This window comes from Pungitius pungitius, chromosome 3 (genome assembly GCF_949316345.1).
Source record: "Pungitius pungitius chromosome 3, fPunPun2.1, whole genome shotgun sequence".
Lineage (NCBI taxonomy): Eukaryota > Metazoa > Chordata > Actinopteri > Perciformes > Gasterosteidae > Pungitius > Pungitius pungitius.
The window spans coordinates 25917128-26061306 of NC_084902.1; the positions used below are offsets into that span (position 1 = coordinate 25917128).

Genomic DNA, 144179 nt, shown 5'->3' on the forward strand with positions numbered 1-144179 from the left:
AACAGACATAGTGCGGGGTGGAGGGCGGGGGGGGAGAGAAAAGTCAGTTGTTGAAAATTCTTTTCTTGCCTATTCATTAATTCCAGCATAAAGAGACAGTGAGCTCGCACCCGGGGGCTTGATTTGTTCTTACATCAAGCTTGGATGGACACAATCATTGGCAAGTAAGCCGCACAGCTGAACTTCTGAAACAACGCTTACTGTGCGGCATGTGACAAGGGAAGACTGAACAATGCATGTGTGACAGATCAAACTGGGGAAGACACCCTTTCTATGGGGTTTCAAGCTGCACAACGGAATTTATGTAAATTCACCCTCTAACCAAAATTCCATTGGGCAGAAGTTAGCATGCTAAAATGCCAGGCTAAGATGGGTAACTTTGAAAATACTACAAAGGCCTTATAGCACCATCAGCATTGTCATTGTGAGTATGCTTATGTCAGCATTTACAGCTTCACAGATAATCCCAATGACTGTTGCACTTGTTGACAAAAAGACCCACCCGCTCAGATCCCATGATGGTTCTACTAGGAACTACGAGGAGTCAGAAGGGCCTGCGTCTTGATGTTTGCTTTTCCATTCCAAATTATCGTATGTATCATCACGTATAACCTCTTTTTGCCAGACAGTCACCTGGCAACCGTTAATATCCATTCACTCACTGTGACGCTGACCTACGATGCACTTTTCAAATAGCCTTAGCTGCCCATTCAAAAATAATTTTAGGACAATTTTGGAAGGTCCAAACGGGAACAGATTCAGCGGCTAATCCGCATTCATCCCACATTCATCTTCTTCCTGAGACCAATGACATGACACACGGCATACGTTTAAAAAGACATTAACTCAGCTGTTTGAGCCATGACTGCTTTATCGATTGATTCCCTTATTAACCCCCCCCCCCCCCCCCCCCCCCATCGAGTGACTTCATCAACATATTGAAATGTGCAATCTCCTCCAAAAACAGCTCATTTAAAGAGTGATTATCTGCAGCAGTAGCAACCGCAGGCTAAATGGGATTTTGCATGTGCAGCAGGGGAATCGGTGCCGCAATGCACAGCTGCTCCTGTTTCAATTAGGAGGTACCTGTTGTTACCCATATTTCAACCTGAACACCGCTGGTTTCCTGCAAGCCTATTAGAAAAAGTAGTAATGTAAGGGAATTAAACATGCCCCCCACAATTTGTTAGAGCAGATACAGACTTCACTGGTTTGGTATAGCCAGGAGTTTAATATTTCTTGCTTTACTAACTTTAACTCCCAGAACAAGGAACTTCTCAATGAAATCCCATTGGGCGTTGCTTCGAGAACATCAAAGGGGATCAAATGATCTACTCTAGACGTTGTACTACCAAAGTCCAATGAGGCAGTGAAGACCCTTGATGTGGAGATCATGTGTTTCAGAGACACTTGAACAACCCACAACTTTCAAATGTAAAATTAGCACTCCACAAATGGAGGGTTTCGAAAAATAAATTCAATCCGAAAGTAGCAATGCTCAAATGGTGGGTCTCAAGATACTATTTCATCGTGATCAAAGATTTTTCACGGAAAAAAACAAGTCAAACTTGCTCTATTCTCAGTCTATCCCGAAAGCTCTCCTATCAAACGCTGCCCCCGAACACAGATAGCTCATTTGGAGCTGCGGTTAAATGCCGGTACATTGATGTGGGCAAGTGACAGGCAGATGTCTCTTCTTTTCTGTTTTTGTAAATAACATTCCTCCGCTCGTCCCTCAGCTCACTTGTATACATCGTCACATGTGTATTGCGGCTAATCAAAGGCAGCAGGGGAAGGGGCTGATGATGAAGGATGACAGGATGACTGCTTCGGGGGCAAGTATGACTTGCCCAAATACTGACTCATTTGGATGTGAAGCAAGGCAGCCAAAGTTTCTCAATTAGAAGATAATTCATTTTCATCATTAATAATTTGCAGTGGTGAGAAGGGGGTTGCAGGGTCACACTTTAATACTGCACAGTACATTTTGGCTACAAGGAAAGTACTGCAGAACCAGAAAAGTTCACAAAGCAAGACAAAGTTCTCATGCAGAATTGAATACACTCGCATATAGACCACAAAATAATTAGGCAGTACGGTGTCTTGAATGGTGCACATGCATGGTGTTGGCTCAAGGGGAAATTCAGTGGGGGGAGAGCAGCCCTGGTCAAAATTGGGGTCAAGCTGGGGCAGCTAAAGATGCTTCGCTAAACACTATGATAGCAGCATTTTGGCCGCCTTGCTAATACAACACATGAAGGATCTACAGTACACCCACCAAAGAATGTGTTCTGTAGTCAGATACAACAAAGGTTTACCTGGACTCCTGAAGGTCACAGGCTCCTATTGTTTTGCAAGGTCCATTAAGAACGACCTCTGGAGATGTGCCGCTGCACTAAAAAACACAATCCATCATCGCATTTAATTTGTTTCGGGTCTTTTGCCGCTTAGATAATAAAACCAACTAGAAAATGCATTTCCTCCTGAAAATGTGTTGGAATGTATACAGCTGAAATTCATTTCCGAAAGTTGCTTAAAGTACAGAAATTAAAAAATTAATTCTAAACATTGCTGAAAATACAGAAATGGGAAATGCTGAAATGGATTTTAAAGAATTGGGAAAAAAACACAGAAATGGGAGAAGCTCATGTCAATCGGAAAAAATACAGAAATAATAAAAGCTGAGAATTAAAAAAGCTCTTTATTATTTGTGAAGACGCCTGAATCAGTGTGCCGGGTTGTATCAAATCATTCAGTGCCACGTTCATTTTACTCAAATGACTGATTACTTTTAGGAAAGTACCACATGGGTTTCAGGATCACTGACAGTAAAGCTGCTTTACATTAACAAGGGAAATGACCGTGAGGGTAAAGAAAACATAGTTGCAATGGCAATCTCATAGAGCAGGGGTGTCGAACATCCGGCCCGCCGGATGGGTGTAAAGATTAATATAATAATATATATACATTTGAAAATGAACTGCATTGGAAACCATGTTTAAAAAGTTGATGATTTTAATTAATATAAATTCAACTATAAGAGCTAGAAAGCTGAAAAGTCATAGCACCCCTCCTGAATGAGCTGAACATTTTAATATTTGAATGGTCTTAATAGCTGAAAATGTGAAGAAGTTAAAAGGGGGCGCAGAAGAAATAGAATAAGATGAATAAAGATTCGAAGAACAATGCATAACTGCATTTGTCGTCTTCATCGCATCAAATTAAACTGTTTTCTGTTTTCTTTTTTCAGCCACTGACCTTTCAGTTTAGAAGAGTGTAGAATTTTCTATATCCAAAATCTAGGTATTCGAAGAAAAAGAGAAAACGCAAGGAAAGTGTGTGGAGTGGAGAACCTAACCCAGCAACTCAGAGACGTGTGTCATAGCACCCCGCTTCAGTGTGCTATCTCCATGTCCTTCATAAACATTTCATGCCAGAAAAAAGTGTTTCTGTTTCTTCTTCTTCGTGCACAAAGCATGTTAGAACATTCTTTTCAGACATCAAGTTAATTTTATAAAATTCTTTAGGCAGCCCGGCACCCTCGCAGATGTTTCCTTCCAGGCCCGGCTGAGCATGTCTTATTTATTTACCATGTCTACATTTTTCCAGGTGGTTTGTACACGATTTCTGCCTCCTCATCCATATCGTGGGAGTATTTTAAATGTTTAAACAGAATGTACGTGAAATCCTTCTCTTTGTTGAAATGAGGAGATATCGACCTAGTAACGTCAGTGTTCTTGACAATTTTCTATCACTTACGTGTTCAAGGGGATTCCCGTGTACGGCGCTTTAGGATGAGTTGAGTCACCTTGATGCATTGCAGGAGGCTTGAGGCCTGCAGTGAGGAACCCTTGTCAGCTGTCTTCTCTCCATCAAAAGCAGTCCCTCCTGCTGACTCCATCCTTATTTCCCCCCCAATCTGCACAGAGATATCGCTGCATGCAGGCAGCATGGAGAGGGAACGTGTGCTCCGACCAAGGGAAGAACCTCCAATGGCCAGTTTTTAATCCCCATGCTTGCACAGATCATTGCGGGAAGTTTGCTTTGTGTCTGGAAAAAAAATTGGAATTCAATTCCCTGCTATTATATTATAGGACAAAAAGGAAAACACTTCTGTGTTCATTGAAAACAGGACACAATCCGGCAACTAAATGAGACATTGACGGCAGGTTAGCGCATTTCATCCTAGTACATTACGTTCTTCATGCATGACATACCGTAACGAGTCACTAAGCATTACTGTTTCAGAGGTTATATACATTTCCTGCAACAAAGATCAGTAGTTGTAGCTTTCTCGAAAATTCTTTGCAGCTCCTCAACGGTATTCTGTCCAGATGTGCATGCATGCTTACACCAGTTGTCTCCCCACTGTTTTAAAATGTGTCAGCGTTTACGGCCTGGGTCCTGCCTTTGTCAGTGGCCCTATACATTATTAATATTTCAAAGTGAAGCTTCTCTTAACAGCTGCACTATAGTAAAATTCTACATTCTGTAAATCAAGCATCAGCCTCTTGATGGCCCCTGGACTGAGCTTAGTGTTGAATACTCATGGAACTACACACTAAAATGTGCGCCTTTTGAAGGCGTGCCACCAAACACTACCTTCTCTTTGAAGAAAACAATTGAACTCAAACTCCAGGTGTGATTTGCATGTTCCGATGCAATTAAAACAAATTTGAGATTTACTCACTCGTGTTCCAAGAGGCGTTTGTTACTTTCTTCTGTTCATGCATGTTTTAACAAACATGCATGGACAAGAAGCATGATCTAGCAAGAACCACACAAAAAAATCCCTTCCCATAACCAAGCTGGTGTAAGAACATTTTTAACTTCTTGACCTTTTTGGAGAGATCAGTCGAAACAGGAAACAAGAAACCCTTTGTGCACTAATACATCAACAACATGCGCAATTCAGCACATGGAAGCAATTCTAAACACAGCCAAGCAATACAAACTAAAGCCATTTGCTGCACAGGCAGACAAATAGAGCGGCAAAAGGCAATTGGTCATTAACAGAATATAACAATCACAAAGAGAAGGTTGGTAAGACATGCTCAAAGATGCTGTGACATCACCTGACCGACGCATTAGCATGCGGCAGAGATGCACAATAACATGCACCGATAATTCACTGAAGGAGCGGGACCCTGTGAGGGATTTCACACAGGCAAGACAATTGCAGGTATTGCATCCAACTCGTGTCCCATATGTGCCTCATTAGGAGGCTAGTGCGAAAATAATGTGAGCTTTGGAAACCATTATTATAGACGGCGAAGTAAGCCACATTGGCCATATTGACGGTCCTCAGTCTTTGTGCTACAGCAGCTGTGAATGGCATGTTATTGTGATTCCGAGTGTAGTTAAGCCTGGTAGATTGCAGAGAAAGCAGCGTCATAACAAAGGTGATCATACTTTACACTTTATTAGTTTGAATTCAGCAACGTCAGCAAGATCGACTCTCTTGAATCTGTTTTTCCATATTATACAGTGCACTTCCATCTTGGCTCCAGATGTGGTTTCATGCAGGTTTTCGACATCACTGCAAACATTTAGTTTGGCTCTGTTCCCTGGTTGGCTCGGCTCTTACAGTCCCCATCGTTTCCCTCTGATCTGGGATGCTTTTCATTATGTTCTCTTCTATGTTGCTCCGCTCTTCTCTGATAGTGCCTGCTGTTGTGTGTGTGTGTGTGTGTGTGTGTGTGTTGTTCAACAGTCTGGTTTTAGTCTTTGTAAATCTGCTCCAATTTGACTCAGATTTTCTGCATTACTAATGGTTTACAGTATGCTTCTTTCAAGTGTGCATGGTTGTGTTCTATAAGAGACAGAAAGCAAACTCCAATATTTTTCAGCACAACCACATTTTTGTGGTTGTAATTTGGCTTTTAACGGCCTTTTGTAGCTATGCAGACAACATGCAAGTGCTTTGCTCCCAGAACGATCCCATTGAAGAACAGACTCAAATGCATGTTTCAGATGAAGTAGATAACAACACCATTTGGAAGTTTATTTCTTAAATTTCACAATGTCAATCATCCATTGATTTCCTTTTTACCCACCCGTCCAAGGAGGGCCTTTCCTCCAGCAGTCCGTCCTACTTCTTTTAATGTTGTCTGGCTACCCTTTGGGGCGTATAGCTTCTGAATCATACGCATAAAAAAAACAAAAAAAAAGTTTTCACTCCACCAACCTACAGATATGATTCATGAAAGCAGGCATGGTGCATTTTTCTGGCTCGCTCTCGCTCTACTCAGTGCCCTTTGAGAGGAAGGTAAGAACCGCCGAATAATAATTGCACTCGCACTATAATATGTTTTCCCAGTTTACCCAGATGCAGGTGCTTCCCCCTTGCAAGATGACAGTGCTGTTGTCCACGAGACGTTCATGGTCATTTACTGGTTTGATGAACATGGGAAGTATTCCAAACAAATGCCACAGCTGTCTCAACCGGCAGATTGTCACTCAATTGAACACTCCTGGGAGCGGATTCGCCTGTTGCTGTCAGAATGGCACCCTGGCTCTTGTACATTAAATTACTTGCAGACTCACATGGTAACTGCTCATTATACAGAGAGTTTTGTGCTATCAGAGCCGCTGGGGAACATGTGCCTTGCTAAATGGCACATGCACATACGGCTGGAAAGATGCTCATTAGCTTTAACCGAAAAAAGGAGACTAAAACACCAATGTTGAGCTCACACAGCTGCCTCTCTTTCTTCAATCTCGCAAGCCTCTGGGGGTAAGGGACCACACTTCTGTTCTGGTCCAGCCAGCGGATATCTTACTTTGCTGTGCGCTGTACTCCAATTAGCACCTTGAGATGATTGGCAGTGAGCGTAACTGTCTGTTAACGAAAAAATGCCACATTGCACCTTTTCTACACCTTATTCAAATGGATGCACTAGACACATGATTAAACTCCCTCCCTATGCACAGAATACATTGTACAAATGAGAAGCACACCCCATTATAACTGGATTTAAAATGTATGGAGGGTCCCAGCTTAAACACCCCAACTTACACATCCTCCCTATGCCTGTGCAGTATGAAGGTGTCACACATCAGCAAACCATGCTATAAGGTCCTTCCATATAGTGAAGCGAATTAGTCGTTTTGTATACGCAGTAGTGCCAGATACGCTACATGAAACCAGTGGGCTTTTGGGCTCTGGCTCCAGTTACTGCGAAAGAAGCCGCCAGGAACACCAAAGGACCGTGCAGCCCTTTAACAAAGGGAAATCCTGATCAATTAGGAAAGAGGGTTTGATAGGTGAGAAGAGGGACTTTGGCCTTTTCTCAGGCAGACAATGTAGATTAAAGGTGGGGTGAGGTGAGCTGTGGATTTGTTACTGCATCACGGGACACTTAATCATAGCAATCATAATAGGAGCCTCATTTGCCCCAGGCTTCTCTGGGCTCTGTTGCTTTGGAACAATAATACGTGGGCCAGGAGTCCCTTTTGAAGGTGACATTCGGGGGGGGGGGAGGTTGCTGCAATGCGACCGCAGACTTTGATGATAAATTATTTTTCATCAGCACAGAGCGCGCTCTGCACCTGTGCATGGGTCTAATGAAAGAGGATCGGGCGGCGTTGTTAGCCAAAGCTCTGCCGCCATGCGTCCGAGCATCAAGTGCATCAGAGCGAGTTGGTGTTGTGTAACTCCGGGGATTCTCTGTCTGTCCTTTTCTGCTTCCTGCGAACGGGGAGAAGCCATTGAGTCAGCACGAGAGACAAAAGCAGGGCACGAAATCTGAGTGGAGAAAAATGACAACAAAGAGGAGAGCCTTTAATCATAGCATTCCTTTTTATTTCTTTTCCAGCAAATCCAATTAGCCACACATCTGGGTAAAAACCGAATGGTAAACTCTGCCTAACGTTTTGAAATAGACGTTGTGAGGTTGCTCTGACAACTAAAGCTGCTACTTCAGTCCTGAAATATAGGAGAAGAGCCAACAAGGCAATCACTGTCTCCTGAAAGCTGTCAGCGCTGGAGGCATCTACCTATCAACGGAGCTCCTGCTGTGTTCTCTGCCGCCGGCGTTAATCTTTTCACAGCGTTTCTTTTATTTCATTTTGGCATTATTCAAACTGTCCTCCCTGAAAATGATTGATTCTTGTGTCTGCGCATGTACCTCATTGAGGCATTAAATGACAGGCATCCCAATGCGATGTTGCGCTGGAGGGACGGCGCTGAGTGCCTCCGAATGTGCTGACGCTCGGCCCGGCACGCGGAGGGGCCGCGGGAAAGAGCTCGAGGCGAGGGATGAGGGGGGGCGTGATCGCAGCCTCGGGCCGCCACGTTCACAAGCGAAGCTCCCACTTAAGGTGCATGGCTGCTGTAGGAATGCTGAGTGGATTGATGGATTACGATGGTGATGGTGAATACCTTTTTCGTTTATTTACATAATATACCAGCTGAAGTGGGTGATGTCACAGCTAACTTCAGGCTGTATCACACATGCAGTAATGTCTGCCAGGAATGTGATGCGAAACAAATCATGAATTAAAATAATATGATTATCTTAGATTACACAACTAGTGACACCCTTCTTGTTTTGTTTTTCATCAAATACTTCAACTTAAGATGTTGATGAGAGAAGCGTTACTTTAATTTCCTTTGCTCCTTTCTTGTTGCAAAGCTAAATTATGCCGTTTTAGGTGCCCTCATGGCTTCTACATTTCCTTATTATAGACATGTACTATTTTTATTATAGTTTTATGATCCTGTGAACAAAACATCTGACAAGCCGCTTTTCCCCCCTAAAAATAGCACAAATGGATGATGGATGGGACAAATTACTTATGTTTCCTTTTGGACTGTCGATTATGGCATGTAATGATTGTCCAAAAAATATCTCTGGAAACCCTTTAAACTGCATATTCAATTCAACAGACAAATTAGTCTTCTGGTCCCCTAGCAACTGAGCACTCTGTGAGGGTGCTGTGTGCAGATGCATCACTTTCTGGGATGCTGATTCTTTTTGTCCAATCTTCCTACAACTTCTATACATAACATATTCACTAGATATTTCTTTAAAAGATGCATAGGACCGGTGCTTAAAACAACCAAAGGGCTATTAATTATGGATAATGGCCCCCGTTGTTCCGTCCGGTGTCTCCCGACCAGTTGGCAGCAGTGTGTAGTTATAATAGGGCTGTCATTTCTTTGTTTTTTTCCAGCATCACTTAAGAGCAACCGCAGAAGGATTGGATGACAGATTCGGATGTGCAGTATTGTCTTTCGTCTCCGAAATTTGCGTTAAAATGTTAAACAAATGGATGAAAAATCCTGCTTTGAATCCGCTGTGGTGACAAAGAACATTTCTCTGTCAGCTGTACATATCTACTAAGAGTTTGCTCCGCATTTGATCACGCCAGCTTTTTTTTTTTTGCCGTTGTGGAACAAAAAGATGCGGTTCAGATAATCAAAGGATATTCTGAGCGCCTGTCAGTTAAAGACAAAATCTTAAATAGACTCGAGGGTTCTGCTGCTACAGCTTTGTTTTTTTTTGGTTTTCTATGACCGGTAGCTTATAGTCCCTGATGTTAGGTAACTTCAAATATTAAAATTGCTGAGTAACTGAAATTGTTCATTCCCTTTGTGGACTTTATGACTCCCTTCTACTAAAATATTTAACGGCTTTGTCACAACAGGAAGTAAACACTGTGTGCCTCACCATGCTTGTGAGCCCTTTCCGCCTAATAACAACGTCTTTGAGGGAACTGACTCTAGAGAACCATGGGAAATCAAGGGGAAATTGAAATGCCATTATAACACAATCACGCTTTAATTGCTCCAATAACCATCCAAAACACCTTGTGCCTCATAAGTATTAAGAAACCAAGCTCGAGCTGTCTGCAGCCTGTCACCTTTGGGTTTCTCATCGGGGCACGAATGCTCGTTAAACTATATTACCCCTCCGCCTTCAAGGGCCAAATCTATAGGTTGAGAAGCCTCGGCCCCTTAGGAAATCCTCTTTTTTTTGGAACTGAAACCGCGCTCGTTCCTCACTGTCAAACTGCTCAGTGCTGACGGTGATAAAAGTCTACTGCTGTCTGTGGGTGAGGATGAGAAGAGGGGGGCTGTGGGGGGAGTGGGGGTGGAAAGCCCTCTGTCTATAAGCACTCACACTCGGAGTACATACCCATGAATACTTAGCGCCGACTTGACCCCAGAGTCGTGTTTATATGAAAGCGCCGTAAAGCGGCGCCAGAGAAGGCCTGTACTTGGTCACGTTCGTATTCCCCCTCTTCCCCCTCAACCCCCCCACTAAGACACTGGTGGACCTTAAACAGCAGAATTTTTAATGTACTCCACTTTGGATTAGTGATGTTTCAGCCAAGAGAAGCGGTTGTAACGTACACAGAGCTATAACAGGCACAGAAGGACCAGAATAGGGAATGGTTTGGGGGGGGGGATATTTCCAGCAGCCTCCTGTGTCGGCTTTTTGATGTTTGTCAGCAAACAGTAGCATCAAACCTGATTTTCCCTTTTAAAAGAAATATTCAAATAAAGCAAAGCCAGGCGCAGGATCGCCTCATTGTCCCGCTGCGATGCCTGCCTTACATTGAGTGGTCTAATAAGCTATTATCCAACCCTTCTTGTGCTATAAATAGCCGTTACTTGTCAAGTCCACGATCGGATACTAAACCCCCCGGAGATCAGGCTGTGAAGGATGACAGGGAATCTGAGTCCAGCCCCGGAGAGGCGTTCTTCAATAATTCCCCTTCAAACCGCAGCACCTATTTGAGGATTTTCTATTTTCTTCCTTTGTTTGCATTTCCAATCCACTCAGCGCCTCTACCGTTGGCGAGCCTCTCCAAGTCACGATGGATAATCAAGTGAATCGTGAGGCTGGAGGAGACCCATCTACTTCTTGTTTTTTTGGGGGGGGGTTTTTGTGCGTTGGAACTGGTGCCTCGCTGTGGATTTCTGTTATCAGATTTATTTGGCCCTGTGGGCCATTCGCGGGCTGCAAAGCCCACTGCAATAAAATGACAAACACTGATGACGTGCGTGCTGGATTACGAACACAAGCGTTTCCCCTCCGTCATCTCCTGTTGTCAATTTCCTACTTTGTGCGTCGGGGGCCAATTGGGAATCTAAATATAGTATGTGAGGTAGCGAATTTCAGCGTGGCCGTCTTGCAGGTGGCGCCACCAGGACTGTGCAGAAGACCCTGCGGGTCGGCCATGACGTTACGGGAAAAGCGGCCTTTTGTGGATTCTTAAAGTCCGTCAATAGAACCTCCTGTCGAACAACTCCTCGAACAAATGACAGCGGTTGTTAAATCGCGGCTTAGCGACGGTAGCTGGGCACGGACGCGCCTTTGGAGCTCGGGCCGTAGTATTAGAGACACGCTCACAACAAGGGGGAAGAAACGATGCGTTCTGAGTCCAGACAAATATCTGCGAAACGTGTGGTGATTATGAGACTGGAGGAGAAGAAAAAAAGATTCCCACCAGCTTGTTTGCCCATTCATTCTTCTGTTGATTCACTTCATTTATGTAACACAGCACGGTGCTCAGGTTCAGCCTGTGTGTGTGTGTGTGTGTGTGTTGGCTCTACTCCCGCGCTCGTGGGTAAAGTCCGTGTCATGGAAACGGAGGGCACATCATTGGACGTGGTGGGAAAGAGTCAAGCCAGAGTTGGGTTTAAGAAACTTTTAGGAGTTTGTTAAGTGGTGTCATTGGGGGGGGTGTGAGAAAAAGTTTCAGCTCAGTGTGTCGTCACTTTCTCCAAATTGGGAAGATTTCAGCTTGACCTGTTATGCCCATACTTTTGGAGCTCACACAGCAGCGTGGAATGTCTCCACTTAAACAAAAGACTTTGGACTTTAAACCACATTTAAAAACGATAAAGACAATAAATTGATCAATAGGAGGATGACAGCTGAATAAAACCAGTCCCATTATCTTCGGAAAGTATGCAATATTGAGAAAATAACTGTAACAGACAGTTTGTGCGAAGTAAGATATCGCCACAAGAAAGCCATTACGTTTGCAACGTTGAAACTCTGAAGAGGCCGAGCTTCCGAAGCTAATGGGGCTCACGGACACAAACAATGTCCGACGGAGCGGAACGGCCCTCGCTGCCTCAAAGAAATTGGGCCGGGACGGTTGCAGGGATCCTGAAAACAAGCGCTCCCCCCGTGTCAATAAAGCACCACGCCTCTGCGTTTGGTGCAACAGCCCTTCCAAGGCGTGGCCGCAGACGGGAGGACATCCACGCACACACACACACACACACACGTTGCCTCTTCCACTCAGTCACCGGAGAGAGATGGGAGGGAAATCTGAACACGTGTGATACGCTTAGCGGCATCAAGGGGACACCCAGGTGGCTCCTTCACTCAGCCGTAGTAAGCGGCTGACATCGTAGGGATTGTGAATTTCTCTCACTGTCTTTTCAGCCTCGACGAGACCTAAAATTGTTCAAGTGGCTAAATCCCAATTAATCTGCCGGTTACAGAAACCCTTTTATTACTGCGCGGAATTAGCTGGGCGGTCTTTAATCCCGTGACAATGAGTGCGGCCGGCCAACGCGCGCACAGATCTTTGCGTGCTGACGCCGTGTTTGACAAAGAACGCCGACTCGAGACAAGGAGAGATGCTGTTCTGTAATCCCCATTGGATCATCATGAAAGGATGTCCGGTGAAAAGAAAGATGGTGATAACGTGTCCGTGCGGAATTAGATAAAACCTTCGGAAGCGTCTTGATATACTTTGCAGATGACTTATATGCACATCATTATAATAATGTGTGCAGGACTTTGTGGTTTTGGTGGATTTTACATAAAGGAGCACCCGTTTGTTTCTTTTTCTTAGTCAACAAAATAGTTTGAGGAGCTGAAACCCAATATTCTGTTTAATTCAACAGTTAGTGGACTTAAAAGACGGATTGAAACAACAATAATTATGGAAAGGTAATCAAAGAATATGATGTTTCCAAACCAGTCGATCCTACTCACTTGAATATTTCATGCCGCAGCACAAAACCTCATGACATCGAGAGACTTCAGAGAGCTCTGCCAAAGCATCTATTTCCTCTGGCTGAGGAGGACTCCCCGCGACACAGAGACTGATCTTAAAAGCGTGATATGGAATTGGCGGAGTGCCTCTTTACCTTTAAGAGTTGGATGAAGAAATGATGCTCATATCAGTTTTTATAGTGGTCTTTTTTGAAGGCAATGAAACTAGCAACACATTGTCAATACTCTGACTGTAATTCTGTTTTTGCAGATAAATATGCAGCTAATGTGTGAGGGATCACTTCACAGTTGGAAAAGGACCTCTGCAGTGCACACATACCCAAAAGTTCACCGCCGCAGTATCATTTTAGCCTACTTGTGCAACTCAGATTGTCTACTGTATATAAAGTAATAAGATATGTATACAACATCACAGTATGCTAACAGAAAAAACAGCTTTGGTGCTAAACCAAAACAACAATGCCAGAGAGGGAAATATTGTCTTTTACATTCAATTAAAAAAAAGTGACAAAACCTCAGGGAAAACGGCCAAGGAGGGCTCCCTCTCCCGGGAAGGATGAACAATAAATTCAATTCAATTAGCTGCTTTTCAATTCGAACAAAAAATAATGTGTAAGGCAACAAAATAACACAACATACATAACAATTCAGTAACTTAAGTCCTTTAAAATAGATTCAACGGTGCTTTTGTGCACAAAGGTGAAATAAAAAACTCCAACCACTGAGAAGTGGTTTCAAAAAAGCACAAAAGCATCATCAATATCAGTTACCGTGGCGATGGACATGCCTATTGGCCGAATTCTCTGAAGCTCCATGCACAGAATGTGATGATGTCACAGGCAGTAGGTTTACAACTTCAGTGGAGGGTAGTCACATGATATGTCATGTGCACGGAATGTGATGATGTCATCACACTGATCCCTCATCAAGTCATTACCTTTCCTTACTGACAAGAGAACACTTGTAGTTGCAGTTACAGGGAGTTACGTAAGAATTTAAATATAAGGACAATCTATTCTATTATTAAGCTGATTGAAAAGCTAGAATGGATCGCAAAAGAAAAAGTACAGGGTTCAACGAGGAACATAAGAACAACTCTGTAAAAACAGAACGTACGGAGATTTTCGTTAAGACCAAGCGAATCTCAGCAAAGAATGGCTACATGGAGATTTCCCAAAAAAAGCCATGGCATTTTGATGAAATGCAAACTCATCATCAGGAAAGGAACGTTCGCAGAAAAGTCCTCACAGATTTGGACTTTTATAACCAGCCAATTCCTCGCCCAACCAAGCAAAGGACAAAGCGTAGAAGATCCCGTCAGGACAAAAGAGCGTATGCACCCGTCAACAACTATGTAGAAACAGAACATATTAAGACCAAACAAATCCAAACAAAGGAAAACCTGAAAGAGGTCAAGCTGTTCACCCATGGACGTATGAACAACTCTGTAAGAAAAGAACCTACGAAGATTGACATTAAGACCAAACAAATCCAAACAAAGGAAAACCTGAAAGAGGTCAAGCTGTACACCCATGGACGTATGAACAACTCTGTAAGAAAAGAACCTACGAAGATTGACATTAAGACCAAACAAATCCAAACAAAGGAAAACCTGAAAGAGGTCAAGCTGTACACCCATGGACGTATGAACAACTCTGTAAGAAAAGAACCTACGAAGATTGACATTAAGACCAAACAAATCCAAACAAAGGAAAACCTGAAAGAGGTCAAGCTGTACACCCAGGGATGTATGAACAACTCTGTAAGAAAAGAACCTACGAAGATTGACATTAAGACCAAACAAATCCAAACAAAGGAAAAGCTGGAAGAGGTCGAGGTGTTCACCCAGGGACGTATGAACAAATCTGTAAGAAAAGAACCTACGAAGATTGACGTTAAGACCAAACAAATCCAAACAAAGGAAAAGCTGAAAGCGGTCAATGTGTTCATCCAGGGACGTAAGAACAACTTTGTAGAACCCGAACCGATGGAGATTGACGTTCAGACCGAAGAAATCCCAACAAACAGAAAGCTGAAAGCGGTCAATGTGTTCACCCAGGGACGTATGAACAACTCTGTAGAACCCGAACCTATGGAGATTGACGTTCAGACCGAAGAAATCCCAACAAACGGAAAGCTGAAAGCGCTCAATGTGTTCACCCAGGGACGTATGAACAACTTTGAAGAACCCGAACCTATGGAGATTGACGTTCAGACCGAAGAAATCCCAACAAACAAAAAGCTGAAAGCGGTCAATGTGTTCACCCAGGGACGTATGAACAACTCTGTAGAAACCGAACCTATGAAAAAACGCCCAACGAAGAGAATGAATGAATGAAAATAATATCCACTTTTCAGGGCCCCCCCCCGCCCTTCAACCCCACTACCACCTGTGGTTGACAGCGCTAAAGACACCCTCCACCCCCCCTTCAACGCCACTAACACCTGGGGTTGACAACGCTGAAGACACTGCGCCCCCCCCCCTTCAACCCCACTAACACCTAGGGTTGACAGCTCCATCACCCCCCCCCCCCTCCCCTTCCCTCCCCCCCTTCCCCCCCCCCACTTGCCATCTGGGGGTTCCCCTGTGGGTTTTCCCCCCCCTTCTTGGGTTTCCCACATAAAAAAAAAAACTCCTCCGTGAATCGCCACCTTAACGTGGTGGAGGAGTTTGAGTGGCTCAGTGATCCTGTGGTCTGTTGTCTCTGTGGTCCAAGCCTCTTGTAGGCCGGCCCAAGGACAACCGGTCGCAAGGAAGAGTCCAGACTAAGAGCGATTCAAAAACTAGAGATGAGCCGGATACTCGGCTGAAACGAGTATCCGGTACGGATAAAGCACTTTTGCCGAGTACGAGTATTATACGAGTAATACAAGTCAATATCTGTGCTCGGATTGAATAAAAGTCCTCATTGGGTAGCTGTCTGTGTCTGCGTTCTGTGATTGGCTGGTAGTCACAGCGCCCCTCCCCTACACACATACTGTTTGTGTTGCTGTGTCCCGCTCGGCTCACACACAGAACACTGAGAAGTGAACAGCTCTCTCTCTCTCCCTCTCTGTCGTCAGGTTCACGGGTCTTTCGCCATAAATTTAAAGGATTTCTTCGGCTTCAAATTTATTTTTTTTACTTCGGTTGTTGTTAATTAGTAGAGTTTAGGTAAACGTGGCGTTTATTAAGACGTGGTTCTTAAGAATGCGACTCGCGTTGCGTCTCTGCCTGTCGGAGATTTTTTTTTTTTCATTTGACAGGAAGTACAACTTCTGGTTGACTGGTACTGACAAAAACCTGGTCCTGGTAAAGAGAAGCAGGAAGACCACATCTCTCCCTCCTTCAAGGTGGTGTTGCTGCTGCTGGTTTTCTGAGGGGTACCAATGACAATAAAAACATTGTATTCAGTTACTGTAACTTTTAGTATTTACTAGTGATACATTTAGATAAAGTGTATCACTAACCCTATCTCCAACCAGGGCAATTTGACTAATTGGGTCTTTTTGTTTCACGCTGCGGACAGAAGATAAATGGATGCTATTGGAACAGCATCAATTTCCAGACCCCCCCCCCCCCTCCCTGCACTAACTACCCAACCCATCAGTGATCAATGGGTCAGACTTAGCTCATAGAACCGTGCTCCAAAACATCCAAACAACCCCTTCCACCCCCACTTTATTTAGTTAGTTTGTTATAAAAGTTGATTACATGAGTCCTGCATCCAAAATATGTAATATAGATTTACATCATCCGGGGAGAAAAAGTTTCTCCCTCGATGTCACTTGACTTGTCGGTGACCTTTTGGGGAGAAGCCAAAAAAAGCAACTCCTCGAATATTTTAACGAGTCATAGCGTCTGCTTCAAAAAGGGAGGCAAAATGCGCCGACACAGCGACGGTGTGCGTGTGCGCACGCGTCCAAAGCCTCGTGCACCGGAGCCCGCGATTTATTCCCTCTGCTAGACAGGATTTGGTGTCATTTTGAAGAAAATCTCCCCAGAGTGGCACGTTGTACAGATAAGGTCATGCAGGGAGTCAGCTCAACACCTCTGCTCCAAAATAAACGATTCGACTCAGAAGTCAGAGCGCTAATCTACCATGTCCAGATGACTCGGACTGTGTGATTTCATTATTTATTATTATTTTATTTGCCTGGTCGGGGGTTTTTGAATCCATTTACTGCCGCGAAAAATTACATGAGCTCAATTTTTATTTTTAAAAAAGGAGATAAAAACTTTGGCCGTTTCCAAAGCAATGACGGAGAGGATTTACTGCTTTTTATCCCCCCTCACAGAATAATTCTCAATGTAATGTCAGCACCCTCAGTGGTTTCCCCATATGTGCATTATGTGTTTTTACAGGATAAACGAAATGAACCAAATCAAATCTGAGTCATAAAAAAAATAAAAAGCCTGTGGGCTTCCTGGTGGCTCAGCTGGCCAGCGCACGTGACATTGTTTTTTGATTCCGGCCAACAATGGCAACGATCACATGCGCCTTGGAAAAAGCCTGTGGTCACTGCAAAGTAGGACAGAAGGCCGCAGCGGCATCATGAAACCAGCCCTGGAATAACTTGTTTTCTAACTCGACCCGAATGCGGCTGCACCTCTCGAGTGAAGCAGATAATGAATAGATAATCACGGCTTTGTAGGCGCCGACAACAACAACAAAAAAAACTGCTCTTCGTTGCAACACTCATTATCCCGGCAATCGGAGAAAATATGGGCCATTTGTGAAAACATCTCACGATGAGGGAAGCGTGCAAAGCCCTGGTCTTAGGCGGCGGATGGGAGGGACGCGTCCCTTCTTTTTTGATCATGGCGCTGAAATCCCGAGCACCGAAGCGCATTTACGTTTGAGATCAGCTCGCACTAATTGACGGAGGCCTTTCGCGGCCTCCTCAGAGACGGGTTAACAGAAAGTGGGCACCGTCCTCACCTTTCCCATAATGCAACGGTGTGCGTATTACCACGCCTCGCTTTGTCACAATGCTGCTTTAATTACTTTGGCTTAATGCTGTAAGCCGCCAGCTGGAGCTGCGACGACAAGTTGCGCTCAAAGCCCTTTTTTTCCCGGGTTTTTTTTTCCCCTGGCGCGCTGAGCGGATGCTGTTTGCACTTCGACTTGTGACCGTGGACAGCAGATGGAGGCTAGCCTTCTCGCCTAGCTATTGTTTTTTTTTTCATCAACGGGCATTGTCTGTGCAAAAAACAACACGTCCGTGAGAACAACATCTGGCGTTCTCGCAGAACTTCCTGTGCCACACAACAACGTTACAACTAGCTTGCACTCGCCCTCTTTGTTGGGAGGAGGAACCTGCTGCAACGCTGGCAATTAAAACTCCATTTGGAGCCGTAACCATATTATTTATGGCTCTCGTTTTTTTGGAAGCGGGGTGTATAGGCAAACCGGCAGCTCCTGCCAGGGACAAGCGGCTGCTAAGCGACGCCTCCAACACCTGCCAGGCTGCAGGTAAGGGGACGCCGATACCTGTTATCGAGCTTCCTGGAGGCGCCTTGGCCCTGATTCAATGCCACGCGTGCTTCGGTGGGACCATCTGTGACAGGGGCAGGTTTTTCCCCCCCCCCCCCAAAAAAAAAAAACTAGTTCCAAAGTCACGGCGAAGAGCACAGGTAAAAAAAACACTACTACGGGTCGCAGTGAGATTTGGATCCAACAAGTCGCGGTGGTCGGGGGGGGGGGGCGACCTGGCGCTCCCCTTTGTGTCGCCTCCGATCAGAGCCAGTTTGCCCGCTTTAGTGGCTGTCACGTTGTTTACAGCCGAGGCTTTCTTCGCCCCGCTCGTCTCTTTAATCCCTTCTCCGCCCCGCTCCCTGCTAAAGACGCACACACAGCATTATCAGTCTCTCTCAATAAAAGTGGCCCTACTTTTTTCACTTTGATGTTCCGCGGGGCAGGGTCCTCTCTCTCTCTCGACTGTTTTTTTGTTATGCATCTGAGCTATAAAATGACATCGGTGGTGTTTATGACTTGTGGAAAGCTCTCGGGGCGAAATCGTAAGGAAAAAACGCAGCCTGTGTGTGCAAACCGTGTTATGGGGGCCATTCGGAGTGAACGGAGAAGGTGGCTTTTGACGGAGGCCGTTAAACAACAGAGAAGCAGTTGAAAGCAATCCACGTGTGTTGGATTAGCCTGTAGATAGTGTTTGTTTCACCAGATGCCTTCAAGGTCCAGGCTTAAAGTGAGGCTGATGTTTGCTGAAGACGTTGTGTAATGCACGTTCCGACTCAAACTAGCTAACGGGGTGGCTACTGGTCATATCAGACCAAGAAAGGTGGTGTTAGCAAAAAACGTCTTTAAAGTTACATACTTACATAGGAAAAATAGAACAAAACAAAGAATTCAATACTGTATTTCTGTTAGAACTACAAGCCACATACAGGTAATCCCCCCCCCCCAAAAAAAAATGTACATGGTAACATAAGCGTGCCAAGGGACAGTTTTTTCAATTCAAATGTATGCATTTGACAATTTAGGAAAATTATAATTTGTGAAAAGCCAATAAATATCGCGAGTCACGGATTTCCTGCTTCTCCTTTCTTTCCACCTCAACATTAACATCTGGTCCAGCAGCGTTTCACCTCCTTCACAGAAGAAAGATAAAACTCTTCCTCCATCGTGTGGCGCCTCTGCCTCATTACGCCCCAGCACGAAAAAAAAGAAAGAAAAAAAGTGTGCAGCTATTTCATGCATCGTTAGCATCAACCGCTGACAATAATGGGGATAATTGGATTTTAAAGAGCACAGTTCATAATTTGTCCTGGAGATTGATGGGGATTGTTGACGTGTGCAAAATCCCCCCCCGCCCAGCAATCATTGACACACACACACACACACACACACGTCTCCTGGTCTCTGTCCTCAAATCAACCTTGCACCTGTGTATTCAGAGGCAATCTCTCTTTTATCTACAGTTTTTCATTCAAAGGAAACATTTGAATACAAATATAGCCGGCTTTTATCCTCACATGTGCACTATCCAAGCGGCACGTGTGTGCTTTTTGTAGCAACGTGTGGGCTACTGCTACATTTGATGCAGGCAGTTCTACATTCTTCATATTCCTGATACAGTGTTTATGAATATATTTTGGAAGTATACACAGGTTTCAGAAAATGTTACTGAATAAATCTCTCCCTTTCTGCTTGTATTATTCCAAGCAATTCCTTTCCCTTTCTTTTTTTAAAGCATAAACTCTTCTTTTGAAGACAGGTAATGTTGCTTGATTACAAGCAGAGGCAGACAGGGGTCCCATTTCTCCCAAGAACGTGCCACCTCATCGCTTTTACACACTTCGTCTTTTCCAAATTTATATATTATTTGGAACAGTATTTATGGAACTTTTCGTTGGAAGTACATACAGGTATCAGCCAATATTCATGTCTTCTATCATACATATATATATATATATATATATATATATTATATTCAGAACTGTTCCTTTTATTTTTCTAAACATTTTTAATTGGAAGATGCATTTTCACCCAATTGCCAGCAGAGGGAGACAAAGATTTTGTATCTCTGAAAGACTTTTAATCTAACACGTGCCCTTTATATTCTTTTAACTGTCATGTAAACAAATAATGCCATTTTAGGTAATTCCTCCTCCTCATTCATAGATTAGTTGGATAGTAGTGTTCCGCTACCGATATTTGTTGGAAGTATTCCCCGAAATCAGCATATATTACTGAACAAATGTATTTAATCCTGCACATATTATTCCAAACAATCCCTGTCTTGAATTTCTTTAAGATAATGCATAATTTAATTTAAATAAAATTTTAATGTTGCTTAATAACCAGGACTTGCATATTTAAGAGTTTATTTATTTCTCTTCTTTGTGCATACAGTGATGATAGGAATGTTATTTGGAAGTCTACACAGGAATCGGCAATCACTAATTCCTCCTATCATGAATATATCATTCAAAACTCTGGCTTTCATATTCTTTTATAAAAAGATCTGTAATGTTTCTTTTTCACCAGCAGAGGGAGACAAAGATATCATATCTCTGTAAGATGATTGATCTCAAGGGTTTTCCACATTCTTTATTTGTTTCACATTAATATATACACCTAAATGAGTTTCTTGTTCTTTTTTGGCATGCTGTTCTTTTGAAGACCTGCCATGTTGTTTGAAGCAGAGAAAAACAAAGCCTCCAAACCTTTCAAAGACTTTTATTCTTATGAGTTCCTTTTATATTCTTCCTATTCATGATGGCACACTTAACTTAACATGGTGTTTGTATAAATACTTGCCGGAGGTATACACATGAATCAAATAATGAATAAGATTACCACCATCCTGCATGTATTATTCCAAATGTTTTTTTTTTCTTTTCTTTTAAACCTGTACCGATTATTTTGAGGACCTGTAATGTTGTTTTTTCACCAGCAGGGGGAGACAAAGATATGATCTCTGTAAGATGATTGATCAAGGGTTTTCCACATTCTTTATTTGTTTCACATTAATATATACACCTAAATGAGTTTCTTCTTCTTTTTTGGCATGCTGTTCTTTTGAAGACCTGCCATGTTGTTTGAAGCAGAGAAAAACAAAGCCTCCAAACCTTTCAAAGACTTTTATTCTTATGAGTTCCTTTTATATTCTTCTTATTCATGATGGCACACTTAACTTAACATGGAGTTTGTATAAATACTTGCCGGAGGTATACACATGAATCAAACAATGAATAAGATTACCACCATCCTGCATGTATTGTTCCAAATGTTTTTTTCTTTTCTTTTCTTTTAAACCTGTACCGTTTATTTTGAGGACCTGTAATGTTGCTTTTTAACCAGCAGAGGGAAACGACGTTCTTTTGATCTCACATGTGCTTTTTAGTATTCTTCCTTGTACTTTGGTGGAAATTATTTGGACTACAGTGCTTGTAAAAGAATTAATTTAAATTACAGACAAGAATTAGCAAATATGTATGTCTCAAATATACTTCTACAAACCGTTTCTTTTTCTATTTTGAAACAAATGCTGTTCATTTAAGACATGTAATGTTGTTTAATCACCAGCAGAGGGAAACCTAGATCAAGTCTATCTGAAATTCTTTTGAAAGCTAATGTGCCTGATCTACAGGCTTCATCCACATTGTGTAAGAGCTTTTGAACATAATATATACAAACATTTTTTTTCTTCATTTTTGTAAATGTTTTATTTGAATTAATTAAAAGTTGAATTGTTTAGTCTTGAGTCCAACCACTTTGTTCACCTGAGGAAACTCATCGGCTTTCTTCAACGTTTTTCTGCAGTCTCGCAGACATTTAAATGCGCCATTCCAAAGGCGAAACCATGCAGTTGTTTTTGCTCTCTCTTTCTCAAGGAAAGGTGCCACCTTAAAACCTCTATTCAGATGCACTGCTTGGTGCACTCCAGTTCAAGCCCAGACAATAATGGAGAATTATTATTATTTAGGCTGTATTGTGTTTTTTTTTGCTTTCCAATGGGATCAAGTGGCGAGGCATTGCGCCCACACACCATTTATTAGTTGAAGAATAATAGCAAGAAGTGCTCTCTTTTTAGTGTTGATTTATTTTTGATAAGAGCTCCCAGGTCTTTGCTGACGTTTTGTTCTAGAGATAATAGATAAGAGGAGATGAAAGAGTCTGCTTAATGAGGTTTGATACTGTTGATTTAGTCATGGAGAAAAACTGCAACAATATTTGAATTGGCCAAAAAAAAGACTATAAAGGATTTATAGAGAAAAAAAGGGTTGATTTTATTGTGTCAGAAGAACAAGAACCAAAAATAGAACCAAATGAAGCCATACCAACATAGATGTGACTTATTTACTCAACAACAATTAATAGAAAAATAACAGTTAATGGCCTGATACTACTAGTAGTTTTTCAAGTGAAGAACAAGTCAATGGCTGTTATCAACAAACAAGCTGACGTGCTCAAACAAACAGCGTGTCGAGGAGGACCATCAAAATCCTGGACTGCGATCACGTGGTTGCAGGTCAAAGGTCAGCCGTCACTAACGTTTCATAGTAACACGTATGGTTGAAGTAGAACGTGGCGCTCGGAAGCGTCGTGATGCAGAACCTCTTCGTTCTTTTTTAGGAAGAAATGTAACGTTTTTTGGAGCTACTGGGGGGTCTCCAGTGGAGACTACCTGGACACTGTGAAGGGCCGTGCCCAAGAAGACACTCTTAAACCCACACGTCTCCGACGACAGGGCGGTATATTGCACATTAAAGAAAACGTTAGCAAATTAAAGTGCGATAGCAATGTGTCCAGAAGCAGCCAACGAGCCCTAGCTAGCTAGCTAGCTTATGTCTGCGCTAGCTAGCTAGCAACTCCCGAGGCGAGGACGAGGACTTATTTCGGTGTCTACCAACGGGGGACATCTCAAGTGCGGCGGGACGACATTCTTCAACGCAAGGACGTCGAACACGTGAGTGGGCAAGCTGCAGTACGTGTGGACACCTGTCTCTTTGCACCGTCTGTCTGTCTCCCTGCGGCTTTCTGTCCATCTCTGCGCCGCCCGTCTTTGTCTCGGCGGCTGTCTCTGTCTCACTTTTGCAGTCTCACTCGCTGCGACGTCAGTCTGTCTGTCTCTTATGAGGCTAGTTCTCTGTCTCACTGGGCCGGCTGCGTGTCTCCCTGCGACTACCTGTCTGTCTCTCTCAATGACGGCTGTCTGTGTGTCTCTGTTTCTTTATCACACTAGAATATTGTGCACTCTGTTGGTAATCTGCCTCTACTGTTATATTATCTCGATGACTCGTTTGGTTTCTTTAAATTAGCCTTTAGGATTACGCGTAAAAGCTCAAACTGCCACGTGCTTTGCATCACACCTGCACCTAAAGCGGTAACTAGAGACGCCCTGTCTAAAGCCTCCTGCATCCTCCAGTGTGCTGAAGGACGCCCTGTTGATGTTGTTAATTAGTTCCTAAAATATATGAAATAAGAGGGTTAATATACCCCCCCGGCTTGTTGCTGCTGGAGTGATTCTTAAATAAAGTAAACTTTTTTTTGCCCACATCCTCAAAGCGAATATTGTGTCGTTGTAGTCTCCATTATAGCACTCTGCAAAGTAATTAATGTCTCCACCCGGCACCCTGAAATCATTTCCCCATTCATGTTTCTGCCCGACAACATCGTCTCCGCAGAACCAGGCGGTGGAAAGAGATGGAGACAGATGGAGGAGCCTAATGCGAGGACAAGTTCTCTCGGGCCGGAGCTCCCTTTGCCCACTCCAGCGTGTGGGAGGAAAGGAGCAGATTGGTGAGTGACTTGCGAGGGGGTGGCGGGGGGGCTCCGCACACCATGCGAGCACGTTTAGTCAGTGAGATGTTTTTTTTTTAAATGGTTAAGAGCATAAAGTGAGAGACTGGTGTTCACACACAGCAAAGGCCCGCAGATAAATGGGAAATGGAAATGGGCGTCACTTTCAAAGCCAACCTCAAATTTTCACCATCATGGCGCCCTGCCTGCTTTTAATTGATCGTCTCCCCACTGTAAACAAACTGAAGCTGCTGACCCACTGGTTTTCTTAAGATAAATAATGCAGGCCTTCACAAGTCGGTAAACCTCACACTGACCCTTGCAACCCTTAACTGGTGGAAGGGAAATGTGTGGAGAGAAACTTTAAACTTTCCTCATGCAATTAATGGTAAATACATCTTCAGACAAATCCCTTATCCTGTGAGCTTTTAGGATTACCATGTTTTTTTAAACATATTTACAATGCCAATTGAAGCAGCAAGGACTAAACGCAATCAAACTATAATTTATACTTTATGCCTTTGCTGTTGCTTTGTATTTATTTGGCGTTCACATGATTTCCTTTTAGACACACATGACTTGTATTCCCTCATAACTTTCCAGCAAGTAATTAATAATGGTGTTAATGAGTGTTCAACTGATTCAAGGCCTCATGTTACTTATAAATATCTGTCTCTTTCCTGCCTGTTTCACAGCAATAGCTCATTGAAATGTTTCGCCTCGTTAAAGTTAAATACTGTCTACCAGTGAAATCGCTGTCAGGGACATGTGGCCCAGACACTTGAGTGGGAATGAATTGAAAGGCTCCTGTAACCAGAACTAATTGTCTTCTCACGCAGTTTCCTTTTGTAAATATTTATGATCTACTTGATCTAATCCTTCCTGCATCTTCATCTCCAATAATTCCAAAAGCTTTTTTTAATGTGGAAATCCTAATGCTGCTTAGTTATCATTTGTTTTGTGAGCCTATCATAATTATTTTTTTTTTTTGCTCTACCCGATCTCCTTTATGTCTGCACTCTATTTGTTACTAAGACCGAGGACGTGACGTAACCGTTCAACCTCAGATTGGCACTCACATTTCAGGGAGAGACTGATGCTCCCTCATTCTGTATAAGCTTTGTCTGGTTCCAACTCGCAACGCTTTAAACAATCATGGTGCCGCGTGCATACAGTGCACCTACAGATGAGGAGCTGACGTAAAGCTACCGAAAGCACACTTCAGGATCTCCGGCATCATTTTTAATTCTGTTTGTAAATTCTTCATATTCCTTAAGGTCAACCATGAAGAAATAACATGGTTCAGTCTGCATATTTGTGATCAAACATTCCATGAAACTGGGAACAAGATATTTGAAAGGGGGGTTGATTGTGGTTTAGACTTGAAAATCAATGACAGAAGTACATTCATCTCTATGATTGGTGTGCAAGTTGTCAAACGTAATGCAGTTCTTTTCTTGAAACAGAAGAGGGCGCCATTACCCCTAAAAAAACAAAAGGTGGAAAATGTTTTTCTCCTTTGCTGCTATTAAAATTCTTGATAAAAGGCCACGTATGTGTTGACACTATAAAAACACATTTTTGTGTAGTGAGATATTAAAATACACTCAGAAGACGGACCTAGTTAAAACACAAATATAAACAGGTGTCATCCATGAGAAAATCGGATCTCAAAATATCAAGTTTATTCTTTAATTCCTGTATTAAAGCAACTCAGAAGGAGCACAAAGATGGACACCTAAGCAGGAAATGGTTGATTCACGCAGCAGACTCCTTGGAGAGAGCAGTGAGGAGTGCTTTCTCTTCACTAGACTGACCAACTGGGAAAGGATTTCTGCTCAAAGAGACAGGAAAGAGACAGAGAGAGGCCCCTGTTTGGATGTTGGGGATGCAAAGTATGTTGTGAGCTGGTGACTGTATGTGGCTGTCTGCACACAGTCAGCGGGAGTCTCTCTTACAAACCAGACCTGCTGGGATCGACACTGGCTTTTATATGGCGGTGAAGCATTTTGGGAGTGTGGACAACTTGGGACTCCCATCACGTTCTCAGAGGCACTACAGAGGTACCTGACTGGCTGCCAGGCGCACACACACATACACACACGTGGGTAGCTTAGTCCTGACTTATGTTGGTTTTGGCGCTTGGAATCTACACACAAATCCAGAGAGCGGCAGATATGATGGCATGTGTGTAAATGGAGCCGCCAGACAGATAATGAACAGCATTAGTTAGAGAGGAATTAAGAGGCAGCGTCTGAAACCAAGACATTCAACCCACTCCAGTGTTATTTCTCCATCAATCTGAAGTTGCTGTCTGGAGCAGGCGCTATAGGCTGCCTGGTTTAGCATTTTTTTCAGTTTGTGGGCTATCCTATTTATATAAATTGGATTTTTTTCCTTCCATTTACGTAAAAAAAAAAAAAAAAAGTGGTTGTTTTTCTGATCTTGGAGTTCTGGCGTCACTGACGCATTACCAGTCTGTCTTTGAGACCGTATTAGTATGCAGCCCATTCCTTGAGCCTCTGGATGATCTGTCTTCTTGTTATGAATTAACTCATCCCCCAGAAGACAAAATGACATCATCTCCTGATATTAACAGCACAGCTGTGCAGCCAATGGACTGTGGAGTTTACAATCTGCTCCTGAAGAAAGAGGAAAATAATAATGAAAAAATATATTAAAAGACAAACTACGAAGGGCGAAAGGCAATTCATACACTTGATGTTGTGAAGCATGTGTTTGAAGATGAAGACAATATGGGAGTTTTCAATGCTACAGAAACACTTTGTTCAGTTAATTCAGGATTTAGTTCACAATGTCTTGTACCAGCTTCCTTCCTCTTCTCGGATCCTCTCCCTTCACTTGGTGCCTGGTGTAATCACCCCAATCAGTTGAACGCAATTCAGAGAACGCAGCCCAGGAGGCCAGTGCACGTTAAACGCCGTTACTTCATCTTGGTTTGGAACTTGGCCTGTTTTTCTCTCCCGATGACATGTTTTGATGAAAGCGGCTGTCACTAATGAACCAGTTTAGCCGACGGAAGTGCACCTCCTTTCTCTCTCCGCGGACTGAAAACAGCCCTTATGGGAAATTTATGAAATCACACACTGCAATTACCAGTAGATGAGGCGGGTTGAGGGGAAATGGGCACAGCACAATCTGTATTACAGCGTCTCATCATGATAGCCCACTGGTGATGGATGCTGTGTATTACATTGTGAGAGCGCAGGGGTTGACTTTTCCTTCCAGGGTCGAGGTGTTGAAATCTATTTTCTTGTTGATATTACAAACTGGAGCCACCATTTTTATGCTGTTTGACTTTAATAACTTTCACCGTGGCCGTCCCTTTTAACAAGGGAGGGTTGGTAGTATTATTGAGTGTGCGTGTGTTCCAAATTTTCATTAACCGATATTTCAGAATATCAGCAGGCTGAGAAGGAGGATTAAATGCATAATAGCTGGATGTTGACATTTATTAGTGGAGACCGATGCAACGCAGTTATGTTGATTTCGTAATGTTACTTTATGTTGTGTACAGTTTTCTTTTGAAAGTACTTTAAAAAAAATGTTCCGTTTGGACTGCAGTGGCTATGTGGCTACATGGGTGCCAAATACTTTCAAAGAATTCTGTCAAACTTCCTTTAAATTGGTTAAAGAGGAGATTGTTGACCTTGAATGATTTGTGTTAGCTGTCTCTGAATGAAGGCTTCAAAATGAGGGCTTGATCATTGTTAGCGGACGCGCCGTTTTAATTTACGCTTTGAATTGAAGGAATTAATGAATTGACCCTCGACCTAGCTGCGCTCACATTTGCAGTGCTGTCTGAAAGACACGTAACAGAAATATTAAAATAGTCTTCAACTCAGACGGTTCTGTTTAAGAACATCTTGCTCTGGATTTTTTTGCATTTGATTATGCAACAAGAGTTGGCTCTGTGGTAACAGCCACAAATCTCATTCAAATGACATTCAAATGGAGACTAGTTAAAAAAAAGTAAAGATGCTTAAAATGACCACTTTTTGGTCAAATTGTCACAGTGAGCTTTATCTCACACTCGCTGAACGCCTTTTTTTACGATTTGCTCAATGCATCCCAAAAAGTTCCCTCGACAAGAATATTTTTTTTTCCCACTTGACTGAATTGTGTCACGGTTGCTTGTTGTCCAGAAGGCACCTCAAACAAAAAAAGTCTTATTCAATGAATCAAACTTATTATAGCAGGCACCCATATAAATCATTAACGCGCAGACAAGGCTGACATCAATAAAAACTAACGGCCTTAATGAGTGAGGAGAGAAAACCATGAGATATGAGCAGATGTTCAAAATAAAAAACCTCATCAACAATGGTTATGTAAAATCGCCGTTTTAGGCTCCCGCCTCTTGGTGGCGCTGTGGAGCTGAAGAAATGGTGGAGGAGGTGAGTGCGTGAGCTGTAGGAAGGTGTGAAATGCAGCGGGAGGCGGAGGAGGGATAGAGTGAAGGCTGAGGGAGACACAGTGGCAAAGCGACGTAGTTACAGGGAGATAGAGGAGGGTGGAGGTGGAGAGAAGAGGAGGCTGTAAGAATCCTTCCTTAATTTGAGAGATTGGTAGTGAGAGAGGGATTAAATATGGAAAAAGGTGGCGCGAGTTGGGGGTGGATGTGGTATAAACATCACATCAGTCCTCCCGCTGCGTTAATTACATCCATTATTTCCCCACCAAGTTTCTGGGTCAGATGAGTTTTTATTCACAACAACACCCTTGGAGCAGACATTATAGAAAATTACAACGAATTCCGTAGACCTCACTGAGGAGGGCCGGGCCTTGTTGGTGGGTAATTGTGAAAAGCAATATACCGCTCGGCGGAAGAAAAAAAACGTGTTTACTAGTTGAGCTCTCCCCGAGGGCCACGCCGCGGAGTGAGACGCGCAGCCAACATTACATTTGTTTTGGTTTCCCGGCTCCACACCCTTTGACTGTTTATCTCCGTCTCCCCCGCCCTTTCTCTAATGCTGCAAACGGCCTCCTTAGAGGCAAATGAAATTGTACCCTGCGCATTATGACGGGGGCCCATTTATTGCATTTAATTACACCAGAGGAATATGATACCATCACTTTCAAGCAGTTGGGTGCCAATCCCGCTCCGTTGCAAATTACACATGCACGCCTGCAAGTCCCCCCCCCCCCCGCAGTAGAAGTACCTAGGTGGGTGGGTGTGTGTGTGTGTGTGTCCGTGTGTGAATCCCACCGGCGCGGCTGAGTCAATCTTTGTGCTCTGCCTTCCGATGAGCGGATATCTGAGCGCTAGCAGCCAGTCAGCTGCACGCACAGGTTTTGCAGACGTAAAACAGGCCTCCGAGCGGCGTTCCGCCAGGTGACGACAAACTTTTGGGAGAGCGCCGTAACGCAGGAAGGAGGCTGTTGGACGGACGGGGGAACCGCACGTGTAGACGAAACGCAACACGACACTCAGACGGGCACAGACGCCGGCGGATGGAAGACGCGTCACACATCAGTCCGGTGTCAAATTTTGGTGGGACTTGCTTTGAGGCTGTCTTTTAAAAGCCAGACGGGAATGATGCAGCACATTTGTAGCGATTGCAACACACACATGCGCGCTCATGAGCATCATTTATTTATGGCCACATAAATCAAGCAGCATGGGCGAGAAATAGTAAAGATGATTTGGGGAGATTTGTCAGTAACACGGCGCTACAAATGAAAATAGAATCTGCTGTGTATCTGCCGGCGGCATCTGACATCGGGCCGTTACTTGGCCAGGTTAGCGGGTTGGAGGCTCCTCACCTGGCTCCCTCTCAAGAATATTAAAACATGCGTTTGGAAACCGTACAGTGATATGTGTAGGATGAAAATAACCTTTACTTGAAGCTTCTTTTTTTTTGTGGCGGAACGCGTAATCCCCTCATGTTTCTTAAGACACTGGTAAATCGTTGACGACAACCACTGGAAGAGATACCCTTCTTCTGTTTAACGTTTTAAAAACTGTCTTTATTCCAATTCTCTTCAGAGGCTAGCAATCTGATCTGAATAACAACACAACAATAGAAATAATCACTTAATGGAATCGTTTCCTATGCAATACAAAATGTGGTCTCTGCTTCTTTTATGAGCTCAACAATCAGGCTTTATTGGAAAAAATACACTGGCTGTGTAATTCTCTGTGTGCCGTTGACCTTTTTAATCTGCATAACCAATTAAGATCTTTTATTTAAATTCATTAATATGTACTAGCTAATGTTACAACCGCAAAGGAAACACTGCAGTAGCGATAATGTACAGAAACCCAAGCTATTTCCCACCCTCGTAAATTAGTTCAGGTACGTGCTGTTACTGTTAATAGTAACAGTGGCTTAAGCACGGACATCTTTAGGGTGGCTCTCGGAGCCTTTCATGGTTATTCTGTATAATAATTCCACTTGGGCCACTCACATCTGGCCTCGGATGGACACGTTTCTCTCCCGTTTACCTGCAGTCTGCTGACGCTGTCATTCATCCATGTGAATCGGACTGCTCCGTTTGAGGCCCAACTCTTGTTTCGGGTCTGCTGCTTCTGTGTGCGTGTCAATCTGCTTGTCCCATGGCATGCTGCGTAGTGCGTAGCCAGTAGCCTGGTGGGTCTAAGGACGCCATGCACACTTGTCATACATGCGCTGATGCATCGAGGCGCCTCAACGGGGCCACAGGTCATAATGGGCCTGAGAAGGGCCTGGCTGGATTAGCATTGCCTGTACACAAAGAGGAAAAAAAATGTATTGCCCCAGCATTTATTTCTTGGGAGGATGGGGAATCCTTTGCAACACCATAGTCTTGTGGCAATCTCGGTTAATGAAATTGGGTTATGAAGGCTCGTACCTTACTTATTAAATGGTTTCCGGGGAAAATCTTTATTTGAAAGTTGACAGAAATCTAATTTGAGCAATTAAATGAACAATAAAGCGTGCCATGGAAATAACATTTTCTTGCAGGCTTAAGGCACAGTTTTCAACTAAGTGGTTAAACCTTTCCTCTTTAAAAATGATTCTAATGTACAAATATTTTGAAACAGCTAATTAACTAATATTTACTTTGAACATATGTGTAATGTTCAATGATTACGATTACATTACATGTCATTTAGCTGACGCTTTTATCCAAAGCGACTTACAATAAGTGCATTTCCACATAGAGATACAAACTCAGAAGAACAAGTGACAAGAAAGTACAATTTTCATCAAATAAGCAGTTTCAAAACATGTTATAGAAAGTGCCATTATAATTGCCAATGATACTACATTAATAAGGTTTGAGTTCTTAGCTATATTTAATATAGAAATGCTTGTACATTGCTTTTTAGACAAAACCTGCAAAAATCTCCAGATCAATTGAAAAACAGGTTGCGCCAAAGAAGTCAATTTGTATCCAATACTTAACAGCAGGAGACACAACAGGGTTCAATTGCCGGTTTAATCTATTTTGGAGATGAAGCAGACATGGCACATCAGTGGAACACACACAACCTGAACCATTTAGCTCTTTCCACTGACCTACCAATCAGAAACTCCATGGCTGAAGGCATATTCCATTAAGATCTGTGGACTAGCACTTAATTGCTGTTGAAGCTGCATGAAGACACAAGGAACACATTTTGCTGTGCATTTGCAGATCAGAGTAGAAATTGGCAATGTTTTGTTTCTGTTCCTATTAATATTAGTATTGTCACTGTGTGTTGAACAGGCCGTGCCAATAACAGAAGCACACTAATGGATGAATACTGGTATGATATATGAACAATTTATATTAATAGAAGCCATTATGAAAATCCCCAGCATGAAACAGATTTGTATGAAACAGCGTAGCCTCATAAAAGAGCTACTCTCATAATGCACTTCAGTATTTTATTGGTGAGGTTGTTCAAAGACATAATGACTAATTCTGTCCCTTTTTTAAGTCAAGTACTACGATATGTAATGATTCAAGTAATAATGTCCTCTTAAGCAACGGAAAATGAAATGATCCTTTCATGGAGCACGGGATGATTGGAGCTCATCCTTTTCCCCTCATTGTCAGGAGGCTGCAAGGCTCCATCTGCACATGATGAGCCTCAATGACGGTATAGGTCAGACATTCTACACCCAGATGTTCCCTTGAAGCAGCCTTGCTGCCCTTAGATGATTTCAGCAGATTGATGGATTGATATTAGGCGATGGATCGGAAGTTGCAGACTTATCAGCTTGCACAATAGGAGAAAAAGAGGACTAATGACCATTAATTACTTTTGGAGGTACTCCGGTTACAAGTGTGTATCATCCACGGAGTGATATCAATTCCGTTTCAGATTTGTTCATCAACGTGAACCTCAGCTTTCTGTAAATAATTTGTCATTAGCGTTGCCAATGAAGTCTCAACGTGTTGTTCTTTGGTAGACTACTGCATTGTGTGTGTGTGTGTGTGGATTATTAATATTTCTAGAAAATAACTAATCAGCAGGTCAAATAACCATTTGAGCTGCTTACGGTATGTACTTAAATAGGAATGTAAACATAATTTGACGGAGAATGCGTCCTGCAAACATCGCTGATGAAAGTTACTTCTTTCCAACATTTCAGGACACCAAGTACAGACGTGTAATGTTATTGTTTGCCTGACTGAACAAGAAGTATATTCAAATACTTCCTTTGTTCTAATGATTGATTTCCCCTGCGTGAGTCATACGGTTTGGGGACTATCAATAGTAAACCGTCAATGCCAGAGAGCATTAGCTTATTGCTTTGGCAGGATGAAGTAGCAGCTTCGTCTCAATTAACAGGGAAGAAATGAGTTGATCGGATGATGCTTCAGCGTCGGGCAACACTTGCATTTGGCGTGCAAAACAACAGAAGGACACTTGAGCACAATTTTTAAATCGTGGCCATTTCTGTGGTCATGGACAAAAAAATACGACAACCAAAGCGTATCAGATGAATTGACGAGCTACAAAGAACTGTCAAGGACTTTTGCCATAGTTACCGAGCTCTTAAGTGAAAAAATGGGTGAAAAAAGGGTGGGCTGAGGTACACACAGACACACACACACTTTACAGAATGTTCTGCTGTGGCTGTGCTCTGCTGAGTAACTAGGCAAATTATTCTTTTGAGTTTTTGAGTCAAGCTTTCAGTGGTCTCACGCATTGGCCCCCGAGGAAAGTATTCTCTGCTGAATGCCATCTGCGAGTGTCTAATATCTTTCTTTTCTCCTCCCTATGACTAACAGTCCGCACGATAGTGTCAGGGTCCAACCCTCGGCAGGCTGCAGAGTTCTGAACATTCATTGCTGTAAAACTAATATTCAGCACAGCAATTTGTGTGATCATCCTCACAGTTGAGTATGTTTTGTGTTCTGAACCATGCTGGGGTCATTTCGGCCTTTTAGCCTTTGATGCTTGTTAGACTGTTGCTGCACTGCTGGGCAGGTCGCTCCCTCACATCAATATCGGCCCCAGCAGCGGCCTTTTTTTTGTTTGTCCAATGTGTGCTTTGGTTCTTGGTACGACACAACCTTTAGTGGGAAGTTTAATGCCGGATTTCCTGTTCTTCTATAATGACGTGATTGTGGGAAAATGGTGTCGCAAGACAATATTATGAAGAAAGTCGTAGTGTTTGCAACACAAGCAATGCAAAACTCTGACTGCAGAGAACCAGCCTCATCTGACAATATTTCATGTGTGCATAGCTTAGTTAAGACTCTCTCTCTCTCTCTCCTGTCACCTCGCTTTGTTGTTAGACGTATCCTCTAATCGGGGTGACACGTCACACACAGAGGGCCTTTCATAGAGTGAGTAAAGCTGTTCCCAATAACGCACTGAAAGCCTTTTTGGCCTCCATTGAGCATTTCTTTACTGTTGGTGTGCGTCTCTGTGCCCTCAGAAAACGGCAGTTAATAAAAAAAACACGCTTAGTCAATCACAGATGCGAAGGGGCTCCAAAGAATTGGTGCTGCAGTCTGGCATTTTAAAAATACTTTTTAACGCAAAGCTAATGGATGCTCCAACTCAATATTCCTTGAAGACAATATGGGTCGGGCATTTCCAGCAAAATGATGAGGTCATATTTATCGAACTCATATTTGAATGCCACTTGTGAGTATTACCTTTCAGATCAGCTTACTGGCATGAAATAGAGGGACAACACTGTGTCACGACGTCTCCAAAGACCACAACTCGCAGACTGCTGTGTGTCTCAGTTTGAGTGTCCTGGCTGTTGTTTTCAACCAGCGCAGCCTTTGTTTCTGTCCTTCTGATGACAGATAAAGCTCTCTGATGCTCCCCCAGAGGGAGCGCGCACACACACACACACACACGTTCGTCCTCAACATCCTCTTCCCGCGTCCCCCTGACGTGCGATCTGTCAAACTATCTGTGTGTGGCTGGCTCTGTGCACATTTGTTTGTCAAGTAAGCGTTTACCTCTGGAATCTTCACTGAGGTCGTAGCATTCATTAATGTTAATATTTGCGATTTAATGGCACAAACTTGCAAAATTAAGTCGAATCCATTAGAAAAATAGTCTCTTTTTATGGCCTCATTTTTAAAGTACTGCACTTTTTGAAATCAGTACAGTAGCTACAATTAAGAATAATTGCCGTCTTATCACCGCTGACATAGAAAAACACTTATCAAACAGCGGAGGCTTTGTCCATGGGCCCATTTTTTTCCGATTCCAGTGTTTCTCTTGCAGACATGGCTTGTACAACCCTGCCATTTTACATAAATGCTGCTGTAAAAATCAAAGGTCCTTTCATCACAGCAGTCACCCGGACATCTCCACCGAATGGAGCGTGGGCTGTGCTGTACAACAAAGGCTTCGCACAGGTTCAGGAGGGATGTTTGAGAGGAGGTCGGCTGAATTAATGAATTTAGGCAAGCTACAATAATGCTATGCGTAAGATGGGGCATTTTGTAGTGGTTTACATCTTCACAGGTATTTCAATACAAAGGAAAAAAGTGTTCGGTTTTCATAATCGGTTTTGCTTCGTTGTAACAAAAAACAAACATAAAACATTTCAGTGTCCACAGGCAGGATTCAAAGACTTTGCCGAAAACAAAGCACAAACTAAGAGTGCTTTGCATTTTCAACACGTCTCAAGTTTCATCAACTTGGAACTTGTCCAATCCTTCTTCACAATAAAAGCCCCCCTGTTTTTTACATGTTGAGCATGGTCATATTTTCAAAGTCAATGTAGTAACTCAACCAATAATCTTATTAGACCTCCGGATTGATTCTTCGAAATGCAGTTAGCAATAAGGTGAACCGTTTTTCCTTTTTTCAAATTAGATTTGAAATCCCTTTTGAATAATGAAATTTCATAAGATTAGAAACATTAATTATTCAACAGTTTGTTTTTCCTTCATCGCTCACCTTTTGTAGCGTTTGTCATCCATCACAGGATAATGTGTGTTGTCTTAGATCCACTCTGTTCTAATGTGCACAAGGATACTTTGACAGCCCTAGTAAAGGTATATTCTAGAGTTTACATTTCCAAGCAGGCCATCTGTGGTCTAGGATACCATGACATTACGTATCTGGGAAATACATTGGTTACTTATTTTATTTAGATTAATTTGTTTTACATCAGTTTTGGAAATAAAAAAGACCCACTTGGAAATTTTCTTTTAACAATGTTATCCCCATTTCAGTCAGGGTGTATTGATAGTTTCTTGCTCAAGGTATTACATAGTTGGATTTTATAACGTCTTCTATCCGGATATGTGCAAATTTGATTGCACTTTCAGGAAGTCATCATTACGCTAGAAGCGCTTTGGTGAAGTAGCAGCAGTAGGACTCTGTGCAGCTCTGATCCAATGTAGAGCATACGGCCAACAGTGCGGCATGTATCCGTGAGATAAGATTACACTGCATTACACGCATGAATCGTTTCCTGAGAATTCCTCACACGTGTTGTTGTTTGAATCCGGTCTCCACCCGTAGCAATAAAAACTACCACAGAGGGAGAGCTTAACACAGAGTGAATTCTATTAAAAATGAGCCTGCTTTTAGTGCAGCTGTGTGTTCTGTTGTGACAGTTTAATCTAAAGGAAGCTCATCCTCAATGATTTTCCTAATGCACTCTGTATGCATCAATGACTACAGGTGAATAGATAATGCATTAAAGGCTTTGTTTTTGTTTAGTTATCCATTTCAAGCATAGTAAACAGATGAACAAGGAAAACAATGAAATTGCACTTTAACCACTACAGCGATTTTCAACATGGCAGTTTCCATTTCAACTTTGAGAAAATGAAAATAAATTTCAATTGTACTATACAGCTTGACGAGTTCTCTGAGCTACGACAATAAAGTTTAACTTTTGAAATTAAATAGTGCTAGGGTTTGGAGCTACAATTCAGCTCGGTAATTTTAAATGTCAATGCCTCACCATTCCAGAATATAAGTTTGGATGTGCCAAATGTCATGATCAGTCATTTATTATTGAGAGCCGCAATGCCACAGTGCCTTGACTGCACCAACAAATGCTTTCTCAAAAATATTTAGCTGAACATTTGTGTAATTGAGCGAATCCTCTCGTTTAATTTGAAATTTGGCCGATCAACACTACACTCCACTGTTCAGCCTTGGGTGGTAACTACGTAGAATTGATTGTGGCAGCTGGCGATACGGTCGACCTGATGAGGCTACTGTTGACTCCCCTATGGCGGGAAACTGTCAGACTCCGACTGCCAACGATTGGATCTTCTTTCTTTAAAACAATCATCGTAGTTATGATCAACACGGCGCTGCAGCTGAGTTCACCCTGCCTCACTTTCATCCCACGGAGAAAAAGGCAGCTCTTGGCTGAGACGTGACCTTTTATCTCGCCATCGATAAAGGCAACTGGAAGGTCGCCGCCCACTCGGGCTGTGTCACCACCCCCTTTGTTGTGTTTTTTCTTTTTCCTCTTCTCCACAACCTTGGTTCCCGATTTGCTCGTATTATCCTGCGACGCCGATTGATCCTCCCGCCTCACTGTTTCTCTCTTCGCCCAGCCGAGCCGACACTAACAAGCAGCGCACCTTTGGATCTTCTCAACCCCCGTTGTCTGCAGTGCCAAAGATGCACCTGGTTTTGATGCACACGGCGGCAGCAGCAGCAACAACAACAGCCAATTAACAAGTCACTTTGTCTTCTTGGTTCATTGAGCTGGCCGTTAGTTAGCCCCGGGGTGAAGAGGTGGGAGGAGGCTTTGGCAATTACATAATGGTTACAAAAGAAATATTAACCTTTTTAGTAATATATCAAGGGAGTTAAATAAAGACCGAAATAATGACGCTGCTCATGTCACAGATATCTACACAGTGGGGAAAGTTAAGTTTTAATGAGGGAGATGGTAGACTAATTATAGCTCTAATTCTAGCTCTTACTGCTGATGCCCTCTAAATCTAACAGGAAGTTTCTTTTCACTTTGTTGGCACCTTTTGGATTATTATTATTTCCTATATCTTTCATTCACCTTTTTGCTCTCATTCCAGGTGCTATACTCTGATGCACAAAAACATTTAACCACATACATCTAGTCTTGGTTCAATACCAGATTAGGGATGGATAGATTCTTTTGAGTGATGTTCACTCTGTGTCTGTATTACAGGATATTTAACCTTATTCTGCACACCTGAAAGGACATACAATGTAGTGAGGATTGTAATTTATTTAAATCCGATTCACCATTGGCCTCGCTCATTCAGATGGATGAAACGGCTCAGGAGTTTTGACATCAAGGCCTCAGCGACCTCTAGACTTTGAACTGTATATTTTGTGTCTGCGTGTGTGTGTGTGTGTGTGTGTGTGTGTGTGTGGGTCTATAAGAATGCACTCTATACAATAATATATATTCTTTTCTGATGCCTGAGTAGAACTTAACAAGACAAGTTTTGTACTGATGGTCATTTGTTACGTGAGCTGTAAAAGCTATTGCTAATAAAGCATGGTGTTTTCTGTGACTGGAGGGCCTTCCATCAGGGTTGACTCCACTTAAATAGCTTCTTAATGTTTTGGGGTTTTTGTATTAGGGGCATTTTTGGCACTTTTGAAATTCTAATGCATTATACAAGTTTTAGGATTTGGCTCAGTATTTTTTGGAGGTTGACCTAATATTGCAGTTCCAAAAATGTGTTGTCTGGTATTGGATCGAGATACTGAAATGTTTCTGTCACAAAGAAGGTGTGAGGGTAGGAAGGGAGGACTGATGCAGAGTTTCGAGGAAACAAAACATACTTATAGTCCAAATTTTTAAATCCAAAACTCTCCAATGAAACAAGGCGAGAAAGGGGGAGGGGTCGACAAAGACAAAGCAGGGACATTGCAAAACAACAATATATACTATGAACTAAATACCTGGCATGGCATGGAGACTAGATGAGACACCCATAACATGCAACAAGCAATGGCACAAGACACACAGGGCTTAAATACACAAGGGAGGTGCAGGTGATTGGACACAGGCGGAAACAATGATGGACACTGCAGACCATCACCAGGGAAGACAGGACAAGGCAGGAAGTGAAGTTACCCTAGGGACACAAGAGAGACGAAACTACAAAATAAAACAAGACATGAACCCAAACCGTGACAGTTTCCCCTCAACGTGGATCATAATCTACTGCATCGATCTCAGTTTATATACAACATACTCTGGTCTCTGAATAAATAAGATAAATCCATAAATCTATCTTACTTTCTTATTCCTCTTCCTACGCACGTTTCTCTGGTTTAGAGGATGAGTGTTACCACATATGTAGAGATAACCTAGAATCAAGTAAATGCAAGAAAGAGAAATCAGGAAAGCATTTCATAATTTATGAATTTAAATCCAAGCAATTAAGATACAACTACCTGTACGATCTAGTAAGAGTATGCATAAACCGACATAAACGCAAATTTGGCAGTGTGATATTATGTGGTGTAACTACATACTTAAAGATGGATAATGTGTGAACGAAAACAATGCAATCGCTGCCACGTGTTTACCTTGTTTTTAAACAGAGCAACAATGTCACTGCACACATCACCAGACACAAGCTGATTAATACAAAACCACAGACTTAAGGTGTTGCATCAAGACTTCTGGAATTGCTGAGCATTTGGATTACTTCCAGAACTGTTTGCTGCTGTTAAAGAAAGAAGACACTGCATTTTATCTTTTTTTAATGTAAAAAGTTGTTCCAGCCGTTAAAGCTATCTTGGTTGTTGACCCATATTGCTGAGAAATGTCAAATAGCAAAGTTGTCTCTCCATCTAACTATCTCAGGCTTCCACAATGTGTTCCCTTTTAACTCGGCACAAAGAAGGCCAACGTGCGTAGAAAGTGTTTCCCACCTCACCAAATGAGCTGCACTTTGTATTTTCTCACCATATTATCCCTGTCATTAATCACCCTGTGTCACGGGCAGAGGACGCGTCCGTGCACACGCGAGACTCATCCCTGAACGCTGCGGCTTGCTGGATCATTAATCGACTCCACGCCAGTCAGTGAGGGGGGGGCTTAATAAAAAGATATTGGGGGTGGGTTAGGCAAGAGTTTGCTGTGCTCTGCGCTCCTGCGTGCTCCCACACCAGGGAGGTGATCGCAGCACATGACTCCCATCGGTCCCAGATGGTGGGGGGAGAGCAGGAGAAGTGTGTGTGTGTGTGTTGGAGAAAAACCAGTAAATCTGAGAGACTTGGCCAAGCGAGTCAGTAAAATAACCAACCACATTCTCGTGATCGTGTGCCAGGCTAAAATTAAACTTTCAAAAGTTTTGTTAACCGTTTTGAACTGATATCAGAGAGATGATGAGCTCTGATTTCACACCGAGGCACACAGTTGCTCTCCGCTTTTATTGTGGTGCCACGCAGGTTTTAAGAGTCCATTTAGCATAGCAGTGTTTGGGCTGGAAGTCGTTTGGCAGGAAGGGAGCAGAAGGAACGTTGGGGCTTCAGAGGAGAGGATTGGTGGGGTACAAAGAAAGTGAGTGGAAAGCCAAGAACCTGTCATTTTAAAAGTACAGTTATGAATAATATGTATCCCTGAGCATGCTATTTCAGATAAAACTGAGGTTTACAAAAGTGCTAAGATTTAATCCTAAAATTAGTAGCACATGTCGTTTGACGGGAGCTCGACTTTTTCCTCTCAGCAGGAGGGGAAGGAGTGCAGGGGGTTTTGAGGTTGTAGACAAGAAGAGCAGAGGTTGGAAAGAAGCTTTCCACTGATGAGGAGAACGGCAACGTTTCAAAGATGGTGAAGACTATGGCAAGATTGTTTCATTTGGAAAAAAAATGAAATTCAAATGTATTTGTGCTTCTGGCTCTTTTGTGGTTGCTAACTTCACACACGTTGAGGATATTGCACGGTTTTGGAAGCCTGACAATTCAAAAAAACGAGGGAAAACATTGACGTCGACTGCAGAAACACACTGGGGACTGACTTTTCTATCAGGCAGCCAATTATTGCAGGTATTGCAGATGATGACGTGTTTAAAAATAGTCTTATGAAATGACAGACATTTTGCTTTTCATATTCAGTTTGTTCGTTGGCCAAAACTCGTTAATACCGAAATCATTACAAATGCATGGAATATTTGTTACGCTGTATTTAAATAACCCCACATTTGTAAAATTAAAACAACGCCCCCTAAGCCGTACATCGGTCAAAGATGTTTGATGACACATCTAACTAATAATTCTGCCTTCGTCTTAGTCATTTGCCCGCCTTCTGCATTCATTCTCTCTCATCCCATGTGGTCGATGCTGACAAATTCAGGAGGAACTTCTTGGCAAATTTATTTTAAATGCCAATTATATTGAACAAAATTCCAGGGATAGAGACAGAGAAAAGGGAGCATGGGAGTGTTTTTATATAGGAGACAGAAAGGGTGGGGAAAGGCTGTAGAACGCAGATGAGGATTGGGGCAGAAAAGAGCCCTTCTAGAGACAGCATGTCGCTGTTAGGAGTACCAGAGTGGATTCATGGGGGAAAGCTGTGCCGACTGACAGCTAGCCGGAGGTCTAGGATAAATAAGGGATGGTTAAAGCAAGCAATGTACAGTGTGCCTCATGTGATAATAATAACCTGCAGGGGTTTAACAAGGCTATGAAAGCAAGTGAACACTGAGACAATTAGAAGAAACGTCTAGAAGCAGCACATGCGTGTATGTACATACATGTGAGTGTATTTATATATGTGAGTGGTGCTTTACGTTCTTTACTTTAGAGTTCTAGACGTTTCTTCTAATTGTCTCAGTGCTCTCCAACCTTGAGAGCCCCATAGATCCTCCTCACTCATCGCACTTTATAATTAAGGCTCTTGAGGAATGTGTATCTTTGCATAAAACTTTCACTGCACAGCAAACGGTCGATGAGCAGTCTGATTCAGCGACGAGGTTGCATAGATGTTTTCCTGCATATTCAACTTTCTACCTGTATCAATAAAGCTGTATTAAAATGAACTTTTAATTTACATCACCTTCAAATTTCCTTTCCTAAAATGAATCCTGTGATTAAAAAAACATTACAAACACCTTCAATGTTCCTACGTGAAGAAGGCCTCCCGTGTCCTTGCATAGACTAATGGCGAGCGTTGTTGTCTCTCCATTTGTTTCCGCGCATGTCCTCTGCCGCCGCGCGACACAGTCGGGGAGAGATTACAGTTGTATTGGGTGCCTCCTGTCACCCTACAAATGCACGTCATTAATTTCACAAGGCGCAAGGCAATTTCCGAGTAGTGGATAAGTTCTGATAATGATGTGAGCCCTGTTGTGCTGTCAAGTTGGACGGAGAAACATCAGGTTAAAGACCTTAATTCACCTTATTCTAACTTAAGTATCTGCAGGTTTCAATTTACAAAACGACTATCTTTTTACTGAAAGTTATGCGTTTCTTTTCTTGATGTGAAATGTGCGTCTTTGGGCCGTAAAGGGAGTTAAAAAAATGAATCCAGCACACTTGAGATAGTGTTAGATGTTATGAATTGCCATGTAATCATTTTAACATTACCGATGCCCTCTTTCGGGCACTCCATATAAATCACCTCATAAGCCTGGTGTTCATGGGAACTGTCAGCTGAAATCCATTGTCACTTGTGGATTTGTTTCTCCCACTCTAGAGAGAGAGAGAGAGGCACTCACATGAATCTCTGTTCATGTATTCGTCCAATGGGCTTTTCTCATCCTCCCCTTTAACTCAATGTGTGTGATTGCATAAGGGCAATGATGAATGTTAATGTAGGATATCACTGCTGACCGCATCATCCCAAATTAGTCTGTAGCTGACGACTAGCTACAGATGGTTGCGGGAGGAGCGTTTTCTGTCTTCGTCACAGCGCTGTTGTCTTCACACTACGAAGGCGCACAACCTCTAAATCCTCCGAATCTCCCTCTCGCCGGCTGATGAGATTTGTGCCTACTCAGCCCTGTAGAAAATGTAGTAAGGGTTCACTTATGCTAATAAGAGATTAGAAATATCCACAATCTGCTTTTCTTTTTTTTTCGAGCTCTATTTCTTTTTTATTGCTGCGTCCATTTGCAATAAAATTTGTTTTAGGGAGTTAGCTTTAAGTTACAGTTCTGCCAGCTCTCAAGCCTTTTCCATTGTTGGATGAATATGTATGTGCTTACATAAGTCTGCATGCTACAGTAGTGAAGTATGCTATTACTTTCCATTATATTATCATTACTGACCGCTTTAATGACCAAAACAAATATACTGCCCTTCCTCATCCATCACTGCCAGCTGTTATTAATCCATATTTAATGTATTCAGGGACATTTCCTCACCACATCATTTGGAGCCTTTACTGATGCTGGGTATTATCCTCATTCCCTTTCTTTAATAAAGACAAACAATGGCCCAGTAGATGGTGCTATCTTGCCCACCAGTGTGCCTCTGATGAGTGTCGCCTCAAGTTTGGGCTGAAAAACTGTTATTAGTTGAAATCAAGAAGACAGTTCGCGTTCTGCAAGAAAGGCAAAGATTTAGAAATACTGCAAAACAAAAACTCCGGCCTTGATGCAAGTTTTACTGATGAATAATAAATAATCCAATACACCTCTGCAGCTTCTTCAGAAACAACTGCGAAACTTGTCTGAGAAATTCCACAACACGCTGAAGAGTAGGTGCGATTGTTTGCACCACTTGGCTGTGCCTTTTAATTGGCTGAGAAAAAGTGTGGGGAACGACTGCGACCGCAACAGTCAAAGTTGCGGCGCTTCAGCGGCCTGTCTGTGGAGCGGCAAGGCTGCTTTCCTCCAGTGCTCTGCAAATCTACAGGCCTGACAAATCCTTATTAGGAGCCTCTACTGTACATCCCTGTGTGTGTGTGTGTGTGTGAGTGATTTTGCACTGCCGGCCAGGGAAGCCTATTTGACCAATTAAACCAGGATGTATTTGTTCTGTGTGCGTGCATGTGTCCGCCGTGTGGGTGTGAAAATATTTAGAATCCTCTCGACACCCAATTATAGAGCTTCCCAACGTAACCTCCAACTTCAAGAGACACCATAAAGCTCACTTGAAACAACAACTTGGAACTGCTTGACAAAATGGCCCCAAAATGGCTAATGAGCATCTGTAAACACAACTTTTTCTTTTTGTTGATTGAAGACGGAGAAAAACAACAGTGTGTAGCATAGGTGATTTTAATAACCGTGCGTAATGAATGCACAGGGACTGGTTTTTGTACCATTGGTCATCTGATATTTCAACTACATACTGGCCACACAGGACATAGTAATTGTCTGGATTTGTCATCTTTAACTCTGTGAGAAGACAATGAAGTATATCATATGCTCGTTGGGTGAACACTAAATCATTACGCGTTACAGATGACGCAGCCATGCAATATTACATCGCATCTCCCGCTCAGCGTTCACGTTCCAGTCCGCGAAGTTATAACTATTGGCAACAGGATCGTTTGAAACAGTCACAGGGAATATCGGGGTCTGCACTCAGCCGCAACACAGCAAAGGTACTTCAAGCTTTTGCTACAGTGCACTAGTCAATACACACATTTTCACCAAATAAAATAACTCATCAACTCCGTTGTCACTGATCCATGATACAATGGGAGAAGGAGGTCCATTCAAGTGCATGTTTAAATGCTCGCAGTGTGCGGTGCTTACCCGGTAAGCTGAAGGGTCACATCCGTAGTGCTGATAACGCTGCATTTGCAGATGTACCTACATGAGGCCCAGATTCTTAATTTGTCTGCAGTGTTGAGGCCCATCTCATAGCTCACAAGCTCTTCATCCAATAACATCCCTTGATGGTAATAAACACAAACACTTAATCCACTTGAGTCCAACCCAAGGCTTTGGCCACAAGGAGAACGTCAAATACAGTCTTTTCATATATTCTGAAGCCCGCAGTTCACTTTATATATATATATATATATATATATATATATATTAGTTCTGGTAAATCTCGCCTTGATCCCCACAGACAGAGATCCCTCCAGATAATTCTAAATATATCCTTCTTATGCAGTATTGTCCTCTGTAGCTCGGGCAAAGGGTATGTAAGTCATATTTAGATCTAAACAACAAGGGCCTAAAGGGGATCATGTAGTATGGCGACGAGAGCCTCTTTATGCGTGAATTGAGGAAGACCGCTAAGATTCACAAGGTTGGTAGTATAGTGTGTAATGTGTATGTGTGTATGTGTAACTACACGCTGCTGTGTTTTGGAAACAATTTTTCCCCATCACATTTTAGGGGATCAACTAATTCTCTAAAGACGTCACCATCCCCTGTAAGAGACTGTAAAAAGGTCGATGGTTTTGCTTCCTCCTTTGATAAATCCAAAGCGGTTGGCATTTGTCTTCGGCTGCCACGTCCGTCCCGTACGCCGAGCAACGAAAAGCTCTGTCAGTCGTCCCCTGAATGTGCTTCTGCTCTTTCAATCATTCCTCAAACGACTCAATTTGAGTACTAGCCACTTTCTTACCTGCTTTTTTAGTTGAAGTAGTTTTTTCTTACCCACACATTATTTTAAACCACTAAGAAAATGAATAGTTTCTTTTTATTGACGCAAGAGTCTGCCACCTCCTGAAAATGATGGAACTAGAAATCGAGTTTAACTCCCCGTACCCTAGAACCCTTGCGCTCATTTCCCCATTGATCGAGCCCATGAAAACAAATAAACCAGTGATCAAGGCAGCCCCGGGACTTGCCATGGCCGCAGTGCTCACATCACAGAGGATGAGCCGGTCTGCTGGATAGGGGGAGGGATTTGGCTCGGGGGCGGAAGATGAAACGGAATGCGAAACAGTCAAATGGAGATCGACTGTGCTGATCCTGCTTTTTGGTCTCCGTCTGTGGTGCTTCTTGAAATATATATATACGACTCCACACAGGGGGCACGAGGGCGCTGAATGTGTCTGTCAGCTCTCGTACCTCCATGTGTACAAACGCAGAGGCAGCCACACAGGCACACTGGCCGTGTGCAGGTAATCCGTTTTTGACATCCAATCTTTCTCCGACACCATCAGTCACCTCATATCAAATCACAGTTTGAGCCCCGGTTTCTGTGTTTACATATATGCCGCAAGAGTAGGTGTTTTCATGTGTAAGATATGCTATTTTTCACCTTTGAGGTGGTGCATTTGCATTTCTGCGTCCACAAAGTTATCACAGAAGCTGACAGCAGATGCAATCAGAATAGGATTATTTAGCTCTATTACTTGTTTCACAAAGACGCAAACTGTAAGTGTATTGTCTTTGTATTTATTGCTCATTTTAATGGGGAGGAAAAAAATGTCTTCCCAGCTAATTATATTAATGTAGATATTGACTTGTTGTGTTAATTTTTAGAGCCTGCAATTTAAAAAACAAAGAGGCCATGCCACTGTAATTAATCAAGCTTTTATTATCTATGTTGCAATAAGATGTCAGGAGCACAGTACAGGCCTCTGCATAAACACACACACAAGAGAGAGATGCATGCATTCATAACTACATACTGTAAAAGCACACGCTCTATGTATGCACGCGCGCACTGTACACCCACGCAAACACTGTGCATGATTATTAGAGTGCTGGAACTTGCTGACTGACCACTTTTTCAATCAACCTGAGTCCCAGCAGCTCCCATCTGCCCAATCCATCAAATCTCCCGAGCGTCACGACATCACAGAAGCAGCTATTGTAGCCCGGCCTGCGAGTCGATAAAACCAGAGATGATTACAAAAGGGATTATAATTAGTTGGAAGTGATTTTTGAACTGTTCTTTGACGCCTCTTGTTACGACTGCTGATCCCATCTCACAGACCAGCGTCTCTTTGATTGCCACTTTCATGGAGATGTTAAGAAGAAGTGATTACAAAGTAAGCCTGCCTTTAAATGCTTTGTAGTTGAGTTTTCTTTGAAAGAAAGATCAAACCACATGTATGAATTGGAAATCATTATAGCGGTAATAATAATCTTGTTAACTTATCATGAGAATGAAACGATGAACTTGGAATGGAAAGTTCACTCTTTACATTGAGATGTAAATTAAGTTTGATATTTGAGTTGACATCAATATGGTGTTTCTTCAGGCAAAAGATGCATTCCAACCCAACTTCAATGTCAGAGACTCTCCAGCTCGCTTTGAAATTAAATTTGCGAGGAGATTTTTCGCCAGACTAAGTGGAATATCAAAAGAAGCACGTAGGGGAAATAATATAAAATGCTAATAGGGGGTAACCTTGTGGGAGCAAAGGCATAATCTGAGAAAATTTTATTGCAGAACGTGTATTAATCAAATCCAAACTCATCATCAAATAATCTCTCAGGGAAAAACTGCATCAGTATTCATACATCAGCACATGTAATAAGTGCGGGCCCAGCAGGACTGTCGGTGAAAAACATTACTAAATCAAGCATGCTGAACAATATAAGTACGCCGCGACTCATCAACACCACTTAAAATAATAGATATGTTTATTTGGGTTTCATCAACAGACACCTGGGGTTAATAAATGTCTGCATTCATCTGGCAGTAATAGTCACAACAGGCAGCAATCATCAATATGGATCGGGGTGCATGTCATGTATGAGGGTGGATGATTCATTAAACGCATGCAGGTGTACAGTTTCCTTTGTTGAAATGAAAGCTTTTGGATCTCATTATGGAATAAAAGTCTGATCCAAAGTACTGTACTAAAGGGTTATTGTGGTGGAAAACGGTGTGTAACGAATATATCTTTGACTTTGAATACTCCACAGAGAGAAAGTAGGATGCTACTAAGGCTTTTTGCCAGTGAGATAGAATTGACCATGTTAATGAAGTTCATATTGACTTTTAACTCATTCTTTTTTTAATTGCGAATCCGAAGCATTGTCCTTTGCATTAGCATGCTTATTTTCTTCTTCCACCACCAAGTGTATGACTTCAGAAATACTCTAAAAAAGAAAACTACTAGAATTCAGCTTGTCATTTTCAATTGTAATATTTTGAGCCGTTTCTGTGCTTTGATATAATGGTAAGAAAGAGAAAAACTGTAAAAATCAATATACTAGTATTATACCAAATTGCACGCTATAACAGTCTTGTCTGTGTAATCATTTAGAATTAGTGTAAAATAAGAAGCCTGTGAGACAGGGACAGGCAAGGAAAAATAAATTGAGTTGACTTAACTTTGACGGACACAGGGAACATAAATGAAGGGTTCATCATGAAATAATCTTCATAACGTTGCCCTGAACCAGGTAGGGCTTAAGTATGCTCAACAGGTACGGCCACACGAGTAATTCACAGAGGACTGATGATTCAGGGGAAACCTCATTAACCAGCAGGTCATCCTGCAGCCTCATAAATTAGGAGCCATGGCAGTCTTAGTCGGCACCAAGAGAGAGAGACCACAGACCTCCTGATCTGCAGTCAAACGTTGAGCCATTGAGCTGCTCTCCATCCCCCAATGCACCAGGCTGGAGACGGTAAACCTCTGAGCCAATTAAAATAGTGCATTACATCACACTTACCACATTATGCTGTGTGGTTTTGGGTTTTCCAAATGATCTTCTCACTGAGACATTTTGATTTTGCCTGAACTTGGTATTCATGTCTAAATGATTGTGCTTTCCTATCAATAAAATGAGGTTACGAAGGGTATGCCGTAAATTGTGATAACTGATATTTCGGTAACAAAACGCTGCCAGAATTCTGAAAATGTTATGGGACCTTAGATACGTTCTTTGATGATGCAGCATTTCTTAACAATAAATGTGTCTTGAAAATTGGCACAAGGAGAGCTAGTTAAATTTAATTATCGTTTTTAGTTAACCAAGCCTAAATTATGTTCCTAACGAATAAACCCTTCATCAACCTCCACCTCACCACAACCTGTCATTCAGAAATCTACACATAATAAAAAGGCAGAAGACCTGATTATTTCGTAAATACCTCCTGTGTGCTTGTAGGTCATGGAGCGGAGGGAGGGGGGGGGCATGTCGGCAAAGCGCTGACAGATTGGATGAGCACCTCACAGCGTACTGTCTCGCAAGTGTATCTGTGTGCGTGCATGTGTCAGCACGGCTTCACAAAATGTTACCATCAGTAGTTTGGTCTTCACCGAGGAGATGGCAATTCGTTCAATTTTATCCCCAGACACCTTTTCAGGTGGTAAAAATAAAAGTCTGGTGTTTTTATACTCTAAAGCTGCTTGCGAATATTTACTTTCTAGACCTTTTTCTGCCGTTTTTTAAATTTGTGAATCTGATTAGTTGCTTTTTTTCCCCGCTGCAAATATCATTTGCAGATGATTAGTGGCATTTGTTGTTGCGTCTCCCTTAGCACCTCTTTGTTTTCAGCGTCAGATCAAGTCCAACGCATGCAAGGGTGGGTCTATTCATGTCTGCATAAAGCATTAGCAGCACTTAACGTATATCGGGGAAACATGTGCATTCACCATCAAGGCCACTTTAAGTGTCTGGAGCAACAAATGAAGCTAACTTTAAGTTGAGCCATTTTTTCATTAATTTGCATTTTGTTTTATGTTTATTTTTTCATCCTTTCTACAAGGGACACATATAATGACGATAGAAAATGCCTGACGTCTTTTTGTGTCTACTATTTCTGTGTGGCTTGGTTGCTCGAAATTACGGCGTCTGTCGAGTAGACACCTCCACCGTTACTATTAATCTTGCACAAGTGACCACTTAAGTGTTGACTGAGAGCTTCAGTCCACATCAACAAGTGACGACAATCTTCCCCACTGCAACGACTATTTGCTTCATTCCATCATAGAAACAGTCACAAAATATGTTGCTTTTCACATATTTTTTTTTTTTTTCAAGCTGAAGCTTCATCCAAGCCAATATTTATAAGGTGTTACGGTATGTACTGTATTTTTTCTATTTGTTTATCAAGGAGGACTACTGTAAGAGGGATGAAAGGCAAGTTCTCTGGATACAATACAAACAGGACACTTGCCAGAATAACTCGTGTCAGCTTTGTTCTTCCCAATGTTGTAATTATTTAATGTTTCTTGGGGCAGCAATATTCTTCAACACTTTGGACTAAAGCCTGTCTTGTTCTTTTCTTTTGCATGATCACTTTTAACAATGCGGGACTATACAACATCTGCAGTATGGGACCAATATGTGTCAATGCACATGTGGATCCCATTCTAGGAAATAGGGAGAACTAATTTCTCTTATGTTGCTAGCTATATGTGAAAGTGGATAAAGTCACTTGTACAGATCCATAAGGACCTGACATTTACAGAGAAACTTGAGGACAAACCTCTTGGAAATCTATGTATTATTTATTTTCTCTTTTTTTATTGGGTTATTTTCTGCTCTAAATTGGGGGCAGTTGGCCTCCTCTTCCTCTAAGCCTCAAAAAAATATATTAACATTCTTCTCGTTCCTTTCCAAAGAGGACATGAAACAAGCATGTTTTGGCACAGCAGATTAGAGGTGGGGGGAATGCAGTGAGAGTCACCAGTGTTAATCCCACCATTATGTGATCGCTGAATGCTAGAGGCATCAAGACAAATGTTGCAAAGCAGAAATCCTAAAACGGGCGAAGGACTAAAGGGAAAAGCTTGAAGACACTGCAGACATTTTTGGGTGATAAGAAGTGGGTGGGGTCACCAGTGGTGCCAATGCCGCGGGGGGGGAGGGGGCTCCCCTCCCCCCCCGTTTCCTGATGCTGCTGCTGTTAAGGTGTGTGTCAGGTTCAGAGTATAACAGATGTAGCAGGACGCAGGTAACGCTAATGACGAGGAGGGTTGGTTTGTTAGCTAGCTAGAGGAAGCTACCGGCAACGTACATGTCAAACCCGTTCAGACAGGCTGCAGGGTGAACTCGTGCTTTCAGTGTGTGTTTAATGAGATTGCAGAGGAGGCGAGGCAGGTGATCAAGGACAGGATGAAGAGACAGAGACAGCTGCAGCTGCAGTCAGTTCCCATCAGATGAGTTTTTTCCTTTTCGGTATTGTCTGTCTTTTGGCAACGGCTTAAGGAAATTGACTGTTTTGTTTCTGTATGTGTTTTTACATCCAGGAGCACTCAAATATTGGCCTCTATTTTGTCTATTTTTGTCCAGTGGCTCCATAGTCTCAGTCCTTCACTTTTCCGTTGTACTCAAACTACCTAACGGGAGGCAATGCTGCAAAATGGCGGCACTATTGCCATCGATCCATCTTTAAAGCCGCTTATCCATCATACAGGGTCGTGGGAGATGGTGTGGGGGGGGGGCTGCAGTCAATTCCAGCACTACTGCCGAGAAAGATAAAACAAATTGTTTTCTTTTAAACGCTCACATTTGTCATGCTTTTTAAATCATTTTCGATTAGAGTCAAATCCGATTTAGTAAATTAGCTTAACTTGGTTGTCTGCTTAATTTCCACTTTTGTGTTCTTTGACTTCAAGGACACACACACACACGTCTCTGGATTGGTTTTTCCACCGCAGTGAGGCAGCTGAGATCACATGCTGTGTGTACACGTGCACGTCTCTTGGCCCGTCTGAGGAAATGAGCACTTTGCACTGTAATATCTATTTTTTCTGAGGTAACATTGCCTGTGGTTTGGTCGTGCCTTTTTGAGCGCATGTAAACGTGTGGGTTGTGCGGCTCATATGTGCAGATGAAAGCGATACTGGCTTGGTTGCTGTCATGATTAATGGGGGAAACTTTCAGGGCCTTTTCCGTTCGGATAATAGTGGCCAGGCGAAAGAAAAAGCAATCTCACTTGTCGCTCTCTTCTGCACAATTGATCCCAAAGAAAGCAAGGCAAAATAACTGAAATGTGGAAAGCTCTCAATTTCTGAGCTTGCGTTTTGATTCTGTTGTAGCACGCGCACACACACAGCTCACGCTCATAACACATCACCCTGAGCTCTTGGTACCTAAAGAGTATGAATGAACTTTTCTATTCCAAGCTGATTGATCTGGGCATTTAGCATCTGGCATTTCCACATTTTTTCCCCTTTCTAATCAGCTGCTGACGCTGACATAATTAGTAACCACAGATGGACCGAGGATGTCTGGCTGACACTATCTCATTCACACAGCCCCGCGGCGCCTAAACTTAGTCTGCATTGTAACACTGCTTCAAGCTCTTTACATGTGGACGGGCTTTCTTTGCTCTGGTTCATCTCACTGCATGATGAACAACAGCTGCATTAATAAAACTGCCGTTACGGCTATAAAATCCACCTTCATGCATTTGTCCAGCGTAAATAACAACTTTGTGTGTAGAACATAATGTTAGCCTACGATTACTTTCTTTTGTCTTTGTTACTCTGTGAAGTTCTTTATTTATTTTCACACCTTCTGATTATGTGATTCCACCCACGACAGAGTAGCATTGTTCACACCCACCCCAATTACATGAAAATACCTCCTTTCCTACTTTCTTGTTCAAAGCCAGTTTTGATTTCAGGATGATGAAGAAGACGTAGAAAGCTTCAAATATGCACCAAAGGTTTGCTGCAGCTCAGGCTTGGCTTGATTGTAAAATTAAATATAATGTAGTCAACATCCAGACTCCACTCGTACAGTTTGGGTGGGACGTTCTAATTTGAACAGACATGGACCATAATAACTGTTAACTCCCTCTTCAAAATGCTCTTCCCCTTTCAGATGAGAACATTTCTAAAACATTATCTCTACTGAGAATAGACGGCACTATCTATTCAGGATGAAAAATAACAGAACAAAACCGATTTGGTTAAAAAATTGATGAACTAGCCCTTTGATAATTAAAAAAGCTGTGGAAAACACGTGTATGATGCATTTTTGGATTTAATTATACTGTTTGTTGTTTGCTAAATGTTGAGCTGTTGAACTCATTAGCAATGGTTCGTATTCTGCCTGCGTGCAGCCACGTGCTCTTTGGTTACAGGATCTATTAAGTAGGCTATAAATATATTATTTACCAAGGGAAGGCTCCCAGTCCCTGGAGGCGCATGCCATTTCTCACACTTATTTAAGTCTGTTTGCATCAAGTAATACACCACACAACTCCTATATGCAAGCGTCACAATAACTTGTTAACACCATTTAGCTTGTACTTAAGTTGCTTGCGTCTCTACTATGTGGTGGATTAGGTCTCGCACATTTCAGTTTATCAATGAACTGAAGAATGGAAGAGTGTTCAGTATTTGCTTTTATTGCAGTTAGGGACACAATGTATTTATTTGATAAGGATTTACACTGCAGGCAAAATGTGAAAAATATCAAATCGACAAATTGTAAGGGGAGTCAGGGGAAAGTAGATAGTAACACTACTAAACAAGCTGGAACAGAGCAGAAAAGCAATATTCATTTGACAGGGTTCCTTTGATAAAAAGGGACAAAAAACCCAAAGGTATTCCAAAGTTGGAAATGTCACTGAATTCAGTCCATTATCTTCTCAGCGCGGGGTGTCAAACCAGCCAGGTAGTAAATCTGCAGAACATGAAATCAGAACTGTGAGCGCTGTTGTTCCATCGATATCCGGGGGAGAAAAAAAATTCACATCCACATGTTTTTTAGAAAATTACTATTAAAGCCCCATAAAATCCATTGGGCGTTTACAGCACACACACACAGAAACACACAAACCAAGGAATCCTAAGACAATTGTATCACTGCAAACTTTCTATGGTTAGAAAATCTCAACAACGGAGCCCGCGACGTGCGTCACACAACTTGTTTTTAATGAGGACTCCGTTGACGCGATAGTAGCCAGACAATTAGAGCCGAGGCAGCGAAAAACCAAGGCTCTAATTGGCTGCCCTGAGATATGTTGTGTTTTCCTGCAGCGTCGTAGATCACACAACCCACGCAACATGGATCAAAACCCCAGCCAGTTCTGTATTACTTAGTTCCGTACAAGGCCATGACTCCCTTCAAATGCCGGACCTATATAAATAGATAGAATGAAGAGTATTATACGGCAGCAGATGGCGCTCACTTCTCTGCAGGGGCACGTCGTTTGCATTTTCATGTCCGCTTTTATAACCACAACATGTTTGGGTTTGACCCTGAAATGGATAAAACAAAAATAACAAAAAAAAAACACGAATGGACACGGGACTGTTCCACATTGCCAGAAAAAAACAAAAAAACCATCAGCTGTGAGCTGATTGAGGTTTCACCGTTATCTGGAACGGCAGACAGTTTATCAAAACATTGTGGTATTCATTTACTAATCACAATGTATCACTGTCACTGAGCCCGAAATGCCGAGGGCAGCGGCAGAGAGGCTGCTCTTCTGTGTTTAACTTCAGCTTACTTAAAAAATGTAAATAATTTAAATTGGGATGAGCCCAGTGATTAAGCATTAAAGTAAAGGTCAGCACTTGAGGCTGCAGAATGAATTCTTCCAGGCATACAAATCCACAACTCACAGCATCTATGCTGAAGGACACACAAAAAATCACAGTTGGCAATTATTCCAATACTTTTATGACAGCTGCAGTTTGATTCGTTATAATTATGGTGAAAGTAGCTTGCTGAAGAGAAGTCTGAAATGTAAGTTTTGGTCCTCTTCTTCTTTTCTGGTTTCATCAAATAACAGCATTACCAAGACCCTCAAATTGTATAAAAAGGAGAAAATGAATATGAGATAGCAGGTATTATTATTATTATTCCATGAGTACAGCCTGTGAATTATGTGATTCAAAATCGGTTATGTAATTTTATGTTGAAGAGAGACTACACATGCAACAGACCATGCAGTGAGGCTGCGTCCTTCCAGACACGAAATGTTGTGAGCTGAATCAAATGACTCAGAACAGAGAGCAACTGCTTAATGGAACAGAGTTTCTTGGTGTTTTTTAGTCAAAATGTATTCAGAACATTGTCATGTCAGTAAAGTCACTCCTTTTCTCTGGTAATATTAAACACTGTAGCCCAGACCCATATGAAAAAAAAAATCAAATAGAGGCTCGTGGGGTGAAGGTCTGCTGGCTGCTAAAGGAAATCCTTGCAAGTCAGCTCTTCCTGAAGACTTCAAATGGACCTGGCGTGTCTTTGATGCCTGTTTAGCCTTACGGCGTGCCGCTGCAGAGAAGAGTGAAAGCTCTCTTTGGTCAGCGTGGAGTTGATCCGATAAAACTGTTATCTACTAAAGTATTTCACAATACGGGATGCAAGCCAGCATTCTTTTTTTAAACCCCTGCGTCAACAGGTGAAGGCTTCGTCCAGATACTTGATCCAGACGAACGGTTTTTACATTTATTTCTGAAAGTCAAAATGATTGATTAACAACATTTAAACAGACAGGCAATAAAGTGTGAAAGTGAATTACTTATTTAACAACCGCTTGATCGTATCCATCGACTGATATGAAATGTGACAGTGGACCAGTACCCACATATCGCATGCAGAGCCTGTCGCGTTCAAGTCATTTAAAAACCCAGCAAGTTGTGGGGACTCGCACATTTCAAAACACCCGTGGGCTGTTTCTCAACCGCGTGTGAGCAGAGCCGTGTCAAGTGTGCTCAACAGCCACAGCCGGGAGAAGAGACAAATGCTTGTCGTTTCCGAGAGCCCGAAAAGAGACGCTGACAGGACTAAAGTTTCACCCGCTCAAAGTTCTTCACTGCTTACCATGTTCCTCCAGTCCCTGCACACTGTGCCAAAGGAAACAGGAAGCCTTGTCATTTTTAACCATGTCCCTTTGAAAGAAGTGTCATGTAACTGTAACATTTTATCGGGAAGGATCAGTTGCCTTGGTTACAGTGATCAGACAGTAGGTCACCCTCCCCTCTCGACTCCGCTGTGAGAGACGTTCCTGTTATTGTTCCCTCGTTCCACTCATTCCAGCATAGAATAAAGCTGTGTCCTTTCTATTGTTTTACATCATGAACATAGTTAACCTCAAAAGCCTGATTAAGGGGGGGGTTCTATTTAGCTTCATGGTCTCTAAGATCGGCATCAAGTTTATAACATTTTTGAAAGCAAGTACATTGTTATGAATATGAAAATATGGTTTGAATTTGTCTCCTCATACTTGCTTTACGAACGCTGATATGAATATATATAAAGTCCACTTACAGCAGTACAGCCAAGGATGCAACAAACTAGTTAAGACGGCGGTGTTTTTATCAGCTTTTCCATTTAAAATTTAAATTGCAAAAACTCAAGCTAAAAGATGCATGTCAAGGATCATCGGGGCAGCTGGTGCTGATTCACGGATTGACTTTAGCTCAGCAAACTGTGGATCAATTATTCATTTGTTTTTTTTTCTTCCCCATTTGTTTGCCTTCAGTCGTTCTGTCAATGGCAGTGCAATGGTGTCAACCCAGCCTTCTCCACCAGCTGATTTCACTGATTAGCACTCCCTCAAACAGAGACGACGTCATCAATAAAATCAACCGGTGTAGTTATCCGCCGGAGCGAGGACATGCACGCTCTGTGCGTCCTGCCCCACACATGGCTGCAGAGGATTCCCCGCCAATCACAATCATTTTCGTCAATTTCTGGAGAAAAAGAACATTCATCCAACTAAAAACAAACGATGATTATATTGCAAAGATGGTCGCAAACCTGATGTCATTGCTTCGTTCAGCTTTAGGGCGAATTGAAGGGTGAAGGCTGATCAATACCACCTTAGTGATTTAACCTAATATCCCCAGCCATAAAGCTTGTCAGGGCATAATGGAGCAGGAATGACACTTGTTGTTTCCAGGCTTAAGAACTGTACTGCACAATATGCTATAGTTTTCGTTGAAACAGCTGCTGGTCAAAAGCCACATGCAGAGTTTGATTAGTGAGGAGCCTAATCAGGCATTAACATAAAATCCTCAGATACCTCTGTCTCCTCAGACAGAGGGAAATGTCCTACACCCACAGCCGTTTAACTTCTGGGGTCAATTAAGTGTCTGCTTACTTTCATTAATTAGGGATAGCGATGTCTCCGCCATCATCCACTCTTAATTACCTGCTGCCGTGACTACGGCTCGACTTTGCCTCTCTTTTCTAATCGCCGTCCTTTCCAGTGATTAACCTTGTTTGCCAGTCATTCTGCCAACCTGTCTGTCCTCACCTCCCCGCCAGCTGTGACTATAGAGTTTCCAGCTTCATACCTTGAATGGTCCGGTCACCTGTGCTCCACTCTGGGCCTCATTACCCAATCCAACTGTTAATGGGCAGCGCCCCCCCCTCCCCTTTTTCAGTATGGCTAGTAGCATTAGCTTCTGGTAACTTGGGTCACTTTTGGTTTGTTGCAATTCATTTTTCCTATGTAGTATGACTGTCGTTCTGACCATTTAAATATCTACTTTGGCTGCATTGACCCTTGGTAAGGAAGTGTATTAGATTTTAAAATTGAATATTTGTTCAGTTTTTTGTATTATTTCCATACATGATTCAAATGTAATGTATTGATTGACTGCCCTTTTCCTTTCGTGTGGGCTTAAACTCTTTAATCAGACATTACATTTTTCTAGATGCTCGTCTTAACTAGCACCAAATGCCTTTCGGTCATTTTATTCTAGTTAAGTCATTATCTCTCTCAGGGAACACCTTGTCTTCAAGGGGCTCATGAAATGTTTAAACTGAATGCTCAATATCAATGCACCTATTAAGCTGGCTTTTGACATGCCGAGCCACCTGTTCCCTCCCCCTCCTCATTGCCAACTTGGTGGATTAGTCTCAAAGCCTGAGTCATCCAATCTGCCAAGGGCTCTTTTTGAGGACTTGCTTTTGCCACAATGTGATGTTCAAGAGGTCACAATACGAAGTAACACATTTGTATGCTCTAAGGATAAATTGAGTCTAATATGATAAATAGTCCTTGCAATGAAATGTTAGCTGACGAAGGTCTTTAGACTGTGTTACGGAAGAAAAGATCCCTTAAGTGTATATTCAGCCTTGATCAGGAACTGAAAAATGGCATCACTCCATCAAAACAAATGAATAACTTTATGTGCAGAACATGTTGGAAATATTTTGAGGGTTCTGGAGCAAACTTTGCCGCCAACCACGATGGAAGCTGCTCAAAGGGACCAGGGGGAGAGTTGCGGAGCTATCGACTGGCCAAGACTCCCCGAACTGGATCTGGTCCAAAAGCTGGAAGTGTATGCACAAAATACAACAATCCAAAAGGAACAAGGTGATTTTAAAGTGTCTAGAGACGTTGCTGATAACTAGCCAAAGGAGCTGAATTATTTAAACAAAGAGAACAGAAACTAATTGAAACAGTAACACAAATCAAACACCACTCCTGGCTGTAAGTTGCTGATATAACCAAATTGCATTCCGATTCGGCTTGATCTAATCCAACTGTCACTGCTAAGACGGTCAAACTGTTAATGTTTAATTTGAAATTAAAAGTTGTAAAACTATTAAAAGTTAGCTCTGTCCCACAGCTTTTGAAGCAACGCTATCTTCTGCCTCGTACTCAATCAGCTGGCCGCCCTTGATGCCTTTCCGGACTGGCTTGCTATTCATAGCATGTGTGTTTCAGACACTAGGGTCTCTGATCAATTAAACATGCCCCTTAAGATAACTACTTAATTACGCTGCTGTTTGCATTGCAGTGCACTTGAGACTGAGTGGTGGGCCGGGTGAAAAGCCTTTTCAGTTGGGCCATGATTCTGCAAGATATCATGTTAGATTCTTCTGGTGCTGCACTTCAATTGGTTGATGATTTAAGCATAAGCCAAGATTTGAAGGATTTGAAAAAATGTAACCCGGTAGTATTGTACTGTACATTGTACTTCACGACCTCACTGTTGTACTGTAATTTGCTGTAGTTTCCCTCTTTAAGAACTATTTTGTGCTGAGAGTTACATGTTGGAGTTGATTACAGATGGTATGGGAACTATGGGAATCAAAAGGTGTGGTTTCTGAACTGTATACAGACTCTGCTTTGGGAGAACGGCCTCCGCCAAAACTGCTGATTAGTGCACTAGTTGTTGCTCCCTGCGGTCTCTCTCTCTCTCTCACAGAGAGAGGCGGATCCACACAAACCGTTGAGTCAGTGTTGCCCTGCAGTCAGCATCAAAAAGCCCCTCAAGTGATAAGCTTTGGCGAGAAGAACGAGGATTCCAATGCTTATCTCCTAAACTTGATTTTTCATAGCGCTTTGCGGCGCATGCCTTCGGATTAAAGACATTCTATTAAATAGAAGGGGCTTAACATATGGAAAGGGGATGAAAAGCCAGCTCTACTTCGTGGGGTTAAGCTGTCTGAGCTATAGTTCAATAGTCCCTTATTTACCAAGCATTGGCTTTACTGGCAATTTGAGATTTACTTTAAGTTTAATGTTGTCTTTTTCAAGGATATATAGGTGTCATGACACTGATTTTAGCAGAAATATTACGCCAGCAGTGTTAATTCTCTTAAGAAAACAAAACATCTCTGTGGAAAGGGTGCTGAGAAGTGCAGGGTGAAACCGATAGGAAGCCTGTTTAAAGTACACCAAGCAGCTTGTCTTTTCTGTTGAGTTCCTAAATTGCACAAATCAATAGCTGATCTTGACAGTATCTTTGCCGGAGTTTATAATGGATCAAGGGATGCTTTAAGGTTATTATCTTCCTTTCACTGGTCACAAGCGGATCCATTTTCTCCAGATGCAAACAAATAATGGTAACTCCATCCGTAATTTCCAAATCCAAAATTGTCTGTTTACTCGTCATTGAGCTCAATTCAAATTAAAATATCTGTGGACCAATTTTTTTGAAGAACATTTTACGTTTGTTCTATTATCTAAGCCGGTATTTCCAATTTCAGTTGTTGAAATACATTAAAATTATAACCCTATAATATATTAGACCGTATTCATTTTGACTGATGTCACTCGTGTTTGAGAAATTAGTTTCATTATTTACTCAATATGTTAATTGAATCTTTGCCGTGTTAATTACATCTAAATCAAATAACCGAGACAAAAATGCGTAGTTCAAAGGCTGAGAATACGCGTGGGAAAACAAGCTGTCAGTAATCTGTATGTGTTTGACAGACTTAATTAAGTTGCGCAGAAAAGGACTTAAATGCATAACACAATCTTGAATCTCATTTGCTGCTTTGTATCACTGTCTTGGTAGGATTGGGGGAGTTGGGGGCTCTCGGGAGTCACAGATTACCTGTGTACCTGCGGGCAACAATATGTTCACAATATGCAATAAATGCGCCACTGCTCCCGGGTGGAATTTCAGAGGAGACGGTAATATTCTCAATGTGTTGAGCCACAGCAGCACAGTGGGTCAGTGTCATTTACATGTTTACGAAAAGCATACAAATGAAATATTATAACCCGATACAAAGCTATATTTTTCCTATTAATCATATAAATGATAACTGTAAAACTGGCACCAGTAAATATGGTAAAGAGTGTATTTCTCAGAATTGTATTCTACTATTGTACAACCATTAGTTTCCTTCCAAAGACACATTTATTGTTTCAAGCTGTTGGCCTTAGTAAATGGTGTTTTAGTGGGTATTACGCCTGATTTAATGCCCAAGACTACAGGGTTTCCATGTTAAAAAAAAAAGCTCTTCAATCATACAGGCACCTTGATGCATGACCAAGTTGTTGCCTAAGGATTAGAATACTGTACAACACCTCACTAGCATTGAGCAACACACTTGCCATGCCATGGCTGAAATGTTGTCGTTCAGAACCATCAATAAAACAATTTTTTGAAGGGGAATGTCTCTTCAAGGACATTAAGGAATATATCATCATCTCTGACAACACGATGTAGGAAACACCGTAACCCGAATCTATAACTCTTGCTGCGGTGGCAGGAGTAAATGTCCCAGAGGTCATAGATGCCTCACATCAGTGACGAGGACACAAGTATTCTCTAGTTAAAAGCTTTTATTGCATATATCTTTTTTTCATTCCCCTTAATTTCTAGTCAACTTTCAGGGAAGAACTAGTTTGAAATATGAGGGTGACACAGGTTTGTTACGTATTCATGTATTTGGAGGTTGCAGTCAAATATTAAGTAGCACAGAGCACCAATTCAGCTCTCTTGAAGAGAATGATCCTTGCGCCTGCCTCGGCCATACTCCACCATCAGTTCGGACTCCACTGTGACCATCATTCCCCGTGCTTCGTGATGAGTCTCCCTGCATGCCCGTTTCTAAACTGCCCTACTTTGGCTATTTGTTTAAATTCATCTACCCATGAGGCCTACAAATACAGCAAAGGATCAGGTAATAAGGGCCACTACTATAAAGCCTCAAATCACAATGTATTTCCGCAACTAACCGTGTGCACAATTGCAAAAATTCTTATTATTGAGTCCTAAGAGCTGCAGATAATGAGACTGACTGGCAGGTTAATGGGGTGGGAAATAAATCACCTTTTAACCAGCACCCAAGTAATAATCAACTATTAATTATTATGTCCTTCAAAAACCTTTTTGTACATTTGATTGACAGCCCAGACCCATTTCCCTTCTTATGACTGCTGGAAAACAGAGTGTGGAGGCGTTAGCTATAACCAGAGGACCATGCATCCGCGTTTCCATTACAAATCACGCTGTTGGCCTCATATATATATATATATACGACAGGCAATTAAAGATATAGTGTCCTGCTTAGGAATTGCTTTTTGCTAATATTTTGTGTTAACCTGTTTTATTTTAATTAGGCTGTTGCCCCCTTTCAAAGAGCAAAGCAATTATCTTTGCCTTCACCTATTTCCTGTAGTTCTAAGATTCCACTAAAAGTTTAAATTGCTTCAATTAACCTTATCAGACTTAATTCCATCCTTTTACAGAACTTAACTTTTTTTTTTTTATATCCAGTGTCTTCTGCTTCAGAATTAGCAATGAAGTTGCATTTCATCTCCGTATCTTTGGATGTTTAGTTTGGAACCCAAGAGAACTGTCCAAGTCATCTGAGTAACAAAATGACTTTATTTTGTAAAACTATGCAGAACTCGTGACCAGCAAGTAGTGAGCAGTGGGAAGGGCTTGAAGGTGTCCAGGGCCACAAGGTCTTGGATGCTGCACTTCTAAACAACTTGTAAACATCAGCAAATACGTAATGCATAAACAGATCAGTTTCACAGGCTTGCTCATGTTGATGTTTGAGGCGTAAGAGTTGGAGACTTAATAGGATGCTGGGGCTCAGTGGTTGCCACAGCAACAGACTGAGGCACAGTTTCATTGCGGCGATGCAACCGTTGTTTGTCTATTTCTATGGTTTTTGTTATTGTTGCACTTTCACATGTACTTATGACCCCGTCCTGTAACCGTCAAAAAGTTCTCTCAAATGTCTGTTTTCCTACGCAGTGGCAGCAATAAACACAACTCTGGTTTTATTCGGTCGATCAATGATGAAACACAGAGCTACTATTGAATCAAAGTTGTTGTTGTTGTACAGTTGAGTGAATGATAGCTGTCTCTTGGTATATTTAACCTATATAGTAACTCTGCCACGGTCCCTGCCACTCAATTCTAATTCCTTCAGTATGACATTCAGCAAGGCTGTGTGGATAAGATATTAATTCAAAGGCAGCCTCGGCAGAGACATAATGACAGATCCATCAGAATAGAGATGCGGGTGAAGACCCGTCAATCAACATGACGGTGCTCGGCATGCAGTTAATCTGACGATGACAATAGAAATAAAGGCCGACAAGATAAGGACCACCCACTGACGTAAACCCACTAAATGGTCAATTCAGCTGTGTGGATGCGGGGAGTGAAGTGATTACAGGTAGTATAATAGACTGCAATCAGGAGGAATACGTTGCAGCAGGTGGAATCATTATTCGTTTTCTTTTTGTTCACGCATCAACCGGCTTGCAGGCTTGTAGAGAAAGGGGGTGATTAATGCATCTTCAAATGCGAACTCTGTAAACTCAACATGGAGGTGTGGGGGCTTGGGCCACACGACGGATCTGACTGGGTCAGCTTCTTGAGTCAGAGGGAACGGGGCCACAATCGATCTGTTCTGTGAGGATATTCCTCTTGTTTTTGCGTCTCATGGCCGTGCAGGAGTCTGTCGGTGTGCTTTAACTCCACTCTGATGTTGTAGATGAGGCGCTGAAAGGAATTCAGATTTCTTTGCTTGTATAAAAGTTGTCCTACCATTTACTGATGATGTGCTTTGCAGCCTTGTAATACAAAAAAACTATAATTTTGACTTTCCATAAAAAAATATTGATGATAATTTCATAAAGCCCCTGTGTCTTATGTACTCCATACCCCCCCTTTGGGCTTTGAACATCCGATCAATTGGCCTGATCAGTAAACGACTGAAAGAGGGCGGAAATAATATTGCATGCTGATCTCACTTTAAAATGCCACATCACACATACACGCACTTTGATTATGCAAAATGAAATAGCTCAGGACCTGGAAAACAAGTTTACTGTTAATATCGAGCAGGAAACAATACATTTTTATTTTTTTGGAGCAAACTCATTTAATTTTTTTTAATTGTCTTCTGTGTTTTCTACACCAATTTTCCATGCTGTGAAATAATGTGAGTGCAGTTCAATGCCATGTCCCACCATATGTGTTTGTTATTTATTCTCTCATTAAATCTGGGTTGGAGCCTGCAGTATCTCATGTATTATTTATGGCCAAGATGTGTCGGCTCGGCTCGTCTTCAGCTCAGGCTTTTTGATTTTCTTTCATTAGAGGACGTTCAATATTTATCAGTGCAGTTTCCCATTATTCTGCCCATGGAAGGGTCCAACTATTTTACCACTTCAGAGTCAACTATCATGGCCTTCTCACGGTACGTATTTGTTAGGGAATGATAGACCAGATTCCAATCCACGTTGAAAGCTGTACCTAGACTTTTTGTCATAATTAAGTTACAAACCCCTTAGAAAGTACCAAATAAGAGCACCATTGTGGCTATACGTATACAGCTATATTTTGGAGGGAACAATCCAACTGGGTGATCCGCGTTATACCTTTAGTGAAACACTTTTCACTAACAGATCGCTTGACTAAAGGAAGCAGAAAATGACAAGAATATTGGTGTAGACAGTCATACAAGGCCAGCTTGTCAAGGCCCCTGGTCGGGGGGGATAAAGGGAGGGGGGGTCAACATTTACCTCTCCTTTTTTTTTTTTTTTTGTGCGGCTGTAAGGTCACCTCTCATTGGTACGAGCTGCTGCTAGTCAGACTGCAATGCTCATAATCACACACAGCTCGCCACTTGGACAGAGGCAGGCGGCTGGTCTGTGGTCGAGCCTTTCAGCGAGTCGCTGCGGGTTGAATGTAAAATTGCGACCCCCGTGGAGGGAAGGGGATGGAGAGGGCCTCTCATGCTTTTGTGCTTACCGAAAGGGCAAATTTGAGCTCGTGGGGTTTTTCATAGAGCAAGTTTTTTGAAGGCTCCATAGAAACTCGTTGTGTTAAAAATAGCGACATCTTTGCGTTGTGTAAAATATCCACTCACCACACCAGGGCACGTGACTGAAGATCCGATGGTAGTTGATTCACAGACAGACGAGGGGTCTGCCGCCTCCTCACGCAGCTCTAGCTTTCACCCTGGCATGTTCTTAAATACCCTTTCCCGAGAAACTGAGCACTCTGGAGTTGTTTGTTGGACTTTAATGGTTTGTAATAACAACTTGATAAGGCACTCCACCGAATGGCTGCAACAAAGGCACGCAATGCATTTTAAATCACCCCACTTCACATGGCGATAAAGCAAAACATTTTGAGTAACTGGGTGAGTTGCTTAAAGTGAAGGCTGTAAATCGCCCCTAAATTAGAAAATGTTGCATTTATGGTCGCATTGGAGGTCTCATTTTGCTTTTACGGTCAGCTACACTCTGTAGCAGGTGAGGAAGAAATCAGCAGGGAAATCGAAAATTTCCCTGCTGATTTTAAATAGAAGTCTTAAATCTCTCTCACTTATGACCTTTCCTTTCAAATGTTGCAGAGGAGAAGAAGCCGTACAAAGGGAGGGTAGACTGAAAAATAGATCCAACTTTTTCACAGTAGCTCGCTGTTGTCTTGAAAAAGGCTGGATGTTCTCACAGCAGCTCCATCACTTTGTGGCAAACCAGATTTGTTGATGACCCCCAGAGGCCGTTAAGGGGGAATTTTCTCCTCTCATGTGTCAGCTACCTTTTATTGCTTGGAAACTTTCACATCTGGTCTGCGTCTTTTTGTAGAGAAATTGGTGTCAATTATCATGGTTAGAAAAGCTCATTCTTTTCATCTAATCAGCCGTTAACATTGCCCCTCAATATACATGACTTTTTTTTGCTTTCTCCATGGATTTATTAAAGGATCTACATGGGCTCATTTATTTCCTATTAGGAAGAAGGATTTGATTCAGTTGTTTAAATTGTATAGCTTTATGTTTGAAATCCTGGTTTAGATGAATAGCTTGTTATCATTTAGAAGTCCTGATCTCATACACAATATAGGTTCGAAAAGGATTTCATTGACATAATCGGAACAGACATAGCCAATATGCATCTGCTAACATTCAGTTTAAAAAAAAAAAAAAAAAAAAAAAAAAGGAAATTTGTATTGTTTTCAATATCACCTCTTGTCAGCTCAGCAAGCCAGAGTGGAGTCCTTTGGAATCTAATGAAATGGCAATTTCACATGACAAAGTGAGTCTCCATACCAAAAATTTAATTTAGGCGTGAGAAGACTACAAGGGCTGAGTGTCTACGGATAATTACGCCATATCCCTGCTAACCCATGAGACCTTTTTGATATGATTGGATTTGCGGAAATGTAGATCCGCAGGCTGGCAGTAGCATTGTTGTTGACCTGTGTATGTGTATCATTGGAGGGAGTTTTTATTGGATTTCATAGGGGGATTTCTATTTTGTACTGTCTCTACATGCGTGCGGATGTATTATATCATGCAGTTGAAAATTTGAAAACCGTTTGGATTTTCTGCACAGCAATCCTACAAAGTACACAGATAATGTGACAATCTTATGCAAGCATGCATTAGTTTGTTTCCCTTTGTTCTTTCCAATCAGGGATCCAAAAGACGTTACTTTGGTTCAGTTTTTAAAAGTGTTTTACCAGTCCCATTCTAGGCTATACGCGGAATAGTTTTCCTTCTATGCAATGTTATCACCTCAAGCTGTGCTGAAGCATTGCGTCTGTATTTTCGGATCAGGGTGACCTAGCACATTACTCAGGAGTCATTTTTTCTTTAACGTGTCCTTCTTCTGTAAGTGGACACATCTGTGCTTCAATCGCTGAGGTCACGCATCAGACGCTTTTTCAGTATCAATCCTCGTTGAAACAGTAGCTTGAGTCCGCTCCAGGATTTACCAAAAAGGAAGTCAACCAAGACTCCCCTCACAGATTCCAATCAATCTGACTTTGAGATAAAAAAAAGGAGTCCTGGGAAAGCAATCAAAATCCCCGCAGGAAGCCCCGACGGATGGACTTGGCGTTTGTGAAGTGGGGGCGCTAACAGCTGAGCTGCCACCTGCTGCAAAAGAGTCAAATAACGTGCAAATCCTTTTCGGAAACACCTGAAGGCGTCTGCTTGTATTTCACTGACACAGCAGATAGGCAATCAAACAGTCACTCGCTGCATTGTGTTTTTGGTGGGGCCTGCCTGCTGTACGGAAAGCTCAGTGCACTTTAAAGAATCGCTGAACTACTCGACCTCCACCTCCACAATTAGTTTGCCTGATGCAGCTCTCCCTCGTATTGATCCAGACGCTCTCGCGTGGGCGGAGAGCGGGTGGATGAATGGCTTCGCCGCGCTTAATCGTTCTGATCTCAGCAACCGTGTTTGACTCATTGCTGTTCTCCAATTACATAAACTAATTGTCAATGTACATATCTTCCTTTTGGATGTGAAAATGTAATACGTAGACTTCTTGCAGGTTTTTTTTTCTATGTTGTCCTTTTCAAGTCGCTTTAATTGCATACTTTATTCAGCTTCTTTTTTTTTTTTTGTGCAAGCGAAGCACATAATGTCTCGACTGTTTTTTTTACTTCGCCCTTCCACCCCCGCGCCTATAAAGCACTAATGCTCTTGTTGTAATGTAGCCAAGCAAACAGTTCATTAAGGTTGGAGTCATTTTTGTGGGCTCCAACAGCTCAAGGATAAACAACCAGAGTCCATAGACTGAAGAAAGTAAACAATAACTACTGTGTGTATAAAATGTACTGACCACAATGTTAATCAGACCTTTTTTAGTTGTTTGCAATTCAGGCAGTTTTGGATGAATACGTTCACAACTTTAAATTGGATGGTTTCAAAGTTGCTGATTGTTAGATGGATCCATTCAACAGACACCTTTGGAAAATGATGTTTTGAATGTTGAAGAAAGCAAACATTCAAAACATTATTTTCAGTTTTAATGTTTAAGCCTTTTATCTATTCAATTACAACTTAGCGGAAATGATCACCTTCTGATTGGAAAATATATTTAATATCAAATATATTATATTCAGTCTCCATAGCTGCATCTCGCTCCCCAAATCCATGCCTTTCAGATTTTTTGGGGGATTTTTTTTGCCTCATCAAAAAGACTCCTCTTTCGAGGACTTTAGTTCACCTGCCTCCGATCCTCGATGCGCGCCTAAAGCACTGGGTTTTCCTCGAGCCTCGGTCTGAGAATGTCACATGAGCGACATTTCATGCATGAACAAAACATGTTTATACGCAGCCTACTAATTAGGAAAGCATGACAAACGTCCTCCAGCGCCGTCTTCACCTATGATGAGGAGGCCTCTTCGGATGGCGCCAGAGGATTATGGCTTTTCTTTATGGACTCATTGAGGGCAAATGGCAGTCGGAACATGAGGCTGACGCAATGCGGTGATCAAGAGGGCACTTCAGGTTTAGTGTGGATTTTGACATGACATATTCCGCTTGTAAAACGTTGCTCCAAGAGAGATGGTGATGAATAGAAAAAATAAGGTCATCCTTGATTTTCCGGAGCCGGAGAAGGTTTAGATGGTCTTTGCCCTTTGTCAATTTTAGATGTTTAAAAATGCAATCGTAGTAAGTTGTTTTTAAATGCTCCAAAATGGACCACTCACCCAGTAAAGGTTGCAACCAAAGACTTTCCTCTAACGATGATTTAATGAAGCTGCTTTGAGCAGTTTTACCCAAATGGAAGATGTTAAAAGCTCAGACAAAGAGCGATGCCTCCTCTGTTGCTATTGACAGCGTGCTTCATTATTGCACTCCACTGCGTGATGCATGTACCAGACGCACTAAACCCCATCAACAAAAGGACCAACAACTTACAACTGTATTTGATTTCTCTTATTAATATTGTCTACATGAGTGTAGTAAGATTTTTGAAGACTTTCATATTCACAACAAAATAGTAAGAATACATAAAAAATAAGAAAATGTGACATTCCAGTTTGTGATCGACTGTACCAGAACAGGCTGTCGTATGAGTTGGAAAACACACGCGTTTAAATTTGAGTTGTTTCTCCCACCTGAACATGTTGTACCTACCTTGATCGCCCGAGGGAGAATACCAGCCGCTAGCTGTGCATCTTCAGATCTGTGGCTGCTGCATTAGGGAGAAGTAGCTTCTGATTCAGGGCTGTACTTTGGTTTGATGCGCTATTCATTTTCGATGCAACCAATTTCCAGTGAGGCACAGCAGGGTTGCGTAAAATCGGATTGGTGCGACGCGTCTAATATGGGTAACTATCTCCCTTTTGCACTATCCTGAAATTTGCACTAAAAAAAGAAATTCAACTTGAAAGCCGAGTGGGGCAGTGCTGGGTTGTCTATATTGACACTGACAATTTTGCCCTTGATGGAAAACTGAAGTATGCAATGTTGTTGGTTCTGGCATATTTTCTTTGATTTGTTTGGGGAAAATGTCTTAATATCTCCAACCAACATGAAGAACACTGTTTTTATGCTTTAGCTTTATGTGCCTTTCCCCATAGGCAAGTGGAGGATCTTTGTGGGTCAAAGTGAGTCCTTTAACTGTCCCAAACTTTTCAGAAGTCTGGGAGCTTACTTAAAAATAGTCTCACCTGCCAGTCTGTTTTGTCTGAATTGTCAAAAATTGTGGACAGGTGGAATATTTGCCTTATGTCCCCAAGCTCTGACTTGCTGCATTGAGAATCTTTTTTTCCACAGGCGTGCTGACACTTCAGAGGGTAAAACATCAACATCCGCTAATTACGTCTCCTTGTCTGGTGTCTAGAAATCAGTGACATCCAAGAACTCTTGCTGTAGGTGCTAATCGTCTGATGGAAGGTAATTGTGTAGGGAGGAAATGTTTACAGGTAGTTCATATAGCACATCATAACTTGTGGCAACAAGTTTCAAGTCTGCTAATTCAAGTGGGAACCATTTATAGGCTGATGATGTAAACAACATCATTAACGGGAGGAAAAGAAAGCCTGCTTTATGTTTCTCTGGTGCTGCTCCTTTATTTGAAAATTGCAAACTGAAGCTGAATGTGTCCCAATTCTGCTATTAAATCTTTGTAGACGTCGTTATTTACAAATTAAATTCATTCTTTTCAATATTGCCATAACAAACGACGCTTGCATTATTCACACAAGAGAGTTGTCATAATTCTGGTGCCACCATTAGTGAGTGGCATAAACAGGCAACAATGGAAATAAAAGTCAAACAGCCCAGTTGATTGTCAGTCAGGGAGATTCCTCAATTCAGTCATGACAAGTGTGTTTAGTGGGCGAAGCGCAGCGACCAAGATGGATCTGACAATATTCATTCCTCCTCTTTGTTATTGTTCCGTGTAGACATGCGTCTTTGCAGCTCGGCTGTCGGCTCGTGTCTGTGACGAGAAGTACAGGTGACAGCCTCGAAGACCAATACAAACAGCCGACCAGACAGTGCCATGTGTTTGCAACCAAGCCCCTGGTCTCGACGCTGCATATGTTGCAGAAAACGATTAGCACGTCATTTAATGTGACCAGCGCAGCACTAACTGCTGTAGAAGCCCGACGGAAACTGCTGCTATCGGTGCTCACCGAACAGGCCGAGGCGTGCGTTAAAGGGGGCGCTGTTGATATGCAGGTACCAGTGGCTAGATCTCAATCTGATTTGAAGGTTTGGTCAAAGTGTCAAGCAGTCATGCTACAGCTTCAACTTCTGGCTGTGCTGGAAGTTTGCTAATCATTGGGCTTCCCCCTCTATTCATGAATAATAATTATATACAAAGAGATTACAGCTATTTAGCTTTATCAGATAATGGGGATCTTATGACGACCGTTTACCTCCCCCGCAACGACATATTGATCATAAATGGGAATGCCTGTATTGCCTGTTGATGCGTTGCGTGGCTGTGCCCGCTGGCGTTGGTGCACTCATTCTGGAGACAAGCCGAGGTCGCCCAGCTGTGGCGAGAGCACCACTAAGTGCAGAGAGAGGGGGGAGAGCGTAGGTGAGGTGTAAAATCACTGTAATTAGTTTATGATATTAAATTGCCATGTATAATTGAAATAAAGTTAGCACCACAATCATCACTCCGTTCCATTGCGTAACCTGCTAGTTGTCGCACGTTCACAATGGGAAGTCGAGCCATCATCACAAAACCTTTGCACCCACCAGTTTCTTTTGATTACAGCCTTGGTACTGTGCTTAATTCTTCCTCTGTATACACTTAGGTGCAGCCAATTATTTAGTTGGCAAAGGATCTAACTTAATGTGATGTTTGTTGGACACAAAAAGATGGGTGTGACACTAATTGATTGTAATTAACAAGTATGTATGATTATAACATTAGAAAATGGTAAATTAGCTAATTGGATTACAGTTAATCTATTGAAAAGCTAATGCATACCCCCACACTAAACTCCTTTCATGCTAGGAAAGTAGCAAGAATGTTGGTTACAACATATTGAACTTGCTAAATAAACATCCAAGTATGAAAGATGCATTTACATGTAGCTCCACCTTGAACTCCGTGTAGATTTCTATGACCAAAATGTATATGAACATGCACATGGTATATATTTTGTTGAACTCAAGGATATACATGTTTAAATTATGGTTATGGCTATGAGAAGGAACTAAATTGCTTGCATTGACAAATTTCCCTCAACTCTTTAGGAATCTAATAGGATATAGTCCGGATTTATGCAGCTAGATAGTGGCTTTAAATTAGAAGCAATCTGGAGGGGATAATTTCACACAAAAAGGAAAATGCTTGCATGTATTAAAATCTTTGCTTATGGCCAAAAAAAGCACAGCACGGAGCCTGTAATGCGCAGTGTGCAACTAGACAGGCCGCTTACATAAATGACTTGTTCACTACTCCATAGTGTGTGTGTACATGGTCCAAACTAGTCGACATAGTGCAAATATCATGAAGGATGACACCTATTAATTGCAGGTGGAATAAAAATCAGTGACTATCTTTTTCATTTTCCAAGGGCAAACTGAATGTGAGGCTTCTTAAAAAAATCCTATACCTCTTTGACATGCCTAGAGCCATCAGAATAAGTAAAAAGTCTGTTTTGCTGATGCCATGTATTTTCCAATTAATACTTAAATCTAAAAAAAGCCATGAAAATCTGCTATGTGTGCATTTTTAATACAGTTACTGGTAATATATTATCGGAGATATGTTCCTCTAAATATTAATAGGGCCAGTGTGCACGGAGGATTAGCTATCAATTCCTGTCATGTCGTATTAATGCAAATCGACGTGACTGGAATTGTAGAAGGGGCGATGTATTTATCAGAATGGACATGGAGTTGCTTGCAAGCTCTCAGTGCATTAATCGATGATGAAATGATATTCACCCGGCCTTCAGCGTCACTGACTGGAATGCATTGGAACTACTACGGTGCGCGTTTGACATAAACTAAACATCAAGGGTACTGTGAGTGACATGTTTGCTGGTTGGTGGAAATGTGCATACGTATTTGTGCATCAGTTGGTTGACCAGCTCTGTTCTTAAAATATCCTCTGTTAGGTAAGGCTGTAGCAAAGGGTGCATTTAATTACATCATGTCAATTTGTTTCCATCATAATATAAATGTTTTTCATTGCGTTGCATCTTTTACCTTTCCACCAGAGGAAAAACAACTTACTCATGCACCGCCGCTGTTGACAGACTGATTGACAAGCCTCAGTGTCAACAATGCCTACAGGTGACGCTGTTAGCAGAAACTAAGAAACTAACAGATTGTCATTTGTCAGACAGAGGGCTGCGACGCTGGCTCAACAGCTGCCGGCAGTTTGATTAAAGTGGCTGCTGTGTTAACGCAAAAAAGGTTTAAAATAAACAATTTGGTGACCCTTGACCGAATTACTGCTCACTCTGTATTAGTGTCAGAGTACGATTCCTACCAATCTGAATTACATAAGATCTTTTTGGGAAGGCTCTTGATAGCCGACTTCACGATCAGCCTCATGTAGGATTGTGAAGTTGTTTTACTTAAAAGCTGAACCTGATTTTTTTGGGGATCAAGTTGTACCAAAGTTGTTCAGGCAGCAGAACGCCTGCCTCGTAGGTCGGTGTGATCCTGTAAGTGCCGCTTAGAAGTGACTGAGTGACTGAAAAGGTACCCCCGACCATCTTGCTGCCAACCCTAAATCCATGCAAACCCTCCCTGGGCGGGTCTAGGACCCCTCCGGTACTTCTGGTGACTGATGTGTGGGGCCCCGTCGCCATGAATCCATTCAGCCTCGTCTCAGTCTCTGGGATCTGAGGTCATCAGTGGAACTGTCAGCGTGCAATTTCACCCAGAAAAATTGCCATCCGCGATTTATAGGGAGACAAGCAAATGGAGTGCCCTGCCACTGAGTCGAGAAATCAATGAGACAGTTTGATACATGAGAATCAAGACGTGTGTTCAAGTTCAGCTATGCGTTTTATTCTATCCTTCCTCAGATGCTGTACCTCTCCGATGATCTCTCCAGGTGTAAGGGAGAGTTTCTAGCCCTGAGAATATGAATGGCATTTAAATCATTTGTTTCTGGGGTATGCATCTAATGATTGGTTACTAGCATGGTCTAATTCTTACAGGCTCTACTTCTCTTCACTCTGACTCCTTGATTAGTTATTGAGGCAAACCATGGAAATCTGTCAAGATAAATCATGTATACATTTTACCAATTGAACAAAAGACAACAAAACAAATGACATCCTGCTGTGCACCGTTGAAGGCAGACTTCACAGAAAACTACTTTTTTTTTACAAGGGGATTTCTGTGGATTGTTTTGTTTTAAAAGATGTACACACAGATGTGTGGACCTCAAATGTTGGGGTACACACAAACTTAAATTAGGCCTGTTGTCGCTGGTGACCGCTGACAGAGGGGGAAGCTGGCATCAGAACTGGATGAAATTTCACGCAATTTGTTTGTGGTCAAAAGGAGATGGCGAGTGACACCAGCTCGCTGCAGCAGTGAAGCGTGCGAATAGGTGAGTGGTGACTGCGATCAATAAGGACATCCCAAGTGATGTCAGGGATACTCACATCGAGGTCTCTTTGCCTTGGTCAATGTTGGGAGGATTGCTGTGTTGGAATTTCATCATACACAACTTATTTAGTCCTCTAAAGGGGGAGGGACAAACTTATATGCTTGTTTAGATTAAATCTATATTGAAACCCTCATGTTTTATGATGTTATTGGTTGCCTCGCTGTGTTATATACATTAGCATCCAGTGCTCTACACTAGCCATAGAATGAGGACAACATCTAGGAAACAATCCAGACTCATCCCTGAGATAAATGAAAGCAGATATTCAGATGATTTATCAAAGGCACTAGGATGACAGCACAGTTTCAGGCAAAGCAAAACTCCCGTTGGAGGTAGACAAACAATAAATAAATACATAACTTACTTTGCTGTTAGCCCCTCCACCTCCACTGTGGGTTTCATCTCAAGACTATATTTATGAGAAAATATGGATGCAGTTTGCTATTAATATCAGCATTGCGCCGCGGTAATTCATAACATGTTTAATCCTTTTGTAGTGATATCAGAAAAACACTGCATTAGCAAGCATTCATTATGCAATACAAGGACTTTGCAATCTATTATAGAGACTGATTTCTCACTCTTGATAAAAAAAGAGGCAAATGAAACAGAATTTGAAATAAGAAGGCCTCGACTATTTAGCAATTTCTCTCTCTCTCACACACACACACACACCCACACCTACCTTTAAGCCATCTTTCTATAAATGTCTTTTCAGCAAAAATGTCACATCATGTCACTATTCTGCTGAAGCACTGCTGCAATGTTATGTGAGCTTAGTGTGTGTGTGTCATGTGATTGATTTAGTATTCACATTTGTTCGCTGCCATTTATTAGCAGAGCCAGACTGCAGCTTTAACTTGCTGGAGGCAACGTGAGCTATTTAAAGAAATCAGAGCCCCACCAAGTCTCTAAATGAAGAAGGGGCGAATGAGGGCGAGGTTTGGAAAGGGGGGGGGCAGGCAAAGTCGCAGAGGGAACAAAAATGACAAGAGGGCGGAGGTGGGGGGCGGGGGATTACGGAAGTCAGGACAGAATGAGGAGAGAGAGGCTGAGAGAAGAGAGGGAGGGGGGAGGAAGTTTGAGCACTGCTAAGGTGTGGAGGTCACAGAGGGGGAGAGATGGAGATTTGGAAATATCAGTGGCAAGGCACACAAACTGAGTGAGTGAGCATTATACGGAGGAGGTAAACAAGGCTCATTTTGAACTGAAGGGGAATGTGAAATGAAGGGGAAATGAGAGGGAGGGACGGGCATCAGATGGAACCATCAATCCAAATCAGATTGAGAAAGGAAGGAGCTATTTGGGACAATAATGTCTCAAATGAAATGTGTAGTTCAAGCCTTACAAACTATGAGAAACGGGAAGAAAATGATTTGTTTCTAGGTTCACCTAATATAAGAGTCTTGATGAATGATCAAAAATGCAAAAGTCCATTTATTGCTTGCAAGCAGGAGGTCAAATACACAAGCACGTACTACGGTGCTCTGTGGAGATGCGTCTCCGAGTGGTCAATACACTAAGCTTCTACACACATGTGAAGGCCATTCTCAGTGGCAGGTATGAAATATTTCTGCAGTAACTCATTTGCTGTCTTTCTTTGTCTTGTGTTGCACTTGGTTGATGTTTGACCGTTATGGAAGTTGTTTTCAAGCCAACAAACACAGCTACAGGGCTCCTGTCTCTCACTGTTTCCCCGTGTGACACACACGCTTTGGTTTTCACACACACTCACGGCACACAATGTCTCACGCAAAAAATAAAAATCTGCGCTGGTTCATCTCCAACCTCGCCGACGCTAAATGCCGCATCTGTGAAAATGGAATCAATGACTGGTCTCAAACACAAATCGTCTCTCTATTAGACTATTAATATAATAAATAGAAAGGGTTGGACAAAATGCACAATTGACCTGATGGTGGCACTAGATGGAAAGTTAATGCATCGCCGATGTTTACATTCAATTCAGTCATTTCGCTCCTGGTTCTCAACTCAAACTTTCAGTAAGTGCAGAAGCTCCTTTTAGATGGCTCGAGCTTGCTGAAGATAGAAGCTTTTGCAACAACATCCCCCAAAGCACCCCGATGAAGCAGGGAATTTGGCTTGTTGTGCTTCCCAGCAACACTTCTGTTTGTTTGCTATTGTCAAAACGCTGCCTCTAAACCCGTGCAGCCTTTTAGTCAGCGACAAACAAGACCCCGAGCCAGAGAAGAAATGTGGCTCTTTTCTTTTTTTCTCCCCGTCTGAACTAAAGCTGCAATTAAGCCGCGTCTGCTTGTTTTTCGATGGGATTCAAATGATGGCTTGCTCCACTGGCCCCAGATATGATGCGATTTAACCGGAGTCATTTCACCGTTATGAGAAATTGCCTCCAGGAGCGGCATTGCAGGGGCAGTTTAGAGAAAATATTATGGAAGGAAGAGCGGTGCTGTACTTCCACAATTCATAAATAATAATAGACAAGTGTCAACTATGTCGTCCGAGAGCAGGGTCACATGCAGAATGGTTTAACAACCCGTAGTGTTTAAAATGAAGAAATGAACACACAAACTGCGCCTTAGTCTGTGGGAGCATGGTTGGCATCATCTACAGCGCCATCTAATTAAGCCGTCATTTAGATAACAAGGCGATACACTGAAATTAAGGAGGAGTTTTAACACTTCACTGCAGAGTGGCTACGGGAAGCAACTTCACGGTAAACAAATCCTAAATTAACGCTTTGAGGTGATAACGGCTGGGAAAGGAACGTATAAAGTGCCACAAAGCATTGTAGGGGAGGTCAATAATTATTGAGTTTAGTTTATGTATTTTCCAATTGGCTCTTCTATGATCTTTATTATACCACAGTCTGTTATTATTGGTTTCAGATTGAAATGAAGCCAGTGATTATGAACAGTGGTCAACTTCACGTCCTGTATTTGATTCCACACAATATGAGTATGTTGCTTCTTCAAAGTAGAGTGTCTTTAGAATGGGAGAAAAAGTACAAATAAACAGAGGCAGGGAGTGTGTCCCGTTTAAGACTCTGAGCCAGGGAAAATCAATACTCCAAAGGAGAGTCGAGGGATTAGTAAAGGGCCGCTGACACAGTACTGGGACCTTTAAATGATTAAGAAAATCAGTGCCAAGTTGTACAAAACCCCCCCCAAAAAACCAATACGCACAAACTGAAGCAGACCTGGGGCTCCCATGACGAAGGAGGACACGCAGATGGTGGTGAACTACAAGACAAATGTGTAACCTATAGGGTTGTGACTTGAACAGTAAAGGGCAGTGGCCTATTATACAAATGTGAAATAATGTAGACCTCCCGTGTTGATTGCTCGGCCGCCGGAATGTTATTCTTATCCATTTCACTGCACTTGAAGCTAAACAAAGCCTTGCTATTACATAATTAATGTATGATGAAGGCTTCATTAGGAGTCTAATTTAATCCATCTGTCTGTTGGTGATTGCATAGCACAGGCTTTGGAGTGATGAACATTTTCTGTGGTTTGGATGCCTAATTCTGTGATAATATTGTGCCCCCACATTCAGCTATTAGCGTATCTCTGCTCGCCGTTTGACACAGAGATATAGCTTAATTGAAGTACCCGAGTCCAATTCAAATTGATTTTCAGCGCGGAATGGTTGGTAAACGTGGGCCACCAAATGCAGACTTTGACTGACCAGCAATCCGCCCAAACAAGCTGCAGTAATAGGACAGGCTATGAGGATTAGGGGGAGTATCTTGAAAGGGTATTTTAAACGGTACTCATGGGGCCGACCGGCTGAGAGTTGGCAAAGGATTATTAGAGTCCACTGGATATGTCCAAAAGGGGTGATTCACATGCAGGGTTACAATGAAGCAATCCGCAAGAGCTGGTGGATCTTTGTGTTTGTACTTGCCGTCTTTCTAAACCAAAATGTCTGTTTTTATAGACGCCGCTTAATAATCACCCTCAAATCCGCGTTAATCCGAAAGATCTGGAACCGATTTATTGTGGTATCAGAGGCACGATAGCCGCGGGGTGCCACTGCCCTGAATCATTTTCCGGATTCCTAACACACGTTCTCGCAGTTCTTAAACTATACCCTCCGGTCATTGGCTCAAAACGCTGCGCTTCATCCCAGCCGCTGCTCGTCTGGCGCCCGGCCTGCGCAGGTGTTTTCGAGGTGTCGAGCGCGCATACAGCGCCATCACATGTTTCCTCCGCTCTCGAGACTGTTATTAATAACCCGGCCCTCCTTTGATACCCACACCCTTTGCAATTGATGGTGAATACCTTGGGCAAAGCTTCTCCCTGACACCGCCGCGCGTTCGAATCCCCTGTCAAAGTAAAATAGTTATTATTTCTATATCTAAGGGATTTGTTTGTGTTGTTATGCTCCGCCGTGACAAATGAATGCGCGTAGGTTTTCCGGAGGAGACTCAAGCGACGAGATTGCCTACTGTGGTGCATCCAGAAATCCAATAACGCCGCATTTTCATGTGAATCAGTGGGATTTTCTATATCGTGAGAGATTGAATGGCTTTTAGGTGCGCTCAACTGTATCTTATTATGTCCATGTATCTCTGTCACATGGTTAACATGTTCCAATATTGGGCAAAGACAGGCTTTTTATAATATTCACCTGTAAAAGTGCTTCTCCTGGAACCAAACCTTTTACTTTTGCACAAAGCACTGTTCTCATCTTGCAGGGTTGTATGTTGCCAAAGAAAAACAGTATGGATCATTTTACAACCATTATCAACCATCATAACAGCAGATGTCAAAGCAAAAACCCATAGATGGACAAAATCCATTGCCAATAATTCTTTTTAAGAAAACTAAAGAGGCCTTTCAAAGAACCTTTTTTTTAAGAATAGAACAAAAATGAACCGCACTTGTGTGTGTTAATAGGATGCGACAAAGTCATGAATATCTTCAGCGTCCTGAAGTGACGCGTTAGATCTGAGACGAAAGACGCCACGTTTAGTAATGATTTCTTACCACTGGCGGGGGAGATAGGAGCCCGGGGATTGCTGAGCTGCTATAGGATGAAAAAACAGATGATTTGTATTTCAGTCTTATCATTGTCCAACTGGAGAAAAACACACAGGAGTAGAATTGTGGATTTTAGTACTTTTTTGTGGATATGGCTTAAATAAAGACAGTCCTTGAAATGTAATTCAGCTTAAGTGCATGTTTTTTGTTTATTATTTCAGCTACGGTATTACATTTTGAAACTTAACAAGCACCAGGGGGCTACTTTCGTTGTTTATTCTGTCCCAAGGACAACACCGACTTGATGATGCGATCGATACAGTACCTCAGAGTCTCTGTTTGATCCGTGTCAAGCGGAATAAAACCGCCTGTAATTGTATGCACATTGCCTGAAGAGCGAGTCCTTCATGTGTGCGAGCTGTCCTCTTCTCACACACATGCACACGCACACGCACACTCACTTTCGGGCAATCCCACGAGGGAAATTAGTGCGAGCGTACATAAGGACGAGCCTGCCAAGGACAACGCATAACTGTGTTGTTTTACGTCGTGCAAAGTTAATTCCACTTTTACACCGAATACGATGTTCTCATCTTTTATAAATTATGTATCTGCAATTTAAATACATACAGGAAGATGAGGACGTCGCTCCATTACTGGGTTAATATGTCTATGCCAACCTCGTTAGCTTCATTATCTAATGTTAACAGAAAAATAGATTGTGCTGATTGCAAACCAGAAGAATTATCCCCATGGCTTATATTAATACTAATGCAACTATTACTTAAAATCTACTTTTGTGAATATAAATGCAGTAATTATATATCTTTTGCACTTTTTTCTCCTTTCCCTCGAACTGCAGCCTTTCTGTTGACCTCCGGTTGACTACAGCTTTCACGTCATTAAATCGTGTATTACTGGTAATAGGCCCATGGTTGATTAACAAAAAGCCTTTTAGCTGACAAAAAGCCATATCTATTCATTACAGTTTGCCACCACCTCCAATTAAAACGGAGCCCCGCGATCGAGGGCACAGGATCCGCCGGTTCCCAAAGTCCCACTCGGAGCACCGCTGCCTGTAATTACCGAGCGAGCTGTGCCATAGCTTAATTACAGCGGCGCACGGCGACCGTGTCAGTGGTTACTAAAGCACGTCCTCCTCTCACACTCGCGTTCACTCTGAAGTAAGCTCCCCGAGTGGCTCGCCGATTCAAGAGCGCCTTGGGAGCCCTAGACTGTAACAAGAGGGCGCGTGTCGGTGCAACAATCAAGAATACGTTATACCATATGGACGAGTTCAAAGTCTAATGTCATCCAACGCATGGGGTAATTGGAGGGGAAACACTGGATGGGCCTCCTAGCGAACGGAAAGGATAACGAGGACTTGGCTGCCTGTAGTTTGAGTGCAAGCTGGAAAACGTTTTCCGAGAATTCCCGCCTTGTTTTTTCTCCTTTTCAATTTCAAACCCCAAAACATCATCATTATGCATTTGTCCATTATTTAAAGAGCCTAAATGTGATTTATAATTAGTACAAGTTGCAAAGTATGACATTTGAATTTGTAATCTTGCCAGCATGTTGCATAATCTCATTTTGCAGCGAGACAATTTAATGTGATTTAGAGAAATTTGTTTTGGACAGTTTATTGCATATAAATAGACTCAACAAACATGAATGCCTGAACAATTTGCGGAATGATATTTTCTCTCTGCTTTGCAGGCTGAGCAAATGTTTAACCATGCATTGCCAACACGTGCAGCGCTTGTTTTGAAACATTGTTATGAAACGTTGTCCACCTCTGCAGATCCCATTCAAATCAGTTCAAAGAGTTGTGTGATATCCATAAGGCACGAAAGGTGTAGTGATTTCACCCCATTGGGACAGGGAAGAATATTTCTGAAGCAAGCCTTTTCTTAATCTTGTTTAAAGTGTGGTTTTGAGTGCAGAACTGGACGAATGTCGTGTTAAATATCATTAAATATCACCCTATCATTAACTATCTCTTCTAACCGCCGCCTATTCCCTTCGGTGTGACATCCTCGTTTAGTCACAAAGGGCTTGAGAAGAACATGTTAGCGTGCCAGGTTTAAAGAGTCGGCCCCCACGATTCCTATTTTGTGTTGACCTCACATTTGGCTGTGGCTGTTTTAGTCTGTCGAATAAATAGGTCGTGGCGACCTTTTAATTACAGGTGAAAATACTGAATGTTGGCAGGGACGGTTCACACAGCGGCCATTAGCCAGCTGCAGCGCGTGGCACCCTGCAGAGAAACACACCGCACAGCCGCGGTCTCCCATCAATCCGTTCCAAAATTGTTATCTTTGCACATCATGACGTAAATGTCAAAGCAAGCGATGTATAATCTGTGATGGCCGACATAACTGTGCACGAAAAACACACTTACCAAAGAGAGCTGATCCTTTGTACCAGCTGGAGCAGGTCGTTTACCTGTCAAATTCCAACTGCGACGTGTCCTTTTGAGCATTTCACCTTTCATATTTAAAGCCTCAGGTTGCGGTGTGATGACACGAGGGGGGGAGGACATTAATATCGATAGAAATGTCATATGAATAAAATGACAGGTGAGTCTTCCCCTTCTTGCCGCCATTGTGGCGTGCGCGTCGTCCGTTACTTCATCACAGTGCATCTTAGCGTTCAATATCCGATGACTGATGAGGCGCAGAGTAGTTTCTTGTGTGAGCCAAGTGGATTCAGAGGAAAATGGTGCGAGACTGTATTAGAAGAAGAGCTTTTACTAATACTAATCTTGCTTTAGTATTCCCGAATAAATCATTTCTAGATGCCGCACATTTGATTCCGGGCTTTTTTAATTGTTTCTGCACAAGTCTCAATTGAATCTCATATTGTGCATCAGTAACCTTGTCCCGATAAAGTGCCACTAGTTATTTAGTTGTAATACATCAGAACATTTATTAAAACATTCCTCAACTTTTTTTCCCAGTCCAACAACACTCAATATGTCATTCAGAATACTATTATTGTTGGATTCGATTCAAATTATTATTCTATTCTGTATTTCCACATTTAGTATTTATTCTCAATTATGTACAATATCAGAAGAATAATTGTTGTTTATCTATGCCAATGAAACTATTTTGACATTTCAAAGCTCATCAAAATTCTCCACCTCCTTCGCCCTCCCATGTCTGCGTGGTCAGTAAATGGCGGATTTGGACAAACAGGCCGAATCACGCGCTTGGCCGTGCGGAAATGCTCCACACACAAATGTTCCTTATTTAATCTCTTTTGTCCCTTGAGTGTCAAACAAAACTATTTGCAATATTGTCGCTTTGATGGGACATGTTTACCTGGCCTGGGAGGTATGTAGAGTTTGATCGAGCAAAGTAAAGCAGTGTAGTTACTTAGAAGTCACAGGCAAACCGCATTTTGTGTGTGCGTGTGTGTGTGTGTGTGTGCGTGTGAGCACGTGTGTGCGTGCACAGAACTAAGACGAACCCCATTTCCTTTGTCAAGTTGATAGATATTCCCATCTCCATCCACAGAATTTCACTGCTGGAAAGAAAAGACCATCATTGACCTTCAGGCCCGCCCCCGCCACCATAACCTCCAGTGACACAACAATTTGGACTGAAACATTGAACACAACTAAGACCGAATTATAGCACCGGCTCAAGGAAGCCGATATCCAATTTTCACCTTGTGACGCAGCAGCTTTGTTCTCAAACTCATCAAAAGGTAACTAAGCTTTTCCTGCTGGGTTTTTACAACTGAGCTCACAAATGCAAAGTAATCCGCACAGCCAAAATAGTTTTTAATGTAGAAATGTATGTACTTTTAAGATCCATACTATCACCACTGTCCCGTCCCCCACACTCCACGCTGTGAAAGTGGTTTCACTTTCCCCTTGGATAAAGCTCACTCATCTGTAACATTAAGTCTCCCCAAGTTTCCACTTTGGAAGAGACGCGATCCTGTGACAGAAGCTGTCAGAGAGTCGCGAGGGCCTTCAATCTTTCTATATCAGGCACTGCCAGAGAGTGGGACTTGGTAGATGAAAAAGAAGTAGAACAAAAGCGAGTGAGGCATTTCAGCAATTGGGGGGGGGGGGGGGGTCGGCGGGCTCGTCCTCCTTCCGACACGTCGACGGCGGTAATGGGGCTCTGACGACTGAGGTGAGAGGCTGTCGCGCGATGGCAGCAGCCATCGTTCTGAGCGGGTGGGGGAGGGGGAGGGGGAGGGGGAGGAATCCTCGCTCCAACAACCGGGATGACACACACCTGAGGCTGTATTTTTCTTTTTCCCTTTGAAAAACTCCCAGCGTTGTGAATTGGATATTTGCTGGTCTGCTTTTGGAATTTTTAAAACGGAGCTAACTCGAGCATGACTCTATTTGAAAGCATCGTGTCATACATTAGTCATCGTTAACGCTGTCGTACCGGTCCTTTTTTTTTTTGTTGAAAAAACATCAAACCCGCCTGACGTTATCCCGAGAAAAATCTGTGTGATCCTCTCGGATCACACGTTTGAGCCGCTCTATGATGAAAAGACTAGTAACCGACAAAGGGCTGCTTGTTGATGTGACAGAGGGGGGGGTTTCGGGGTTGTGTGGGTCTGCTGCTTCAAAACTCAACAAAGAATTGTCTCTGCGGTTTAACAGGCGGTATGGCCAACTTTGCTTTCAACCTGTTCCCTTTGCCCCCCCCCCCCCGGGGCCCATCATCTTTAGCCAAATGTCTAAAGCGGATCCTTCCTTTCTCCTCCCCATGCAAACTCTGCCCAATATGCTGAGGCACAATTAAGTAGACAAGAACTAATTTATACTCGGTGGTGACAAATGGTCAGTGAATCGTAAAACGACATAATTACCTTTCAAAAAATATGGCGGACCTCATTTAACTGACGTTAATTAGTCAAACTGTTTTGAAACTAGACTTGAAATCCTTTCGGCTGTGAATAGTCCTACAAGTCCCACTCGTAATTAGGCTGTACTTTTGCCTACATTATCTTTAGCCGCACTACGGTGATGGGAGTTTCATCTGGGGACTTGTCATCATCTTTGCAGCATGTGCTCGTATCCCTGTAGACAATATATTTCATCCAATGTTTGCTGCACCGCCGAGAAGGCAATGAAGTCCCTTCACCGACTGACTGACAGGCTGTGCGTTATGAGAATGAACATCCTGAGGAGAATCACATTATAGATTCAGATTTTACCTTAAACGGTTCAATTCAGTGCTTTAAAGAAATTGCAAAAGGATATGACAAATGGAAGAAAAACGTATTAACAAATCAGCATTCCCTTGAAGTCATGTCAACAGAAAGCAAATCATGTTGGATATGGATCGAGTTTACTTTGAATTAAGAGCACTTTTTGCGGTTTCAGGTATCTGAAGTGTGGAATCATGTTGCAGGATTTCCATATCACAGGGACGAGCAAAGTGGCAGGTAGAAACGTGACTCCAAGGATGTTTCTTTAGAATTGTCAGGATCTCCCTCAGTAGATATCTGAGTGGTGTTTACACAATCAGCCCGGGGGGGAAATAAGATACAAATATATATTTACTACATCAAACTACATTTCCTTATTTTCATACATCTTTGCTCTTATTATTAAGAGTGGCTAGAGCGTACCTCTCCACCTTACTTTGCATTGCACAGAGGACCGCAAAGCTCTCCTTTAGTCACTGACCTGGACATAACCCATAAGTCATAACCCACCGTGTGTGTGTGTGTGTGTGTGTGTGTGTGTGTGTGTGTGTGTGTGTGCTGCTCTGCATCCACTCGGGGTGTTTGAAGCCTGCGATCACGTTGTCATGTCTTGTTATGAATATTTCACACTTTGCTGTTAATGTTTAAGATAACATTTGTTCATTGTTTCTGTAAGTACCACATTTTTCTATTATTAGTTATTGCCCTGATGTTTTTTTGTAGCAATCAACAGGCAGGTTTTTACCCCCAACAATGAAGCCCATCCCATCACCTCCGGTCTGTTGCACGCACCTTCTCACAATGTGACTTAAATACCAAGCTGCAGCAGTGATGGGTACACAGCGTCCCTCACACATCAATATTTTGAATCAGAGACAACCTTTTCATGGATTTAGGGATGTTGCTGTTAGGCTCAGGGTAAAAGGCCCTTATCATATCCCAGCGTGGGTGTGAAAAATATAGTTTTTCTGTCTGGCGAGTTGGTCTGACACCTTTCACCTTGTCACTGTAATTGGACCTCTGCGAGAATATACCCACAGAGAGCCACAGCATGGAGACTAACTCGTTTGTGTCCTAAATGGTAGCAAAGCCGTTTGGATTTGAACGATACGAATGTACAGCGAGTTCACTTTCCTTCTCTCTTTAAGCAGAAGCCATCAGCGTTTTTTTCCCGATGGCGGCGTATTGTAATCCGTCTGACACCTCGCCTTGGAGGCCTATATAATTGACCTTACTGTTTATCTCCTGTTGATTATGTCTACAGTACCCATCATGGGTAAGGAAAAAATGCGTCCTCCGCTTTCACACTTCTTGATTATATATTTCCTAGTCTCCCAGTACTGATCGGACTCTATTCTGTGTCTACTATGATTAACCCTCAGTTGGCCTCCATTACACGGGTGCATGACTCATCCTGAGCCAAGTCCTCCTCTCTTGCACCCAGTCGCCTCGCTACAGGGCCACTGAAATCCATTCCCTGCACACACGCTGCAGGTTAACGAACGCTTTGCACCCGCGCCAAGGCAAAGCACCATCCGTCAGCTACACCCGCGGATGTGGATGGCTCATTTTTTTTAGTTTTGTTTTCATTTCTGCGTGTTGATGATTTGATGGCCCAGGTTCAAACTCATTTCTCCCCTTACTGACTGAGTAGAGTGCAGATCTCCCTAAGATACTTGCAGCATGTGTTTTTCATTCCTTGATTGGTAATGTTGGTAATGTCTTTTTCTTTTTTAAAGGAGGTGCAGGTGTTGGGTTAGGTGGAAGATTTTCTAATGTGATAGAGAGACACAGAGATTGCATATCACACGTGAGTCCATTTCCTTCCCAGACAAAGATAACTGTTAATGTAGAGGTCTTTGAACCGTCTCCCCCATCCCCCTCTTATATTGATCAGGGTATGATTCAGTCGCATTAAAGCACTAGACATCCACTTAAAGGCATTTGAAAGAGTTAGTCGAAGATACCAAAGAGACAAGCAGCCATTATTGGGTAATTTGTTTGCACTTGAGCAAGGCAGCAAACTCAAAACGTCCACAATAATGTTGATGTGAGTCTGTAGAATATTCTTTCTTCTTCATGTACTAAATGTTTGTTGGCCTTTAACCTAGGTGCAGTTATCTCAATTATTTAACCCGGGCCCTCCTACTTATTCATGAGAAATGTGGCCCTGAAAAAGTCCAAATTTCCTCCAATCAATGCCCAGTCACAGAAATGTCTCAGCTGATGTGCTGAGAATAATTTTCCTTCCTGCTTTCCATGAATGTTTTTAGCCGTAGTTGGCGGAGACCTTGAAGCAATTCAGACCCTTTTTTATTCATTGGTTTGCTTCTCTGGCTTGGTTGTGTGTGCATGTTTTCTGTGCGGCGCACAGCTAAAAATGCCTGCAATCGTGATTTTAAGCCAAACCAGAACAAAACATGTTGAGTGAGTAGTTTTCTATCACCTGTTGTACACAACCACTCTCTGCTTCTAAAGACAAAGTGCACTAAAAGAAGCGATCGTGGCAAAACCTTGATGTTTTTCATATCGAGGAGAAGCCCTCCTCACACTCCGCCGCCTGGCCATGGTGTCGAATGTGTCAATGAGCTTGGTGGCGTCCCTGGGAACAGACTGCGGGCCTCCGGGGACACCGGTGAATCAAATAAAAACAAGCGAGTGCTCGCTATTGGACACCTGCCTGCTTTGCAAAGGTCTCCTCTGCGGCTTGCAAAATAATAATAATAATTCAAGCGTGTCCATGGTAACAGCAGTCGAGACCAACCTGCAGCTTTCTTTTCTCTCGTTTCCCAAGGAAGTCCAATCCTTCGGAAGTTTGTTCGAATTGCTTCGAGATCTTGCTTTCTCGCCGAGTCAGTGTGCATTCACCTTTGTGACTGAAGTTATTTTTAATACCTGCAATGAGCCGTACACGACAGCCCTGATTGAAGGAGATAAGAAGAGACACAGGCAGCTGGGACGGACACTCAAATGGGCCACATAGTGTATGCATGATCCTCAACCGGCACTTCAGCTGCTCTCTGTCGCCTCGATTCTGCGGGTGTGGTGATTGTTTAGCGGCCCGTGAAAGGGATTAAAGGACTTGAGAGAGCAAAAGAGGACGGACAGGAGGAAGATCTTTCCCTCGTCGCGATTCATTTACCCATTTGGGTCTTTTGGTCTCAGCTTCTGTTGATTGACCGTTGAAATGACTGCAGGCCCGGTGTTGCTTCATAGAGTGCTTCTAAAAATACAAAAATCATTATTGACCGTTGCTATTCATTTGATGCTACCCACGTGGAAAGGGTTTGCCACGTCTTTAGGTCATGCATCAAGAGTTAGGCATTAAAGGGTGAATTGTCCCAAGGAATGTCATGCGTCCTGCCGAGCTATATATTTCATTCTGGATTTGATGTTTACGCTAGCTTTTGTGCTCATTGTTTCAGCTGGTGTGACCAATGGTGTAGTGGAATACCAACAGAATGGTATTCCAAGGATAATGATGTTTAATTGATAGTGCTTTATCAGAGTATTTCCATTTTCAGTTACTTTCTCCTCTTTTTATCCTTTGCACTACATGAATGTGACTCACATGTGAAACATATGGACGTGTATAACACATTGTTAAATATGAAGCCACTGTATCGGACCAAATACTACACCCTTCCATTAATCATCTGTTTTATGATCCTTGAGAGGGGCCCGACTCCTACGATTCATCTCCCAGAGTTACACGATTTAGCTTTAAGATTCAACGGCTTGTGTTGGGTCAACGAGTGAACCGCCAATACACAATTAAGTTGTATTCAGTGGCACAAAGTTGACTGATATTTTCTAAACCGTTAATATCCTGGCTGCTGACCCGAACGCAATGATTTAATTCCATCCACTAAACAGCTGCTGGACAGACAATGAAGGAGCTGCATTTCTGGGAAATGAAATGCATTCTGAATTGATCAGCGCATTGATTCATTCACAGTCTGACCTCTGCTGTCTCCAATTACAAATGTGCAGAGCAGGATTAGAACAACAACAAGCGTTGTATCTGCGGAACAGGGAAGAAGACACTTTCTTGAAGCAAAACTAAATATACTAAGTATACTTTTTTTTTTTTCTTTGATTTCCCTCCGAAAGTAAATCCCGGTGACCATGAACCTTGATCACCCCTCTTCTGAAAAACAGAAAAGGATGGACCGAGCGCTTTCTCGCATTCACTGAAGGTACAAAAGGCCCTTATTAAACCTGGTGAACTTTGCTGCAGCACACGCTGTTACCTTCTCCTCAGTGCCCTGTCAATGTGAATTGGGTTAAGCTTTGGTAAACAAAGAGCCTACTGTTACTTTGTGTGGTCCCCACCTACAAACATAACTGCTAAACTATATACATTGATGCCTTATACCATGTACATTGAAACTAGATGTTTGAAAAGAAGTGACAAGGTTTATTAGTGACTCCTTCTAATTTGTTGACCAGCGGCGTATTACCTTATTAATGTGATGTTGTTGAAGAAAGTGTGAGCATATTTTGAGCTTGTGTTAACCGGGCAGCTTTTTTCAGGTTCCTAACCAAAAACCCATTAAAGAACATAACAAGACAGGAGAAATGGAAGTGCAAATAGCAAACTCATTTTCCAGGTATTAAACTCATGCGGCACTCTATTACTCAAAATTTTATTCTATTCACTCTTGCATCCCTTCTCCTCCGACTAAACTTCTATACGCATCTTTAGTGCTAAGCACTGCCGGGCAGTAAATAAAAAGCCGGGCATGGTACAAGCTCCAAGCGGCGATCATCATGAGGCATCAAGACCGCAAATAGAAACAAATGTCAGTTAGAGACGCAGGAAAGCATTCATTGCTGCCCTCCCCCATCTCAAAGGGATGTAGCAAGTATTGTAGAGATTGCCCCGTTGACATTGAAATGACATTTGACATTTAAATGATGAAGACAAAGGGACAGCATCGTCCACTGGTTCGGTTTACAATGAACAGTTCGATTTGTTTTACGTTATAAAACAGCTGAAAACTATCAGTAATTAAAAAGCAATCCAGACCCCCAGCCCATACAATCTCCCCACTTCTGGCTATTGAGGACCCCCTGCTCTCCATTTGTAGCCGCAGTGAGGTCCTTTTCCAGTATGACAGCTGAAGTTCTTTGCAGCAACGGAAACCTGTTGCTCCTCCTTTGCTTGCTTCTGCTGCGCCTCGTCCTCCAGCTGTGGGTTCGTCCGCCTGAACATGAACACCTGCCGCCTTAGCGACTGGACGTGTCTCAGCTTGGGATCCTTACATCCCAGATTCACCAGTTTAATGCCTCCGGCAAACTTCCCAAACCTCCGCAGCTCGTTAGTTATGGCTTCGTTTGGGATGAACGGCGGAATACCGGACACGATGATTCGCGTAGAAAGCGCTGCCATCGGGGACACCTGCACGAACGCGTCCCTGATGAACACGAGGCACAGCTATGTTCATCCTGGAAGCGAAGGACAGGTTCTCGTGTCCTACCTGCTCCCCTACAGCGAGCAACACCTCCTCCACGGTGACAGCGTTATCCGGTGGGACGATCCTCAGAGAGCGATTCTTTTAATGTGAATTGCTTCTGTTTGTCTTGAGTGCAGGCAGCGGGAAGGAGATCTGTCCAAGAGCCGAAGTAGAAGTGGTCTCATCGGCAGCCTAATCCCGACTGGCGCCAAGAACGGGGCAATCTAAATGTTTTCCACTTGGTGATCATCAACCGGGTTGGTTCAGGCCACACGAAGACACACGCCTGTCTGCATGGACAGTCGGTCATACAAGAAGATTAACGGTGAGATACACACAGAGCTTGTGAACATTTCCCCTGAGTGATTATCAAGCACATAACGACATTTGAGAGTAGGGGTCTGGAGAGCCCAGCGGGGTAGAGAGTATTTGGCAGGGAAGTTGTGGGAGCCATGATTACAGTCTGGCTGATCTTTTTTCCATCGACCCCAGATGGTTAATTGAGAATGGTTTAATGCCACTATCATTTGCAAGAAAAGAGGTATGAAACAAAACAGATACAATTTCTACTTCCATTTTTTCTATCTTTGAGTTGCTTCTAGCATACTTGTTGTGGATTTGAAAGCAACATTCAGGCATGTTCATGAATCTATTTCATCATTGAGGCCTCTGGGCGCGTCACATTTTTTTTCTTCATCAAATAACACAGCCACACCTGCCACGAAAAAGGACTGAGACATTCTGTTAATTTGTACGGGAATGACTAAAAAGATAATGAAAAAAGTATGGTTTTCAATTATGAATAGCTCAATTCATCATAAGGGGGAACACCGACCTGCATTGGACAGGTGTGAACTGGCGTCTAAAGCACAGACATTACATGACTCCAGGAAATGAAATCTTCTCGCCCAAAGAAATTCAATTACTTCATGCATCACCGCCGCTTCCAATCAGTGTGCTCGGGCCTAATTAGTGGCAGCTATTGTGGCCAGAAGGTGGGTTGGGCTGATAACACTTCTTTGACAACCAGACACGGCAGACTGACTTGGATCAAGGGCAGAACCAAAGTACCTTTGCTGCACCGCCTCGGTGATGTCTGCGGGCCCAAACAAACACAAAACGCACACGCAGTGGCGTCCCCGCTGCGAGACCTTCATTCTGTCTGCGGGTTGTCACTCTGACGTGTCGCGGTGTTAGAATCCCCCCCTCCGCCCCCCCCCGGTGGTCTCGCACTCACCGCGACAAAGTCTCCCACACACATGCACGCCGGCACACTCTGCGAAGCTCACGCTCTGAGCTGTAAGAGGGAGACAGCGCATCATTAGGTACCGTGGCCCACCGGCATCTGCAGCTGGCGGGCGTTCCGGTTCCGGCGCTGGTGGTGAGAAATAAACCCCGGCTTTGCCGAATTCCCGGTTAGTGCAGGGGCATCGTATTTATGCGCGTCATATTCGGCTCCAGAGGCGTCCCAATCCAAAACTATTGCGTTGTAGGAGTGTTAATCATCCCCGGCATCATACTACTCATATGTTTACCAATGTTATTTGACAGGCGTGAAGGCTTCACATAAAACTTGGGGCTATCTACACATCACTGCATCGTTGATATTTCTACCGCGGCCCGAGACAAAGACACTTGAACATGTGACGTTGGCGAGTTCTGTAGACGTGTCCTCTTCCGTCCTTGCACACGCAAACGAGTTCCAGAGAGTCCCCCGAGCCCCGCGAGTCCTGACAGAGATTAATCAGTGTGTGTGTGTGTGTGTGTGTGTGCTTCCGCTGAAGTTAACGCTGTCAGTCTGTGGAAGAACCTCCGGTCCCATGAGTAACCAAACTGACAAAGACGCACACATCCTCCCCCCGACACAGACACACGCACCACTACGGTGACACACAAATATTCTTAAGGCGTGAGTAACCAGGGTTGGAAGCATCATGGGACGACCTTGCGTCTAAAACCGAATGCCCCTGCTCACAAACGATTTGTCTCCAAAAGCCACACTTGTCCTCACATACTCGTACAATTCTGTTCCAGGGTCCTTCAAGGAGACTCAACTTTGACCTCTTGCTTCATTTACACTCCTCTTCTAGCGATTTTCCGCCGAGACGTGTCGCACAACACTCTGCTCTTGCCAAGTGTCTTGAGTCAGAGATGTTTCACAGCCTTGGTCATTTTGTTTTCCTCGGAAGTGGATGAAAACGGATTGATGATGGCAACTGGCCTCGTCAAGTCTTTTTCTTTTCCCCTACGTTATCCAGGATGCACTTCATCGACCAATTTAGGTAATGCTCTTGGCTGTGGTTTATCTGAATGACAGAGATGAGGAGCGGTCAAACCCACGGAATGTTTTCCTTTTAAGAAACGTACAGTCTTTAGCCTCAACTGTCACTCACTCAAATGACATTAATGACTAAAGAGTCTTTTGCCTACATCCGTACCCGTAAGTGAATGTCATTGACAGACGGGGGGGGGGGGGGGAGAGAGAGAGTGAGTATCTCCATCTCTCCATCAATCGTCTTTTTTCTGAGAATCCCTGTTCTTCCTCTGCATTTGTGTAGATGGTGCCGTGTCTCTCAGCCCTCAGCAGGACAAATCCTTGCTTTTGTGACACGCTCCAGCATTTGAGGGGAATGTGGGTAGACGTCCCTCAGCAGTAACTATTGTTAAAGGGTCGGCGAGACACTCATCTAAATATCCTCCCTCCTGGTGGTGGGTTGCAAAGAATCTCTGGCATGGCTTTTTTATTTGTAAGACGTATTATTTCTTTTCTCCGCCTCAGTCCATCAGAAAAGCTGACTTTTGGCTCATCTGTTGCATTTCAAAGAATGAGCTTTCCTAATGCAGCTTTAATGTCATTCTTAAATGCCGAAACACTGAGCAATACACATTTGCAATCATATGAACATCATGCATAAAAAGGAAGACATGCTCAAGTGAGTAGTTTGCATAGTGCACTGCTCGTGTAGTTTAGTCTACACAGTTCCTCATCAAAAAGGATGTTACAGGATTAACAGCCTGCAATGAAAAGAATTGGGTGTTCTTTAGCATAATACGCTATTTATATGGGCCTCGCCAATTTGACAGATAAAAGCTGGTCTTTTCACCGACTTCTCCTTATTTCTATGATTTTGAATGATCACAAATCCACATCTTTTCTGACGGATAATCTGCCTTAATGTAAATCAATTCAAGTTTGAGGGTTGTGTTGTATTTGCTTTTCTAGAAAAATACAAATAAACTCCTCTAAATCACATGGTTGTGATGTTGTCATGCGCCCAGAACAGATAACTGTGTGGCAAGCTGGCACGCAGGTAGCAAATCTAACAAATTAAACATGAAATAGCAGTTCCAATCCACAGCGCTGGCTGCAGGGTGTCCTCCAGCTGTGGAATGTCCTCCAGCTGTGGAATGTCACAGAGCGGCTGGCCTTTCATTTGTTCCGGTCGACATCAAACGCCGATTAAGACGGTTAACTTTAGTGGTGGTGCAAACCATTTCAATAAAAACACATGAAATCCCTTTTTGGCCCGTAAACGATGCATCGTTGATTAAAAGAGTTCAAACTTTGCCATCTCCTTCCAAGCCGTGTGAAAGACAACTGACATATTCTCCATGGAATTTTTAGAATGAGTGCTCATATTTTTTCCCTGCTGCAGTGCACACAAACGCACTTAGAAGGGTAACCAGAGGATATACATTACAATACCAGGTTATTGAGCTTATAAGATCCTATTCGGTGTTCCGTCTCCTCCCACAGATTTTTTATCCGACTCACGTTTAACTAATTCCGTCCTCTCAACTCTCCCGCCGTGTGTGGAAACTTAAGCAAAAGGCCTCTTGCATCACGTCTAAATGGTTTCAGTTACGCAGACCTGTGACACGGAGGCTTTTTAACAATTTCACCTTTTTATAAATAACGGCATGCTGTTGGTTCCTTTTTTTGGCAGTATCATAGATTAGTTTAGTCTGTGAGTGGCTTTTTACCATTAAAACCTGGTAATGTCAGCCAGCATTACTGCTTGTTCCTGTAGAGTCCTCACCATTCAAGAGCATGGTTTTAAGGCTTCCTCTAATTACTGTTACCTTATGATCCTCATATGTTTAGTCATACGGTTTCAAATTTTAAAGCTGGCCAAAGCTTCGCTGACATTCTGGGAAACGGGGTTGTCAAAAATGTTTCACTATATTCCTTTCACATAAATGCACACAGACACATCCATCATTGTCCACCAAGATCTGACACAAACGATATCGACTTCAAACAGTTCTGTCCCTTTGCGTATCAAAGACACCGAGCGAGGACAGACGCAATGATGCCTGTTTGTTGTTGGCTTTTTGCTCCCAGCTCCTGAAAAGGGAGCGGCCTGCATTCTATTAAGCTAGATTAAATTTACCCCAGTGAAGTTTGCGTGACGTATGTTTTAATGAGGATTAAAGGGGGTCAAGATGGATGACCACTGCCAAAGTACTCGCGTTAGATTGATGCTACACTTGGGGATGACTCACGAAGCCTGAGGTGAATTCTTTACATTTCCTTGTGACACGTGACAATGTAGTAGTCATTTTTAAAATTGTAACTGATCTCAAAGCGGTATTCAACACAGAGTGACGGACGTGGAGGTACATCCTTTTTATCCCTGCTGGATTTACTCTGAGTTAAGATGCTCTATTCAGAGGAGGTCTTGTGTTCTTGTCAAGCTTAATTTGTTCTCCTGCCATGGATCTGTGCATCCTAGAGTGATACGACAACCTCTGCCAGCCATAGATAACCGAATAATGGAGATGTGGAATGAGTGCATGAGTGGGAGTAATTACCTGACGTATTGTGATCTGCAACGACAGTGTTTTCTTTTGTATTCCTTTCTAAAGAAGTGTGAAACACACACAGCTGTTTTGTTAAAGATGCAACCATGAATTGAGTCTTTAAGTGTGTGTTCCGGGCCGAAGCTGTCCATTCGGCGGCCATGAAATTCAAAGACAAACATACACTCATCCAAATATTTGTGAAACAATTTTTTTCAGCAAACTGACATGGGGAGGCTTGTGGTTGTGTTCATATCAGCTGGTGGTGTGTGCTGTTTGATGGACAGTATCTTCCTCTTGGCATTCAAAGGGAATGAATATCAATAATTAACTGAGGATTGAGGAATGTGTTTTATACATATCAATTTTGTATGCTTGTTGTTATTATTATTGAATTATAATAACCGTAGTGAATCACACACCTTTATGTTGTACATTGATAGAAGTGATGAAGTGCTACAACTCAACCGAGACCGTAGATTATTTTTGCAAAACAAAACATCTTTCATGAAAGACACTTTCAAAATGTAGTTATGAAAAGACAACATTTCAATTGTATTTGAAGCACGACTGCTATGAGAAATGAATAAAGCATCACCCTGAAGAGTCACCTCAGCTCCCGTTAGCTCAAAGGACTTCACCGGGATGTACCCCATCAGCTGGTTCGCCGTGACATTGACGATAACATTGTCATTCTCTCGGTCGCCATAAGATACTCGGAGACTAATAGCCGGCAGTAATGCATAAATACCGACCGATGGGAAGCAGCAGCTTCTTTTTTTTCTCTTGACTGCCCCTGACTCATGTGGCCTTTTTGGGGGCCGCTCTCTCCATGTCACAACAGTGCCAGGCTGTTTTTAAGGCCCTCCAGCGCCTGGTGCCCTATGCACAGGGTGTGATGCATGTGTACCTAGTGGCGGAAACTTTTGCGTCTCTTCTGTCCTTTTTTTCACGGAAGATATAAAAGTGCTTATGTTTTGAAATACTTGCCCTTAACCAGCTGATATTAAAAAAAGAACTGAAAGAAACATTGGTCTAAATTCATCACTGTATCTCTGAGTTGAGATCCAAGATCAGATGGCAACAATGACTAAAGCAACTCAACATGTCAAAGCTTTTAATATTCAACCATTTGGAAATAGAAAAGTGATGATTCTAGTTTCCCTAAGATCATAGTTTTCTTCACAGACGGGCCTTTATTTGAGGGTGCACAGAGCCTCAAGGATATATGACAAGACTCTGCAAGATAAAACATAAGCTGGGAGAAGCATAGATGAGTGAAGGGAGAAAAATAGTGTATGATACTGAACAAAGGGTTAATAAAAGAAATAGCTGTCTTTGTCAATTTGCTGAATATTTTCTCAAGCATTATGTGTCTTGCCCTGAAGGTCAGATGAGAAAAAGATGAAAGCGCAACCTGGGACATCTCCCCCGTGTCAGAGCGAGACGGAGAATTATTGATTCAAGAAAAGGAGGGTGGGGGGCTGAAAACACATGGATGAAGATCATCCTGGATGGCAATCTAGTGGAGATTTTCTACATGTAGACATTGAGATGGGAGGCCCCTCATATATTAGTGTCATCTAGTCATTTTCAACAGTTGATGCCCTTTCACGTTTCTTTTCTTCTCCCCCTGAAGTTTTGCTTTCTGATGCTTGGCTGTGAGAGGGCAAAGGAACCAACGCAACGGTTGAGTCTTCAATATTCAGCTCATCCAAATGTTCCTTTCATTTCCTGTTTTCATGCAATTTGGAGAAGTGCTTCTCAAACTTTTTTTTCTGCCATCTGTCATTCCACCCTTGGAGTGGTGAATTATTTGGGTCTCATCCTGTCAGCTGCTGGACTTTTCAGACATTACGAACACACTGGTCTCTGCCCATCTCACTGTGAACCCAGGAGCAACATATGCGTCGTCCTATTTCCTTTTCGAAATGCCCTCGGCTGGGCATGTTGTTTTTGTCTCGGAAAGCTCGCCTCTATTTTTCTTATTTTCATCCCTGCCAAGTATCTGTTGATTTGTGTACACCTACACGATTGTCCATTGGGAAAGCACGATTTCAGTACCGTTGTGCGACTATGGAGAACATCTTCTCATAGCCTTAAATCTATTCACTGTTTTTTGGCCCTAATGGCTGTTTAGAAAGGATTGTACATTGAAGACACTTCCGCATTGGCTTCAATTTTCAGGACCGAAGGACATCGAGTGGCTTTTAGGCTGTGTTGTTACACGATGCAACTCAGGAACGTGATGATGAGTGACGTTTTCTGTTCCATTAGAGCTCCACTAAAGGGGGCAGCCAGTGTGGAAGGAAATTCTGACTGGTCACATCTTCATTTGGCATTACTTAGACTGTCTAGAGATCTGCTAATAGGTCCACAATGAACAGTCATACCACAATTAAACTCCTCCAGCCTTTTTTTCTTCTTTTTTTTTGTCTTCTGAGCCTCAAAATGCATCTCTGCGGCAAGACAAATGTCACTAAATGCCAGGCCAGGCTTACCATTCCAAAAGCCAAATGTTAGTTCATCTGTTATGTTAGTTTCCACTCAGCTTGACCAGCTGTTCTCCGGCTTGGATCTCTCAAGCTCGAGTGACAAGAATGTGAAAATGACCCTGTGGCCCGTGCCAGCTTTAATATCTTAGACATGACCAAAAGATGGCGGGGGAAAAAGCATTTAAAAAAAAAAAAAACGATGCGTCATCCAGAAATGTAACTTTCTTTTTAATATCCTTCAAACCTTATTTTCCCATAATCAGTAATAATGTTTGCTTCAAATACCTTACTTTAAAAAAAAGTAGTATGACCTTGCCAATTGCTTTTTTAAGAGGCACTCAAGTAAATGAGAAGGCGTGTTATTGCTTTTAAAGTGCACCCTTTTGTTCATTACAGGGTTGATTCATCAAACACAGGGCTGACATCCTTTGACAAATACTACACAGCTATAAACAGTTTGTCACCGTGTTGTTTGGCTTTCAAACTTTTGGATTAGAACTTTCTGACAGTTTTCACTTGTGAAGCTTGCCGGTGAATGATGGCATCTGGAGGACAATGAGCCTTTGTTGTGTTGAATAAAGCTTTATGAAATGAAGCAAATGACGGTGACGCCGAGCCCCGAGCCTCAGTCGGGCATCTTGTTGGAAAAGGGAATATTGTTTCCATGCAATTAGGTTTAATATTGCATTTAGAGGAATCAGCGAGGCTTTATGAAGATCCAAAGAAAGCCTTGCAGTTAATTATTAAAACAATGGTAATTGGCAAGGAATATTGAAAACAATGAATCGCAGACAAAGAAAAATGATTGCAGATTATGGGTGTCATGACCCTTATGAAAAGAAAACCACCACCAGAGCGCACACATCTAGCTCTTGTATATTGCATGCCCCGTTAGCCAGCCATGAAGTGAAAATGAGCATCCTACTCAGTGGGATTTAGGGCGACAAGTATGTGCAAATGGACTGAATCCCTGCAAGTACACCCTGGGTAAAAGTTACCCCCATTTCTGCCGTCTCTCCTTCCACTCCTTCCTCGTCCCACAATGACACTCTACATCTGTAGCCACTGTGACACAATCTGCAAGTAATCCATAACCATAAAACCAATGACATCCTGTCTGTGTGGTGCAGGTGTGGGGGGGGGGGGGGGGGGGGTGACATCCCTGGCAACACTGGAGCAATATCACCGTCCACTAGCCAAGCATCTCAAGCAATTCCAGAGCCTTGAAATTAGAACAACCGAGGGGCGGGTGTCATGGGCATATTTTATTCTTTTTTTCATCCCCTCTGACACACATTCCAAGGCACATAGTGTAATGGTTTGGACTTCACCGTATGCATTATTTCATCTGCTAATACATCAGGCCCATCTGGTGTTTTATTAAAAATCCTATGAGGCCCGGTCAATGTCGCTTGCCACCAACACGATGACGGCTTTTCCGTGACCACAGCTGGCGAATGCATCACTGTCCACTGAAAGCAATTCCGCCATGGCGCAGGAATATGTATTTCTCAGCCGCTACCGAAGTGACAGTCTCTAATCCCGTAATGAATCATGCTACAACCTGGCTCAGAGGAACTTTATGTTACTTTCTGAAAGTAGAAATTGCAGGTGCATCTTCTCATGTATTAAAGGGAGGGGGATGTATAAGCAATCAAACAGAATTCAATAAATGAAATGCCACCTGTGCCAGGATAAACAGTTGCTTATGGTGGCTAAAATCAGAAATAATCCCTACATATAATCAGCAGAGTATCCATCTAGATTGCAATAGCCATTTGACTTTTACCTGTGCTGTACTGTAAAAGTCACATATCTGCCATCTACAGCATATTCTTCCCTCTGTAATTTATTTTTCCCATTGTCCAGTAATATGTTTTATGTCCCCATGCTGTATCTGGTTCCAAGGCTCCTTCTATGGTAAACAGCCCGCGGTACCCGTCCTTATTTTGTCTGATGCTGCCAAGTTGTCACTACGCATGAAATAACACCGCTATTAGCAGTTAATGGTGAGCTCTACAAAAGACAGATTTCGAGTGAAGACACTATCAATTCCCCAAGGGGTCAAAAACAATAAGTGCTGGTGTGTTTGTGTGACTGTACAGAATGAGATTTCATAGCGGTGGCCATTTAATCGCAATTGAGGTCACTGGGGAACTCCATTATAACTGAGGGTGTTGAGCTGACGGCATCGTGTACATTTAAAGAATTATGGATAAAGCATAATAGTGGAAATGGATAGTTTGGACTGGCAGAGTAATAAAATAAAACAATCCAGCAGCGGAGAAATTCCCAGGATTACAGCAGCAAAGTGCATAAAGACATAGCACAAGAAACAAATTAAAGAGGCAGTAATAAAAAAATATCAAGAATTAGAACTAAAAATGAAACAAAAATCCAAAATGACTGGAATAAAATACAGAAAGATATTTTATGGCATAACTAGTTTAATTGTTATTGGACAGAGTGTAAGAAGGGCTGGTTCTGGCAATTTTAGACTGAAAAACTGCCACAAAAAAATCGACATGAGTAAACATGTCATATGTACCCAAGCTGTAAATCCACTCCTGTTAAATTCCCATGGTATTGGCAATGGAACCCTAGTATGCGATCTCCTCAGGCGTTATCAATAAGTCGTTTTCCCTGCTGCACTAAAGTCATTCAAAGTTTGATGTACCCACCAAACCTGTGGAATGATTTAAGGGCTAACTGGAGGGTTGGGGATTGTACTGCACCACACATGGTGTTTTACAGGAGGCTCTTTTAGTCAATGGTAGCTTTTGGATCTATTTATCAGAGCCTAATATCCAGAGGTGTGGACTCGAGTCATGTGACTTGGACTCGAGTCAGACTCGAGTCATGAATTTGATGACTTGAGACTCGACTCGACAAAACGTACAACGTGCGCCACCTGTATGCAGAGAGCGCGCGCTGCCTGCACGACATCCAATCACTGCAGTCCATTTGACCGTATCAACGAGACAGCTCGTTCATGGTTACAAAAATCGGGATTTTTGAACCCGGATTCAGACTCCGATGGAAATCCTCGCCAACATTATGTCAACGTCCGTTTTAAAGTAGTGTAATGAGCTGAGTTAAAGTTATTAGTTAATCAGTTATGCAGATGTTGCATGTGTTCACGTTATGCTCTGTTACCAGCTGTAGTTTTGCGAGACAACCCAAGTTTTGGGGCGCCGTGTATGCGGAAGTGTTCGTTCGGCGTGGTGACGGCCAACAGTGACCGAAGTTGAGTTGTTTTATATAAATAAATGCAGCGGAGTTGCAAGCCAGTCATCGCCTCCTTATTTACGCTGCAGCATTGGGGTGAGCGTTACAGTACTATAACACAGTCACAGTCGATCCACCATTACCCTTCCCTTCGTAGTCTAGGTCTGTGAGGCAGCGCACCATCACCCAGGGTTCCCCGTCCCCACTATAATAAAAGGACTCGAAATGACTCGAAACTAAAATGGTACGACTTGTGACTCGACTTGAGACTTGTTGGCTTTGACTTGTGACTCGACTTGGGACTTGCTTCGTCTTTGACTCGACTTGACTCGGGACTCGAGGGCAATGACTTGAGACTTGCTTGTGACTTGCCAAACAGTGACTTGTTCCCACCTCTGCTAATATCGCAAACAATCTACTGTGGAGATTCCTAGTTTCCAAAGGTGCTGGTAAATGAATTTGAGGACAAATTGGTAAAGTGAAAGCTTGGCAGGTTGGTGTTTTGGTTAGAGAGCTCGAGGGGCATCTTTAAATCAAAGCCACAGTTACATAATAAATAATGCAGTCCAGTTTTCTCATGCTCAAGTTCAACCTGCAACTATGCTGCTAAATTGGCCTGGTGAGTAACCACACATTAATTAATTACACGGTCATACATTAATTCATTACTAAGGGGTTATATCACTTAATGGTTGTTATATGGATTAAGAGCTGGAACAATTCCGCAATTGACAAATTGCTTCCGGGTTGAAAGGATTTACTGTATTGCCGTGTCTCATGTTACAATGAACAGAACATCGTTGGGTTTTGGGATGTAGGTCAAACAAAACCATCTATTTATTGTAGACTATTTTCCTCTGAGGACATACCACATCCTTTTATCTAACAGCACCAAAACAACACATATGACTTAAAGTGCCATTTATTTACACAAACTGGAACTTCAATCATCAACAACTAGGCAATTTATCGCTTCGTCTTCCATGAAATATTTGTACAACTAAAACTCCCAAACTCGTATATATTACCACATATATTAGCATCTATTGTTCCATTCACTTGGCCAATGAAGAAATTCCCCATCATATTTTCTGCTCCAGTTGTGCCTTCCAATGCTGGCTTGTCGAATAGCAGCTGGATACGGTGGATTTTCAGAATAATGTTCCATGAACAAGAAGTGCATGCAGCCTGGGAGATGAAGCGGCCCTTTGCAGACGGCTTCAATGATCAGCCCAATGTTTTATTGAGCGAAAGGTTTTGACCAATGATATGTGAACCATAAATATGTATTGAGCACATTGTTTGATGAATAGGTTAATAATGTTTGGACTCTGCTGAGGATTTTCAGTCTGCAAAGCAGAATATCACTAGGGAGGCGCAATGAAGGGGAAAAATAAATTGGAAAAGCTGAATTAGACGCGAATCCGTTAATACAAAAGGATGTGGGCTTTTGGGTATTTTTAAATGTGTGGAAAAAAAAATCTGTTTGGCCCTGATGAAAAGGTTGAAGAGGTCAGATAGGGTGTTTTGATTGTGTTAGGCCTGTTGTGTGTGTGTGACTTAAATGAAATAAAATATCCACAAATATAACTGAACAAAGGCAAACACATCTCTGGCTATTTGGAGTAAGATGGCCATGAAAAAATGGCTGCAATTATCAAAATGTTTGTCATTCTAAAACACGCAGGTACCCCATTTGAGAAAACAACCCCCCTGTACCACAATACAACTTCCTATGTAGCACGATTCAGAAACTTGTATGTAAAACTCTCCTCTGCTTTGTACGCTACCTACCTACAAAAAGACGACGCCTGTCATCAGAGCGAGTCAGACATCAATAAATACATTTGAACGTGTCAATTCAAGAGGGCAGATACCATCTGATGTCAAAGCTCTTAAGTTGCATGGCGACACCGATGAGCGTAACACAATCTGAGTGTGAATCAATGTATTTTTGCTACAAGAAGACACCCTTTCCTTTTTTTTTTTTGGAGGCCGCCACGGCAACCCTACAGAATAACCTATGGTGAGTCATTGTGACGCATTGACAAGTCGAGTTATGAAGTGTGAAGTGGCTTATTCAGTTTTCTTTTTTTTTTCTGAGTGCTTCTTTAAAATAAGGGTGATGCAACAATGCCGATATCATAATGAATCCCAAAGCTGCTAATAGCCTTTCAGATGAATTGGTAGGAGGAGTAAGAGCAAAGCAAGATGTGAAGTAGCATATGCATTTAAATGCTGCTGCATTGTGTGCATCAAGGACAAAGCATTGTAAGTGTGAGCACTTACCAACGGCTCTTTCCCTCATGCTGGTCTTGGTTTTTCATCAAAGTTCAGTCTCTGTAGGTGGTGCTGTGGTCTTTGTCTGGTCAGCTAAGTTGACCTTTATCGCTCTTTTTTTTAATTTAAGAAAAATGCACCAATGTCTGAGGAAAAGGTGTGGAAGAGTGCCCATTAATATGCCGCCTAATATGCAAAGAACTGACTTTTTAGATAAATTCCTTTTTGTTAAGTCAAATGGTGAGGAGAGGGGAGCATTCATTTTCGGTGTGTCGCAGTACGCAGGGTGTACTGCCTCAATCACATTAAATCAGAATCCAAATGTCACCATTTTAAACCGCACAGAACGAATGTTGCGTGGGTGTACTTTGCTTTTTAATTTATTCTGGCATTCATTTGGTTAAAGTGGGAGTATTTTCCAAATGGTGGCTATATTGTGTATCATCTTGAATAAAAACTCTTTAAATGGCCAAGTCCTGTTCAACGACACTTTTCTTTTTCAAATGTTTCAACATGGCTTTGTTGCTGTTGTTGTTGTTCGCAATAGGACTTAATTCTCAGCATGTAGATGGGTTCTTCATTCGCTTGCTTTTTGTCCATTTGCATGTGTTTTCGTAGAGTCCTCAGAGTTAGTTACAAACCACCAACAGCACAACAAAGGACCAATTCCAAATGGACATTCAATGACTTGTTGGAGGCTATGCAGCGGCGCCGTGCTCAGAAACGGAGAAGGAAAAAGGGGCGGTCGTGGACAAACATCTCCGTCTAGATATTTCAGCACAATGCTGCATCGACGTGGATTAAATGTAAATTGCTCAGCGAGGATGAAAGGAAGCGCTAGCGCTGAATTATCGGCGGGGGGAAAGCGTGCACTTCTTACCTCCGGACTTCATTAAAAGGAGATTCAGCGGGCTTAGCCTGGTACTAGCGGGGGACTGGAGGGAGCGAGCGGTGGTGGGCTGGGGAATGCAGGGACTCTGCAGCACACGTGTACCTGCATGGCGGGTGCATCGGCCCCCGTACGTGTGTGTGTGTGTGTGTGTGTGACAGATCCGATCTTGACCGTGCTTTGGTTGCAGAGCTCTTCATCACGCAGTGGCCTCGCGCTCCCCTCGCCCTGCTGGTAAAAGATGAAAGCCATCTGTTTCTCTGAAGAAGGCTGGGAGGGACTCGATATTCCTTATCGGTTACCCCACGCGGCCTTTGGATTAGCATTGATAGCTGTTTTTTCTGTTTTTTAATTAGCGTGTCTATTCAGCAAAAGCTTTGTGGGACTGAGGTCACTATTCATCCCCTGCCTACAAAATGCAAAGATAGGCAGTGCAAGTCTCCCCATCTTCTACTGAACATATTTGCCCTATTTTACCTTCTTTTTTTTTACTTGGAAAGATCGTAACAAAGGCAAAGGGAGTTAGTTTATTAAGATGTCTGCCTCCACGGAAATGAGCTCGACTGCATTTAATCCAATCCGAGGCAATTAATCAGTCAGAGGTTATTGGCCAAGTCCCAAATTGGCAACGCAACTGATGGTTGACAGTTCATCAGGTTGTGGAGTTTTCACAGCTGCTGGTTCCACATCAGCGTGAGATGAGTTAATCTCCCAGCGCTCCCGGTGGCCCTCTGAAGCACGGAGAGCACCGTGGGAGCCGGCTCAGGTACTTAGTGTTCCTATTACGATTAACTGACCTAGTGACTGAGCACCAGTGGAATATGACACAAAGGGCATCATTTAACATCACTATGAACGTTCTTTTTCTTTTTTTTTGTACGTCCAAAACATTAACTTAGCCAAACGCACCAGTTAACAGACCGCTCCTCTCCTTCCCCGGCTCTTATCTGGCATCCTCAGATGTAATCTCGATGCGGAGCTGACAAGTTGGATGAACTAATTTCCTCCACAGGAAGCCTGGGTATCTCCATGTGGAAAAATGTCAGCTCACGATGTCAGACTCGTTCAATCAGCGGCCACCCAGCAAGGCAGTGTGCTAACATCCTTTTTCTGGTTTGGGAATCGAAGGTTTGGCCAAGTTTACGAGGTGTAAACAAGCCACTTGTCTGATTTGGGACTCCATTAACAAGTAGAGCTTTTAACCTGATCCTTGATTTATTAATTATTTTTTTCTCCAGCTGGTTCAAAACTTTCTTGACATTTGGATTTTCAGACACCCTTGCAGTTATAAAACTATTCAAGTGAACTTCAACTTAATATTTTGAGGGTAACTTATAATACCGTAATCATTCATATCTAACACTGAAAAAGTTTCACTTATTTGACGCTCCAGCTGAAGTTTGACTACGCTGTCAAACTGTCATTCTCTCATCCTGACTATTCCTCAACCGGGCTGGAGACAGAAAGTAGATGAAAGGAGCTTTTGCATATTGAACTGTCACTTCTCAGAGAGCACATTTTCAAATGTATTACTGCAGACTAGAGATGAAACTGTATTCAAAATTCCAGAGTGACCAAAACGATCATAAGGTAGACTATGGTGCTTACATTTACCACATAGCATTAGTCGAGCAGGTAGATTTTTACCTCACGATGGCACTATAGAAACCACAAACGACTTAAGTTTTCCAAGAAAACCACAAAGTCGACCGATCTGATGAGAGGGAGCAGCCCTAAAAATAGACATAAAAAAGTGTTTTCTCCTGTAAGCTTTATTTCTGACAGAGCAAGTGACACTATCGTTGCAGGCGGTGTCAGCTGAATTTGTTCTACGATTGGCATCAGGCATTATTCTATAGCAGGACAATAAATCATTTCACGAGCTCGGTAGTCGTTTGAACTCCGATTCGTACTGTAGGCCAAACCGTAGCTTCCCATTTCTTCCGGTTCAACACATGTCACTTTGGTTGGAAAATACATCCATATATGAATGGCCTTTTATTCAAGAAACCATTTAAGGAATTGTTGAATTTAACAATCCAACCCAACACGCCTCTTTCGGCGGATTAGCCGAGACGATCGTATTTATTAGACGTTTAGTCTTACGCCAGCTGTGTCATACCCAGCAGACTTTCACTGATTTTTTTTATCCCGAGTAGAGAAAGATGCTCAATATTGTCTCCTCTGCGCCGCAGCTCCATCCATCCATATTGTAACACCTGTGTGCATGAACATCTGCTTAAAAACTAGGATCCAGTTCTCGTGGGAGGAAATTTCTTCTTATTTTGCAAGATCCGATATGGTGTATTTCTTTGCTGGTGTGCAAAATAGAAAATGTGAAAGTTTGTTAAAGGAATTTTTGCACGTTGCTGATCATCCACCTCCTGCAAAATCACTTACAGGCTGAGGCGGGCATTCCTGTACAATATGAACACAGTCAGTCAGCACCAAGGCACCGGGTATGCCCACGGGCACATCGTGTCTATATGGACCATACTGCGTCTACTAGCTGTCCTTGATTGTATAATGAGATAGCAAATTATTCCTAGCTGGTGGGTGGAGCTCATTATTGACATTGCAGATGACTGCTGCTAGAGCATCATGGACATCAGGGACAAATGTGGAATGTTAACACATTGTGTCACAGGAAGGAAAGTCCTTTGAAGGTAGAGACCAATCGCCGTATGAATGCTCATTTTCATCTTCTAGTTAAGAAATTAGTTTGATTTATTAGGCTCCACTCTGGGAATTAATTTGTTGCAAATTGACCTTAAAATGCTAAAAAAGCACTCATTTTTGAATATGGAGAGCTGTGGTCGACAACTTTGCCAACAAAGACGTCCTCACCCATCATAGCTGCTCTCACAAAGACATGAGATATGTAATCATTGATTGATTGACTAGTTACAATACTAGAAAATGCATTTCCTTCTGAAAATGCGTTGGAATGCATAAAGCTGAAATTCATTTCAGAAAGTTGCTTAAAGTACAGAAATAAAACAATTATTATTATATTATACAAATTATTCTCAACATTGTTGAAAGAATAGAAATAGAAGAATTGAAAATTGCTGAAAATACAGAAAAAGAGAAGCTTCTATGAATTTGAAAAATACAGAACTAATAAAAGCTTAAATTACTTCTAAGCATTGCTGAACGAATAGAAATAGGAAAAGCTAAGAATTAAAAAATAGATTTGTTGTAGTAATATAAGGTTTAGTTAGTTTTAATTGTTTTACTAGCAGTAGAAGAAGCACTAGTTTTACTAGTATTTGAAAGCAATTGTGGTGTACCTATGGTTGAGGTAAAGATAAGATGTTTTTTTATAAAATTGTTAAGACTGTCGAAAGTTGCAGAAGTTTTGAGAGGATTTGAAAATGAACTCCATTGGAAACCATGTCAAAAAAGTTTAGGATTTTAATTAATAAATGAATTAAATTATAGAGCTAAAAAGCTGAAAAGTCATAGCCACCCTCTCCCATCACTGCATTCCAACAATATAGATTACAAGAACAATACTTGGAATGCATCAATGCAAGTATTACAAACCATCAAAACTGTGTCGCTGATACAGCCATAAGGAAACAAACTCAGAAGAACAAGAAATGCTCAAATTCTTTCAAATAATTACAGTAGGAATCATGGGGATGTACCACAAATCCATCCCTTATAGTTTTATGGGCGACTAGATAATGCTAATTGACTCAGTTATTTCAGTATCACAGCAATATTGACCTAAATTTAAACATTAGCCATCAACAGCAACAGACTGCTGACCCGAACACCTTCAACCTTATTTGAACGTATTTTACATGTAAATCACGGATATATGTATCACAAACGGTGACTTATTACTGCTATCAACACTTTTAATGGGATGTCAGTATGTTTTTACTGTGTTAGTTCCCTGAAAAAACAATGAGATGTTTGGCCCCATATCACATCCGCCTATTTCTTTTTATTACCTCTCGCACATCACCTTCTGCGCGAACCTCCACGGCGGCTCCATGATGTGGCGCTCTCCCGGAGACGTCGTTCGTCATCCTCCCCGTTTCCTCAAGCTGAGTTTTAAACTCCTCCGCCAGGCGAGCCGATGCAGCTCTTTTCTCAGGTGATGTCTACCTTTTGTGTTCCCGGCACCGCGGCCTTCCCGCGTTCAACACATTCAAACGCTTCTCTTGGTGGAGCGCCGTGCTCGCCATCAACGTCGTGTCCACACTCGGGGGGGGGGGGGGGGGGGGAGACAGACCGAGAGCTCCGTCCAGAACGCTAAGCTCCATGACAACAAATGGTTATGAAGGATTTGGATTTGGATTCACCCGAGCTTACACAACTGCAGCGCCGGCTCAGACCAAAGCACTGCAGCCCGTGTGATTCGCTTTGCTCCAAAGAAACGACCTTTGCAATTGCATTTGCTTTTTAGATATATATATATATATTGTTGTCTTTAAATTGCAAACAGATATTCCATTTTTCTCTTTTTTTGAAAGCATAATGTTACAGATAAGGTTGGGTTTTCCTCTAAAAAAAGGGCATTACTCATTTAAATTGCTTTTTGTGTTTTTTTTCTCGGCTGAACCACTTTCTCATTTGGCAGCGGTTCAGATGTGTCAGGAAGGCACGAAGACGGCGTTCTTTAATAATAAATCAGGAGCTAATACTGTAATTATAAGGGATAACTAAATACCCAGCGTTCCTGCTGTCGCGACGTTGCAGCAGACCACAGACACACCTCTAACTTCACCTGCTGAATCATTTACGGGTGCACTTCTCATGACACGGGTTTTGGTGAATATTTCATGTAACTTATTTGCCCTTGGTAATAGGTTTGGCTTTGCTCTGCCTCCTGCCTCCTCGAAGGCGGCCCCTCCCGATCGGACGGCCAACCTCCCTCCTCCCAAAGTGTGGAAGTGGGCCAGGCCGCCATGCGCAGCACTGCTGTGCGCTGTGTTTTTGTAGAACGCCCTCATTATCGCGCCCACGGTTATCTTGTTCTGCGGCCAGATGTGCGATCAAAGGCTCACCAAGTGGCCTTTAATCCATTCACAGCAAAGCGGGCGGATCGATGATGCTTCTCGTGAAATATTCTCAACCCCAAACTTTTTTTTTCTTCTCATTTCCAGGCAGACATTAGTTTTTATTGATTTTTATTGAAGTTGCAGTTACGGTTCCTCGAGATGCTTGATAGTATCCATCAATGTCGGGAACAAAGGAAAGTATGCAGAGAGTCAAGGAGGGCTTTCCTTTGACTTAAACACTGCTCACCCAATACCAATCACGTATATGCAAATGTCCGCTTTAAATTCCATGAAGCTCTACTTGAAGTGAGCTCTCAGCCTTCAAGTGTGAAGCGGTGTAAGGTAATATTATGCCACGCCCCAGCTGAAAGCCCGTTATAATCATCATGTGCATTTACACACACAATCAGCTCTAGCTCATTTGGCGTGAATGGTCAGGTTTTGCTGTAATAAAGGTTTTCGCTCACATGCTTGACTGTATGTGTTCTGGTCTGTTTGCCTGGTGAAGATGGAGGAAAAAGGAATCACCTCATGTTTTGTCTTATCCTTCAAAAAAATAAAATACAAACAAATGATATATGATCAAGAAAAGATGAGGGAGATTACTTTTGCTTTTTCCTCCATCAACGCTACACATGTACAGTACACGCACACGCACACGCACGCAGCACTTCACAAAGCAGCTTGCTTGGAGCTCCCGCGGCTGAGGGGGAGGAAGAGCTCACAACAAGGGCCTTCAGTCACCGGAGAGAAATGAAGAGGACGGAAACGGTAGAATGTCAAGTCCCCAAACATGTGCACAGTGTTGAGCTTTCAGGCAGCACGGTCAGGATAAGAAACGTTACATTTTGAGGTGTCACTCGTAGTAATGGTGCATTTTTGCTCAAAATGTACAAAACTAGTCTATGATAAGACTGAATGCAGCTATTTCATTTTTATTTCTGTGCTTAACGACTGACCTTTCCCCTTATAATGGCAGTTTTTTTTAAACAACGCCTAACAAACATGAAATGTTCTCCTCTTGAAAGAACATTTCAGCACTAGTTGCGTCTTAAGGGCACATCATGTGCTGAACTTCACTCTGATTAAGAAAATGGTGACTTTTGTGTGCTTTTCATTTCATTTATTCATTTTTTTCTGTAAAGACCTTTTAAGGGTAGCTGCAATTTTCCTATAATCACTTGTTTATTCGACTAATTGAGATCCACAGGAGATTTTAGTAAATGGCATATTTTTTTTTAAATATCATCTGTGGGGTGAATGCAAGCTGTACTGCAGACAAAAGTCTCTTCTATGATAACCTTTGGCACAGCTGCCTCGTATCGATGTGTACAACCAGGAACCACGTTTATCTCACTACTTCTTCCTCTCTCAGCCCCTGTAGAACATTCTGCAAGTTTAAACATGGCTCTGGCCATTCAAATGAATTAATGAAAGAAACATGAATGTTGTGATGCATTTATTATACTATAAATCACCTTTTTTTTTTCTTTCTCAAAGTGCCGTTGTTAAAAGTATGCCGGAATAGCTTTTAGCTGCTCCTGGTGGGGATGCACCTATGAATGGATCTCCAGGCAAGTTCTGGAGTAGTATTTATGGGTGTTTATTCAAGTAGATAATGGCACCTTCTGAAAGTGCTTGTGTGAAGCTGAACCAGGAACACATTAGCAGAGAGATTGCCGGAGAGCTTTCAGAAAATATAGGAGATGCTCTTACACAGCCATCGACAGTACACGTCTTGTTATTTACTAGTTTGATGGGTTCAACTTCTTCACGTTCAACCCACAAAGACATACCCGACTCTGATTAGCTATCATGCCACACTTTGTTTGCAGCACCTATGTTTAATTGCAAGGAGCACTACTGGTGTGGGGCTGATGTATTAATATACTGTATATAATACAGTATATGTATTCATCAAATAGGTGTGGAAAACAAAGAAGACATTTTTTTTATGTTGATTGTTAATGCTTTGTGAATGAAACATTTTGTCATCTTGTACAACTTCCAAAAGAATCAGGTTAAATGGGTGAATATGTGCAGTAAAGGGGAAGAAAATAACCTTCTCACTTTATCCGAGATTTGGGCACAGTTTTGTATTCGTAAACAAAAGTAGCAAGACGGGATTAAGCCTGGTTCACAAATCCAAATAGGACTTTCACACAGCACTGAACAGTCAGGCGGGATAAGCGGGAAAATAATCCCTTGTAACAGATATTAAGTTTAGGGCCAAAACAACATTCCTTTGCAGATAAAAGCCTCCTTTGTCCCTTCCCTTACATCACCGGCGACCTTGAAATGCTGAACTCATCCTCACGCACCGCTGTACGTCGAAAAGATGCTATTTCGCCTCACCCGGGGGGGGGGGGAAGTAAAGATTATGGTCCAGTATTCTCTGAACCGGCTGAGCTTATCATCGGTACATGCTGACGCCTGACACTGCTCTATCAGCGCAGCACGCGCCCAGCCCACTTCTTTCATTACCACCCTAATTAACTTTTCACCAAGTCCATTTCCTGCTTGTTTAATCAGCTGACCGTCCCTCGGTTGGCCAGCTAAAGCCGGGGCCCGCCCGGGGGGAACGAGGTCAAAGGAGCCGAACAAAACAACAACCTCCTGGTTCAAGCCGAGTGGGCGTCTGATTTCTAACCTGACCTCTGCTGGTTGTATAATGAGGCATGTTTTTTTTTGTAACATCCATAATTTAGCCCCTCAAGTTGCGCTGCTTACCTCCTCAAGTAATGAACCTTTTATTATTCATGGCGCCACAACGACATGACAGACGCAAACGTTGGCGGCAGGTTTTTGCGGCGAAAGAATAATTCACACCTTCGCCTCGACGGTTGTCTGGGGGAATGAGTGCGTCTGCATCCTCCTCTCTCCCAGTCAATCATGCACGGAATTGCTGTCACATGCACACCGGCAATTGACTTAAATCATACAAGTGAAGACCCATTAGGTCAACCTATATGATCTATCATCACCCTTCTCAGTCTTATCAAGAATGCAGGTACAGTTTAACCGGCGGCAGCCATTAGAGCCGCGAGTGGCGACCCCGTATCTTTTCCTCTGGATAAGCGAGACCTTCAGGCGCCAGTAGCGTGTGGAAATTAAAGAGCCCTCCCCCGCCCCTTTTTTCTTTTCCTGCTCCTGCCTTTGTTAGCTATGCTGGGCTTTTTAATCAGATACGGCCGATGGGAAATACAGATCCCCTTCACGCCAATCCGGCCGCCTTTGTCGCGATGGCAGCCGTTTCCATAGTAACGCGAGGAGAGACGTCAGTAAGCGGCAGGAGTCGCCGTAATTATGACTGATCTCTGGCAGATCTACGGGAGGAGGAGAGAGAGGAGCTGCCGAAAAACCTCTGGCTGCAGTATGGCTAACCTCCCGCATGAGAACGGCTGTAAAGTGACGACAAGATACTTTTATTGTTATTCATGGGGAGGGGCACAACTGCCCTTGAAGAAAATGAGCCACGCAGCTTTAAATCTACATATAAAGCTGCACGGCATCAGTCAGTCAGTTTGAGATAAATCATTTAACCACAAACTGTCTTCTGAAGGATGGAATAGTAAATATTTCAAAAAATTAGGGAAAACAATCTGTATCATTTCCGAGACATGGTGGGGGTAAAATAATCCACTTTTTAATATTGTTTTAATCAAAGTATATAAATTAATTAATATTAAATTATTTCAGCCAACACGAAGGACCATGTAACCCAGTTAATACATAATCTGAGAATTTTGAGAAGGCACGTTTTTAGGAGGTTGAGTTGAATGCCCTCCTGCCACGTCCCCGTAGGTGAGGTGAAAGCTGTGGCCTGCTGGTGGCGATAGAGGAAAAGTCAAGGGATCATAAAAGTCAGTGAGCCTCGCCCTCGGGGGTCCATGGACGTCTGTACCAAATGTCACGGCAATCCATCTGATGGTTGTTGAGATATTTCAGCCGGAACCGAAGTGGCAGACCGGCTGACGTTGTCCTCCCCAGAGCCTCGCTGCTTGCATGTCTAAAAAAATAATCATTTGGAAAGTGTGAGAGCAATATGTGGCACGTCTTTTTTTTCTTCTTCTTTTTTTTTTTTTATCTGTGTTTATTGTCATCGAGTTTCTGCAAAGAGGGAAGTCAGGTTGCCTTTTGAAACCCACAATAGAGTGTTCTTAATATTTCTAATTGGACCGACGGCAACTAGCAGCCTGCTGGACACAAAATGTCAACTTGTGGCAACTAATGACTTCATTGTATATGAAATTGGCTGCGCCGTGTGCTCATGCGCACTTATAGCAGATATCATCGAGTAACCGCCTAATCAAAGCCTGGTGCGTTTCCTCATGCTGTTTCAAGGCTCATTCAATATTCAATGTGAATTTCACATGGACGGGGACGTGGTCATTAGCCGGACCCCCTGCCGACTGACATCACACTGAAACATAGACCTCATTACCTTCTTCTACATTCGACGTAAACGTAAACCCGCCTGAATGGTAAATAAACGCTGACATAGTTCATGGCTCTTGTGTGGCAGATGGCCACAAAAAAAACCGAAAAACTATATCATCAGAATTGATTTACAAAATTGGAGATCAAAATGGCATGAGAGCTTTTGATCCCATGGGTCCCAGTTGTTATAAACTTAACTTGGAGGAACAGATGGTTGAGCAGACCCGTGTCGGGGTAGCTACTTTGAAGATTTAATCTTGGTGTAGCTTCACTCCTTTCTAATCTTCGTCTAGTTCGCCACACAATATGAAAACCAAAACAATCAATGTGCACTTCATATTTCTACTTAAATCCCCCCCAGACTCATTTATTGCAGAAAAGAACTTATAGAATCCTGTATTTCTACTGAGGACAAGGACTCTGTACGGGCTACATGTGATTCATTTAGCAAATACTATTACAACAAATGAATGAGCTCAATAAGGAGAAGTTGGCAGCCCCCATTGGTCTCTGCGCCACATCTCACCCCGCGAACGACAAGGTCGAGTTATTAACAGAATTTCCACCGATTTAGCCGGAGGCGAATCTTTAACAAAGCGCGAGCTGGAATCTATGTGTTTTTGTATTTTTTAATGCCAGCTGGAAGCATCGGGAGGAGCACTCGGTGAGATGGTGAAAGAGAGAGTTTGGATGTTCTAAAGATGGGCTTTAACTCCCACCCAGGGCAGCATGCTGAGCGCCGTCCACTGTGGGGATTAGAAAGAAGGGCCTCGTATACAGCCCCACTTCAAAACACCCCAAATATCCTTTATAAGAGGGCGGGGTCAAGCACCTGACAGGCATAGCTCGTGTGATGCAACTGGCGCCTGGGAATGCCATTAGCCAACCATCCCCAAGAAGGTGCCATCAGCACCCCTAAAATTAGTCTGATGTTTATTCATTGTCTGTTTTCTATTCCTGCATCTGCATGTGTCTCATATCAGTGTGTGTGTGTGTGTGTGTGTGTGTGGACCTGACCTGGCCATCCGAATATGTTACTGATATCATGCTCTGACTGTCAGGCCAAGGGAGCCGATGTGACATGTGATAAATTGTGAGCATCTGAACTCAGTTGTATCAAGCCTATGGGCATTATTTCCAGTCAATATTTACTTCAAGTGTGTCTGTGTGTGTTAGTCTGTGGACCCGAGAGCCTTGTGATCCTCCGTCCCATTGATTATATGGAAAGGAAAGGCATGTTTATGTGACTGCAGGCAGTGAAATCTAACAGGTCACCTTCATTGACATGATGTTTTGTGTCATCAGTTCATTGCATGTTTTTGTTGTCGATTTTTCTCTGGATTGATTTTTTGTTTGTGTTTAAGTAACCAAATCCAGGCTCTCTTTCTCCCAGCTTTTTCTTCATCCGCATATTAAATACTCTATACTTGTTTTGGCGCCCTAAAAAATCCTGAACTTTAGGGCGATTGAATATTATACTATGACACATGCCAACTGTACAAGCTTCAAACTGTAGTTAAAGGAAAACGTTGATCTACAGTCACTCTTTGGGGGGGGTTATGACCTGCATAAATGTAAAATGGATTTCACTTCAAAAGATGCCTATGAGGAACCAGGAGAGTGTCTGTGCCGACTGCGGGTCTTTTCAGGACCCTGGAGCAATGCTTTCGGAGCGCATATTACTTTGATAACACTTCCTACACAGTGGGATCCTCTTTTTTTATTTGGGGGGGGGTTGCTCTTGTGAACTTAGCATAACCGGCTGATGAGAACAGGGAGGGAGAGGTGCCCTTGGTCTGTCTACAGCGTTATCAGAGTGCTGAGCCAGCCGTAGCCCACAGGGGACTGTCTGCACGTGTGTACACACACACACACACACACACACACACACACACACACATAGAGGATACACCAGGCATGGTGCTCTGGGACGTGAGGCAAATCGTGACAGTCGACAGAACCGATTGTGAGAGCCACTTGCTGTCATTGCAGCCTTGGCTGTGTCCGTCCGTCTTCCTGTATCGGCGGCAGGGGGGGAGAAGGTGTTTGTGCGGCAGGGTGGGGGGGGGTCGAATCCAGGCTAGAGCTATCCGTAACAAGCCAAAACATGATTCTCGACCTGCACGGGAGGCAGGTGCTCGGCCCCCTGCTCCCTATCAGAAAGACGTGTAATGAATGGCCGAACAGGCCCGGAGAGGTCCAGATTCTTAAATCACCTCAAAAAGCCTCCAGTCCAGCAAATAAATTCCTTTGATCGTAGTTTATTTGACCATTCTAACGTTGGCTTATGTGATTCTTAGTTTCACCTCTTTGTTATATATCCAAAATATGGCAAAAGGAGTTTAGTGAGACAAATGGATTAGAGCCTGATTAGAAACCCAGGCATAAATTATCTGATTAGTTGAGTTAAACTTGAGTTAAGAACATTAAACAGACGCTGCTTTCTTTTTAGTATGTTGGACTTTCTTGTATGTCCAACATACTTTGGCAATAATTGTCCCTGACTCTTCTGGCCTAGCATCATCAGGTATTTTTTTACATTTTAAGTTATGTAATCAAAGTCGCTAGCAGAGCCGTTGTTGCCGTCATGTTTTAGGCAGAGTCACGCAGCACAAGCGAGAACATGCGGTACACTGAAAGACACCACCCCCCGTCCTTAAATACTATATTAATGTAATTGTATTGATTATAGTGTTCACTGCTGTTCCACAGTGCACTTCCTAAAAGAAGTGGTGAAGTCAATGACAGCGTTCGAAGCGTTGTCTGTTTTTACATCCTTAATCCCCCATTAGCTGGTGAAGATGCTGAGTTAAACTTGAGTTGTGTCCTTTGACAGCTCTTACAGGAGACACTAATGCACCCTGCTCCACTTGGATCCGGCCTGGGTGGGAAAATAAATTGATGGCCTGTGTCGCGCTGATCTGCTGCACGAGCCATCAATTAATGCCGCGTTTTACGACGTCTTGTTGGCACAAAATAATGATCATTTGTAAGACGTGAGCTGCCCCGTGTCAATAGAATAGGTCTGTTGTATATATTGTAGTATCAGCATCATCTGAGGTGGTCCATCATAATTACTATAGTGATGAAGCATGAAATACGAGCACAATCTTTATGTGTGGTGTGATCTGTATTTGTACAGTATGTCACTCATTGACTTTTCATTATGGCTTTATCAGACAGACCCTCAGGAGCAAGCTCCCCACACATTGACAACTGTGACAGCTTTATAAGCCTGTTTGTTGTATGTTGTTGCAATATCAATAAATGTCTTCTTTTTTTTTTGTTGCAGGCCTGTTAAAATGTCGACAGCGATGCGGATCTGGACAGGACGCACACTGAGATCCCACGGGGCTCCGACAGGTAGACATACACACAGACGCCCAGAGAGGCTGTTTTCTTTTACCCGTGTCGTTTTGCTTGAACCGTCCAAAAAAATGAAGACGGCCATAGTGGATAGTACACCTGGTGGTCCGACCCGTCAATGACTCAATGGTGCGGACACAGAGATGAACCCATCAATGGGATGGACAGGGAACAGTTCAGCAGAGCATCCCGAGTCTATAAACACACTGTTTTACTGTTATCACTCACCTGTCCACTATTTGGGAGAATCCAGGCTCGACTGAAATGCTTCACTTGCGAACGGAGCAAATGTCAACACAATAGCTGTCTCAGTAGCAACCAGGAGGTCGCCATTTGCCACGTACCGGGCCATTGCCAGGTTGCCATGTTATCTGGCCGATTAATCTGCCGTGTTGAGCACCGTTTGTTTTGTGTATAGGAGGAGAAGAAACGTCTCCCAAAGACATAACCGTGAGCGTGAAATCCCCCTGTTAAAGGTTTGTTAAGCAGCCCCCAGCATAACGGTGCCTGTGACTACTGTGTGCGTTAAGAAGCAGCCACGCTCCATCGCTAAAATAATATCATCAGAGATAATAACCAGTGAACCGTCCAAACAAATGTAATTTGGTCTTTTTGGCTGTAAAAGCCTTTGAGTTGTATAGGCTGATTATATAAAAACTGATTGGAGATGTTTTAAAAATTACTTTTCACTTTATTACACTCCAACACGGCTGTTTGCACAAAAGTGTGACACAAGATAAAACCACATAAAAATCAACTAAGTTCTATAGTGGCCCTGATTCGAGACTTCCGTGCCTCAGCCAACAGCTGTAACAGTATAATGTATTTTGAATATAATATTTTTACACCAGCGAGGAGCTGTGATAAATTCCGAATGTCTCACAAGATCCTTTGAGCGCCTTCAAATCCCGCCGCCATCACCTTAACATTAGTCATATAAGATTTGCCCCCCTCCGGGGAGTTTCAATGAAATCTCGCAAAATGAAGTGATAGAATGACAACTGAATTTGCTAGTTGAAATGCATACAGTTAACGGTTGGGAGACACCGTGCTGCGTCTTTCTGCTGTGAGTCTGAGGAGCTGATAGGAACTTAAAAACCTTCTCGTCAAGCGATTCTTGCGAGGAGCAGACCTGGACCAAATGGCACTCGCTTTTTTATATTTGGATGCCCTGGTGGCTTTCCCCTCCGCCCGTTATCACCTCGCAGACACGCTTCTAAATAATATTATGCTCAGCCTGTCAAAAGTTGGAGTTAATGGAACCACTCTTATTGAAATTTATTCCAGCGTTCACCTGCTCTTACTGGAGCTGGAGGTTTTCCTGCATCGTGTGGATTTAGTCGGTTACTGGAGCAGAGAGGGAGGAAATGAGGCTATTTGCATCAAGAACATCGCAAACTTTTTCTCTCTCCAATGACGGGGTCGGCGAGGGGGAAGGAAAAAAAAAATAAGCCCGCCGGCTAAATATAGCCACACGGTCTTGTGTGTTCTCTCTGTGACCTACACAGCTCCTTCATCCCCTAACAAGCTTTAGAGAAACAAGCAGCAATATAAAATGTTAACACCATCAAACTTGGGGAAGTTGGAGCGATTGCACACGGCCAAATTACTCTTATTAACCCCCCAACAGCAAGGATTAATCATTGTACAAGCGGAACTTTGTGCATGTGCACGTGCACACACATACGCCAGTGCACCGGCACCCTGATGACGGCTCGCATAGTTGCAAAGTGAAGTGATTAGTCCTGTCATTTAGATTGGAAATATCGTAATGATTTTGTAATTTTGACCTTGGCCGAAGGCTTGATTATACACATGGTTCTAATGTGCTGAGGCAAATGATGATTGATATCAATAATGACTCCTGCCAATCATCGCTCATCATACCTTCGGGGTCCAGGTGGTGCAAATCTTATTAAGCAGGATGAGGAGAAGACGCCGGTCCAAACGCAGACGGTTACAGGCGGATAATCATGAAGTGTTGTTCAAGAAGCAGGGATGTTCTTCCACTGGCTGTGTCCCACAGCTAAATTGTTTCCCTCTTCCTCCGTTTGTAGTTAATTCCAAAGGCAATGTCAATAATTGCCGCCTCTTAGTTTGCGATGTGACAAAGAAAACAGCCCCATCTCCATCCGCCACAGATGGAATGTTTCGCCCTGTAATAATGTGTTGCATGGAGTGCGGCGATACCATTGTTTTCATTACATTCTCCCTCTTTCCTGTTTGTTGTTTGATGTTTCTAGAATAAAAAAAATGAAAAAGACGGATGAAAAAAGCTCAAAATTCCATCAACAGACCATCGTATATACTGTAGATTTGAAAAGATTGCTTACAGATCCATCCGCAATCATACACGGAGGAGGCTTGTTTTCTCCACGTGTGTCCCTTACATTTCCTTCATAGCACACGTAGGATGCAACACAAACATACCATGGGGTGTTTATCTCACCCCTGCCTCCCCCCTGTATCCCACGACATGCAGCCTCACCACGCCTCTCGGTATTCCTGCGCAGCGCTCAGGTGGAAAAGCATTTCATTTGCTAAACAAAGTGGAAGGCTGCCGCAACACGGGGCCGTAATGGAGAGTGATGGGTGGCCCCCCATACCGGGACATACACACAAAGCGTAATTACTCCTCCTGTCAACATCGCAGCATCCATCACTTACAGCTGTCGCTCGCTAAGGGCTCTGTGCCACTTCCAACAAGACACAAAGTGTGTGTGTGCGGGTCGTGTATTAATATTTGTGTGTCTGTTAAAGATCGCGTGCGCTCCATTTGATTGTCTGTGTGTCCGTTTCGTATTGAAAGTGTGTTTGTTTGCTTGGACCAACCCAAGCGAAGCCTCCGAGGCGCACATCTGGAGGCCGGCGTTCCTGCGACACATCAGCCTGTGACTTTATGGACTTACTAAGTAGAGAAGAGGGAGGGAAAAAAGTTTTTATTTTGGAAGAAGCCGTGCAGATTGAAGACAGCGATCACTTTACTCAAAGCGTATCCGTGAACCGTGCAGCAGCGAGGAAACAAGAAGATTCCATTTTGCTGTGTGTATCGAGCGAAATGCCCCAGTCGTCAGAATAAATTTCACATGAAGATGTGGATTTGTCTTCTCAACCCGGAGCTTAAAAAGAGGCATTTCGCAAAGGCACACGATTACAATTGGAAGAAATCTAGCGGGCTTTGTTTTCACAATGGAATACATTATAGATGGATGAGAGTTTGCTTGCAAAAAAAGTTGTATGCTTAGGTTACTAGAATTTTTACAGCGAGAAAAGGAGGAGCAGATCTAACAGTATGCTGTTGTGTCTTTGTTTTGCTCTTTTTATCATTTCCTTAAACTACAGGGCTGTGTAGTTATCAGCTTTAGTAACTCACATCGGACAGTACATAGTGCATTTGCTTATGACAATTTAGCACCATGGATTGAAACTGGTATTTACCGTGTATGTAAACCTGATGCACCAGAATGTTTTGACACACACAACGTGAACACGAGCTGCCGGAAGCTCCTCTGAGCCACTCGGGTTTTAGTCTCGCATTTTACCTGAAACCTGACTAATCCAAACTGTTAATATCATGTTAAGGAATGCATTTATTTAGAGTATTAGTAACAATAGGGATGAAGATTAAATGTGTTGCACATTTTCCTGGACTTTAATAATGCCAATGTTGGCAATGATTGATTGATTGTGTTCCCCTGTGGAACTTCTCAGGGATCTCTGAACAAAATGAGCTAACAGACTCCATGTATATTTCATTTCTGCCACAGTTGAGGAGTCTCGTGCGAAAACAACTCGTATGCTTAAATCAGATTCAGTCGTTCCTCTCCCTTATGTCCCGCCCCTTTCGTGTTATCCAGTGAACCACATCCCTCGCACTCGCCACGTTTGCAGTGTGGTGGACGTGTGCACGTCTTCTGCATCATCATTCCCTTCACTAAACTCTGAGGGTGTGTGTGTGTGCGTGCACGTCACTTCAAACCCTTCTGAGATCTTGGATCGGCAGGAATAATGCATGCGTGGTAACATTTGCTTTCTTTATTTGGTTGTTTTTGCTCGGCCGCTGAGCATACTGCAGGCAGATGTTGCTGCATATTCCTCCTCATTATGACATGCAGATGACACTACATTGTTGTTTCCTTGTTTACGTCGCACTCGCAGATTGAGGGAAATCTGTTTCGACCTGTGCAGCTGGTGCACTGCAGTCCACGTCGTCTGTTTTTCCCAGTGTGACTTTAGATGTGAGTGTTTTTTTTTTTGTAGCATTCCTCTTCCGCGCGAGGGTTTTATGTCCCGCACTGTGACTCCTACACGACTCAAAGCGTAACAGTGTGAGAATAAGGGCGCATATGTTCACACGAACAACAAACACAGCAGCTTTTTCTTTTCTTTTTTTTACATTGAAATCTTTATAAGTCTCACTTTGGCAAACACATTTCGCACACTGTCTAAAGGCGGACAGCCGCTCGACGCGATTATTGAAAAGAGGCAAATGTGTGGTGTTAAGTGATCAATCAGGAAAACACATGTTTTTGCCAGAGGAGAGGCAGAGAGTAGGGTTTAACTCTGCAACCTGAATATAGAAATAACCTTTCACTGTAAGATGGCATCTTTCAGAAGTGGAAAAGCACCTTCACTCAGTTCGAGGCGGTGTGCATCGCGCATAAAGCATCCGTTAGAGGTTAGTACGGAATAAACAACAGAAAAACGACATGTTCCCAGCTTGACTCCAGTCTTTTGTCAGAGCCAAGGTGGTTAGTTACTCCTTTATGACTTCCCTCGATCTCTCAAAGCAATTTGAAGCAGCCATGAGAACAGAGACAATTATCCTCGCCTTTCTCCTGGCGGTAGAAATGAGCGATGGACTCATCTGGGCTGTCTCAAGGGGTCCATAGCTGTCTTAGCTGGAAACACCTTCTCACCAATTGTCACCTTTCCCCTGGCAGCATTAAATCTCACTGAGCCGCCCCACAACTCGCAGCTGTGGGCCGTTTCTCTCGCTGGGCCACCCACAAAAGCTGCGACTGGTCGGTGAAGGTCAACACCCTGTTTGCCTCAAACACGGCGTGGATGCAAATGAGGAGAAACGTATGCTTTGGATGTGAATCAATCCGGTTTCGCCCGGGCCGCCCGAGTTGGCGCTTGACTGGTGTGGCAGATGTGCTGTTTATTTCCTCGTGTTTATTTTCATCTTAACAAAATGTATCTTCACTCTTACTCTTATCCGACCACCTTTTTCAGTAACGAGTTAGTATGTCCAAACCAGTAACCACATTAAAGTTACTTGTCCAAGTCACTGTGCGTTACTATTTTGTTATTAATAGTGGAATATATATTTGATTTCTTGCGTCTCTGGGAGTGAAGCCACGTAGCCTATGCGAAAATTAAGTCACGCTTTCAGCATGAGGGTCCCATCACGTGTTTATACATAGACCTACCACGCAAGACACAAACAACAGGAGAGAGAGATGCGCATTTTCGAGTTGGAAATACAATCACTATTCTGAGTATTTGTCAGATGGAAATATCAAGGTTGGTTGTACACTCTGTGCTGGTGGTGACAAAGTGCTATCGAGCCAGTGTTTCCCCTACCGTTATAACAGCGGGGCGCGTGTGCACATAAGTCTGTACCACCCGCCCCCCCAGAGTGCGTCCGGCCCGCCGGGTGACAGCCGCGCCGTCAACGGCCCGTCAGCCGTACCGTTAGCCGTTCGGATCCCCCCCCTCCACACTCGACTAGATAAAGTGAGTGTTGGCTTAACCAGTTGTCATTTTTATGTTGAGGCAGCGGGGGTGTTGTCGGCTGCTGCTGAATGTAACTAATAAAGCAACTTGTAATATGACTAAGTTTTTCTTTTTAAAGGAGTAATATGTAGTCAGTAATCAGATTACCTTTTCTAGTAACTAACTGTGGCAACACTGAACTTCAACGGACCTCTTATTCTTACCACACCACCTTGCTGATGCCACCTGCACCATCCATTTGTCCAACAGCACAACTTTAACCTATTCCTTTTGAACATGGGTTCAAACGCAAATCATGTTTCATCGTTTGATCATTTGAGGTACATGATTTAAATATGATTGTTTTGTGAGCTGCTGAAGTGAAAGAGAAAATTAAAGTGAACTATAACATGAATACACATACGTATACAGATTAATTCAAGAGAATTGTGTGAAGTTGTTGATTCATTCGAGCTCCCCTTCATCTTCTGGTGAAGCATTTTTCAGTGAAGGCTACATAATCTCTCTCTGTTCCCTCTGCTGTGACTGACATTCTGGCCTTGACATTTTGCGGATTGCTGCTTAATTCTGTTAGACAACTTGTCCGCTTCAAGTCCCCCGAAAAAATAGGCCGCCACCTTTTATGAAACACCTCTCACCTCACCAGAAGCCATAAAAAAGACATGTATGACTAATAAACCCCAGGGCATCACTTGAGATACTGTCAAATTCCCCACTAATGAGCGTTTGAATGCCTACGATTCATTTATTCAGCCGTTTTGCATTTTATGGGATTTGCATGCAAATGAGAGTGTCCATGAGCCGCAGCGCGAGTCTGTCCTTTGCAGCAGCAATACTGAAGCAAGGCTTCTTCAAACAGCAAACGAAGCGCAGACACACCTTCATCCTAATTGTTGAAGAGCCTGACCTTTAACGTTGTAAATCCCACCCCCGACTGTTCCTTCCTTAAGACACAACCGAGTCAGCAGTAACGGCACAGACCAAAGATAGTTCCCTCGGCTGAGGAAGTCGTCACCCCGTACTTTGCGCCGGGGTTCGAACCATGTCGAGCCAAAGTGGATCCGATCACTGGCTCCTAAAACCTCCTCTGGCCGCGTCTGGTGGAGAACGGGGCCCAATGAATCCTTAGCCTGGCTGTGGAAAATGGCTCAATCAGACTAAAAAGAGGCCGGTGGCCATCTATTTTCCTACCGAGCGTTATAGATCCGGTAAGTGGCACTTTGGGGGTTTTTTGTGTTTGGGATTTGAGACACTCTCCGACACCATTGTGAAATCAAACATAGTGCTGTCTGGAGATCGAGTGGCTCGTGTCTGATAGCCCTCCAATGCACAATGTGCTTAATGCTGCTCCTCAATCAGCGGCGATCGGCAAAAACTCTGCACACTGAGCATTTGTGCAAAGTGGTGGCGGCAACAATAAACGGCGGCCTGGTTCCTCGACAAGTGTTGCACAGTCCCTCAGATCTTGTCCCAGACAAACGGAGCAGTGCATCAAATGCTCCGCTGAATATCCCGCCGTGTCCGTGGATGATTTCCCCCGTGGTCTCTCGCAGAGAGAAAACAGGGGAAGGAGTGCTAGCGCCCTTTTTATTTATTTTTTCCCCCGGGCAACGTCGTATGTCTGCCATGTCGCCTGACCAAAAAAAAAAAGGATTCTTCCCAAAGTGTGATTGAGTGCCGAGTTAAGTGGTCGACGGCAGAGAGCTTTCTTGGCTCCTTTTTGCCTGATGAGGTGAGCTGGGGCGCAGATGCCCATTTCTGCACCGGCAAGCAGATGCACTCCGCAACCGGGGATGCTTTCCTTTCAATTAGACCCGGCAATCAATGCAATCTGTGTTTGCTAATTTGCTGCACCGGCGTTCCTCCGCGCGGAGAAACACTGAGCAAGAGACGCGACGGAAAAGGATGAGCCGTGGAGTGGGAGAGTCACAAAGCATGCACAGCCATGGACACGCAGGTTTTCAATTGGACCCCAATGTTCTTTCGAGGCGTGGATTGATCACTCGTGGCTCATTGGGCCGAGAGCAACACCGGAGGTGATGGAATTCACTTCAGTTTCACAATAAGCAAGAAAAAGCACAGGTGCAATCCTTGTGGAGACGGTTAACACTTTACTCAAATCAATTTAGAGTGAGTCAAAAAGCGAGCTAAAGCATTAGCCATGAAAACACCACCACTAATTTTCAGTTAACTGAACACATCAAAAATATGAACGTTATTATTAATGTCTACAATAGCCAAACGCGACAGCCATGGGATGGTTTAGATGAAATTTAGGCTTGGCTACTAAATGAATAAATGTAGACCATTCATTAACATGCCAGAGTTTATTACTGTATTGTAACTCTTGCTGCAGAAATGTCCAATGTGAACATTAAAACGCGTGAGACATAGTATATAACTGAATGAAGCAGTCTACTAATGGAAGAAAATGTTATTCAACTAGATTGAACTTCCATTGGAATTAAACATGACTCCTCCAAACCCCGTTGCCCATCACATCCGATGTGTGCAGAGGCTCCTCGTCCCAGACTCACTGCTGCAGATCATCTGAATGGGCACAAAGGGGAAAATGATGGTAAAGTATGTGATAAGAACCTGGTCAAAACTGAAGGGACAAACCGTGCTCACGCTTCAGCGCACACTCCAAGTAAATAGCAACAGCTTGGAATAACACCTCTGCTGGACAGATATGGCACAGGCCCACAGCAAGGCATTTCAGAAACCTCCCTAATTCCGATAAGCAGTTCTTTGAATGGAGAAAGTCTACATAATGAATTATAGAAGTGGTGGACTTCATGCTGCCTGGGAGGAGGATATATACAGAGAACATGGCGCAATAGCTCTGGCACAGTTCTTCTGGAGAGTAAAATACCACAAAGATCAGCATTCCGGGGGAACACTCGGCAGTTTTCCAGCTCATCGATCATTCTGCAACACACTTCAACAGACCGAGATACTGATTATCACGAACCCTAAAGCGGAACGCCGCGGAGCGCGTTTGTTTGTTTTTTTAGGAGTACCGTTGGAGCTGGGAAATGTCAGCTTATGTAAGAGACGGCACGTGGTTTCTACTTAATTCAAAGAAAACAAGAGGACGCGTGGAGGCGGGGCCTGTGGGCGGAGCTTTGCTGCAACCTCGCGCAGCCATTTTAGTCCAAACTCTGCAAATGCTGCAACGGGGAGACGACTAGAAGTGCTCATTCTACCCACAGATTACAATATCAATCTCATCAGACTCGTGGCCGACCACCGGAATAATGAACATCCATCATGATCACTGACACCTTCATTTCTCACACGAGTCGCGGCCGGAGATGTCTCGGTGCTAATTTCACACTTAGGGTCACCCTCATTTCTTTGGTTTCCATGAAGTCACACTGCAAAGCAGAAGTGAAGTTAAATGAAATGAAAAGTGTTTGTTGACGCTATTAATCTAAAGCCATACTGATCATGTCTGACTCGGGTGTTTGCTCGCTAATTCAGTCTGTTTCCGTTGTCAATTTTAATAGTTTTCACATAGCAACAAACTCCCCAAACTGTCATATACTCAGTTGAAAGTACAGAGTTGTGTTCATTTGTTATTTTTACTTTTCAACGCTTCAGAGATATCATTTCTCAAGTTTGTTGGGGCCGAGAAGTAAAATTGCTCCCCTTCGATCATTGCTGTTTCTGCCGTACACGGAACATCAAATACATTTCTCATTCTGCCTGTAAAGTGTCGCTACAAGAACATTTATTTTTTCAAGACGTAGATTTCATGAAGATTATCGCAAATTGACATGATACTGCGTGACTCATTCTCACGGCTCGGAGCAGGAGGAACATGTCCCTCATTTGCATGAAGGGGAGCCAGCTCCGTAGAATGTGATGGAAAATCCATTTTGCTTACTCTCCAGGTATGGACCGGCAAACAAATCAATTAGAGAGCGAGAGCACGCTTAAGGGCATTTAGCATCTTTGCCACACTCGCAAGAGTCCGATTTTTATGTCAGCCGCATGCTGGCACGACTCAATGTGTTATCTTTGAATATTTATCTTTTGTTTTATTCCCTCTGATTTTTCACACCAAATTGCATTTCAGCGAAAAGAGGAAAAGTGACTGATACAGCAAGAGAGCAACACACTGCCACCAATAGATACATTGTAATTCATTATTGTTTCCTCTCCGGATGACAACCCAATAAGATTCAAGACACTTTTTCCTCACCCATTCCACTGAAAAACCAGAATTACCATCAAATCTGATGGTTATTCTGATTTTCTTGGGCGTCATACAAATCAGGGTTGGCCTCACTTCAGTCCGGGGGCTTTGATATCATGTCCCTAAATGGAAGCAATTAATCAAGATGTATTCAAACTGAATAAGGCCCACACTGCACATGCTGTGTCCGGCATGATAAAGACACTGGTCAGACCGGGTTGTTAAGGTCATCCTTGACAAGTTCATATGCCCATGTGTGGATTAAATGTCAATCAAAATGGGCAGCAGTGGGTGGTGAGTCATGTGCTCCTCAGTGAGTATTATAAGTACCAAGGAAAAGTTGCTTTATTTTAACCACTTGAAAACATTTTGAACTATTTTATATTGGAATATAGACCATCAAAAACAAACTCTCCCGGATACACACATTTGTTATTAAAAATGCTGACTTTTGTCTTCATCATGCCAACAACCGTCTCAAGTCCCCCCCCCCCCCCATCCCGCTGAGAACTGAACCCGTTAGCCCGGAAAAAAAAACTAGACTCGTCAAAAAAGGAAATCCTGCAAGGCTGGCAGCATTCTGAGACGTATTGTTTCCCCAGCCAACATCTCGAGGCCAACCTCTGTCAACCGCTTCCTGTCCGCGCCTCCTCCCTTTTAACCTCGCTCTGACGAGGCCAACAAGAGGAGCGCGGTACGGACACTCTGAAGCAGTGAGCGGCAGCAGGCACGTCGCCCGCCTCCGGGTCCCTCGATGCCGTTCCCGTGTATCCATTTTGTTGGCCTTCCAACAACAAGAATTTAGCATTCATTTCATTTCGACCCAGTCTGTGAAGTAAATGCAAAATATAGAGAGCAAATAGTTTCTTTTGACTTCTCCCGACATTCGATTCAGTTATGCCTCGTACAGCTATTCTTCTTTTTCTCGCGGGCGTGCGGTGCCATGGGCAGCGGGTGGAGTGTAGGGAGCCGGGACCCAACCGGTTTAAAGCCTCTCTTGAGTAGCATGTTATTAAAATTACCTGCAGCTTTTACTTTGCAAGAGCCGGACATTGCCAACGTGTTTCATCAAGTGGCCATAAAGCCCCAAAATGGATCCATGCTTCATGTTATGGATGCCCCCGAGAGTTTGGGCAGCCGGAGTGTGTGCTGCACTCAGTGATGTAAGCTTTCATTCATTGGCAGAGTGTCATTTTTCCGGCACTAAAATGAAGCAGGTGCATCATTTTGGGTATCTATCGGAGAGCAACTTAAATAAAATTGGCTATCATTCCCTCCCTAAATTTCCCAATGTGCTTTTAGAACCGTTCCAAATGTGGTGCTTCACTACAAACCCTTGAGTCGTCCACCTGTTTGCCTCTGGAGTCAGTCACCGATACCAATATGGGTATATATAATATATATATATTTTTAAATTTGTACCCAGTTAATGCAGCTTTGAATGCCAGCGGCAAAGGTATAAAGAATTTATCAAAAACATTGATGAATTAAGTGGATGGATGAAGTAATGATTATTTATCTTTTCCATCCTCTTAACAAAATGACCTTAGGAGCCATTTAAAAAAAATGAAATGGCTGCTTTGGCTTGCTCCCGGTCATTAGCCTGAAATGTATGCACGAGAGTCTCCATATAAATTGCGTCTCTTGGAATCAAAAGACAGCCTTCTCTCCAAGGCCCGCTTTTCAAATGAAGGTCTCCCACTTTTTGAGCACGGTCGTCCTGACAGGCAGCGACTGGTCTGTCCTCTGATGTCCCCGTCCAGGGAGGCAGCCGACAGACAGCCAATGGGAACGCGTTACAGCACACCTTCATGTCTCGTAGTGTCTGTCTGTGGCTGCAGTCAGTGTGAAGGAAGTATTTCGTTAAAATATGAATCAGCAGGAACAGACGTCCCCTCCCCCTCTTTCCCCGCGTTCCAGGGGACGGCCGGGGTGACGGGAATTCGTAAGCGCCCCGGCTTCGCCTGGTGAGGACACGCATTCATGCAGGATGAATGAGATTGTCAGTGGGTATCTGAGGTTAATCGGCCTCATTTGAAAAAGGTCTTTCACGAGTGACTTGAAAACAAAGCACGTCTCATGTAGGGACCATGCTGTGTCCTTGTATTTCACCGATTATCTCAGATCAGCACATTTTCTCATTAGTACTCAAGCGCCGTCATTAGAATCACTAAATACTGCCAGCAGTCTGTTTTTTTTTTCCTCCGTTTTTTCATAACCCATTCGGTGATACTGCCAAAACTTAAATCCTTGCCTCTAAACCATTCACCTTATAGGTTTCCAACTTCATTGTGACCCATTGAAAATGTGCTATTCGAACCTAACTTTGAAATCTGGGCATGTCAGCAACGAGAATCCCTCTAGACTCATAACTGGGACACCTGGCTGAAGCCGGAGACTTCAAGGGAGTGATGAGGCCTGCAGATAGGAAGGCCGGAGGCAATGTCGGGTCAAAGTGACTTGGTGCTCTCCCACACAAACTCAGCACAGAATCAAGTGGCGAGTGGTGAGTTATTCAGAGAGACGCCTTCCATTGGGTAAAGTTGCCCACACACTGCGAGGATATCAATGGAGACTTTTAATGAAAGCGCTTTAGAAATGAATGGCAACACAGGGTGTTAAATTAGAAAAACACAACTGAGTAAATTGCTCATACAGAAACAATTTATAACTAGAAAATGCATTGAAATGCTAAAAGCTGAAATTAATTTCAGAAAATTGGTCAAAATACAGAAATGAAAAAACATTGCTGAAAATATAGAAATAGGAAAGGTTGAAATTAATTTTAAAAAACTGCTGAAAATATTTGAATAAATACAGAAATAACAAAAGCTGAAGTAGTAGTAGTAGTAATATAAGTTGTAATTGTGGTTCTACTAGCAGTAAAATAAGTAATAGTAGTTTTAGTATCAATAGCAGTAGAAAATATAAGTAATAGTGTTAGTAGTAGTAGTACTAGTATCATCAGCTGTAGTACTTATACAGTCACAGTAGTATTTGTATTAACATTAGTAGTAGTTGTCCCTGAACATTTTAATATTTGGTGTTTTAATAGCTGAAAGTGTGAAGTAGTTGAAACGTTCCACGGAAGAAATATAAATAGTTGAACAAAGATTCGAAGAACAATGCTTGGAAGGCTTCAAAGCATTCCAACAATTACTACAGCCATATTATGAAGAATGTCAATTACAGTATAAAAATCTGGTGGCGTGTTGTAGGTTTAGTTTTTGAAATGCAGAAGAACACATCAGTGCTTGTTTAATTATGCATGTCTAAATCCAATAATTCATATTCAATCTGAGATGAGCCGCAGGGCTGACGAGCACCCAGAAAAATAACCCCCCTTTGGTTCAATCTCTCTAAACCCTAACCCACTATGCACACACTTGCGTACCAGGCCCATCCTGATACAGCGACGGACATTGTCATCACGCCTCTGCAGCTTGCTGCAGGTAACCTGGTACGGGGGCAGAATCAGACAGCATCCGTGTCCCGCATCGTGAGTTCGCTCTTCAACGGCTCCACAGTGGTCAATAGTCTTTGGCTGCTCCAACGTCCCAGCTTTTAAATCAAGCACGTTGAATTAAGATGGAGAGTTAAAGGTCCTTTGTTTCCCATCAGTGTTTCTAAAATATGACAAGGACACCTCTGAACTGCAGGCATGGGTTAAAAAAAAACCCAGCTGAATATATATTCACGTTAGAGTTTGATTTATTTTATCAGACATGTAAGAGGCTTAACAGTGCTCGTGTAGCCTGAAAGCAAACATAAATCAAGCAGTTCCCGCCATGAGCTTTTCACAGCCGCTTTCACCAGGTTGAGTCTCGCACTAAAGATCTTTCAACAAACTGTTGTTTCACCTTCGTTTTGTTTTTTTGCACAATCTTGCGGCGCAGAGAGGACTTTAGCACAAGGCAGCTGCAGTTCAGGCCGGTGCCAGCTTTGTGAGGTGAGGAGGATTAAATCCCATGACAGAAAATCCCAAACACCGCTGAATAATATTTGGAGACATGTGCTTATCACACATTAGCCAGTAGTTTTCACACTGTATTAAGTACTCAAGCTCAATTGACCTCCCAGGCTTCCATTTGGATTCCCGTGTCAACTTGGTCTCCGGATTATCTCAGTCAGAGCTAACAATCCGAAAATAATAAAGTTGTTTTGGGTTTAAAAACTCACCCAACCGTTGGCAAACACTCAATCCTTTTCCTAATACACATAGTGAACAGATACGAGTCCTTCATTTCTAACTGCAGATCCCATCTATATCTAAAGAAGGGAGAATTGTGGACACGCTTACCCCCTAATTCATATGCTCAGCGGTGATGAAATATACTATTTGGATTTGAAACTCATCCCCTGGCTGGGTCTCATCCTTCCGTATGTGGCAAATACCCGTGTGAATTCCACTCATCTATCATAAACCAAATATACAGCTCACACTGGTTGTTGTCATTGGCGGCCGAGAGACCTGAATATGCGGCGTAATGTGTTTTTGCTTTGGCGCCGGGTGGCCTCTCCTGACAGGATATCAGAGCAGACTCTACCTCTGAGGACTTGGGTTGAGGGCCATCCGATTCAAAATAACAACCCCTTACTGGCCTTTTAGATTTGTGATTTGTGAGAGCCAGTACTGTTTTGTTGGGATTCAATGGCCTTTCTCTGTAATACAAAGTAGTAAAAAAGAGATTAAAAAAACAGCTTGCAGCTGTTAGTACTTCTGCTGCCATGAAAAAAGACAAATTTGTTTTTAAAGTAATTTCTCTGTTTGTTACTTGTTTTCCTAAAACTATCAGAAGGACACATTCTTTGTCTCCACATGTTTCAATCCTCTGCACACCTGCTGCTGTCCTCTCCTTTGAGGAACGCCTCTACCTCATCAAACCCAGCGTGCACACACACACACGTCCACGCAACCCTGGTTCCTACCAAAGTGCTAGTGTGCCGAAACACACACACACGCACACCTGGAGGCGCAAGTTGGCAGACTGTTTCCCACATGCTACCCCGTGTAAGCTACTGAAACACCTGGCTTACTTGAATTCATTTATAAATCACTTTTACACAGCGCGTGTTAAAATCACTTGCTCTTGTCACGGTTTTTTCCCGTGAGACCGACTACGATCAGGAATTCTCACGTTGTGGTGTTGTTCCTACAGCTGCATTGTTAGGTGTAATTTTTACACTTGCAAATCAAATTCAACCAATTATGCATGTTGATTCCAGGTGGGAAGTGTTCAAATGCAATCAGAAAATCCACATTTCCATAAAGCCTCAAGAACAGACCATCAAGCAAGACAACAACATTTCTGACGAACTCCCCCAACTGCGATCACGTGATCACGCGCGGATGTTAATTTGATGGTTGGTATTTGGAATGACATTTGTACCAATTATGCGTGACATGATTTTGGATACGTTAGCATGCAAAACAGAGCACCGTTGAATCTAGAAGTAGAGTGAGGAGCGAGGCAGCGGGGGTTCCCTGAAGGGGCGTCCTCTGCACTCCCAGGAAACGGTGTCATCCGCCGGCTCAGCCAATGAGGTCAGGTCGGATGTATCCCTCACTTTTTCGCTAAATTTTTGAAAGGGGCTTTGACCTCTGGGAAGTTTTAGCGCGCTGCTAATGGGACTTGGGAGTTCTCTGTGCAATGACATCAAAATGACAGTATTTTGAATAAATTAAATGACCCAACAAGCGGTCTGCCTGCAGCGTGCGTTCAATAAGCGGGTGTCTTTGTTGGGGGGGGGCATCCTTTCAGAGCACTGATATTTTGTTCACTCTTGGATGAAGCACAGATGTGAATTGCAGTGTCAGTGGAGTTTACAACTCTTTTAAAAAAAGGGAAATATGTTACTATTTACGTCCTGGGTGGTGATTTAGCTGGGGTTTAGGGTTGATTACACACATTAGATCGCGAAGGAGTAGCTCTCCCAGGGGAAGGAATTTGACAGGTGGATGAGAGAGGCATCCGTCCGTCGGTGTGAAGAGGATTCCATTTTCTCACCTGGCCATGAGCTTTCGGGTAGTGATGAAAAGACTGCGGCGATAAGCAATGGGACGGATCGACAGGGGGTGTACCTCTAATGGTAGAGGGATTATTTATCCCATCATGCCCTCCGACACCTTGGAGTCCCCCAGGTCTGAAGTTTGAAAAGGGAGCTGGTTAGACTGCTTTGTTCAACCTTCTACCATCGAGTCTCAAGTCTCAACTTTAGTGGCAAGAAATGACTGGATTTCCATATTTAGTTTTATCAGCATTGAGGAATTAGCGTTTTAGCCACAGGGATTAGGAGGACATATGCACCAATGTGCCACTTTCGTGGATTTAGTAAAGAAACCGGGATTTGTTGTCCCCAAGGTAAATTATATGTGGACGTGAGCATAACTTTCTATATATGACTATCCATAAAAAATACTGTAAACAACCGCCTCAAAGTCACAACTTCTTATTCATCACACAGCTATGACATATTTTTGCTTTATTCTCCACTATGAAACAAAATAATAAATACATTTTTTTCTGTAACCTTTTCTCTTTCAAAAACAAAGCAATTTTTGGGATGGGGGGCGGTTTGAGTGCCGTCTAAATAAAATGTGTTTTTTTCGGTGAACAGAAATGTCTCTTTCACTTTGAGCACTAAACTACAGAGACCCTGACGTTCTCGCCAGTGTGTGAGGAGTGGGAGTACCATCTGGTTGATCCATGGCGGTATTAGAAATAACAAACAACAGAAACGCAACATTAATTTAGAATTATGAGTACTAAACAGGGTTGTGATCTTGACAGAGTGCTACACGGCAATGCAAAATGTACGACTATGTTGAGCTTAAAATCCCTCACGCAAAGCAGTTTTGTTCTTGTATAGTCTCTCATGAATAGGGGGGGCAGATATGACTCAGGCAGGACATTGATTGCCGCCACTTTTGTCCAAAATGAAGCGTTGCTCTTTGTGAATGTGGGTGTAGACTGTGAAGGCCGCATTGACTCGCAGAGGCAGGTCGGTCCAAGGACGTCCACTTTCCTGCAAAGACCACTCTGCCTCGGATGTATCGATGTCCTCGCGACGCTGTTAAAGCGACAGCTCAGGGGCCGCTGGCAAAAGACACAAAGGGCGATCCCTCATGTCACACACATCTTCTCCTCTTTCCTCTTTGCATCTTTTTCTGCTCAAACTAAATCTGTTAATAGTTTGGACAGAACTGCTTACGAAGCCCCGACAGCGACGCAGAGCTTTAGTGCTGACGGAGAGAGAACCAGTCGAACATCGCACATGTCCAACTTTAATTTGCCTCTTATACAACCTCGCTGCGTAGATAAGAGGTATAAAGCTGATAAAGAAAACAAAAAAAACACCAAGGTTAAAACTAGCAGCAGCGTAAAAATGTTGTTTTTCATATTACTCAACATTTTACATGTCACCCCCCAATTTAAGTGCAAATGATCTTTTGCAGAATTCCCTGCTGAGTAGCAGATAATGTCCACATGTGCCAAAACAAAAGCCCCCATGCCTGCTGTCCCTGTATTTGGGTCCATGGAGCAGCTGCAGGTTTGCTCTCGACTGACGCCATCACCACGTTCTGTCATGGTTAACAGTAAAAGTGCCGCACTATATTCCACACAGCTTTTATGTGTTGTGGACTAATTCCTCATTTGAAACAATGTGTTCAACAGTTCCTTTACAGACGTTCAAGAGCAACCATTCTTTCAAAAGAACTTGCCAGACACACACCCGTGTAACACTCTGAGTGTAGAAATATGTTTTAATGATTGCCCCCGCGGCCAATGCTTTGAATGGGATTTTGACTTTGACTGGCACGGCCTTTTGAAGTGTCCTTTCAGATTTTATAGAGTGCTGTGCTGTTAATCAAAACCACAAATTGAGCTGTGTGGATTATTTTTAGGGGTGCGCGAAAGGTGCCTCGGTGAAAATTTCCGAGACAAAAAAAAATAGAAGATCCTAAATCAGCGTGGAGCAGACATTGTTAGCAGATTTGGCGAATGGTGCTGTCACATTATATTTTTTCCCTTTGCTCCTTATTCGACAAAACACCAAATCTGCGGAGCCTGTAAGGCATAAAAGATGCTCTCGCCTTGAAGGCGACGAAGCACTGCCGGCTAAAAAACGAAATGTGCCTCCTGTGTGACCCTCTTTTTTTAACGGAGAGTCACATTGCGCACAGATTGCTAAAGGCTATATTTCATGATGTAATTTGGGGGATTGAAAAGAAGCGGGCCTAAATGTCAGGCATTCAGTGGAACCAATTGTATAAGTGCTTGATCACACCTTGAAGTTACATAGCCAGTTGTTTATGCATCCTGATGGTGGCTGAGTTTGCAACTATTTATTCACGTATATACAAGCACCAGGTACCAGTGGGTTTGTCTTGCTCATAGCAAAATGGAGTGGAAAGCTTTGCTGTTGTTGCTTCCCATCCAGTAATTGATATCCATGTTTTTGGCATCTGGGCAGCGAATGTGGAGCTTCTGTGTGGTGGCTATCGACCTTGTGTCAACAACCCCCCATAAGTCAATAGAATACACTCATTATCTAAAGGAGTGACACCACAAAAGACAATGGGTGGTCAGACTCACCTTTATGTCTTGAGGTCCAGTGAGACAGCCAATCATACAGCTGGATGTTTGCTCTCTTTGCATTCGCATTGCTGCTTTCAGCAAAATACCATTGAACTACCATCACTTCTTTTAACAGGAGACAGCGTAGCCTGCATTAAAGCAGCAATAAACACAAACCTCATTTCATTCAAATAATTCAGCAGAATGAACTCCTGCATCTCGTCACCTGAGCTTATCATCCACTGTGCAACACTAGCCTCAATATTATTTATAGCACAAGGACAGTATAAATCGTTTCAAATTACAACCGGTGTTGCCTTGCGACTACGTGACATTAATTATTGCTGAAAATGGTTTTGCGCCGCGTGACAACGCTCTGTCGTCTGCCATAGCTGACACGCTGAATTAAGTAAACACATGGCGCCATGACAGAACCCAACGCGTCCACACCATCAAGGCATCGGCAGCATTTATTTATTTATTTTTCTTCTTGGCCCAGTTCGGGCGCGTCATGTGGTTGCCATACGGTGTCTTGCGTCGCCTGTCAGCTCGCCACAGCGGTGAAATGTCGGGGCCCAAAACCGAGTGGGGGAATTCAGGGAGATTTGGGAAAGTCCTGCAGAGCGCAGTGGTAACGCCGCCCGTTGTTCTCTGGCCACATTGCCGGTGGCACGCTATTAGATTAGAGTGCATTCATTTTTACCTGCTGGCTAGTTCCAAGCACAGCGCGCACGCACACACACACACGCGGTACAGTTGAGGGCCTGTTCCAAAGTCACCTGCTGCTTCTCCCCTCCAATTTCCTCTGTCTTTCTCTTCCTCACACACCTTCTTCTTCACCTTTGCACCTTTCTCCATGAGCACCTCCTACCTCACAGAGCCATCTCTCACACAGACACACACACACGGGATGCACAACACACACCGCCTCCTTCTCACGTCTGGGCAAGGACACAGTGGAGCTGACTCACCCAGAATTGAGCTGTCATCTGTGTCACCTCGGGCTTGTGTGCTCACACACACGCACGCACGTGTGTGTTTCTTTGTGTTGTGTGTGTGTGTGTGTGTGTGAGAGCGTGTGAGAGCGTCACCTTGGGCAGGGAGTGTACTGTGGGAGGTTACTGACAACATGCACAAGCTGGGGTGTACGGGCAAAGGCACAGGACTGGATTTGATCATCATCGGCGAGACAGAGAGAACATGACTAATAGGCGTGTGTGTGTGTGTGTGTGTGTGTGTGTGTAGCTGTGACGGAAAGTCCTGGTTTTTCAGAGAGCATACCCTCCTCCTACACACTCGCAGTGCACAAACACAATACTTGTGAGTTTCATGCATCGAGGAAGACGGGATCACCAAAAAACAATTAATTACAAGATAACATTTCAATTTGAATTTAAACCCATGCCAACGTGGGGGGATTAATTTAAAAGGATTTAAAGTTAGCTGGCACACTAAATGCATGACATAATCATCTTGTGTGGACAGGGTAGGTAGCGCTGTCTGGCCCCTCTCTCTCTCTCACACACACACACAAAGACAAAAACCTTTCCTATGAGCATCTGGGCAACAGACAGGCCTATTAGCCCACAGGGCCTTGCAGTGCCAAAATAACAACTGCAGCATATGTCTGCGTAATAATTGCATTAATGTTGAACATGTCTCTCTGGGGGGTGGCTGTGGTTGACGACTTGAGGGAAATTAAAGCTTGTTCTAGAAAGCATGAAATTATAATTCAGTAAATGTTGGAATGCAAGAGGGTTCCGCTAATGATCACTAACTACGCGGTAATGGATGAAGAGTTCATTTCCAAAATGCTGGATGTTTGTGCTGGAGAACAGATCATTACCTTGAGCCCTGTGCTTAATATCTTAGTGATTCGGAGGCAGCAAAAATGTGGCGCGGCGTAGAATCCAATGTGTTCACAACTTACATTACGGACAAGCGCTTTCTTAAATCATGCCGGTGGCGTCGTGTTTGTCTCCCCTCCACTGGCGGAGCCTTAACGACGCACGCCTACACTGTTTTTTTTTTTTTATTAAAGCTCCTTTGAGTTTCGGGAGTGCTAACATGAAAGACCGACCGGTGAATCCTTCCTAATGTTGAGACACAACGTGACGTCACATGACTATATAACTCAGGCCAAGCGGCATCACGCGTCAAGCGGCTCAAGCTAGTAGCTAGCTGCAACCTGGCTGTAATATCCCGGCCCCGCTTTATCCAGGTGAGCTTGTTTTGACCATGGAGACTGATTGCGGCGTCGGGGTGTGCGCTCAGAGGGCGCTTCAACATCCTGTCTTTGTGATAAACCATTTAGCACGTGGGGGTAGGGGGGCAGCGGGTATTGCAGACGAGCCGTCGCCCCCAAAAGATTCCGTTTAGTGGCTACATCACCTTGTGAGGTTACAAATTGTTTTTGTGCCCCGCAGCTAAACATAATGAAGATTCAAGGCGCGCCAGGGAACGCAGTGATGTGTGTCCAAATACTCAGACGGCGAGGGGAACACGCGCACTCCAGATTGCATGCAGGTACACACTCTTGAACAAAACGCTCACATACCTCTGCCGCGCACACACACACACACACACACCCACACACCTTTCTGCCCGGTGGACACTCATTAGGATGCAGAGTGGAGGGATAATGTGGTTTAAGCAATCAAGGAGCTGGCAGACCCGGTCCCCTACTGAATTAAAGATAAATCCAAACACCTTGAGAGACCAGATCACAGGCCCATATGTGGATTTGGCCTAAAGGAGCCGATCTAATGCGTGTGTACAGTATGTGCAACTGTACGCGCGCGTGTGGCCTGTTTGCACACATGTGCAGTATGAGACAGCGTGCATGTGGATTAGCGAGGGAGGAGTGTGGGTACATCAACAGATGGCACAGGCTGGAATGAACTGCTATAAATGTGACACCAAGTTGATTATGCAAATGCTTTTTTTTTTACACCTGACGTGTGAACAATATAGTTTACGTGTGTTCTATCCACGTTTAGAGCTCCCTGTTTTTTTGCATCTAACGACCATAATCTTGCTTTCAAAGCATCTTTGAAAACACAATTAGGGTTTCAGGAAAGGGTTGAAATGCAGTGTGTGTGGGGACAGAGGAGTTGGTGGTCATTACACATATTTACAACTGCATCTTCTGTGTAACAGAGAAGGAGTTAACATGCCGGAAGTCTCACTAAATACAAGATGGAGCCTGTGATTGAGGCTCTTGGCAAGTCATATCTCACAGGAAAAAGAGTCAAACTCTCACACACAAAACAAAGGTAAAATACATCGTCTGAGCTCTGTAATGGTACTATTCACGATAAAGCAAGACTACTACATTACTAAAAGTAATATTGGCTGAGTTCCTAACCAAAAATGCATGTTAATTTATGGTAAAGAGGACGTAGCGGAAACTGGTGTTCAGGTTACCTTGGAAACGAGCCCTATGCGCAGTGTCTGAGCTTCAAAAGATGTGTCAATCATAGTTTTACACCCCCAAGTTGATGTTAATTGTACCAACCTTGCTGTATTTAAAGAGACAATGGGCTCTCTACTTGCATGGTAGAACTACTTTTATTCAATGTATTGCCATTTCCACACACACAGACCCTCATGCATTCAAGTTGTCCTTGAGCTGCCCTGCTGTGCATTAAGGGAAATGAATTTACAAAATGACCTTATGTTATTTACTGCTAACATGGCATTACTTCCTATGAGGTGTAAGGGAAGTTTTGATCCTTTCCCAGGAGCATAGACATATTATTTACACAATATACAGTACATCTGACTTCAGATCTCCTTACATAAATCGAATGGAATCTGTATTTAAAAATGACAGCTGGGCAATGTAATGTTTAGCAAACATGTTGTTTGTTAAATTGTGCATTTTAGGGAGACTATTTTGAGCTGTGAATACGTACACTTTTTTTTGTTCTGTGGTATTAACAGAACCAGTAGAGTGCAGAGTGTATGTGACTCAAAATAGGCTATTTTTGGAGGATTGAGCTCAGTGTCGCAGAGGAATAGGGTCTATCAGGCTGGTTGTTACTGTCAACAAAAGGTACAATGTTAAGCTAATTCCAGCCTCCTTGCTTCATTGTTGTTTTCCGTTGCATGCGATGAAGAGGTAAGTACACGACGGCACTCTTCTCAGCAACTGCCTCATTTGTGCACTATAATTACATAATGTCTAATTATAGCATGTCTAAAAATACATGTTGATGCTGCACATCCCTTGGTGCACTTGCCACTGACCACAACAGTAGGAACAACAGTTGGAGTCAACAGGCACGATTCCACCCACCGGCTCCAATAGTGTGTGACTGTGTGCGCTTTTGTGGCCCGCCGCATGTCCGTTTGTGCGTGTCTACGCAGTAAAGAATTAAAGGGTTATCGCCAGTCTTTATTCCTCTAAACTGGGGCAGGCCGCATTATGTAAAGTGCTGAATTATATATCAGATCTGCCTCCATGCCGAAGGGAGAGTGGCGAAAGGGAGTCACAAAAACACACTCCCTCTCACTCCTGCTCTCGTTATCTCCCCAAAATGCACACACACACACACACACACACCATCCACCTAACTTTGTATCGCATAATATCTCATGTATAACCTCAGTGTGCACTTTCTCACACACACACACACACACACACACACACACACACACAGAGACTACGTTATCTCACACAGGCTCGCTCAGGCTGACAGATGGGAGCACCAGATGATGAGCGCTACCAGATTTGTGTCTCGCGGTGGGATCCATTGCTGACACCATTTAAGCCGAGAGAACACTCCGGCTTACATTAGCACCCTAAATGGCTCTGTCTGCATGCGCATGCATGAATGTATGTGTGTGTGTGTGTGTGTGTTTTTTTTCATTTATGCACAGGGTCCGGAGGCATATAGATAGTTTAATTGAGTCTGTGTCTGTTAGCGTCTTGGCCTAATGTTAATATCCTAATTCTTGGGCATATACACACATACAATGCATAGTTTCCTATGCAAATGAACACGTGGGCTTGACATTCTCTGCTTGCTCAAGCTGCTTTCATCTTAGCAATGAAGAACAATGACCTATTAGCGAACCTCTCAAGCACACATTGGGCTCCCCAAGCCAGCTTTGCTTGGGATATTTGCTTGTTCTCTGTGTTTCTGCTCCCCCCCCCCTCCCAACACACCATCTTCTCTTCTCCTCTCTGTTCTCCGCTTTTGTCTCTTCACCCTCCTACTCCCAGCAGACGCTAGACGAGTCTGAGCAGCCAGCCTTTGAGACAGGCTGAACTTAACCAAAGTAATCTTCTGAAGAGGAAGAGAAACGACTGCCTCCCTCCTCCTCTTCTTCTCCTCCTGAGACTCTTCTGACATTTTGCGATGAAAAAGTGTGTCATATTGAGGATGGAGAAGCGTGGGGGTGGGGGGAGCACTGTAGAGTTTGCTCAACTTGTGCAAAAAATTCTGCAGCAAAAGGGCTTTTAACATTGTAACCTGGCAGCACTCATTGGGCCCTCACCGGCATGTAGACCCCTTTCACCCCATGATGATATCCCATTGCTCTGAGTCACCACTGCCATAGCAACGGCTGTGCTTACAGTTTTCTTAACCAATAATGAAGCTTTCTCCCTTTCTTTTTTTCTGTTTGCAAGACCTGGTGATGTGTCATCCGTATGTATTAAAGCTATTAATTCATCTTCTGTAATTGCATGGCAACTCATCAAACACTGAGCAAAATCAAATCTACATGACCCATTTTTTATCATAACATTTTTTTACACACCATACTATCTTTGCCAATGAAGTCTCGGTTATATTTAAAGCGGTGTCCCACTCAGCTGTTCACACATAATAGGCCGTCTCGCCTCCCAACACCTGGCCAGTCACACCGTGGAGCGGGTGGCAATTTTGGAATGGTTTCGCACTGAGCAGGGGAGGAATGCGTCGAGGAAGCTTCACCTCTTAGAAAGTTCATGTCTTCGCCGGAATCAACCAGGTTATTTATTTGTCTCGACTACATTTGTATCCATTTTTCTCGGACGACAGTGACTGAATTACTTTGAATAGTTTCTGATACTTTTGGGCAGTCTCTTTTGCTCGTATTACATTCTAAGGACAATATCACCCGCTATTGCCCCATAAACTAAATCATAATATTGAACGGTAGGCTGCCCAACTCTGAATTTGTTGAGCATGTCCACCGGTTTAGTCGAGCCTTTTGCCGAGTGCAAAGAGTCGGTCCAGGGCTCTCCCGCTCTCTTTCCTCCCCTCACAAGCACGCGTGCCTGCTGGCTCCTCAAACGGGCCTCGGGTGCATCCCTCCGCGACCGCCGTGATTCATGTCCCGGCAGAAGCCATCTCTCTTTGGAGCTGTATTGGACTATGAATGTCCGTTCCAAGCTGTGCTCTGCTACCATCCGTCGCCGAGGAGAGACAATCGGACATTGGACCCTGGTTGAACCACAGGGTCTCTCTCGCCTGCCCAAATGTCGAGCAGCACTTTCAATAGAGGGCCGACTATGACTATGTTGTCTTCACTACGGTGTAGCAACCGCAGCTATTCAACTAGCTAAACTCTTTCTGCAAATGACGAGTTGAGTCGTAGTAAGCTTCTCAAGCTGTTTACTGTGGCTCTTTATATCATGTCACAGACAGAAGAGTGAAAACTGTAACAAACACAAGATACAAAATTGTTTAGTCCTACGTAAACATATGTGAATAAAACGTTTTTTAATTACAGTCGTCAAATCTCCTTTTACTGTAAATATGCATCTTAACATTAACCTTATAATTAAAACAATGAAGTTATCAACTTACGACATTGCCTCTGCAGCATTTACGATGTGGATTGCAATGGATGACGAAAGCATGTTGATGGATTCCACCATTTTCCTCTAACCACTAACAGGAAACTAACGCCTGGAACTCCTAAGGCAGGAAACCATTTCAAAATAAAAGCTTGTACAAAATAAAAGCCTAATGCCTAAAAGGCAACACACTCCCCGCCTGGCCTCAGTGAGGTCACTAGTACTACTAAACTAGGAAATGAGTTTCAGTACATCAGTCCTTAACTAAAAGTAAGATCACCTCGGAGACTGGCCTGAGGAAAGTCTTTGAAGATCCCTGAACTGTGGTCCTTAGTTCCACTTTCCTCACTCTCCCATCTTTTCCAGGAAAGGTCTTTGTGATTATAGCCGTTGGCCAGTGGTTACGGGCTACTTGAGTGTCTTTAAGAAGGACAATGTCTCCCTCCTGAAGGTTTCGGTAAGACTTGTGCCATTTCTTCCTGCAAAGCAAGGTGGGCAAGTACTCACGACTCCAACGATTCCAGAACCTGTTGGCCAGCGCTTGAACTTGTCTCCATTGCTTGGTGAGGAGGTCTTTGTCTGTGAAATCCCCGGGTGGGGAAGGGACTCCCCCTTTCTGAGTTAGGAGCATTGATGGCGACAAGATCAATGGATCCTCGGGATCGTTTGAAACTGGGATTAGTGGCCTCGCGTTTAGGATTGCTGTGACTTCTGCCATTAGTGTACACAGGACATCGTGGGTTAAGCGAGTGTGCTGTTCAAGAAGCATTGAATCAAGAATTCTTCGGGCCAAACCGATCAGGCGTTCCCAAGAACCACCCATGTGCGAGGCGTGCGGGGGATTGAACTGCCAAGAACACCCTTCTTGGTTAAGATACTTCTGCACAGTTGTATCTGGTTGGTCTTTGCTCATTCCAAGTTCTTTACAGGCCCCTATGAAGTTTGTGCCGCAATCTGATCGCAGTTGTTTGGCTGGTCCTCTTATTGCAAAGAAACGTCTTAAAGCGTTGATGCAGCCTGATGTGTCCATCGAGTCAATGACCTCGATGTGGACAGCCCTGGAGCTCATGCAGCAGAACATTATGGCCCACCGCTTGCTCTCAGCTTGCCCCCCTCTTGTCCGTCTGGTGCAGACGACCCAAGGTCCGAAGACGTCCAAACCCACGTATGTAAAGGGAGGACAGGTCGTAAGGCGTTCTGGAGGTAAGTCTGCCATGCGTTGTTGCTGGAATTTACCTCTAAGCTTACGACAGGTTACACATTTGTGTAGAATCGAATTGATGATCCTTTTCCCGCCCAAGAGCCAAAATCCCGCTGCCCTGACAGCACCTTCCGTCAGGTGACGACCTTGATGTTTGACCTCAGCGTGGTGGTATCTGGCGAGTAGCAAGGAAACGTGGTTGTCTTTGGGGAGGATAACCGGGTTCTTTTCTCCAATGTTCAGGTTAGCATTCTTCAGCCGGCCTCCAAGGCAGATAAGATTGTTCTGCAACATTGGGCTAAGCCGATGAAGGCTGCTGTTCAAGGGGACTGGCCTAGATGTCTCCAAAGCTTCAAATTCTTTTTTGAACGCTTCCTTCTGAACAGCTCTGATGATGACCTCCTTCGCTTGACATAGTTCGTCTGGGGTGCGAGACAGATCACACTTATGCCATCCCTTACATTTGTCACTCCAGTTGGATAGTTTTTGACACCTTGCGATATGTATTAGGAGTGCAACGGCTCGAACAAGGGTCTTGAAGCTGGAGAACCTTTGAAAGCGTTCTGAGCTGAGTCCTTTCTCTTCGAGCTTTGTGGCATAGCTCCTTACTTCTGGACGGATCTCTACATCCATATCTGGTTTGATGAGATCGAATGTCTTTACTGGTTTGTCGGGAGTTTTGTAGAGGAAGTTGGGCCCTGTGAACCACGTTGTTTCTGGCAGACGTGAAGCAGGAACTGACCGCGATGCATGGTCAGCAGGATTTTCCTCTGTGTGCACATAGTGCCATTGTTCGGGTTTCGTGGATTGGCGAATACGCTGAACTCTATTATGCACGTAGACATGGAAACGTTTGCTTTCGTTGTAGATATAGCCAAGAACAACCTTGCTGTCGCTGTAGAACTTGGTTGAATCCAGCTTAACATCCAGTTCATCCTGAATTAGCTCTGCCATTTCCACGGCCAAGACGGCTGCACATAGCTCGAGTCTTGGGATGGTTGGTTCAGACTGAGGTGCCAGTTTTGACTTTCCCATAACAAATCCAATCTGAATTTGTTTGTCTTCTTGTATGGCCTTCAAGTATGCCACAGCGCCAATGGCTTTAGTGGATGCATCAGAGAACATGCAGAGCTCAGTTCTCACCGCTTTAGCTAGAGAGACTGCTGTGTATGTCCTTGGTATGTGAAGGAGCTTGAGGTCTTGGAGTGAGTCTCTCCAGGCCTCCCACTTTCTCAATTTGTCTGCAGGTAGCGGTGCATCCCAACCAGAAAGTTTGACTGTGAGTTCCCTGAGAAGGGCTCTTCCTTGAATAGTGACCGGGGCCACGAACCCAAAAGGGTCAAAAACACTGTTTACCGTGGAGAGGACTCCACGGCGAGTAAATGGCTTCATATCAGTTGAAGCAGAGAAGGTGAACGTGTCCCTGGTTATCTCCCATAGAAGACCCAGGCTCCGTTGAGTGTGTGCAGCTTCCCCGCTGAGGTTGACATCCTTTGAGGCCCCTATACGGTCTTCTGGTGGGAAAGCTTGCAAGACTTCTTTACTGTTTGAGGCAAACTTGTGAAGGCGGAGGTTAGACTCGGCAAGTGAAGTCTGGGTTCGGCGCAGTAAGTCGATGGCTTCCGCATCCGTTGGCATAGAACAAAGGCCATCGTCGACGTAGAAGTGACGCATAACAAAGTTGACTGTGTCTTCCCCATGTTTTTGGGAACCCTCTCTGATAGCTCGTCTAAGCCCGTAAATAGCTATTGCGGGAGACGGGCTGTTGCCGAAGACATGAACCTTCATTCTGAAGTCTATGACGTCTTTGGTCACATCGTTGTCCCTGTACCAAAGAAATCTGAGGTAGTTCCTGTGATCTTCTCGTACCACAAAGCAGTGAAACATCTGCTGTATGTCCGCTAGGACAGCAACCTTTTCCTTCCGAAACCGCAACAGAACTCCAAGAAGTGAGTTGTTCAGGTCTGGGCCTGTGAGGAGCACATCATTGAGGGAAACCCCGGCATGTTTAGCACTTGAGTCGAAAACCACTCTGATTTGACCTGGCTTTTGTGGATGGAACACACCAAAGGTCGGCAGGTACCAACATTCTTCGTCTTCTGCCAGAGGTGGTGCGACTTCGGCGTGGTCGTTCTCCAATATTTTTCCCATGAAGGCCACAAACTGCTGTTGCATATCTGGCTTCCTACTCAGGCTTCGTTGAAGTGATCCAAAGCGCTGCACTGCCTGTTCCCGGTTGTTAGGTAAGTATTGTCTTGGTTGTCGGAATGGGAGTGGAGCTACCCAACTTTGTGACTCATTCCTGAAGACCTCTTCGTCCATAAGCTTCAAGAAAACCTTGTCTTCAAATGAGGGTGCCAACCTGTTGTCGTTTTCTGTGTGATTGAAAACAGTTTGTCCCAACACTTCTCCTGTAACCTTACTGGAGGTGTGTCTTGTCTCCCTGCTACAAGGAACCATTTCTTTGACTCGTAGAAAACTGGTGCAAGGTGGAAGGAGCGATGGGCGGCCATTGTCGAGCACAGCTGTC

The 144179-nt window shown here is 43.1% G+C and overlaps 1 protein-coding gene across 1 annotated transcript in view; it reads right to left on the bottom strand.

Moving 5' to 3' along the window:
* Positions 1–140701: 140701 nt before the first annotated feature.
* LOC119227066 (uncharacterized) overlaps positions 140702–144179 on the bottom strand; it is a 6422-nt gene continuing 2944 nt past the window's right edge. Inside the window, exon 2 of the mRNA XM_062560905.1 lies at positions 140702–144179. This exon is cut by the window's right edge and continues 2624 nt beyond it. Within this exon, the coding sequence (XP_062416889.1) occupies positions 140702–144179 (3478 nt within the window).